The 144,179-nt window shown below is 39.7% G+C and overlaps 1 protein-coding gene across 5 annotated transcripts; it reads left to right on the top strand.

The window, feature by feature from the left end:
* Positions 1 to 87,822: 87,822 nt before the first annotated feature.
* Positions 87,823 to 143,540, top strand: LOC134854627 (transient receptor potential cation channel subfamily M member 2-like). Of its 5 annotated transcripts, XM_063870962.1 has the most exons (18): positions 87,823 to 87,902; positions 96,063 to 96,279; positions 97,347 to 97,887; positions 98,149 to 98,178; positions 104,802 to 105,051; positions 105,758 to 105,929; positions 109,019 to 109,190; positions 110,298 to 110,597; positions 110,864 to 111,662; positions 111,918 to 112,255; positions 113,091 to 113,105; positions 118,279 to 118,479; positions 120,588 to 120,822; positions 121,438 to 121,455; positions 130,628 to 130,794; positions 131,263 to 131,416; positions 133,529 to 133,652; positions 142,398 to 143,540. In XM_063870962.1, the coding sequence occupies exons 2-18, from the start codon at positions 96,107 to 96,109 to the stop codon at positions 142,633 to 142,635; spliced, it is 3,927 nt and encodes a 1,308-aa protein (XP_063727032.1). In that variant the 5' UTR covers positions 87,823 to 87,902; positions 96,063 to 96,106; the 3' UTR covers positions 142,636 to 143,540. The 5 variants fall into 5 exon arrangements, with proteins under 5 accessions (XP_063727032.1, XP_063727036.1, XP_063727034.1 ...); XM_063870966.1 differs by lacking the exon at positions 98,149 to 98,178; XM_063870964.1 differs by lacking the exon at positions 113,091 to 113,105.
* Positions 143,541 to 144,179: the final 639 nt, after the last annotated feature.

Genomic DNA, 144,179 nt, shown 5'->3' with positions numbered 1-144,179 from the left:
TGTGAAGGATGTAAATTTGTTTGAAAATTTACCGAATTAGTTTGTGTCATTGGGTTATCCCAGTTTCGAGATCTTGTATAATTATTAAAATTTTTTCGTGGGGAATAATTTGTTTTTGATGGATGTGTGTAATTATAATTAAGTTCTGCAAAATTGTTTCTAGTGAACGTTTTACGTGTTTTTGACGGTATTGTCATGGGTCTGTATGTTTGATAATCCATGTGTGAATATTTTGGGGCAACCGAAGGTTTAACGGTTGATTGTAAGGTTACTTGTGTTTGTGAAGGGTTTGTATTTCTTGGTGTTGTTAAATTTGGACGTATTGGTGAAATACTTTGTTGTGTAGTTGTTGTGTGTACGATTTCTTCATTTATGAAGTGTGATGGTGTCTGGATATCTTGTTGAGTGAGATTTCTAGTTCCATTGAGGTTTTCATTGTGTATGACTGTGGAGTTTAAACTATTATTTTGCATATCAGGTAAAAATGTATTATAGTTTAATGGTGTTGCATCAATGGTTAATGGTATTACTCTTACATAATCTCTTACATAAGATATCGTACTTATTGCTTGACTTGAGATTGATTGTGGGAAGTTTATGAATGCGGGATGAGACCATTCGGGGTCCCAAACATAGTCTGATTGTTCTGTGATGACAGTATCATCGTTTGAGTTTTGGGGTCTAAAATTTTTTCTTGCTTGTGAAATTAAATCAATATTATGTGTGAAATAATATATTATGAACCATGCCAAAATTTTTTGTAAGTCGTGTTTTGTATGTTGTGAAACTTCATCTTTCGTGAAATTTTCTTTAATTATATTTAGAAAACTAGAGAGTAGTGTGATTTCATGTCGTACTCTTATATGTTTAGATGTTTCTGTCGGTGAAACATTTGGGATTGGGATTTCGTTTTCTAATATCGAGATATAACTATATATTATTGCAAAAACTTCATTGGTGAATATGGAGTTTGCTCTTTGTGAGTTATGATATTGTATGCTTTTTATATATTCTGAGAATACTTTTGAGAATTCTAAATCAAGGTCGTCTGTTTGAATTACATATTTGCTGTGATTCTGGTTTGGTGAGCTGAATTCTATGGAGTAGATTCCGTATTGTTGTGTTAAGTTACATATATCTTTCAAATAGTGATGGATAATTTGTCTTTTGATTTTTACATCTGGGAACTCTGTTTTACATGGACTGATTCCGGGTTCAAACAATTTTAAGAGTAAATTTTTGCAAAATATATGCTGTCCTCTATCAGTGGTTGCATCTACGATAAAGGGGAAGATATCATCATCATCTGGACTTTCTTCACCTGGGGTGTGTGTTGAGCTCATTTTTTCGTTTGATGACTGTTAATATGTAATTATCAATGTGTCTAATTGGTTGATTCCAATTGTATAAATGTACTGGTTTGTGTTTATATTGCTTTTTTATTCTTCTTTTTCCTCTTTTTGATGAAATTGAAGTTGTTTCTGAGTCGGAAAAATATAATTGATCGTGAATGGGGCAATTTTTATCTATAGATTCTTTTAATTTATAAAGTTCGTCTAAACTTCTGGTTTCTGATTCTGAAAATGCGTTGCGGTTTTTGGAAAATCTTTTTCGTGTAATTTGTCTTTGTTTGGTTATTATTTTTCTTTTTAGTGTTTGTCATTTTGTTCTGATATATCCAACTGTTTGTGTGTGTGGTGTGATTACAAGATCGTATTTTTTGTTATCTATTTCACAATTGTTTAAAACGATTGTTTGTTTATTTCCTAGGTTTTTAAATGACATAAGGTTTAGGATGACGGATGCAAAAGGTGGTTAAATGATTTCTATTTTCTTAGACTGTTAGTCCTTACGATTTTTTGGTTAGCCTAACCTGGGTCTATTTGTTCAGGGTTGGGGAGAAAAGTATATCGATTCCGAAGAATGATTTTATACTTTCTCGTGGCTAGTATAAGCTAAGGTGTTAACTTACTTAATCTTACTTAAGGGTAGTGATTGTGTTCAGGGTTGGAGAATAGTAAATCGATCCACAAGGTTCAGGTATAATTAGAACGCGAGTAGTTCGTTAGATACTATTTTAAACTTACTAAGTCTAAGATTATCCTGGGTCTGGTAAGAGGGGGGATCAAGTGAAGGATGAATAACCGAAGTTCTTCACTGTTTATCCTAATTTGAATGATTAGTTTTGTTCAAAAATTTCTGTTAGTCCTGGGTTTTTAGAAAGGGTTGGATAGTGAATCGACGTTTGAGGTCGTTAGACACTAGCTAAGTGGGTGGGGGAGAACAAAATTGTTCTTTTTGATCCAAGGAGAGGCCTTGATGATCAAGTTTTAAATTTAATTAAATAGAAAATGATTTAAGATCCAAGGATGAGCCTTGATGATCTGATTTTAAATTTAAGTGAATTTAAGTTTAAAATGATTTAAATTTGTGTAGAGAAAAGATTTAGTGTTTTTATGATATTAGTGAGCTTATGAATGCTGTTATGTTTAGGTGATGAAGCTGGAACAACAGGATGATTTATAATTACTAACCATTTATTGTTATGCTACTAATTTTTATTTTGATTTTTCCATAAATATTTTTCAAACATGTTTTGTATATTACTGCAGAATTTAGGAAAACGATCTGAGATCTCTTTATCAATCGTTATTGTATATTAATAATTTGGTTTAGCGCCTGAAATGATTTTGAAGATTGACTTCAAGATTTTATGTTTGCAAATGAAAATCTAAATTCATTGCTAGTAGTATTCTAAATACAAAAGTTTGTGTTGGCTTTTGCCGAACTATCATATAACTATATGGTAAGTTTCTACTTTGTCGTATGTCGTCTCTGGTTCGAGGTCTTCTTGCAATTCCGGGTAGTTCTCTTATCGTTCGGAATATTGGGCTTTGATCTATTGAGTCGTAGAGACATTTCGATTAAATTATCGTCGTGTAACATTTTAAAAATGTTTTGTCTAAATTCTAATCTATTTTTGGTTAATTCTAAGCTATTAAGGTCTTGTTCGAGACTTATGGTCGCACCAGATGAGTTAGGACCGAAGTGTATAACTCATAGAGTAATTTCGGATAGGGTACACCGTCTGCTCGTCACGCTATCTTATTTTCGGCCGGATAGATTCGTGCAACTTCTTAGTCTAATACCAATCCTAATCTTACTCTTATACTATCTAGTCTCAGGTTGTTTAACTAGTCTCTGCTAGGCTCAATAGATCTAGGGTATACTGGTTTATTGCGGTTGCTGAAGTCTTCTTGGAGAGTCAACTAATTTCTATGTTAAATTCAAATCTCTCTGGTGCTGAAATTACAAGTAATTTCAGCACTTACAAATAAGTGGATTGTTAGTCAGATGGATCATGATTGGTTAATATTAAATACTTTACATTGGTAAAATATCTAATTTATCCAATCATAAAATGTAGTTTAGATCAGGTTCCACATTTGAATCGATGAAAAACTTCCGATAATCAAAAACCTTTTATTCTTACGGAACGTTATAGTCATTAGCCATTTGCACTACCCAGCAATACTCTTTAGAAAAACAAAGTTTTGACCAACCAGTCATACAGTTCTATACAGAATATTTTAAATAATAACTCATAATTTTGTTTTTAATTTGCCGCCTTTTTCAGTTTTGTCATTTTTTTTTGTTTTTTTTTTTCCAATAATTTTTTTCTGTGAACACCTTTTTTCTCAAATCTATGTCAACTAATTGACGTTTTAAGCCATGATTTTAAATTTATTTTAATTTTAAAGTTGGCTCCAGGCGTGTTGATTTGCGACCTCCCCTCCAATCATTCCAAGCCTCTGGTGTTGCCTGTTTGGTCTATAAACTCTGGCTTCAACGGAGAACTTTTATTAAACTCACAACCACATTTTTGCATATGCTGCCCACTGGGGACTCCTCAAGTTATCAGTTTTGAGAGACGGCAAGCATATTTTTAGATTTTTGGTGCTGAAACTTATTTGTGCATTTGCAATTTTGCACGTATCAGACAAATTTTCCGGGTGATGATTTTCAATCCAATGTTTACCATTTTTCATCAATGCTTCGTCATAATTTTGATCAAGTTGAGGTACTCTAGAAACCCGGTATGACCAAAAATACTAGTCATACAATTTCCATATATGGAAAAATGCTATTCATACACTTTCCATGCAATTCCATACGTACAGAAAATTGCATGAAGGGTCTATGATTAGTATTTTTTTCATATATGGAAATTGTATGACTAGCACTTTTCCATAAACCAAAAAATTTGATTTTTTAATTTTTAATTTCTCCAAATTTTTTGGTTGTGTTCGTAACTGAACACAAATGACATAAACCTTGATTACTCAAACGTAGTAACCAAAGGTTTGGCCGTCTCGCATTAAAAATGCATTGGAAACAGCCTGATATTTGCTACTTCTGTCTCACACAAATAATATAACGAAAGTAATGAACTTTTAAATTTTGGCAATAATTTTCAAAGATGATTATTTCTAAAATTTGTATTTTTAAATTACCAGACATTGATCAAGGCATACAAAAGAAAGAGGAGTTTTAAGCGTTTTTGAAAAAAGTTATGAAGAGAAAAGGAAAAAAAATCCAATATTAGTATATCCAGGACTACGTTATAAATGTTTGTTTGAATACGAAAATTAGTTTGCGATTGAAAAAAAACACAAAAAAATTTTTGGGGACAATTTCAAAAATACTTTGAAAAATTTTTGTCGTCGCCATCAAAAAATGCTAGTCATACAATTTCCATATAAGGAAATTATATGACTAGTGTTTTTTTTCAGAAAATAAAAATAAAAAACAGTCAAAGTTTTCAGTCGTAGCAGCCCAAAAAACGCTTAAATGTTTTGGCAGCAGTTGAATTGATTGTTCAAAGCTTTTTTTTTCACAAAAAAATTTTTTCAAAAAAATTCTAATCATACAATTTCCATATATGGAAACTGTATGGCTAGCATTTTTTTCATACCATTTTTTTTCCTTTTTTTTTGATGAAGAGATACCAATTTCGATACCAAAACAACTATAAAATACCTTGGATATTCGATTAAACTCATTTTGCAAAACGTATGAAATTTGTATGACTAGCTTTTTTTTTCCATAGACTAAGTGTATGAAAGTGTATGATTAGCATTTTTGGTCTATGGAGGTCAACCCGGGAACCCAATAGATCCTTTCATCAATGACACGTTTGTACTGCAAACGGGCAAAGCTTCTGAAATTAAGATTAGTGCGAGTATCTGTGGGTTTCTGCGTCACCTATTTTCATGAGACGACGTTTATATTTGAATCCAGGAAGCCAAAACGCTGTTCTCATATAATTTTTCCAAAACAATTTACAAATATGGATGCCACTTATTAGCAGCTCCGAGGAGGGTCCCAAAATTGCCCTTCACAGTTCTAAGTAAGTCATCTAATTACTTCAGTCATCTAATTTCAGTCATCTAATTACAGTTCTAAGTAAGTCAACACAATCGGAACAATAGCTTTGCTGTGGTCTCAAGCATGCCCAGCAAAATGATATTTTTTCAGCTATGTTCGCTTATTTGGATTCCGATACTTTACTAAAATATTAGTGGTAACGGTTCAAGCAGGTTTATCATTCTACCCCTTTAGGTTGATTGTTAACTTTTTCTGACAACCAGGGCAGACTCTGTTATGATCTTCTTTTGAAATCGTCAACTTCGGTTTTCGTTACAATAATGCATGTTTGTTTTGTCTGAGCCCCAGATTGACTAAAATTACTGCAAAGTAAGAAGCCATTGCGAGACAGTATTTTGTACATACCATAAACCGTTCCATTTAGAAAGTTCCTTAAATTTTTACCAAACTCAACACAATTTTCATAGTTTTTCGAGACAATTGAGGAATGGTTTGCTCGTACACTCTCCTCATGGCTATAACACTAGCTTCATGGAGTGGGACATGAATAGTGTACAGAATTTTTTTGAGGGAAATCATACTCTCGTCAGAGTCCACTTTTGTTTCCTGGAAGATCTCTCTAGCCATTTGATTATTCTTTTCTATGCCTGTCCCCCCTCCTTTTTTTAATCTCAAACTATTTCGCCAGTGTTTTCTTCATATGGTCATACGAGCTTCCAGCTAAAGAAAAAGCAGGACAAAAGCGTGGCTGATTTGTGCACTTTTGTTAATTCATAAAGCCTAGCCGGAAGCCCTCATCCCCCGTGGATCTGTCTAATTGAATGTCTTGTCGACAATTACCGATGTTCTCCGCAGATCTTAAAAACATCCGATCGGGATAGCCGTTCTTCTGCAGAAGACAATCGTCTTTTTTGTTGTCGCTTCGTCTGTAGATGGGGCACTTTTCATTCAATTCGGCAGGGCGTATAATTGTTGATGCCAGCTAAAACCTTCGCCATCTTTGCTCCTCAAACTCTAATGACATAAGTTACAAACAGCTATTAAAACCTGTTAAAACATAAAACATTTTTGACTAATTCAATTACTTCCTCTAGGCGAAAACACTTTAATTACAATTCATCGCCGAAAGGGTTAGAAATTCACAGCAAAACCTTTTGATGAGAATTTAACTAAAGTTAATTCGAACGTGTTTGCACATTTTGTGCATCATCAGCAGCGATGTCAAATCAAATCCAAGTAAGTTGGTTAACAACAAAAAATTATTTGTCAAATCGAACCAATTATCAAGCAAACAGTAAAGTCTGATTCAAAATTCAAATCAAATAACAGAAAAAAAACTTGGCTCGAATTCGAAACCAACATCCTTTTTTTCCTTATGTATCGAGTTAATTTGTAGTTGAATTTTTGTTTATATTTACCTGATTCTGTGAGACTATAGGCAACTTCCAGAAGAAATGATGGTCAACAAAATAAATTATTCCAGAGTTTTTATAGCAAGTTAGGATTTGCGAGGAGGTGAAAAACGCGATGATGAGTTGGAATAAGGCACGGAATATGACGAAAGCCGCTGACAAGTTTCACAAAATCTAGGTGACTCATTACATCAAAAAATGAAACAATTAAATATTTTTTAAGATTGAGAACAACCGGCGCACTGAGATGCGGAAGTGCATCAAATAAAAAACAGTTGTTTTGTCTGTGAAATCTGGAACCAGTTCACTGATTAATCAAGGCAAAAGAGGCCAGCAGAAAACAATATCATTGCAATAAATCCCAAATCTAGCTTCTGCTCTCCAATTAAGGGAAGCCTCTTCGCAAAAATTTGTAAGTTTCTTTAGCTTTTTATATCAGCTTCAAGTTTTCTGAGGTGCATGCTAATTGTCAGCGAAAATGGTTTTAAGTTTTTTGAGGTAATCCCTCAGCCTCAGAGAACTTTGATAATTTCAAGCTTTAATTCTGTGAAACTAGAACTCTCATGAAACTGCTATTAATTTCATTAAAATGTTTTACTTAATCCAACTCAAGTTTAGGCGTAGATGGCAGTTTTGTTTTCAGATTTAATCTAAGGAGTGATAATGGCCACGATAATGTAGTAATTTTTTTGCGGTAAGAGAGCACTTAATATATTTCGACACACAGCAAAAAAAAGCCACAACAGTGTGTTATCACGTTTCGTTCACTCTTCGTATCTCTCTGAGGTCCCACAGCCAACGCTTCCTTTTCTAGCTCCTATTTCAGTTCCAACTCGCTTAAATGATTTGTTTCCGAGATACTCTTTCAGAACCTCGGAAGAATATCTTATTTCTAAAGATGAGATAACTTGTTCTCCTGATGCTCAGATCTTCAAGTATATTGGGAGTGCCCGTTCTCCTGTAGTAGACATCGCGTATTTGTTGTCATTTCGAATGCAGATGCAGTTTGATTTCGTCAAGTTGTGAGGGTGGAGAGTTGCTTGAGCGATAAACTGATAAGCTGTTGTACCGCCGATTGTGCCAGATGATAATCTGCACACTGGCCAGAGTTTGCTGATCCAGCAAAACCAAAGATTTCGCCCTCTTCCTGTAATTGGATTCAAAGAGAGATCGGTCACAGCGTTTAACTTCTGTTCTGTTTCTCTTCAACCTTAATTTTTGAGTGCTTTCAGGCTGTGAGAAAAAGAATTGGCAGCTACAATTATTGCTTATTTTTCCCTCAAACATTTTAAAAAAATTAAAATTCAGAGAGCTGGTTAAGCCAGTTAAAACAGCAAAAACTTTGTTAAAGACTGAAACAAACTTTTAATTCATTAAATTCTGTCAAGTGAAACATTATTTAACCTATGATTTAAGGCTTAAAAAGTTTTAATTACACAAAAAAAATTTGATAAGAATGTTTAAATCCTTATTTGAAAAACGTCTTTGTCTAAGAAATTAAACAAAAATTAACTAAGTCAAACATCATATCAAATATCAAATCAAATTGCAAAAACTGGTCTCAAAAGGTCAAATATCATATGCAAATATCGAACAAAAAACATCAACTGAAAAGTCAAAAACTTAAAAAAATTTCAAGCAGTATAAAAAAACTGTCTCAAATTCGAGAATACAGTTTGGTTTTTTCTTCCAAATATACGAGTTGTCTTGTTGTTTGATTGTATTTGAAAGTTCTTTTGTGCTGTGAGACTATATGAAACTGCTAGATGAGTTGATTGTTAACAAAAGAAAATCAATCAGGTTTTTTATTGGCAAGTAAGGATTTGCCAGGAGGTGAAAACCGCAATGATGAGACGGAATCTGACATCACGGAAACAGCTGAAAAATTGAAAAAACTGAAGTAGGGATCCTGGTGACTCATAACAACAAAAAGTGAAAAAATTAAACAATTTTTAAGATTGGGAACAACCGGCGCACGGACAAGCGGAAGTGTTTTAAATAAAGAACGTTTGTTACGTCTGTGAAATCTGAAAGGAGATCATTGAATTTTCAAGGCAAAATATGCCAGCCGAATACAAGATTCTTGCAACAAATCCCAACTTTGGCTTCTAATTTTTAGCTTGGCTTCTGCTTCTCAAGTTTCGGCGAATTTCGTTGTTCTGTGGCATTTTTAGATCAGCTTTAAATTTTCTGAGGTGCTGCTATTTTTCAGCAAAAATGGCTTACTTTTGGTCTTTTTAGAGCTTTTTTAAGGTTTTTGAGGTAATCGCTGTCTGAAAGAATTTTCATTAATTCAAGCTTTATTTTTTTAAAACTTGAACTCCCAGGAAGTTGCTGTTAATTTTTTTAAAATTGATTTAGGTTATTCCACACAAATTTAGGAGTAGAAGATTTTTTTGAGTACTAATCTAAGGAATGGTAATGGCCAAGATATTGCATTTTTTTTTGGCTTTTTTTGCGTTAAAAGAGCACGTAGTTTCTTTCGGCACACAGCAAAAAAAAAACAGCAACAGTGTCTTATAATTTTTCGTTCGCTCTCCGTATCCTCCTGAGGTCCCAAAGCCGACGCTTACTTTTTCTAGCTCCTACTACAGTTCCAACTTGCTTAATTGATGTTTTTCCGACATACTCTTTTAGAACCGCGGAAGAGTATCTTATTTCTAAAGATGAGATAACTTGTTCTCTTGATGCTCAGACCTTCAAGTTTATTAGGAGTAACCGTTCTCCTTTAGTAGACAATCGCGTATTTGTTGTGAATGCGGATAGTTACTGGTGCGAAAAAGGGATAAGCTGCTGAACAGCCGATTGTGCCGGACATAAACTGCTGACTGGCCAGAGTTTACTGTTCCAGCAAAGTTCGAAGATTTCACCCTAATTTAACGCTAAAAGGGTTTTAATTGAACAAAAAAATTAAGAATGTTTTAATCTTCATTCGAAAAAAGTCTTTCAATATTTGTGCATCATCAGCTGGTATGTCGAATCAAACCCAAATAAACTGAACAAAAACCAACTACTTGTCAAGTCAAACATCAAATCAAACATCATAGCAAGTTGCAAAAACTAGTTTCAAAGTAGCCGGATATCATATGTAAATATCAAACAATAAAACTTGTAACTAAAAAGTCATAAACACAGAAAAAAATTCGAAGCATTATACAAAAACTGTCTCAAAATCGAAACTAACGTTTTGTTTATTCTTCCAAATATATCGATTTGTTTGATTTTGTTTGAAAAAAAATTTGTGCTGTGAGACTACTTGAAACTGCTAGATGAGTTGATTGTCAACAAACTAAAATCATTCAGATTTTTTGTTGGCAAGTAAGGATTTGCGAGGAGGTGAAAACCGCAATGATGAGACGGAGTCTGACACCACGGAAACAGCTGGAAAGTTTGAGAAAAACTGAAAGAGGAATCCTTGTGACTCATTACAACAAAAAATGGAAAAACCAATCAGTTTTTAAGATTGGGAACAACCAGCGCACCGACAAGCGAAAGTGCTTCAAATAAAAAACGGTTGTTACGTCTCAAAATCAAAATTTGTCTCAAACTTGAATTGTTTTTCTTCCAAATATTTTGAGTTGTTTTGTTGTTTGATTTTATTTGAAAAATGTTTTGTGCTTTGAGACTACAGGAAACTGCTAGATGAGTTGACAATCAACGAAAGAATATCAATCAGGTTTTTTTTTGTTGGCAATTGAGGACTTGCGAGGAGGTGAAAACCACGATGATGGGGCGGAATCTGACTCAGTCAGGCCACTCACAGGTTTGAAATTAATTGAGGTGGGGGACACTAGTGAATCATTATACCAACAAATAAAAATTTTAAACCTTTCTTTTGAGTTTGCGAACAAACGGCGCACAAAAAAGAAAAAAGCAAAATTTCATCAAATTTAAATCAGTTGTTAGGTGTGTGAATTCTGAAACCACTTCATCAATTAATCACCGCAAATATGCGAGCAGAAAACAAGATGTTTGTAAAAAAAAATCCACTTCTGAGTTCTGCTTTCCAATAAGGGCCGGCTTCTTCTCAAATGCCATTCAAAGAGCTTGACGACGTCGTGTTTTTTTGTTTTGGCCCTTTAGAGTATTTTAGTGCTTCTAAGTTTCTGGGGTACTTGCAGAGTTCAAATTTATCTTAAATATCAGATACTGTTTTTGTTGCCCCAACATTATTTTGCTAAGACAAACATCAGGTTAATTCACGATAGAGGTCACATCTAAAAACAGTTATCATATCCAGCAGTTGGTTCAAATCAAATGGTAATATAATGAAACTGTTGATTTTCAAACTAAGGTAATCAGAAAGAAAAAAAAATGACGTCTTTTCTCATCAGATTAAAGTTTTCTTATAATAGGTACAAATTAATCCCAGTAAAAAAAGAAAGAAAAATTTGCGAGGAGATTCCGACCAAGTAAAACATACAGCGAACTATAAAACTGTTTTAAGCTAGTAAATCATACAACTGTAATTACATATTAAATTACATAATAAAAAAGCTATGATACTTAAGTTTAAATAATTTTTTCAGTCTAATTTGATTCCTCGTTTTTGTCTAATTTTTCAGTCTAATTTGAAAAATAAAATTACCGAGATCAAAAGAAATAAAAACTTAAGATTCGATGACAGTTCGGCAGTCAATATAACGAAAAATGCTGCTTCAGAAAATCAGTTGAAACTCAACCAGAACCAAAACTAAAGCCTAAATGCAATCTATACCAACAGCAGCCTAACTTATAAAAATATGAAACTTGAACTTTTGTCTTGGTTTAACTTTTTTTCTATTTTATGTGAAACTCCCTCATTGGCAACCTGTGGAAAATTGAGGAAACAAATTATTTTTTAGTTCAGACAAAATTTTTATTGTTATCATAAAAATGGTAAATTTATAATTTACTGAACAAAAATAGCATTATGTAATTAGTCATCACTTTGAATTGATAGTGTACATTTTGTCCATTGTCACTGGTGTGTCGTACTAGATAAGCTGTTAGGCATGTAGTGGTATCACTTCTCTATGTATATGCTCAAACCGTAGCTCTTCTTTCTCAATTAGCCACTTTCTGAAATCAGTCAGGAAGGTAAGAGATCAAAAAACTGTTTCACTTTTTCAAAACCAAAACACCATAGTTTTTCGACTAACTTCTGGTTTCTCCACTCTTTTGTCATTCCACAATCTTGGCACATCTTTTCCAGCTGCTTCAAACTCGGTCAATTTTTTTCCAGGTATTCTAATTGATTTCCGTTCACACAATTATCTATTTTTATCCGCATTGAAATTAAATCTTTGAAATTGTCTCAAACCGCACATTTTCCATCCACAGCGCCAAACTAACTTGGCCCATGGTTAACAATGATCTACAGCTCAGTCTTATTAAGGTTTTTTTTGTCTTTCTAAAATTTTTCTTGTTCTTATTTGTGTCGGCTGATTAGACATTTGGTATTAGACATTGCTTGCTGATCGAGATCCATTTGTCTGGTTTAACTCAGATCTCAAGAGTTTTAATTAAAGCTTTGCCCGCGCGAAACGGCGAGCGAAAAATTACCATCTGCTTTTTTCTGGTTTAACTCAAATCTCACGAGTTTTAATTAAAGCTGTACCAGTGCGAAGCGGCTAAAAAAATCTGGTGTAGTGTCGCTATCGAGACATTTCTTGAAAACTTAATTCTCAGGAAACTGCTATTGATTTTATTGAGTTATTATAGATAATCCAAACACAAAATTCCCTGTCGTTTTTTTCTGCTAAGGACTAATTTAAAGAGTGTTGATGGCCTTACTAGTGTAGTCGTTTTTCTTCGCAGGCCACTAGCACCTAATTCCATTCGACACACAGCAAAAAACGCCAACAGTTTACTACCACTTATTGGTCGCTCTTCTTTTCATCCTAAATTCCCACAAGCATCGCCTCATTTCTTTGCAGTGACTTGCTTGAATCTTTTCCGCAATATTCTTTGCGAACCGCTGCTTTGTGTATTTTGCCATCAGCTATAATCTGTAAAAAGGCTAAAAGCACTTTCAATTATTTTAAGGGATGTCAAATCAGGGATGTCTAATTAAACCTAATAAATTTGGGCAAACAACCTTTACACAAACAAGTTGTGTAATTATATATGAAATCAAATAACAGTAAAACTGTAAAATGGGATTCAAAACTCATATCAATTATCAAATAGTAATTTCAAACATATCAAATATCAAATTAAATAAAAACAACTTCCTGTTTTCAAATCGAAAACCAAATAATTGAAAAATTTGAAGCACTAAAGCACTAAAACTATTTTAAAAAACCTGGCCCGAGTTTGCAATTATCATTCTGTAGTTTCCATATGGTCCACTTTTTTTAATAGTTCAGTTATTTTGTTTCTATGAGACTACAGGCAACTAGAAATCCATTGCTCACTGCGATTGCGATAGAAACGTAGCCAGGGGCGCTGCAAATGAACCAAAACATATCAAGGGATGGAAAGTTGGTTTAGACCCTGAATTGTCGTTCCCATTGAGTGATGCACACAGACAACCGACATACGAAATGCTTGGTGAGATCAGTCATGGCAAATTAATAAGAAAGCAATTAGTCCGTCTTGATGGTGGTTGTGAAAGAGTCAAGCCAGTGGATCCTGATCGACAAGGCGTTCTCCGTTCCGATGTTCGTGCGTTAGAAGCATATGTCTCGTCACAACCTATTTAAGCAACAGAAACTGTGGGGAGTGGTGCTTGGTACGAAAGTAGACTAGTGGAGTAAAATCTGGAAAAGGGAACTCTTTGTTATAAGAAATATGAAAAAGAAAATACAAGCGATTTCGAGAAGCAGAGCAGAAGCGGAAACCTCCCTTATAACGCTCCAGGGGTGGATGAAACGGATTTGATTCACACTTAAATGATAGAATTTGAACCGCTAATTGAGACATCTGACGACATGAACATAAGGAGCATCAATTTAATACACGGTGTCTATCCCTGTCATTTTAGAGCTCAGACTTTTCGGTAACCCGAGAAGAGCAACTTGTTCTTGACCTGGGACATAGAAGGAGTAGATCTTTTGAACAGCCAAATCATCAACAATTTACGGCATTCGCTTTAAGCTGTAAGCTTGCATAACGATGGATCGAGCAAAATGTAGAAAACGCCCACGAAGGAATCTATACAAGTAAGGATTTGCGAGGAGGTGAAAACCGCAATGATGAGACGGAGTCTGACACCACGGAAACAGCTGGAAAGTTTGAGAAAAACTGAAAGAGGAATCCTTGTGACTCATTACAACAAAAAATGGAAAAACCAATCAGTTTTTAAGATTGGGAACAACCAGCGCACCGACAAGCGAAAGTGCTTCAAATAAAAAACGGTTGTTACGTCTCAAAATCAAAATTTGTCTCAAACTTGAATTGTTTTTCTTCCAAATATTTTGAGTTGTTTTGTTGTTTGATTTTATTTGAAAAATGTTTTGTGCTTTGAGACTACAGGAAACTGCTAGATGAGTTGACAATCAACGAAAGAATATCAATCAGGTTTTTTTTTGTTGGCAATTGAGGACTTGCGAGGAGGTGAAAACCACGATGATGGGGCGGAATCTGACTCAGTCAGGCCACTCACAGGTTTGAAATTAATTGAGGTGGGGGACACTAGTGAATCATTATACCAACAAATAAAAATTTTAAACCTTTCTTTTGAGTTTGCGAACAAACGGCGCACAAAAAAGAAAAAAGCAAAATTTCATCAAATTTAAATCAGTTGTTAGGTGTGTGAATTCTGAAACCACTTCATCAATTAATCACCGCAAATATGCGAGCAGAAAACAAGATGTTTGTAAAAAAAAATCCACTTCTGAGTTCTGCTTTCCAATAAGGGCCGGCTTCTTCTCAAATGCCATTCAAAGAGCTTGACGACGTCGTGTTTTTTTGTTTTGGCCCTTTAGAGTATTTTAGTGCTTCTAAGTTTCTGGGGTACTTGCAGAGTTCAAATTTATCTTAAATATCAGATACTGTTTTTGTTGCCCCAACATTATTTTGCTAAGACAAACATCAGGTTAATTCACGATAGAGGTCACATCTAAAAACAGTTATCATATCCAGCAGTTGGTTCAAATCAAATGGTAATATAATGAAACTGTTGATTTTCAAACTAAGGTAATCAGAAAGAAAAAAAAATGACGTCTTTTCTCATCAGATTAAAGTTTTCTTATAATAGGTACAAATTAATCCCAGTAAAAAAAGAAACAACTGAAACAACGATAATACTCACTGATGACCTTGATCCTGAATCCGTGGAGTATGTGCCAGTCGGTCGAATAAAAAAACCTGGTTTGTTTTGAATCAACCTGAGTTTTTCAAAATTTCGAGATTGCCCTTTCATGCTCAAGTTTAACGCAGCAATTGAATTGCAAAAGTCAAGAATCAGAACATACGAATTAACAATTGCTGGAAAAACGATACAAAATTAGTCAAGAGTCATTTTGTTAATCGCGTTTTGTCCCTAAATACCGTAGTTGAGTAGAATTGTCTTATTGCTGACAGCGAGCATGAAAAGTTATACGAGATTGCAGACTTTGGAGCAAGAGCCAACTTGATTGGGAAGGTTTACCACTGAAGTGAACTAACGGTTCAAAGCTTCTTGAGAGTTAAATTACCCAAACTTACGAAGTTCTAATTAAATTACTTGATCGTGACTGGAGTTAGTTCCATAATTTTTCTGTAAACAGTGAGTACCTGAATTTAATTACTTGTCGGTATTTCATCGAGTTTTATTGAGTTAAGGCAAGTTTCATTTTTTTCAATCTGAAAAAGATCAATTGTCTACCACCAATAAAAACTAATGGTGATCGCTTGAGGCCCAGCCAGGTTTTTAATGGCGTTCGCGTGTTTAGGGTAATAAGATACCTAGCCATGTGGCATACTTTATTTTATCTAGAGTATAGAGTAGGGCTATTTTGGTAGTGGCCTTTAACCTGTAACGATCCTAATTTTCAATTTCATAAGCAAACTGCGATTTGGCTCCGACTGGTTGAGGTACAAAAACACAAGAAGGTCCTTGACTCTTGAGCTTATGTTTATGGGTTATTTTGATTGTAACCTATAAATTGTTAATTTTCTTAAACTCATTTGTAAATTGTATGAACAAATGTTACTTCAATTGAAGAACTATAGACATATTTTATTTTAAGACACATAGAACATTGAATCTTTTGTATCTAATGTGCTAAGAGTTTTTTGAACAACAATTAAATCTTATCCAATTCAAACATCCTGAAGGTTTCAAGAATTTTTTGCCCTCACACTCCTGGTTGTTTTTCCTCAGATTGTAAACGGGTATTAAGGTAAAAAAAAGAATTTGATCGGACACAAGGGCAATGGATTAATCCATAATAACAGTGTTGGAATTTTTTAGTTGAAGAAAACATTTTTCGAAAAAAATTCAAAGAATGATATGAAATCTATACAACTCGCAGATAAGAAACAATCTTACCAGAGCTCAGAAGGGTCAGCGGCCCTAGACTTGACTCCCCAGGCCATGAACTCCTTCTCTGAGGCCATAGACCTGTAAAATCAAGAACAACCGACAGAAAAACCTTGCCAAAACAATTAAAATTTGTCATGTTTTCATTGTTTTCTTACAATGACGTAAGAAATTATTATACTAAGCAAAAAAAGCTTGAGTTTTTCTAGCGTCTTACTATCGATTATGGTTTGGCCAATAAAAAATGCATTTAGATAGATTTCATGGCCGGTTGGCAGCTTGATAATTAAACCGCCCATTTTAAGGGGTAACGAAGATATCTCACGGAACTCAGATATCTCACCAATATTTTGTTCTCAGGAGTGACCTCATGATCTGGGGATACTGAGACCCAGCCAGGAGCTCACTATTTTGGCATGTAACTAAGTTAATTTGCGTGGTTTGGTCGATAGCCTTGAATAGTAATGACCCGATTGAATAGTAATGACCCGTGTTGTCGATCCGATGTTGATGGACCACACATAGAACTGGCTTTGATAGAGACGATTAAAAGCATGTAGAGCTGTGTTTAGACGCTAGCCAGTCGTTTCACAACCTAGCTTTATTTTCCGTCGGTATGTACTTTTGGGCGAATGTTACAACAATTGCTTCTGACGCTTGTGAAACCTGGTACGTACTCCAAGCCGGTATTCATAGAATCGACCTATTCTATATGAAATACCTTCGTATAGTCATTAAAACGAGGTGGTAACACCGGGTATCCAACACCGAGGTCCTGCGAAAAAGCGATCAAGTACAGACGCTCTCGCAGACCACCTTGGGTATGTTCTGCGCATAGATTCCTGTCATTGCCCCAAGATCCCTTTCAAGGCCAAACCAGATCCATCCTGGAAGAGACCGCCAGGTGGGATAAAACTTTCATTCGAGAGGATCACGAAGAAAAAGACAGAAAAACTACTGAAACCGCTCAACGTCTTCCGTCCTGTCTTTGACGCGATCTGGAAAGGTTACCTGGAAACCATTGCCAGCGATCGAAACCAGTGGCTGGCGGTTCTAAATAGGTGACACCAAAACCTCATAGGAGGTGGAAAAGGCGAGTGAAATGAACTGACCCTTTGTTTTGGACTGGGCTTTGACCATGGGCCTTGTTTTGTTACAATTTTTATAGTGGAGGGTTCTATTGTTATTGATTATCGTTTAATGATTATGTTATTGATTATCATTTTGCAATTTTAAAAAAATGTAAATTTTACATTCTAATCAAAAATTGCTCGACGTTAACTTACATGATTGTGACATTCGACCAGAATGCCGTCAAAATGCATAGCAACATCAATTTTTTTTGTAATATTCGAGTGTGAAGATTGGCAGTTTTGATAGATTAACTGTGCTAATCGTACAATTAGACGAATATGAGAGGTCAATTTGAAGTGACAAAATAAGTTTTAAAAATTTAAGTTTTAACTATACGTTTTAAAATTTCCTGAGAAAACGGAAGGGTATTGGGAAGATTTGATCATCCTTCCAGAAGGACATTGAACTGAAATGAACAAGTTGACAAATTAAGAGAGGTCAATTTGAAACGACGAAATAAATTTTAAAAATTCGTTTTGAAATAAAGACACTTCACGACCTCGAAGTTTCGCAGAAGGACAATGAACTGAAATGAACAATTTGACGAATCAGAAGAGATCAATTTGAAGTGACAAAATAAGTTTTATGATTCGTTCTGAAATAAAGACACGTCACGATCTTGAAGTTTCGCAGTAACTGAAAATGTGCGAAAATGAGAATGACGATTTTTGCTAATAGAGCAGAAGAAAGAGGCTTTCACGAAGACACAGTAAAAATAACGATTGAGATTAGGAAGCTATCCGTATACGAAGCTGTCCGTATTGTAACAATTTCAGCTGTACAATCGTTACCGAATAATTCCTTAGAAAACGGAAGGCTCTTGGGAAGATTTAACCACCCTTCCAGAAGAACAACGAACTAAGATAAACAACTTTACGAATCAGGAGAGGTCAATTTGAAATGGCCAAATAGGTTATAAAAATTCGTTTTGAAAAAAAGACACGTCACGACCTCGAAGTTTTGCAGAATGACAATGAACTCAAATGAACAATTTGATGAATCAGAAGAGATTAATTTGAAGTGACAAAATAAGTTTTAAGAATTCATACTGAAAAAAAGACACGTCACGACCTTGAAGTTTCGCAGTAACTGAAAATGTGCGAAAATCAGAACGGCGGTTTTCGCAAATAGAGCAGAAGAGAGAGATTTTCACGAAGACACAGCAATATTAACGATAGGAAGCTGTCCGTGTTAGAAGCTGTCCGTATTTTACATTTTCAGCTGTACAATCGTTATCAAGTAATTCCTGAGAATACGGAAGGGTATTGGGAAGGTTTGACCACCCTTCCAGAAGGACATTAAGACCGCGCTTCGTCCGGATTCCAGAATCCGCAAGGGTCTCGGGAGGAAAACTGAAACTCCATTTAAACAATTTTTAGCTTCCGGTTATGTCTTGAATTGAATTAAAAACATCTAAGTTCGTTTATAGATATGAGAAGCTAGGAGTTGAGGGAAAGGGTTGATCCATCTCTGATGGATATGATGATTTTTATCTACTGAACAAAAACAATAGTAATTTAATAAATAAGTTTTAGCGATGTTTTTAGGAGTGACCTCGTGGTCTGGGGATACTGAGACCCAGCCGTGAGCTCACTATTTTGCATGTAACTAAGGTATTCTGCGCGTTCTGGCCGATAGCCAAAAACAGTAATGACTTTGTCGACCCGATGGTAAAAGGACCACACAAAGAACTGGCTTTGTTAGAGACGCTAAATGGCATGTAGAGCTGTGTTTAGGCGCTAGCCAGTCGTTTCATAGCCTTGCTTTATTTTCCGTCGATAAGTACTTCCGGGCGAATGTTAAATTTATGTACTTTGGCGCTCCTGGGTGTTATTCTTTTTAACATCTTGACCGGCAGAACCTTTAACGAGCACTCCGCGCCGAGCTGATGCTCTAATTAAGGCCCTTAGCACAGGTTCGGTAGGGTATTTTGTAACGCGGAAGCCTTCCGGATTCCCGGGTTTAGTTTTTTTACCTAGTTAGGACCGAAAATTCTTGTATCAGGAAGGGAGGGGGGATTCGCGGTCCCGTCTTTCCCTGGGCGGTATATGACTAAAAACACTTAAAGATATACAAGAAACCAAACAAAAAATAGTATAGTACCCAAGAAAAAAACCAAAAACATAATTCAAAAAACGAAAAAACCAAAAACAGCAAAAAAAAATTTAAAAATAAAATCAGTAGAAATCATCCCCACAGACGAGATGTGATCCGACCCTCCCGTTTATTGTTGTTTGATATTTTGTTTTTGCAGGCATTTATATCAAACACCATCGTTACGGTCGAAAATGTGGCCCGTTTCTGGTGCCTGTACTGTAGGGTTATTTGAGTATTTAAGCACGTTAATGCTAATTTGCGCTGAATCCGAAAGGGTCTCGGGATCAGAGTGGAGGACTGATCAGGCAAGCAGTGCAAGGAGCAGCAGGAAGGGTCTCAAGGACAACAACAATCAACTCTTGGGTATCTTTAACAAGTTTTGTATCCAGTTTGGTACAATCAATCTGAGGGGGGCTCGACAGTGAATGCACTGAAGTGACCCTCCACCGAGTTGCGACTTTCCGAGTAAAGCACCTTAATTTCGATATTGAACAAATCCTGAGGGGTATAATATTACTAGTATTACTATTTATACAGCCTGTATTGATACTTCTTTATCAATTTTTGGTGAAAACAGTAAACAGACCGGTTTTTAGGGTCAAAACAGTGATATTTTGATTCCCCCACAAACCGCGATTTTTAAGACATCGATTTTTTTAAACGGAAAAAATCGCTAAATTAGTGAGTTACATCGTAACTGTACTAGTATAATTAGTAGAACTCGTTTAAACTAGTTCGGACGTGGTGGGAACTAATTGGGTGCTGAAATTCAATTTTTCGTAATTTTTGAAAAAACGAAACACTACAAAGTAAAACAAAGCGAATCGACAGGTTTTCAAACCCGTTTGCCAATAACCTTCCAGGCCCCATTGAAATCGAACTTAACGTGTTTGGTTTATCGGACTCATCAATCCGGAGGGTCCAAACAGCATTGTCTTTGACAAATTTTTCAACTGGGACGTTTTAGATTGGATTTTTTGCATTGAAAAAGAAAAGTTTAGGCCTTCTGAAAAAAGTTGGGTAGAGCCTATAAGACAGAAAAATTTTTGACTTGATAAAAACACGTTTTGGTTAATAACTTTGGAACTACTGGACAAATCCAGTTGACCTTAGTACCGTTAGAACAGAAATTAGGCGAGCTCACTTGTAAAGCTTTTGTTTATTGAAAATGTGAGCATAGAAAATTTTCAAGATTGTTTGTGCCAAGTTACCAATTTGTGAAAGTAGACACTTCACGTTTTGTTGAATTTTTTTTTCGGAAAGCCCTTATACCCTACCAAACGGTAGTAACGGTTAAATAAGGCAATTTTACGCTCTTCTCGACAAAAAGGAAGGGCTAAAGAACTCAGAAAAAGATGGTCGAGTTGAAAATGGGCTGTTCACAAGACCCTTCGCAGTTAAGCAAAATCGTCAAATAAATAGCTTAGCTTCAATCCGGAAGGGTCTAGCGCTGGAATATACCTTTCCTAGTTAGTTCATATAGCATAATAGGCTCGGAGACCGTATCAGGAAGAGTCTTGGGTGTGATTTTTAAACGCCCCGGAAAGGTTATTTTTACGAACCCGGAGAGGTCCCAATTCGGAAGAGTTCTAGTTTTGCCAATCCGGAAGGGTCCTAATTTTGCCAGTCCGGAAAGGTCCTATTTCTGCCAATCCGGAAGGGTCCTATTTTCGTCAATCCGTAAGGGTCCTATTTTGCCAATCCGGAAGGCTCCCAATTTTGCCAATCCGGAAGGGTCCTATTTTTCGTCAATCCGGAGAGGTCCCAGAAAAATTATTTTTTAATAAATATATATAACCAATATGACGGTAGGGATCCTAAAACGTAAGTAGACGAAAGTGAGGTACATAGTTTAAAAATTCGTTTTGAAATAAAGACACTTCACGACCTCGAAGTTTCGCAGAAGGACAATGAACTGAAATGAACAATTTGACGAATCAGAAGAGATCAATTTGAAGTGACAAAATAAGTTTTATGATTCGTTCTGAAATAAAGACACGTCACGACCTTGAAGTTTCGCAGTAACTGAAAATGTGCAAAAATGAGAATGACAATTTTTGCTAATAGAGCAGAAGAAAGAGGCTTTCACGAAGACACAGTAATAATAACGATTGAGATTAGGAAGCTATCCGTATACGAAGCTGTCCGTATTGTAACAATTTCAGCTCTACAATCGTTACCGAATAATTCCTGAGAATACGGAAGGGTATTGGGAAGGTTTGACCACCCTTCCAGAAAGACAATGAACTGAAATGAACAATTTGACGAATCAGGAGAGGTCAAATTGAAGTGACGAAATAGGTTATAAAAATTCGTTTTGAAATAAAGACACGTCACGACCTCAAAGTTTTGCAGAAGGACAATGTACTCAAATGAACAATTTGATGAATCAGAAGAGATTAATTTGAAGTGACAAAATAAGTTTTAAGAATTCATACTGAAAAAAAGACACGTCACGACCTTGAAGTTTCGCAGTAACTGAAAATGTGCGAAAATGAGAATGACAATTTTTGCTAATAGAGCAGAAGAAAGAGGCTTTCACGAAGACACAGTAATAATAACGATTGAGATTAGGAAGCTATCCGTATACGAAGCTGTCCGTATTGTAACAATTTCAGCTCTACAATCGTTACCGAATAATTCCTGAGAATACGGAAGGGTATTGGGAAGGTTTGACCACCCTTCCAGAAGGACATTAAGACCGCTCTTCGTCCGGATTCCAGAATCCGCAAGGGTCTTGGGAGGAAAACTGAAACTCCATTTAAACAATTTTTAGTTTCCGGTTATGTCTTAAATTGAATTTAAAAAATCTAAGTTCGTTTATAGATATGAGAAGCTAGGAGTTGAGGGAAAGGGTTGATCCATCTCTGATGGATATGATGATTTTTATCTACTGAACAAAAGCAATAGTAATTTAATAAATAAGTTTTAGCGATGTTTTTAGGAGTGACCTCGTTGTCTGGGGATACTGAGACCCAGCCGTGAGCTCACTATTTTGCATGTAACTAAGGTATTCTGCGCGTTCTGGCCGATAGCCAAAAACAGTAATGACTTTGTCGACCCGATGGTAAAGGACCACACAAAGAACTGGCTTTGTTAGAGACGCTAAATGGCATGTAGAGCTGTGTTTGGGCGCTAGCCAGTCGTTTCATAACCTAGCTTTATTTTCCGTCGATAGGTACTTCCGGGCGAATGTTAAATTTATGTACTTTGGCGCTCCTGGGTGTTATTCTTTTTAACATCTTGACCGGCAGAACCTTTAACGAGCACTCCGCGCCGAGCTGATGCTCTAATTAAGGCCCTTAGCACAGCTTCGGTAGGGTATTTTGTAACGCGGAAGCCTTCCGGATTCCCGGGTTTAGTTTTTTTACCTAGTTAGGACCGAAAATTCTTGTATCAGGAAGGGAGGGGGGATTTGCGGTCCCGTCTTTCCCTGGGCGGTATATGACCAAAAACACTTAAAGATATACAAGAAACCAAACAAAAAATAGTATAGTACCCAAGAAAAAAACCAAAAACATAATTCAAAAAACGAAAAAACCAAAAACTGCAAAAAAAATTTAAAAATAAAATCAGTAGAAATCATCCCCACAGACGAGATGTGATCCGACCCTTCCGTTTATTGTTGTTTGATATTTTGTTTTTGCAGGCATTAATATCAAACACCATCGTTACGATCGAAAATGTGGCCCGTTTCTGGTGCCTGTACTGTAGGGTTATTTGAGTATTTAAGCACGTTTATGCTAATTTGCGCTGAATCCGAAAGGGTCTCGGGATCAGAGCGGAGGACTGATCAGGCAAGCAGTGCAAGGAGCAGCAGGAAGGGTCTCAAGGACAACAACAATCAACTCTTGGGTATCTTTAACAAGTTTTGTATCCAGTTTGGTACAATCAATCTGAGGGGGGCTCGACAGTGAATGCACTGAAGTGACCCTCCACCGAGTTGCGACTTTCCGAGTAAAGCACCTTAATTTCGATATTGAACAAATCCTGAGGGGTATAATATTACTAGTATTACTATTTATACAGCCTGTATTGATACTCCTTTATCAATTTTTGGTGAAAACAGTAAACAGACCGGTTTTTAGGGTCAAAACAGTGATATTTTGATTCCCCCACAAACCGCGATTTTTGAGACATCGATTTTTTTAAACGGAAAAAATCGCTAAATTAGTGAGTTACATCGTAACTGTACTAGTATAATTAGTAGAACTCGTTTAAACTAGTTCGGACGTGGTGGGAACTAATTGGGTGCTGAAATTCAATTTTTCGTAATTTTTGAAAAAACGAAACACTACAAAGTAAAACAAAGCGAATCGACAGGTTTTCAAACCCGTTTGCCAATAACCTTCCAGGCCCCATTGAAATCGAACTTAACGTGTTTGGTTTATCGGACTCATCAATCCGGAGGGGTCCAAACAGCATTGTCTTTGACAAATTTTTCAACTGGGACGTTTTAGATTGGGTTTTTTGCATTGAAAAAGAAAAGTTTAGGCCTTCTGAAAAAAGTTGGGTAGAGCCTATAAGACAGAAAAATTTTTGACTTGATAAAAACACGTTTTGGTTAATAACTTTGGAACTACTGGACAAATTCAGTTGACCTTAGTACCGTTAGAACAGAAATTAGGCGAGCTCACTTGTAAAGCTTTTGTTTATTGAAAATGTGAGCATAGAAAATTTTCAAGATTGTTTGTGCCAAGTTACCAATTTGTGAAAGTAGACACTTCACGTTTTGTTGAATTTTTTTTTCGGAAAGCCCTTATACCCTACCAAACGGTAGTAACGGTTAAATAAGGCAATTTTACGCTCTTCTCGACAAAAAGGAAGGGCTAAAGAACTCAGAAAAAGATGGTCGAGTTGAAAATGGGCTGTTCACAAGACCCTTCGCAGTTAAGCAAAATCGTCAAATAAATAGCTTAGCTTCAATCCGGAAGGGTCTAGCGCTGGAATATACCTTTCCTAGTTAGTTCATATAGCATAATAGGCTCGGAGACCGTATCAGGAAGAGTCTTGGGTGTGATTTTTAAACGCCCCGGAAAGGTTATTTTTACGAACCCGGAGAGGTCCCAATTTGGAAGGGTTCTAGTTTTGTCAATCCGGAAGGGTCCTAATTTTGCCAGTCCGGAAAGGTCTTATTTCTGCCAATCCAGAAGGGTCCTATTTTCGTCAATCCGTAAGGGTCCTATTTTGCCAATCCGGAAGGCTCCCAATTTTGCCAATCCGGAAGGGTCCTATTTTTCGTCAATCCAGAGAGGTCCCAGAAAAATTATTTTTTAATAAATATATATAACCAATATGACGGTAGGGATCCTAAAACGTACGTAGACGAAAGTGAGGTACATAGTGAAGAGTATTAGGATATTAGGGATCAGGCTAGAAACCAATGACTGCCCTGGTAACTTGCCTTTAAGTAAAAACTTGAAAAGACCATAGTAAAACAAAACAGGTCTTAATGCGGAGATTCGCGACTCTAAGTTCGACACTAATTTGTGTGGATTAAAACCCGAAATACTTTTCGGAAAAGTGGTTGCCTTGAGTACTTTAGTAGGTCTAGCTCGGGCAATCCGAAGGCAGATAGGTAACACAGGATTCGGTGGGTGCAATAGTTGCCCACTTGAGAAAATTACTGCCTTCAAGTTTTGTCTGTTTAGTGCGGCACTGAACAGGGAAAGCTCTTTCATTAGAAACAAGTTTGACTATTGAATTGCGACAGACCAAGTGCAACACACATACAGTTTTTGCAAATATTTTTGTACCTTTCTTCCTTTCTGGTTTTAAATCCTCAATAATTGTTTCGAGAATGCGTTAAAATTGTAAACTCAAACAAAAGTTTTTGCACATTTTTGTGCATCTTCAGTTTTTAAAAAGTCTGAACTATCGGTACAAAATGATCAAATATCATAAAAAGTGCACATCATTATTTCAAAATTTCAAACAATTCAACCAATCAAAACTTTACAAATATTACTGAGTTTATGTAACAATTATTATCTAACAATTTTGAACATTTTGTCACAAATTTTTGAATAATTGTTCTTGAGTGGGTAGTGAGTACACTATCTTTTAGATATTATGATATCATCAGTCAATGCTAGCTTCATATCGAATAACCAATAATCAATTGTTATGAATAAATTGTATACACGCTGTACTATTTGAGAAGCTAGGAGTTGAGGGAACGGGTTGATCCATCTCTGAACAAAAACAATTGTAGTATAATAAACTATAGTCTAAACATGTGTAAAAAGGAGGTAGGCGGTACTGTTGAGCTGAATTCAGCGATTATAGACCAAACAGCTAACGCTCATTAGCTACTCACACTAGAGGGTTTGCATATTTGAGGGAGAGGCCGAGGATCAACGCACGCGATGAATTCAGGAGCCGGAAATTAAAACTAAAATTATAGTCTATATATAATATTGCTAAATTTAAAAAACTGACATGTCAGAACTAAAAATAATCCCAAATCGAAATTTTGGACCCGATGTTAAAAGGACCACACAAAGAACTGGCTTTGACAGAGACGGTTAAAAGCATGTAGAGCTGTGTTTAGACGCTAGCTAGTCGTTTCATAACCTAGCTTTATTTTCTGTCGATATGTACTTCCGGGCGAATGTTACAGATGATATTAATTATCATTTTGCTTGTATATGTGACATTCGATCAGAATGGCGCTTAAATGCATGGCAACATCGAAATTTTTTTGTAACCGTAGACTAGAAGATTTATTGTTTTGGAAAATTAACTGCACTAATTTAAAGAATTAGGAAAGATCAATTCAAAGTGACAAAATAAATTTTAAAAATTCGTTCTGAAATAAAGACACGTCACGACCTTGAGATTTGCGAAAACGTTTGAATTAACATTTTAAGTCCTTATAACCATTTTTGTTAAATTCTAACACTTTTTAGCGTTAAGCTATAAGCAAACTGTTATATTCCTTCAAGGAAAACAGTCATTAATTTGATTTTTTTCTCTAGTTGTACAGAATTTTACTACCACTTTTTGTAAAAATGTCAGTAGTGTTTGAGTTAAAATGGCGATGATTGTAGCTGCCAGCTCCCTTTATCACAGCCTGAAAGATCTTGAGCTAGAGGAACGGAGAGAGACGCAGCAGAAGGTCTATGCAATCCCCGGCCTTTCTTCAAACCCCAATGCCCTGAATAGGGGGAAGAATTCGCGAATTTTATTGGAACAGCAACCTCTGGCCAGTAAGCAGATTATCCTCTGGCACGATGTGCTGAACAACAGCATATCCTCCCATCGCACTAACAACTATGCGCCCTGCCCACTTGATGAACTACTGGCGTATCTACAATCGAAGCGAAAACAAATAAGTGCCATTGTCTACTGCAGGAGCAATATTTTTGAGGATCTGCGGAAGACAGAGATTATCGTCAAAAAGACAACCGGTAACCTTATCTCTAGAAGCAAGAGACAGAATCCTGCGGTCCTCAGAGAGTATCTCCAACTGCACCAGTCAAGTGAATTGGAACTGAGGTCACTACGGGTTGTGCTGTCCCATCGAGACCACCTACCAGGCATTGTCTCAAAGATACGGGCCCAGACCAAAAAACCATCGCAGCGAAGCCGCAAGGCAAAGGCGCGGAGAGCGGAGATGTTGGCTGAGGACCTTCAGCCGGAGCCGAACGACCAATAAGTGGATAGATATTGTTGAGGCTGTTTATTCTTTGCTGAGTGCCACATGAGTTTAAGTGCTCGTGGCCTGCAAAGAAGAGATGACCGCAATTTTGCTGCCACCACCACTCCCTAGTTTGGTCCTGAAAAAAACTCACTTGGAAACTTGTGTGAGAATAATTAAAACATTTTAATAAATTCAAAAGCAGTTTCCTGAGAATTAAATTTCTAAAAAAATGTCTCGATAACGACATTATACCAGATTTTTTACAGTTTCACGTGCCTGATAACAGTGTTTTTTTTTGGATCAAGCGGTACACAGCTTTTTATTGAGACTCTTGAGATCTGAGATAAGCCAGGCAAATGCAGATAGGACCAAGGCATCGGGAAACCTAGCAAAATCAAGGGAGGTAGTGAGAAGGGGTAAAGATGAGAAATGGTGGCCTTCGGTAATATTCTATTTGAACCTGCAAGCAAGGCGTAGTGTCAATTACCTGATAAGCCGACACAAGAAAAAGCTTGAAAAATTTTCGAAAAGGCAGGATAGACCATTAAAAAACTTGGATGAAAGGTCTGTTAGAATTTTAGATGAATGGGTTTTGCCGCTTTGGGTGCGGGAAGTCTTAAGTTTGGGACCAAAACATCCGGTACGAAACAAATTTAACGAAAATCACTTCCTTGCGGGCATTGACAATATTTTGTCTGAATTGAAGTTAAATAGAATACGCGGAGAAAAATTATGTGAGACTGAAGCAGCTGCAAAGGGATATGCTAAGAATGTGAAACAGATACCCTCTGACAAAGGTGTTGAAAAAGCCAGAAAGTATTTGAAGGACAACGGTCTTCTGGAAGTGCCGTTTGATAAGGGCGAGGGTTTTTGTGTAATGAAAAGGGAGACATATGAGAAGAAACTGAAGGATTTATTACAGGCAGAACACTTTAGTGAGAGGAAGAATGTGACAGACAGCGTGATCATAAAAATTGAAAAAAGACATAAACAAGGAATTACTTGCCATGAAAAAGAAGGACGAGACTAGCGAAGCACTGTATACTAGATTGAGATCAACGATTGCACAGCCGGCTAGGCTGTATGGATTAGCAAAAGTACATAAACAATTTACACCAGTTCGTCCCGTCATTTCTTTGCCTGGTAGCTCATATGACAACCTAAATAAAACATTGGCAAAATACTTTAATGAAATTGAGGTGGCAAACCTAGATACGAAAATTCAAATGGCCAGGGAGATCTTGGAGAAAACTGAACTGTTTTTTTGAAGAGAGTACAATCTCCCTTGATGTAAAGAGTTTGTACACTAATGTCACGCTCAAGGAAGCGGTTGAAATAGCCCTGAGGAGATTATACGAGCAAGTCAACCCTCCGAAAACATCTCGCAAGACTATGAAAAAACTACTGAATTTGGCAGTGAGTAAGTTAAACTTTAAATGCAATGGTTTGTGGTATGTACAAAAAGACGGTTTAGCAATGGGAGCCTCCCTTGCAGTAATACTGGCCAATTTGTGGCTCAGAGAGTACGAACCTGCATTAAAAAAAGAAGTACCAAAATTGACTGTGCTAAATGAGGATAACAAGGAGGTCTGCCCTGGATATCAGAAAAAGGTGACATATCGGACTAAAAGGGTAGAATGCGAAGCTTGTTTGAATTGGTACCACTTAGGGTGTGGTAACATAACGGAATCTGAATACGCAGACATCGCTGAAACAGTATGGTATTGCATTGCTTGCAAAAAACAACAGGAAGCAGATCGGGCTGAGAATGGTGTTAAAGTTTGTCTAAGATATGTGGACGACATAGTGAGAACTGTCAAGGGCGATCCTGGGTTAGTTCTCGAGGCTGCCAATAAGTTGCATCCAAACTTGAACTTCACCATAGAAGAACTTGATAGTAACGGTAATTTGGCCTTTTTGGATTTAAATGTCAACGTGGAAACAAGAAAAAAGGTCACATAAGGGTGGTACTAAAAACCCACTGATACCGGCACCATTCTAAACTTCAGAGGTTGCGCACCTTTGCAGTACAGAAGAAACGTTATCGAAGGGACGGCTCATAGGGTTTTCAGAAGTACCTCAACATAAGAAAATTTTGACCAGCCATTGTGAAAAAATCGGAAACAATGGATTGAAAATCAATATCCGAAAAATTGGTCGGACAGGTTAGTGTTTGAAACTCTTAACAAGATCATTGAGGGAAAGAAAAATTTAGAGGTGAAGGCATCAGAACAGAGAAATGTTAAATGGTTAAAAGACTCAAATCTCCTTTTACAATGCAATATCGAGGCAATCCATCTCAAATGTTGGCTGCAAAGGTTCGGCAAATATCTGGGGCACAAATAACTTTTACAACAAAAAAATTGAAAACATGCTTGCCATCTCTCAAAACTTCCTTTGCTCATGAACTGAGATCCAAAGTGGTGTGTAAGCTTATATGTAGTGGATGTAACTCCACCTATGTCGGCCAGACGGTCCGACTTTTAGCCACCAGCGTCGATGAACACCGCAAAGGAGGTAGGCGGTACTGCTGAGCTGAATTCAGAGATTATAGACCAAACAGCTAACGCTCATAAGCTAGCTAACGCTCATAAGGAGGTTGGCGGTACTGCTGAGCTGAATTCAGAGATTATAGACCAAACAGCTAACGCTCATAAGCTACTCACACTACAGGCTTTGCATATTTGAGGGAGAGGCCGAGGATCAACGCACGCGATGAATTCAGGAGCCGGAAATTAACACTAAAATTATTGTCTATATATTAAATGGCTAAAAGTTAAAAAAAAACCGACATGTCAGAATCAAAAATTTTCACAAATCGAAATTTTAAAAAACAAAAAGCTAAAAAAAAATATCACAAATTTACAAGAAAAGGTGATTATTGATTACCTAATTTATTATTTAATTACAGCTGTTTAAATTTGATTGGTCAAAAAGTTTTAACGCAGTTTTAGACATGTTTCTCGTTTTTCAGATCTGTGATTGTCTTGTAAATTTTGTTTAAAAAATTTTTTAATCCTGATGATGCACAAAATGTGTGAAAACGTTTGAATTTATATTTTAAATTTCTTATTATAAATAAGTAGTAGCCCTGTTTTTAGGAGTGACCTCGTGGTCTGTGGATACTGAGACCCAGCCATGAGCGCACTGTTTTGCATGTAACTAAGTTAATCTGCGCGTTCTGGTCGATAGACAAAAACAATCATGATTTTGTGGACCCGATGTTAAAAGGACCACACAAACAACTGGCTTTGGCAGAGACGGTTAAAAGCATGTAGAGCTGTGTTTAGACGCTAGCCAGTCGTTTCATAACCTTGCTTTATTTTCCGTCGATATGTACTTCCGGGCGAATGTTACAGATGAATGAATTAATTATCATTTTGCAATTATATGTGACATTCGATCAGAATGGCGCTAAAGTGCAAGGCAATATCGAAATTTTTTTGTAACCGTAGACTAGAAGATTGACTGTTTTGGAAAATTAACTGTACTAATTGTACGATTTAAAGAATTAGGAAAGACAATTCAAAGTGACAAAATAAATTTTAAAAATTCGTTCTGAAATAAAGACACGTCACGACCTTGAGATTTCGCTACAACTGAAATGTGAGAAAACAGAGGAATAATATTCGCTGACACACAGAAGACGTACGAGAAACAGGAAGGGTATTGGGACATTTTTACCAGCCTTCCGGAAGGGAGATAAGACCGCTCTTCGTCCGGATTCCAGAATCCGGAAGAAGAAGAAGAAGAAGAAAGAAAGAAAGAAAGAATTAATTCCCTTAAAAAATAAAATTAAGGCAGAAATAAAAACAAAATTATGAAGTCAAGATCGACAATTTGAGCAGGTGCACTTCAAGAACCATGAACACCATGCACCTTGAAAGACTCGAGGGCATCGAAGATGTCTACACCAAGACGGATCAACTCGTTGACCAACTTCTCAACGCGATGAAAGAAGAACTTCTCAGTCTGCCACTTCTTTGCTGTTTGAATTGTGCAGAGGTTGGTGGACTTCCGGCTGGTGGTCACTTTAATAAAGAAATACGCAGATAACGGCAATTCTGTAAGACCATGTTACATTTTGTAGAACAGTAACACATCGGTGAAAATAAGATTGTAACAGATAGGCACGAGAGTTTTCGTGAGAAATAAATGGTCTTTATAGGGTATTGAACCAATAACCCATTTCAGACACTTTCGACTGAAATTTTCAAGTTTTCGGATAAAACATAATGAAGGAAACCAAACAGGGGATGCATAAAAAAATACTCTTTATACGCATGTTAACAAACATGAGCTTGGTGGATTGAGAGACAGTGAAAGGAAAACTGCGCCTGATAAAATGAAGTGACTTGTTACATGATAACAGCTTATTATTGATATTTATCATCCAGTTCAAGTAATCAGAGACAAGTAAACCAAGGTCTTTTACTACATTTGAGGCAGTTATGTCCTGATTGTTGACCATCACGTGACGAAGAAAATTGCCTTTGAAAACAATGAGACTGCACTTATCGTGATTGACCGATAAATCATTTCAGACACACCAGTTTGTAAAAAAAATCAATATGAAGCTGTAGAGAAGTAATATCAGTAGAAAACAACTTTGTATCGTCAGCGAACAAAAAACATTTGAAAAATTCTACACACTCCGGCAGATCATTGATGAAAAGGTGAAAAAGAAGCGGCCCCAAGATGCTGCCTTGAGGATCGCCACTGGTAACAGGACGTGGATTGGAAATGTGCGCATTTATACGAACACACTGAGATCGGTTACAGAGATACGACGAAAAAAAGTAACAAGAAATCATGATCGAAACCATACATTGATGGCTTGTTTAGAATGATATCATGACGAACAGAGTCAAAGGCTTTACTAAAGTCAAAATAAACAGCAGCAGTAGGAACGTTGAAATCACTAGTCTGGTATACTTCGTCAAGAAACGATAACAACTGTGTTACTGTTGATCGCTGTTTTCTGAAACCATGCTGAGAGTTTGACAAATGTTTTCCAATCTTTGAATATACATGATTGAAGAAAACTTTCTCAGAACATAAACAGAGGGGTGTAAGATACTGATAGGTCTGTAGTTTGTAATATTATTAAGAGACCCAGACGTCAGAATTGGTGTAACAAAAGCACATTTCCAGGCAACAAGCCAGACGCAAATGTTGATAATAATGTAAAAAGAAAACTAACAAGAGGAGAAAGTAACGACGTACAACATTTATAAACAAAAGCAGGAAAACAGTCAACAGAGCAGGTGTTTTTAACGGATTGTAAACATGAACTGACAACCGACGTACACACATCGACTTCCGATAATTTGATATCAGAATCAGGAGAAACAGTCGGTACAGTTTAGTAAGACACAGGCTTCCGGAAAACAGAAGCAAAACATTCGTTGAAAAGTTCTCTGATAGACTCGTCACAAACAGCTTGTCACTTAATTGTGACTGATAGACTCGTCGCAAACAACGAATTAAGGTTGTTTGGAATGATTGGAGACTTCTTAAACTGTTTCAAGAACTTAAAAGCACAAGAAGGACAGGAAGGAGAAAAATTCTGAAAAAGCAATTTTTTAATCCATAACAACTGAGTTAGTGAAATCACTCTCTAACGGGGTCATATAAGACAGATTTGAAATTTTTTTCCGTCGCAGAGCTCTGATTTATAAGCTAAATGAATAGAATGAAAGGAGTACTAATAAGGAAAATCAAGTCTTCTTTTACTCTTTTTAGGACATGAATCATCAAGTGCGGCTTTAATAGAAACATCAAAAGTGGAGAGGAAATTACTTTGAGAATTTGAATACAACTTGTTGTAAAGAAGTTCTAACAAACAACTAAAACATTCCGTGTTGAAACTCTTTTTTGAATACGTTTGCTTTGAAACATCAGGTGTAAAACAATCGTCACTAGAGACATGCAAATGAGCAAAAATTGGATAATGGTCTGAGTAGGTTTTCTCTGAACGATAGACAACAAATCTTTGCGGGTCATTTGACCAGAAAAAATCTAGAGTATTACCAGACAAAATAGTCGGAAAAATTCACTAATTGAAACAGATTGAGATCATCAAACGCGCTCAAAATGTTCATCGAATATTCAGAGGATGCATAGTGTGAGCTCCAACAGACGTCAGCTAAATTGAAGTCTCCTAGAACAGCAAACACAGTTTGGTCAGACGGACCGATGTGAGAGCACCTCATCATGATGGTTTTGAACATCGTTTATAAGTGTAGATGACTCAACGCGATAGTCGGAACTGAGAGGGGGATTATAAACAACCATCAAACCAAAAAACGTCTGATTGACTTTGATGACAATTGAACAACTGAAGTCACAAAAACTGTAGGAGATTGAAAGAATAACTTTTACGGCATGCAATAAGAACACCACCGTGGACACCGTTCATTCTGCTACAGCGAGAAACTACAACGAAATCGTTAAAAGGGAAAAGTTCATGGCAAGTAATATCATTATAGAGCCATGTCTCAGTAATAAAGAGTACTTACGTATTTTCAGATTACGTATTTTCAGTTCTTTTTTCGGAATTTTGTTGATACATCAGATCTCAGTTTGAGGAGTTTACGAGAGTTTACGGGAGTTAAATATAAACAGGAGAACAATAAATTTTCAGCTTGTAAGACTTGGATAGAAGCTTCTTGCAATCAAACTGCGAGCAGAACAAGAACTCAACAAGAACTCAACAAAAAAAGTTCTGGGTCGGGACGCATCGGGGTTTTTCTTACCAAGACGTCTGAATGACTTCACACGTACGTGGTTTTCTTTCCCAAGATGTGACAAAATAGAATTCAAATTGAAAATATGAGACTCTGTTTGTGAGTTGAATTCGCCTTTGCTTCCAGAAATACCATCAACCATCAACTCATGAGTCCAATGATTATCAGCTTGAGCAGATACAGGTATAACAGGTACAACAGGCGTGGCAGTAGCAGCTGCATAACTCGGATCAGAAACAGGTACAGACTCGGCAATACTTTCTTTGACAACTCTACCAATAGTCGCAGGAAGCTCAGAGGGAGCATCCTTTATGACTTCTTGAATAGTAGAAGAAGAAAGAACAATAGACTTCTTTTGTAAAAAAGAATATTGCATTTGAACAGGAGCAACTTAACTTTTACTATTTGTGGTAGAAGGTCCACTGGGATTCCCGAGCAGTTTTAGTGATACCAGAGGATGCATAGGTCACACTGAATCCATTGGTTACCGCCACTTTGTGTTGCACTTCCCGCACAAGTCACCAGAAACATCGGACACAGAGTGAGCATCTCCTCGATTTCGTCTTTACATTGCAAGATATGAAACTATTTAATAACTTTATCACAACAATTAGGCTCTCGGGAGGAAAACCGAAACTCCATTCTAACAACTTTTAGCTTCAGGTTATGTCCTGAATTGAATTAATAACATCTCAATTCGGTTTCAGATAACGAGAAGCTAGGAGTTGAGGGAAAGGGTTGATCCATCTCCGCTGGATATGATGATTTTTATCTGCTGAACAAAAACAATAGTAACATAAGAAATAAGTAATAGCCCTGTTTTTAGGAGTACACTGTGGTCTAAGGATACTGAGACCCAGCCATGAGCTCACTAATTTGCATGTTATTAAGTTAATCTGAGCATTCAGGCCGATAGCCCGAACTAGTAACAATTGTGTCGACCGGATGTTAAAAGAACCACACAAAGAACTGGCTTTGGTAGAGACGGTGAAAAGCATGTAGAGCTGTATTAAGACGCTAGTCAGTCGTTTTAGAACCTAGCTTTTTTTCCATCGATATGTACTTCCGGGCGAATGTTATAATAGTGTTCGTTTTCTGTGTTTCGTACCAGATGAGCAACAAGCTATGTTTTCCTAAAATTTCTCGATTTAATCTTCTACATTAGCCTAATTGTTGTTATAAACTTATTGAATAGCCTAATTGTTGTAATAAATTTATTGAATAGTCTTTCTTTGTTCAATTTTTTCGCTTGTGTGTTTTCATACCATATGCGCGCTGGGCTTTCCTCTTCTGGTTAACTTACCAAATCTCGCCGTCCCAGCCGTAGGCAAGTGAAGTTTCCCTGGCGTAACTAGACGCAAGATGGAGTGAGCTGGTGAGTCGACCTCCAAATTGACGTCAGGTTGTACCACTCCTTTTTTTTCTCATCGCCTTTGCCTAAGAAATTTTAAACCCTAATTGATAGTGTTCATAAATCACCCCAAAGAGCTTCTTTTCTCGCCCCAGTTGTCTGTGTTTCAGGTAGATGCCGCAATTCCAGGCAAGACGCATCCCTGAATTCTCACAGAAACTAGTTATCGGGACCTCAAGGACCAAATATATCAAACCACCTCTAGTAAAATCATTAATTCACTCCTACCGCGGCGCAACGCTTCATGATCTGTATGAAACAGTTTTGCAATACAGACCAAAGCGCCTAAATACAGTAACAATAGTTGCTGGATACAATGACAACAGGCTGCATCCACAGGAATTAGAACAGCAGTGGAAAAACTTGATTAACCTCGTCACTAACAAGTTTCTGCCCAAGACACTGATCATCCCCAAAACAATTCAGGACTGTAATAATTCCGAAGTAAACTGCAAAACTTATAATCATAATCATGTGTTTTTTAATTTGATAAATAGATTTTTACACCGTCATACACTTATTGTTTCATCTAACCGCAACCTAAATCTAACCCCATCAAATTTTCTGCCGTGATGTATCCATTTCTCGTTCTACGGTAATGATTTCTTTACAAATTTTTTTGCAAATTTAATCTATAAATTCTCTCGTTAAATTGACACCACTGTCCCTCCTAGAATGGCTACTCAAACACACTGCCTTATTTCTAAAAACAGCTTGCGAGGCGGAGGTGTTTGGTGCTTCAAATTTCTAGGCTACAAGCATGTAAAATGCAGCGGCTTAGCCCGCAGCAGTGATCACTGTGACGATTTCAGTTGTCATCGCTGCACCTCCCAATTTCATTCAGCTAACGATAAACATGAATGCAATTCCCCAACCCTAGCTACAACCACGCTCCTCCAAATGCACCCACGACCTTCCACTGCCCCGCACTCACAAAATTCAGGAGAGTCCTCCACTATAGAACCTAGAACAATACAAGACCCATGGTCAAACCCCTGTCCAGAACTCATAGAAACCACCAGGAAAACATACACCAAAGTGGTCCACTGGAAACCGGTATTTATGATCTTGTCAAAAAAATAAATTGGTTATAACTTCATTGAAACCCTCAATAGAACTTTGAACAGCCTAATAGAAAACAACGAAAAATCCTTCGCAATACAGGCAGCAATGATTTTTCCACACTTACTACTGTGCAAAACAAAGTCCGAAAATGATGAATCTGTCTCCAAAGCAATAGCAAGGCGACTTAAGCAATGGCAAAACGGAGACCTGACGAAGGGGGGTCTATATAACGAAGGGAAGGCGCTGCTACAAATGCGCTTGTTGAAAGGAATTAGAAGAAAAACTGAAACTGAACCACAACAGTTCAACAAAATAATGAATACTGGAAAAAATATCAAGCGCAATTGCAAAACTAACAGAAACATCCAAAGGCGTTCTTTCGCTCGACGAGATCGTCAAAGGTAAGACAGTAGAACAAACTCCCATAGAGAAGCACCCACCATCTAAACCAATTGATGAGAACTATATTACACCAGTCTCAAACGAAACAATTCCTTTCCATCCATCGATAATTGATCAGATAAACGGTCAGCATATCAAGAAGGCAGCCATGAGAACGCACGGATTGCATGGACCATCTGGCCTCGATGAAAATGAATGGAGACATATTTTAACACACTTCGGGCAACAATCAGTTGAGATTTCAAAAACAATTGCTAAAATTGCCAAAAAATTGGCCACCGAAGAACTAATTACAGAATTAATGGAACCATATAACGCATGTAGATTATTACCCTTAGATTAGAATCCAGGAGTAGGACCCATAGGCATAGGAGAAGTTATGCGTAGGATAACAGGGCGAACAAAAACCAAATACCTAAAAAACGAACTCATGTCGCTCGGTTCGAAGTACCAACTCTGTCTAGGACAAAAATGTGGCATTGAATATATGATCGACACGCTAAGAGATCAATACAGCAAAACTTCCGCCGCTGCTGTTTAGCTGATAGATGCCGAAAACGCTTTCAACTCGCCCTTCTCTTTTAACAGCGATTAAGAACTCCTACTCTAATACATCTTACCCGTTCGTTAACAAAATAAAAACAATCTATTCTCAAGAAGGGACAACCCGGGGGATCAACTAGCAATGGACATGTACGGTCTAGCCATAATACCCCTCATAAAACCTTCATCAGTAGACGATGTAATCCAGAAATGGTACGCAGACGACGGAAACGCAGTCGGTAAATTAAACAATCTACAAACCGTCCTCGATAAAATTGTATCACTGGTTAAATTTTTCGGCTATCACGTGGAAGCATCCAAATGCCAACTCATTTCAAGGATGAAAAACTCGGTGAAGCTCAGAAAATCTTCGCAAAAACAGGAAACACGATGAAGGCAGGAGCCCGAGTGCTTGGTTCAGTTATAGGAACAGAATCTGAATGTAAAAAGTTCCTCGAGTTTTAACAAAATGAGCAAATCAAAATTTTGAACTAACGAAAATTGCTAAAACTGTGCCAGTCGGTCATATCTGGAAGTTTGACCTTGAGGGACACAAAAATACGTGATTTTGGAGTGAAGTTTTTATTTTCAAAAATTCGAATGTAGCCTGTCATGCTCAGTTTTCTCGCACCAACTGAAAACACAAAAGTGAAGAATCAGAACGACCGATTTACAATCGCGGGAAAGTACTTGAATAAAACAGCGGGAAATTGATATTCACAATTTCCCGATACAAAATAAGACACGAGTAGAGCTGTCCTATCCTGAAATAGGAGAAGAAATAATCAAAAGAAGAGAGAACAACTATTCGAAACGAACCAGAGTGAGCCTTCAATGGAAAGGTGGACAGCTTGAGTGTCCCAATGGTTCATGCAAAAATTCCAATTCTAGAGTCAGAACTTACTTCTGTTATCAAAACTGATCAGTATTAAACTTATCTAGTTATATTATCTAATTCTCGAGTTGCTTATCAATTCAATTACTCCCTGTGCTTGAGTGCATCAACATGTGAGTCCCTAATTTAATTTTCTCGAGTGTGTTTTATGATTGTTATGTTGAGATAAGGCGAGTTTTAGGTTGATCCATCTGAAATGGATCAAAGCTCCACTGTCCAATAAAAAGTAACTTAACGGATTGTTCCGACCCTGTTTTTAACGGCGTTCGTGTATTTTGGGTATTTTGAGACCTAAGTATGGGAACGTTCTTATTTTCTAGAGTGGGGGGATATTTTGGTAGTAGCGTTTAAGCTGTAATGGGTTCTAGTCTCATGTCGCAAGCGAACCGAATTGGCTCCGACCGTTCTTGAGGTAGAAAAACACAAGAGATAAGGTCCCTGACTCTTGAGCCAATGGTTATAGGGCCTATTTTTCTTAAGACTCATATGTGACCGAAGTAGGCGACTGTTACATAGTGTTTTTATGGCGCTCCTGGGTGTTTTTACGACATCATGACTACGGAGTCGAACCCACTTGACACAGCTCCGGGCTGCATGCCCATTCTAGAGTACCGGTGGTACGGTTCAGCGGGAACGTGTAAACCTTCCGGTTGTACCGTGATAGCTTTTTAAGAAAACTTGAGAAAACTTCCTGGTACGCTCTCCGAACGAGGCTTAGCTAACCGAGTAAGGGGGGGGGGGCAACTGGGGGGACAAAAACAAGAAAAAAGCATAGAAAAAGGAACAAAAACCATAAAACGAAAAGACAGTGACTTTGATTACGGATCATTTAGATCAAACCTTTATATTAATTAAACAGTATACCGATACTGTTTTATAAGACCGATCGTTTCGATCAATCTAGCAATTTAAACCAGTGACTTCATTAAGGTGCCCGAGTGGGGGGCGTTGTTAAGGGTTTTCAGATAGATTGCAACCTAGACGGACCACTAGGAGACTTGACTGGAAGAGGTGACCGATCGAGTGGGAAAGTGGTTCACAAGGACAGAGCCGGACCACTAGGAGACTTGACTGGAAGAGGTGACCAGCCGAGTGGGAAAGTGGTTCACAAGGACTGAGCTGAACCGCTAGGAGACTTGACTGGAAGAGGTGACCAGCCGAGTGGGAAAGTGGTTCACAAGGATCGAACCGGACCACTAGGAGACTTGACTGGAAGAGGTGACCAGCCAAGTGGGAAAGTGGTGCTGCTGTCAAGTGCAGAACAGATACAACCAGCACAGGATCACTACAAGAGGACGCACAGGGGTGTTCTCAAGTTGGGCAACGGGTATCGTTACAATCCACATTACATTATAGGAGATAAGTGTAAAGTTGGATAAGCGGAGCCTCATTGTTTTGAGGAAGTTTTTACACAAGCAGGCCTGGAAACAGGTCTACGGTTTTCTCTCGAGAGGTTTAGCACCCGGCGCTTAAGGGATTTTTCGGCTTAAGAGGGGGGCTAAAGAGGGGGGAGGTTAGCAGGGGGGCTGGTTAAGTTAGAGGTTAGCGGTTGTAAACTGTAAAAAGGGGGGACAAGTTAGGGTAACTAATTGTTCGACATCGTCGATTTAGTTACATTAGATACTTACACGCGTTGGTTATAAGAAGCGGATATCCAAATTTAAAATCAGGTTAAGATAGGTACCCTTGTCGGATCGGTAGGGGGGAACGGACATAGACCGTTTTTGTGATACCCTATAAGATCGCTAGCAGGGGGAGGAAAACGCGTGGCAATCGGGTACCAGACATTTTTTCGGCCAAAGATTGACATCGGTCAACCTTGAATTTCAGGAGAATTCATTCATCTGTTTTTGAAATTTTTTCCAGTCTAAATTTTTACGTTTTGGTGAAAATTTGTTGTTGGCATTTTAAAGAACAGGTGATCACAAGATACCTGCGGGGAATTTAGGGTTTCAAATAACCTGAAACATAGAAAGGGAGACAAATACAGGGGGATTAGTATTTGGGTTTTGACCATTAAGATAGGGATTTTGGGAAAATTTTTACTAGAGCTCAAGTGGTGGTAAAAAGTACAGTGGTTCAATAGTCCCTACAACGAAGAAGAAGAGACCCGACACTCAGTGACGAGTCTTGGGACAGTACCGAAGAAGTCTTGGGACATTGCAGTCTGGGGACAGTCTTGGAACAACACGGTCTTGGGACAGTCGCGGGACAGAGCAGTCTTGGGACAGTCTTGGGACACTGCAGCCTTGGGACAGTCTTGGACCAGAGCAGTCTTGGTACGAAACAGTCTTGGGACATTGGTCTTGGGACATTGTCCTTGGGACAGTGGTCTTGGGACATTGGTCTTGGGACATTGGTCTTGGGACAGTGGTCTTGGGACATTGGTCTTGGGCCAGTGGTCTTGGGACATTGGTCTTGGGACATCGGTCTTGGGACAGTGGTCTTGGGACAGTGGTCTTGGGACAGTGGTCTTGCGATATTGGTCTTGGGACAGTGGTCTTGGGACATTGGTCTTGGGACATTGGTCTTGGGACATTGGTCTTGGGACATTGATCTTGGGACATTGGTCTTGGGACATTGGTCTTGAGCCATTGGTCTTGGGACATTGGTCTTGGGACAGTGGTCTTGGGACATTGGTCTTGGGACATTGGTATTGGGCCATTGGTCTTGGGACATTGGTCTTGAGATAGTGGTCTTGGGATATTGGTCTTGGGACATTGGTCTTAGGACAGTGGTCTTGGGACATTAGTCTTGGGACGCTAGTCTTGGGACGTTGGTCTTGGGACAGTAGTCTTGGGACATTGGTCTTGGGACAGTGGTCTTGGGACATTGGTCTTGGGACATTGGTCTTGGGACATTGGTCTTGAGCCATTGGTCTTGGGACATTGGTCTTGGGACAGTGGTCTTGGGACATTGGTCTTGGGACATTGGTCTTGGGCCATTGGTCTTGGGACATTGGTCTTGAGACAGTGGTCTTGGGATATTGGTCTTGGGACATTGGTCTTAGGACAGTGGTCTTGGGACATTAGTCTTGGGACGCTAGTCTTGGGACGTTGGTCTTGGGACAGTAGTCTTGGGACTTTGGTCTTGGGACAGTGGTCTTGGGACATTGGTCTTGGGACATTGGTCTTGGGACAGTGGTCTTGGGACATTGGTCTTGGGACAGTGGTCTTGGGACATTGGTCTTGGGACATTGGTCTTGGGACATTGGTCTTGGGACATTGGTCTTGGGACATTGGTCTTGGGCCATTGGTCTTGGGACATTGGTCTTGGGCCATTGGTCTTGGGACAGTGGTCTTGGGACATTGGTCTTGGGACATTGGTCTTAGGACAGTGGTCTTGAGACATTAGTCTTGGGACGCTAGTCTTGGGACGTTGGTCTTGGGACAGTAGTCTTGGGACAGCAGACTGAGGGCAAGGGTCTTGGAACAGTGGTCTGGGGACACTAACAAGAAGTACTGGGACAACAATGAATAGTCTTGAGACGGTAGAGAGAAAGTCTTGGAACAGCATAAAAAAGGGGGGTACTAAAAGATTACTAATCAGGTAGAAGTAACCAATTGCAAAATCAAATTTTCTATTCAATCCTAGCACATAGAAATTTCATAAGTTCAAGGAAAGTTGTTTTTAGCAAATTGAATATATGTTCTTATAAAATTTTATCAAAAGAGGTTTTAATCTTAGAGTAGAATTTTGTAGATAGTAACACTGTACATAGTAACAATTGTAAATAATGAGGCGGAGCAGGGTACCGGTAGCTGAAAAAAGATCTACCGAGGCGAAGACAAAGTATAACTCGTCGCTACGTAAAACAACATCAATGGGTCCGAAGGTAACAAAGAAGAACTTTTCAGTTAGTATGGTCAGCACGAGGAGTACAAAGGAGAACAGAGCAAAAGAGGGCACGGAAGGGGAACGAGTAGAACCCACCATCGAGATTGATCTAGAGACACCGGATCAAAGTGTGGATGAAGTAGGAAAGAAAACGACAGAGTCAACTCCGATGCCCAATGCGGAAGAACCTAATCCGAAGCCCATGTAGTTCTCACCGATAGACAACGTGGAAGACACAACAGGCAACACGCCAGAAACGGTGAAGGATGAGTCTCAAAAGAGAACGTCGTTTACTGAAAGATTGGCGATGATGGTCGGAATGAAATCGAGAGACGAAAGTCGAGAAAAGCAAAACATTCGGAACAGTATCCACGAGAACGACAGAGACCGATCAGAACGAGGATCAGAAAAACCGGGACCAGTGACCGACTACAGGACAACAACGGACCATGGAACGACGACTCTTGAGCTAAGCGACTTGATGGCGAAGCTAGATCAGATAGATGAGAAACTGAAGCACAGCGAAGTCGATAGAAATTTGATAAGGAAGGAAATGAGAAACAACAAACATGAGTACCTGGACAACTATTTCCATCTAGCAAGAGCAACGGAGGAAAAGCTTCAGCAGATGTCTGACAAAGTAGAAACCACTGATGGAGAGCGAGACAAGAACATCAGAAAAGACATGCTAGAAATGAAGCAGCGATATGACGCAGTGAATAGCCAGTTGGGAAGTTTGGAAACGAGAATGGATACGATGATTAGGGACCAGGCTGAGAGCTCAAGTGTTATACAGATAAAGTTAGACACAATCTTGAGGAATTCAACACCACAAGACAGGCCAGCGGCAGAGCGGACACAAGGTAATAGAGTTGACTTCGTGGAACCACAAAGGAACAAGCGACAGTCAACACCGTTACCAGCAACCCGGGAGGCCGCAATTACGGCACGGGTGGGGGCCAGGGCTATTATAAAAAATGGAACAGCGAACACAACTAGTGGTCCAGGAGACTCCACGAGTCAGAACAACGTGGGACCTCAGACAACAGGAACACACAAGGGGGGAGTCAGCCACAAAGGTCGTCATGGTACAAGCCCAGAGATGACATGGACAAACGCAGATCATGCGCTAACTGCGAGTCAGCTGATCATCATGTGGCGGATTGCACGACATACAAACAGGGCATGAAGAGTTTGGGATATGCATCCGATGAGGAAGATATGAGCCAGATGGAAGAACACGAGTTCTATAGTGGCTTGATCATCAAAATAGGTGCAAGATGCTTCTTCTGCAACCAAGAGGGGCACTTCAGGATGGACTGTCCGTTGTTTTGGGAAGCGGTTAAGAATCAGAGTCATCCAAAACACAAGTTGGCGCTAGCAGCGGTACAGAACCAGAGAAACAGACAAGGTGAATTTGAGACGAAAAACCTAGAAAGGCCAAGTGCGGAGCTACCGACGAAAACAGTGAAAGCTGTGACACAATGTAATAGTGCAATAGAGGCCACGGCAAAGAACGCCCTAGAATTAAATTATGAGAAGGCGGCAGCGGAGGCTATCAACAAAGTGAAACAGGACCTGGCAGCGAAAGAAATAGAACAACGGCTGAAGCAAGAAATCGAAAGACAGAAAATGAACGAAGCATTAAGTTGCTCACAAACAATACCAGAAGCTGCTGAGGGGTCGACAAGAAATGGAAACTGTAACACTGTAAATATGGTTACAGGAAAGCCATTTGGCATAACAAAGATTGGGGCAAGAATAATGTCAATAATCACTGTGGGCGGCCATGAAGTAACGAGAAACTTGAGCGAACCTAGTGATCAGACAATAATGCACATTGATGTGTATGCAGATTACTTGAGTTGCATAAGCCCACAGACGACTTCTAGAGCATTGAGGGCACTACTCACGAGAGGGGGTAGCAAGTCGGTACGTGTTGATAACAGGTACACAGAAGCTTATGGTCCACATGAGGTGATGCTAAATATAGATGGAATCAACATCTATACGAAAACAATGATGACATGTGATGAAGACCTAATTGGGCAAATCTACGTGGGAAAAGAAGAGTTGAAAGTGAAATTGATTGGACACTGCGCCATGCTTGAAGAAGATGCAATGCACATCGGGACAGAGGCAGATGTGACAGCACATGTGCTAGACATAAGTGGTAAAAAGACTCCGTTACGTGGGTTACTTGATACGGGAGCAGTCTTGAGTGTCATACCAATCGAAACTTGGGAACGAATGGGCTTCAACAAAGATGATTTGATAGATTCGAGAATACTGTTATCAGCTGCAAATAAAGGGGCCCTGCGGGTGTTGGGCAGAACGCCGATAATAGCCCTCAACCTGGGGGAACGTAACCTATGGATGAGCTTTCTTGTGGTAGAAAACCTAGATGAGACTGACCAATTCATTTTAGGCTTCATCAGGAACTTTGATGTAGCGATTGATCTAAACAATGCAATGTTCAGGATACGGAACCCGGATAGGAGGTACGCAATCAAACCGGTAAATTTAATAATGGCAAATGAAACCAAAGCACCGGTATTCTTGAGTAGGAGGGTGAGGCTAAAGGCGAATGAGGCGGCGATTGTAAGCTTACGAATGAAAAATTACAATGAACTAAGTGACAACAAGCAGGTATGCATAGTCCCAAATCCAAATAGTCAAAAAGCTGCTGTTTTAGGAAGATCCTTCTCGATCACGAAGAGCGGCCTCTGCGTGAGTGTCTTGTTGAATACCCTTGACATGCCAATCACGATACAGAGGGATGGAAACTGGGATATGCTTTACCTGTAAAAACTCGATATGAAATGACTGAAAACCATAAACAAAATGAAGTTGTTGATTGTCCCAATCATAGGGACAAAATTTGTATCTTGAGACGATTGAATAAAATAAAAGATTCATCAGGTCTTATGAAGTCACTTAAGTCAGAGACAGACGATGGACTATCGAGCCGTTCGAATTTCCCGGAACGGCCCACATTAGACGAAATACAGGGTGATAAACCGATCCTACCGGAAATTGAACACTTAAGAGGCAAGTTAACGGACGAACAGCTCGAAGCCATCAAGGACGTACTTGAACGGAACGAAGAGGTTTTTTCAAGACATAAGGCAGACATCGGGTGTTGTAATTTTGTTGAGCATGAAATAGAACTTGAGGAAAACGCAATACCGCACAGGGAGGGGGCGAGGCGCATGACCCCACACAAATCGGATGCGTGTAGAAAGGAGATTGAGACGCTACTAGAGTATGATATGATAGAACCATCCAAATCACCGTGGGCGTGTGGAGTAGTGATGGCCAAAAAGAAAGGCGACCAGTTGAGGTTTTATTGTGACTTTCGATACCTGAACTCCGTCACGGTGAAGGATGCCTATCCCATACCTAGGATTGATGAGAGTCTCTCGAAGTTAGGTGATGCAAAATTTTTTACGACTCTTGATTTAGGCTCGGCCTTTTGGCAAGTACCACTAAGGAAACAGGACAGGGACAAGACAGGGTTTGCCTGCGAATTGGGTCTGTTTCAATGGAAACGGACGCCGTTTGGACAATGCAATGCCACTGCCACGTTTCAGCGGCTGATGGCACACGCGCTGATAGGCGTGACGAAAAAGTACGGCAATCTGGTAATGTGCTACGTGGATGACGTGGTAATAGCGACACCCACAGACGTGGTAATAGCGACAGCCTCTGCGTGAGTGTCTCATTATGTCCTCTCTTGAAAAACAGCTTGAGTGATTCCTCTCTTTGAACTCTGAAATAATTCAAAGAATTAGATCTCTTCTCATCTACAAATTTGGAGTCTTTTATCAAACAATGCTTCCATCACTCACGAGTCTGTATTAAGCCTAAAGCCACTTCGGCCTTTTTAAACTTCTTTCGAATTCAGTTCCGGCGGTTGTCTCATTACTTTGAAACCTGTATAAAATTTGGTTTGATATCTCAAACTGTACCTCTCGAAAAAAATTTTGAAAGCTCTTCTTTAAAAATCTTGATAAAAGTCAATGATTAAAACCTCCGGATTAGAACCCGGATAGGAGGTACGCAATCAAACCGGTAAATTTAATAATGGCAAATGAAACCAAAGCACCGGTATTCTTGAGTAGGAGGGTGAGGCTAAAGGCGAATGAGGCGGCGATCGTAAGCTTACGAATGAAAAATTACAATGAACTAAGTGACAACAAGCAGGTATGCATAGTCCCAAATCCAAATAGTCAAAGTGCTGCTGTTTTAGGAAGATCCTTCTCGATCACGAAGAGCGGCCTCTGCGTGAGTGTCTTGTTGAATACCCTTGACATGCCAATCACGATACAGAGGGGAGGAAACTGTGATATGCTTTACCTGTAAAAACTCGATATGAAATGACTGAAAACCATAAACAAAATGAAGTTGTTGATTGTCCCAATCATAGGGACAAAATTTGTATCTTGAGACGATTGAATAAAATAAAAGATTCATCAGGTCTTGTGAAGTCACTTAAGTCAGAGACAGACGATGGACTATCGAGCTGTTCGAATTTCCCGGAACGGCCCACATTAGACGAAATACAGAGTGATAAACCGGTCCTACCGGAAATTGAACACTTAAGAGGCAAGTTAACGGACGAACAGCTCGAAGCCATCAAGGACGTACTAGAACGGAACGAAGAGGTTTTTTCAAGACATAAGGCAGACATCGGGTGTTGTAATTTTGTTGAGCATGAAATAGAACTTGAGGAAAACGCAATACCGCACAGGGAGGGGGCGAGGCGCATGACCCCACACAAATAGGATGCGTGTAGAAAGGAGATTGAGACGCTACTAGAGTATGATATGATAGAACCATCCAAATCACCGTGGGCGTGTGAGTAGTGATGGCCAAAAAGAAAGGCGACCAGTTGAGGTTTTGTTGTGACTTTCGATACCTGAACTCCGTCACGGTGAAGGATGCCTATCCCATACCTAGGATTGATGAGAGTCTCTCGAAGTTAGGTGATGCAAAATTTTTTACGATTCTTGATTTAGGCTCGGCCTTTTGGCAAGTACCACTAAGGAAACAATACAGGGACAAGACAGGGTTTGCCTGCGAGTTGGGTCTGTTTCAATGGAAACGGATGCCGTTTGGACAATGCAATGCCACTGCCACGTTTCAGCGGCTGATGGCACACGCGCTGATAGGCGTGACGAAAAAGTACGGCAATCTGGTAATGTGCTACGTGGATGACGTGGTAATAGCGACACTCACACTGGAGGACCACATTGAGAGACTTGACGAAGTATTTGCGTGCATGAAGAGGTCGGGGCTGAAGTGCAAACGATCAAAGTGTGAGATACTCAAGGACTCGATAAAATACTTGGGCAGGATGGTGGACAAACACGGCATCAGACCAGATCCAGACGCAGTAGAAGCAGTTCTAACTTGGAAATCGCCGAAAACGGAACACCAATTGATGAGCTTCCTGGGTTTTGCAAATTACTACAGAGAATTCGTCAAAGGCTATGCAGACAAGGTTTATCCGATGCAACAGTTAATGAGGCACAAGGGCAAGAAGTTCACGTGGAACAACGCAGCGAAAGAGTCATTCCAGAGAATAAAGAAAGAGTCGTGCGAGGCACCAGTACTAGGGATGCCGACAGAGAAAGGGATGTACGTGCTGGATACGGACGCGTCGGTAGTAGCGATATCGGGAATACTCCACCAGGAACAAGAGTGGAACGGGAAGACAGTCTTGAGACCAATAGCGTACGGGAGCAAAGTCCTAAGTGACACGGAAATGAAGTACGGAGCACCGAAAGCAGAGATGTTCGCGGTGGTTACCATTGTCGAGAAATATAGGGCATACCTAGGCAGCGAGCCATTCAAGCTGCGAGTCGACAACACGGCACTAAGCTGGTTGAAGACGTACTCAATGGACCAAAGTTACATTGGGAGGTGGATAGTTCACCTGGACGGATACGATATGATAATTGAGCATAGAACACAAGACAAACATCAAAATGCTGACAGCTTGAGCAAGAAGACGTAGTTCTACGAGAAACAAGAACAGAGGGAGGCAGATAGACCTGAGATCAAGGATGGCTTCTCCTTCATGGACAAGGAAACGTATGACAGTCTTTCTCTCACGAGATGGTTGGACAAATCAGGCAAACCAATAGAGGATCACCCCGAATTACCAAAAGATACTACGAAAGAAACAATCTTGAAAAAGAACCGAGGGATGCCGATTGGAATAATGCTCAAGTCAAAGATCGTGAGGGAGACGCAGAAAGCAAAAGGCTACGATCTTAACCAGGTAGAGACGGGGGAAGCTCAAATAGACGATGACTTAAAGAGGTTACTCGAGAAACTAGCAGATGATAAGCCCGTGATTCAAGAAAACTGTAAGGAGGAACCTGAGATCACAATACTGCGAAAGAGCGGGACAGCTAGTGATAGAAATACTTCGAAGGTGACTCACCTTGATGGGAAGGAAGTGGTGCAGTCACTGGTTGAAAAGATCCCAGCCGAATTACTTGAACAGACTAGAGTTAGGAAAAAGAGAGTGGAGTTCAAGGAAGAAGCTGAATACCTGGGACTAGGTCAAGAGTCCGGGGAGCGGTCCACGTCCACGGAAGAAGAAAACACTGAAGGAGAGAAATTGTCCGGGGAGTGTGAAATGTGGGATGAGGACTCGGAAGCGAGCAGTGACAATCAAGATAGTCTCTGCATGATATTGGCAGAAGAAAAGATTAGACACCGCGACAAAGAATTACAAACAGATCTCTCCTCAGGAACTTTCAACTTGGACGTGCAGGAAGTACGAGGAGTTGAAGAACTTGAAAGGATTGCAGTTTCGAGGAAGCCATTCAGGGAACTATCATGCAACTCAAATGTGAGAACAAATCTGGTGCCAGAGGATGACACGAAGATAGTAAAGAGGATAGTATGCGTGAAGCTGAATGACGATGTCCACAACCCTGGGGAGATGAATGGGCAGATCATGGCGCTGAAGGAACATGTCAAGGCGAGATATAGGCTGTCGGACCTAATCAGAGCCCAGAAGAATGACAAGATGACAAGTAATCTCTCCAAATGAATCCGAATGGGGTCCAAGGAGAAAGGGAAACTTGAAGAAGACAGCTACAAGATCCTGAGCCAGTTCTACAAAGAGAGGAAAGAGTTACTCTATCACACGGCTGACGGGGTGGTAGCATGCAAGAGAAAAGACGAGGAGAAGATACTACACAAGCACAACCTCATCATATTACCACAATTGTATCAGACAGAGGTGCTGTTCAGATCACATGACCAAATGGGGCACCAGGGGATAGACAAGGTGCAACAAAGAATACTTCACAGGTTCGACTGGCCAGGATTGAGGAAAGCCTGTGAGAGGTGGGTGAATGCATGCCTGGCATGCTTGCAAGTGAAAGACCCAAGGATGATGAAATTCGCACTCAAGTCGGTGGAAAGCTCGGAATTTAATGAAGTGGTGCAAATAGACCATCAGAAGATCTGTATGACGGAGTCGGGGTATAACCAGATACTGGTTATAATTGATCACTTCACAAAGCTAGCAGAAGCGGTGCCGTGTCAAACAGCTTCGGCAGAGGAGACTTGTGACCACTTGATAACCCATTGGATATCAAGGTATGGTTGTCCAATGACTTTTCAGTCAGACAACGGCAAGGCCTTTGTGGGGGACTTGACTAGGGAATTAATGAAGAGGTCACACATTGCTCAAGCACACTCAACGACTTACCATCCTCAGACCAACGGGCTGGTAGAGAGACAGAATAGAACGTTGGTGAACATGCTGAGGGTATACTGCTCTAGATACATGACGGACTGGGATAAGTATCTGCCGCAAGTCGTAGGGGCATACAACAGTACTCAACACTCAACGACGGGAATCAGTCCATTCATGATGTTGACAGGCAAAGAGAGAGCGATGCCCCTGACGTTCTTTTACCCGGAGTATGAAGAGAAGAGGACGTCGCCTCAAGCTTACGTGAAAGAAGTGATCAGGAGACAGCAGGAAATAAACGAACAGGAGACAGCAGGAAATAAACGAACTATGCAGGAGGAACACTGCGCAGGCACAAATGAGACAGCGCAAGAAATATGATAAAAAGATATTACAGGCGAAGCCATATGAAGTGGGCCAGTATGTGTGGGTTTTCCAGAATGTGATACCGCCCAAAGGGACGAAGAAACTACCCAAGAAATGGAGAGGACCATTCATGATAACTGAAGTACGTCAACAAGGACGGTTCTACCGCTTGAGTACTGGGCGAGCAGCACATTATGAGAACCTGAAGCCTCATGTCCCATCCCCAAAGGACTGGTGTATACCAAAGGGACATGGAGGGAATAGAGTACCTACTGGTGGAACCAGCATGTGAAGTGAACGAAAAAGGCACCAGAGATAAGAATGATGGCAATGAGAACTTGAGTTTGGATGACAATGAAAAAATAGACGCGGACTCTGAAGCGGAATCTTTTGTGGAAGAAGATTGGAACGATCCGGAGCAAGGTGAGTTACCGAAGTGGACAGAACCAGACTTGTCAATACCAGCGGGGACAAGGAGTGGCAATCGCAAACGCACAGGCATGAGGTTCAACAGGTACGGGGACGTTTTCCTGGTCGACAAGATACAGCCCGATGACCTAAGCAAAGAACTAATAAGTGTGGGCGAGCTGGCGGCAGATGGTGAATGGCAGATCATCGATGATAATGAACGATACCCACAGGAAGACTACTCGACACCGGAACAGGAGACGGATTTAGAACAGAGCGAGATAGAGAAGAGGGAGAATACGAACCTGAGGATATTAGAATGGATGCGCGATGTCAAGAACGGAAGCGAGGAAGGACAGAGCATACAGCAAGTTGACATATCAGCGGGGAAGTACATGAAATCGGAGGATCCTCTTTTCGGCTGGACGGCAACAGACATCCCGCTCGACATTCCGCCAGATAATTCAGACCCAGCATCATCGACGGGGACGTCGATAAATATTTTTGTCCGGGGAGTGGAGGTAGGACTTACCCACACCGAAAATTTAATGATAAAGAAACTCAGAGAAGTGAGAGAAACGTGCGGACTGGAACTGGAAAGGGAGTAGACCGAGCCTACCATAGGACGGAATTTCAAAACGAAGTTTGAAATACCAAACGAATACTCAGAAAATATCCTGATAACGGATAGTGACTTCATTCTGTCAGACAGGACTAGCGCAATCTGTATCACGGCGGACATGAGTTTCAAATCAAGACTGGAGGCTGACTTCTAGAGAGAGTACCAGAACGTGGAGTTTCTGTTTAGAGCGAGACCGGGACTGGGAGGAATGGCCGCGCTTCCACCATCAGTAGCACAAGTCCCGGGCAAATACCTGTGCTTCCTAGTGACGAGGGGGTCTCGAGTTGGGCATGAGGGAAGAATCTCGAGTTAGGTGTGGGGGTACAAAACAGGTAAAGAATCTTAGAGGTGATTGGCATGACAATTAATATTTTGAATGATTCATGGTGCTAAAACATAAAATGAATCTGCATGTTTTTAGAAAATTTCCAATTGAACTATTTTAGTAGGACGGAAAGGAAAGGGTTTTAACTATAGTAGTGAAGGGGGGGTTTTAGGTTAGGAACACAGCCTGTTAGTCTAAAAATCGGGTGTTATTTTCAGATTGATTTGGTAAAGTCAAATTGACTACCCAACTGTATTCAATTGAAGAAAGAGAACGCAAACTGAACGACATCTCAAGAAGTAAGCTCAAGTTGCTAAGGTAAACTCAAGTTGCTCAGGTAAAACTCAAGTTGCTAATACTCAAGATCACTTGGAAATTACGGAAATGGCAGATCGATTCTGGAAGTCCGTGCCATCGGCTTTGAAAAAACCCACGCTTGACGAGTTGTACAGACGTCTGAGAGACCTGGATTATACTCAAGTGGATGAGAGAATGGCAGTGATGTTGAATGCCATCCTCCAGTTGGAGGAACAGGGCGAGTGCCGGGAGTCTGCGACAGAAGCGGTTTTGATGGTAGGCTACACCACCGATGGGATATCCAATCAAGAGTAAACCAGGTGGCTGTCCTGGAACGTGGATGAAGCAATAAGGGGGTTCGACTTGGCAAGGAACCCTGGCTTGAGTAACAATACTGAGTATGGTGCAGGGGAGTTCCCACTGCCGGTCAGACCATCAGTCAGATCCACGGGCCAGAGCACGAGCAAGACACCATTGATGTCACGTGCGCAGCAAACGGGGGAAGCGTATCCGGACGTCAGTATCATGAAGAGAGAGCTTGAGAGGACTCAGCGGGAGAGGAACAAGGCAAACCTCGACCGGGATCAAGCGAAGCTCGAGAGAGATCAGGCGAAACTTGAGAGGGATCAAGCGCGGAGGGAACTGGACATGTTGAGAGCTGAACAGCTACAGGCAGAAAGGGTACGAGAGAATTCCGCGAATTGCGAGCAGCTGAAGTCGGAGCTTGAAAGGATCCAGCAACGACAACGCGAGCTCGACATGCAGAAAGGGGCTAGGCCCGAAGAGCGGGTGGTGACCGGCTCAAGACCAGAGTCACGTATGGAGGTGGATGAAGCTCCTAGGTCGAAGAGACGATTTAACCTCGATCGCGCGGCTCAAGAACATATGAACGAAGGGTTAGAAGTGTGGATACCGACTGAAACAGCGTCCTCCCTGCGTGGTCTAGAGACACAAGTAATACGCCCGTTGATGGACGTCGCGCTGCCTGGATATACACCAAGTTCGACCCCGGGTAGTAGTCAGGTGAGTGGTAGCTCGTCACGACTGAAGGAGTTGCACGAGCGGCTACAGCTAAGGAGTCGCGAGAGTCCAGCAAGAGTGGAGCTACCCTCGACGTGGGGGGAGCAACCTGTCAGGAGTGTGGTGATCTCAAGTTACAAGAAGAATACGGAAGGTAGATACCACAGGCACAATCGGATGGATGGGAGCACGGCGCAGAGAGACAGAAGAGATTGCTTCCATGACGCGGCTTGGGTGGAGTACCTCACGCAGCCACGTGTGCCCGAGGGGGCGATCCACCTGATCATAGGGGACAGCTTGTTGCGGGTGCTGACCCGGATCCAGTCCCATTGGCAAACGGGGATCTTGAGCTTCGCTGGAGCTGCGACGCCGCAGATGTTAGCAACACTTGAGATGCTAGGGATGGCATGAGTATTCACGGTGACTCTGATGGTCGGGACGAATGACGTGTCCAGGGGGGAAGCAAGGAAGGTGACGAGGCTGCACGACAAGATGAGCTGCATTCTTGAGGAATTGCGGATTCAAATGGATCCGGCTATTCTTACGGTGTGCACCATCCCTTACAACATGAAAGCGGACCAACATGCAATGGAGATGAACACAAAAGTGCGAAACCTGAACGAAATAATCAGGCAGATACACCGAAGAAGTGTCCTCCCCGTTGGGTTGTTGGATGTGGCCGAGCAAATGGAGCTATCTGCTTTCCCTGACGATGCATCCTCGGATGGGATTCACTTTGACAGGCCCAGAGGGGTGGAGTGGTTAAATGACGTCTTCCAAAGGCACATAAGCGCATTGGAGGCAGAGTTGCTAGAGACGGCACAGGTCACATTCGGACCACCACCAAATCCACCCTTCTTCAACCCGAGGGCTTTGTCCAGTCGCTTGGGTGCGATGGCCGATTCTAGAGAGAGTTCGAGGAACAGCCGGACCAAGTTGCCGGGCACCGCGCCCATGGAGGCTGAGGAGGCAACGTCATCAACTCCTCAGGGATCAGTAATATCCTCGGTGGTGGTGGCGGAGAAGAAGAAACCGGAGAGGCCGGCGGAGACCAGCAGGTCGAGATATGTGGAGAAGGTGAAGGAGCTGGACTTGGAAGACCTGGAATGCAGGCTGGAGTTAGCGAAAGCTTTGGGTCTTGACCGGGTGTCGCACAAAGACTTGGGTAGACACCAGTGCGTGGACTGGCTGAAGGCTCACGAGACACATTTCTCGAGAGCGAAAATGATGGAGACGGCGGATCTGACTGGGATTCCCACAAAATCGGTGATGGGACCTATCAACTACTGACCTCTCAAGTCATTGGGGAGTCCGGGACTCGTGGTGGAGCCTCCCAAGCACCGAACCAGCATTGCCAGGATTAGGGTGGCCACTCCAGCACAGTTGAGGGTGGTGGACAAACTGATGGATCCGAGAGAAATGGAATTACCAGACGCCGCGTATGAAGGTGCAAGATTGGCCAACGACCCCAGATACGGGAAACCCTGCGGGAATACGCGGCTGGCCAAAACCTTGGCAGTTTATGACAGGGCAGACCCAGCCGCTGCGAGGGTGGTCATCGTGGCGGGATCGGACTTTGAGGGAACGTCTCCCAAGTTATTTTGGCCGGAAACTCTGATATATTCACTGCCGGGAGCCGAGCTAAACCAGATGTTAACCCTGGTGGTGGCAATAAAATCGGAGATGCATTGCGAGCCTGAGCTACTGCTGTTTGCAGGGATGAACGATCACTTGCATGCGACGGGGTTTCTTGAGCAGCTCAAGGGTGATGAACCGGCAACGAAGAAGATCTGGGAAGCCATCCAGACATTATTTGCAGCCATGAATGAAGTACAAGAGAACGTTGCCTCACGATTTGGCTCCAAGACAAAAGTAGCGTTCACGACGTCCGCCGGGTACGCGAGCATGCCCCCAGCTCTGCAATTTGTGTATGCGATCTTGATCTTGATAGCAGAGGGCAATGGGTGGCGTATTCTGATGGCAGCTCCCAATCGGGAGCTGGAACCTACAAACTTGAGACTTCGCAGATCAGAACTGGCGGCGGCGGGGCGGATGTGTCCCACGCGTTGAGGGGCTTCTACGAGTTGGCTGACATCCTCATCGTATTGGACGAGGTCCTCTTGCTAGAGATATCCAAATTCGCTAGGCAACTCAAGCTCAGTCCGATTATAGGGGATGATCATCCAGTGGTGACTCACCTGACGGCCAGTCTGTGGTTTCGAAGCATGAAGTTGACCATCACAAGCTCCACCAGTAAATCTAGAGGGCCGAGCAACGAGAGGAAGAACGTGGCCGCAGCGGAGAAGCAGCTGGAGTCGATGATGTATCGACTGACACAAGAGAGAGGCAGGTGGCCCTTCCTGACACCAAGGCTGGAGAACGCCACGGAGAAGACAAGAGTAGGTGCACCACTTCTGGTGAAGCAGATCTGGGATTTTCTTGAGGAGCAGCTGGAAGTGGCCGAGAAGAGGGAAATGACGGTTGGCAGGTTCGTCACAGCAGCCAACGAAGTCACGATTGGAGGATTCTGGAGGAAGCACGCAAGGGGTGAGCTGAGGACGAGGAGGGATCACGAGATTCTTGAGTTCTTGAGTCCTTGTTGGGGAAAAGAGTTCCTGGCTGGAGTGTACAGCGCGAAAGAAACCATCTTTGGAGCCTTCATACAGGAAATATTGAATATGCCCATCAGTCTGTTGCTGGCACTGTACCTGGTTTACCCAAGGTACCTGTTCAATATGGGCCCAGCATACATGTTCAGTCGGGGCGTGGACACATTCCGGATTGACGGGTACTTGGCATTGGTGCTTCTAACCCACGGGGAACTGGTGTCATTTCACCGACTGATGAAATACGGAGAGCCTCTGTCGATGGGAAGAACACACTCGAGTATTGACACCTATTCGTATAAGTGTGCTGCCGGACTAAAGACGCTGCTGGTGCAGTACCTGCTGATGCAAAACCGGCACCTGACTGGTGAAGAAAGGAGCCCGAAGACAAGAGATGAGTGGAGGAAACTGAATGGAGGCATGCCTCTGTTGACGGACCTATGCCTGGCCATGAGATCGGACCCCATGGGGATGATCCGGGGCTAGAGGAGGTCGTAACCTGTATCTATGGACCGGCCGTCACGTTCGCGTTTCCAGACCCTCTGGTGACAGCTTATCGATACTCAGTGACACATGTGAGCCTCATAAGCATATTAGATGGGACAACACTCAATTGGTGTCAGCAGGATGTGCTAAGGGCACAGATGAGCAACACGGTGCTCTTCGGAAAGGTGAAGGATCCGGAGTTGGTGATATACAGTTTCCGAGGACAACTGCAGTGCAGGATGGGAGGCAAGCGCGAAGGCCCCATCGAAACCTATCCCAAGTTCTGGAACCTAAATCCCCTGACAGCAAATGGACAAGAGATCTTGAGAATTCCCGCATGGAAAAAAAGCTTCGAGCTGGTGAAAAGGGAGCTAGAAGCGATATTGGAGAAGGAAGTCCTGTCAGCAAGCATTCCAGAATTTCCAACAGTGAGGAGAATGACCCTGGGGATGAACAGCTCCCTGGTGGTCCCGTCCCTTTTCGCGAGGGCAGCAACTGAAGAACAGCAGAAGGAGTTCATCGACGGCTGGGATCCTCTCTTCATCGGCTACTCTGCAGCGATTTATTTTCATACCAGCGATGCGAAAATAAATTCATGAACAACTCAAGCCAAGAAAATGAGAGGGTCGCTGCCTCCGAAATTCGAGGTACGAGATGCCTTGAGAACACTTGAGCGGGCAGGTCTAGAGAACAAGTTGCCGGTGTGGGACGATGGCAGGATGATAGTGAATGAAGGACATATCGCACTGAAGGGAGACGAGATGGTGTTTGCCACAAGGAGATACCGGACACCTTACGGACTAGAGCAGGTGGAAATGAGACAGGAGGGAAAGGAGCTGGATGCAGCAGGCCCATTGTATGTGGCTCTGACTGAGTATAAGAAAACGGGTCCAGCGACACCATCACCCCTATCAGTGGACACCCCTGGGGATAAAAGGAGTGGTCCCGTAGAAGATCGATTCAGGAGGATTCTTGAGAGAAGAGAAGCAGAATCGCAAGAGCAAAGCATGGATGAGACTCTCAGTGAGGCAGGAGAGGATATGGAGGTGGGAAACACACCGGAGCAGAAGCCATCGGAGGAAGAGTTCACCACGCAAGAACTGTTGAAAGATCTGAGTGGAGAAAATTGGGCAGACACCCCCACGCCACCTCTGACCTCATCTCCCCGCAAGAATCTAGAGTTGCCACTGACGAGCGAGAATCCCAACATGGGAATGATCTTCCTGAGTGCGGAGAGAAGGGAGAAGAACACCTTCGAGGGAAACAGGGATGTCTTCCTAGGCACTCTGGATGAGGATGCTTGGCGAAAATTCTTGAGCGATTTCAATCGAGAAGTGGACGACGACACCACATTGGACGATTTTAAGGAGGAGCTGTGGGACACAGTGGTGAAATTCGGAGAGCCTGTCCTGATGCGGATAGGCCTGGAGGAGAAAGCTAGAGGAGAGCTGCTGAGCAAGATGGTCGAGTTGAGGAAGGCATCACGAAAGACCAAGGAAGACAAATGTAAAGACAGCTCTACTCTGAAACAAAAAAATGACAATAAAATAATTGAACATGTAAGGGGGGATAAGGTCGGAACTAGTAATATAATTAAAAGTACTAATATCCTTAAGGCTCGAGCAGGGGGGGGGGGCAAGAGTTGGAAGGGTTGGATGGAGACAAGGAAGTCGAATCAGTGATGATAACGACAACGCCCCCGAGTAAAGACGTGAGGTCTCGCAAGAGGAAGAGAGACGTGGAGGGGTTGGGCAGTCCTTCAGCGGATGCGGTTTCGGAAAGGAACTTGAGAGAGACAGCCCCCATGGTTCTGGCACGATGGAAAACAGCAGCCTACAAGAGTAGCTACGAGCCGAGGAAACTGCTCGACGTAGAAAAAGAGATGGAGATCCCCACCAGCTCAACAACGGAAGAAGACTTCAAGCCTCAGAGGATAAAAATGAAGCGAGGTTCGACGAGCGGGCAGACCTGGGAAGTGGACGTCGGCAAAGAATGGGTCTCGAATGTAGACCAGGCTACTGGGAAGCAAGTGACTAGCAATCCTCTTGAGAAGAATAATACGAGGAACACCTCCCGACCGTGGTGAGTGGCCCTGGAAACGTTGCAGGAATTGGAAGACTGCCTGAAGAAGCTCGACAGTGGAGTGTCACGCAAACGACGCAACTGGGCTACCCAGCAGAAGGCTGGTATCAATAAATTGGAATTGGGGAGCCAACTGAAGAGAACTTGGCAGAACTTGTTAAAAGATCATTTTGAAGAAGCGATGAGAACATCCTCATCGGCATCGCCGTTGATGGCGAATCCCTTTATTAGGACCGCAGGACAACTGATGTTTGCGTGGAGCCTGTTGGGGATAGAGTTAGAGACACTGACTTCGTACGACAAGTTGAAGTTGGGAGGCAAGAATCTAGAGGTATATCGAATGCTGATGCAGCACGTTGCTAGGGACAACTCAGGCTTGAGTCTGTTAAGGAGGAAAGATGCTACCTGTTTCTTGAGATGGACAATGTCGATGATGACTGGCAGTACCATCCTAGCATGTCACCAAAGAGCAATTGAAAGCAAGACGCTGGAAAGGAGAGTCTCCACAGTCATCTTGAATGTGTACCAGAGTACTGGGATAGAAAAAGAGGATGGTTCTAGGCAATCTCTAGAGATCCACAGGAACTTAGATGAGATACGGAGATTCTACAACAAGAAGTTTGAGGAGAAACAAGACGTTCACCGTAACTTAGCTTCGTCAGGAGAGTACTTGAAACCCAACAAAAAGGGAGAGTACCAATATGTGTCTGGAGTGATGGGGATGGCATACAACCCTTTCTTGGACTTAGAAGCTGGAGGTGGCCCACAGAAACTATGAGGTGGCGGAGCTGCTGAAGTTCTGGACAGAGAAGATAATGGAGATAGACACTGTGGAGAGAGAGAGACCTAGCCTGGGTTTGATTCTCGAGAGAGCACCGGAAGTAATAAGTGTGCCACGCTCAAGTAAAAGGGTAGAACTAAAAATGGGTAACGGGAACGGCATGTTGACCACGAATCTGGGAGTGGTGTGGAAATTGCTCAGGCCCTCCTGGTGTCCACATCCCCATGCGAGCCTGATCGAGGAAGTCACCGAGCGAGTGAGATTAGCGCCGACAGAGGATGAAGATTTGGCGACCTTGAGTATAGTACATAGACTGATCCTGCCTCTAGTGAAGGAGTCAAGCGAGATGACGAGTGGAACAGGGTCGGTAAAGAAGATGGAGCCGGGCAGTTGTCTTGACTCGACGTGTGGGAATGGCGAGCACACCTGCGATGGACGATCATGCGTCAGGATACAGTCTTTCCAGAAAGAAGACTTAGTCACCTGGTTTGAAGACATCACCGAAAGGGAGAAAAGTGAGATACAGATAGTGGCTGAGTGTTACGCGAGTACCACGGTGAACCTAGCAATAGCTCTGGGGTTCTTCTCAAGAATGTGCAATCTCCAGTCACTAGAGAGGCTAGAGTCAGAACACCACTTGGTGACCGCGTTGAGCGTGGAGTCATGGCCCGGAGTGTTGCAAGTGACCCAAAAACACATCAAGAGTTAGAAGGTTGGACTCGAAGCGGAGATGGGATTTCCCATGAGCGAAGCCTATAGTCTGCCTCTAAATGCGAAGTCCCTGGTGGGGTCAGTGATGGCCAACCTATGTGGCAGCCACTACCCATTACACATGGCGATGGTAGAAGTGTCCAGCCAGAGGGTATTGATAGGCAAAGCCTTCTCAGTGCCCAAATGTGTAAGACTGGCTCGGATGTCACATCATTCACACAAGCTGTTGAGGAAGATCCGAGGAACAGTGCCGAAAGAGCAAAGGGACGACTTGAGTGAAATCTGGGGTGAAGAACTTCTAGGCTTGGAGAGCGAAAATACAAGTGACCACGAGAGACAAAACGTGATTGGGAAACCCATGGTAGGTGCTCCAAACTTGGAAGAAGCCGACGTGATACACGAGAAGATGATGGAACTTGAGCCTCTCCTAGAAGCCTCGGGAGAACGCAATCTTAGGAGCATCGACCTCACACACGGGGATTGTCCATGCCACTGTCTGGCGCCGACAGTGTGGTACCCAGACCACGCCAATCTCTGCCTGATCTGGGATGTGGAAGAAATCAGGTCGCTGGGACTACCCGAGCATCAACAAAAAGTGACCATCTTGGTGGTGAGCACAATGCTGGTTCTACGATGGATGGAAGAAAACATAGCAAAGTATCGGGAATAGAAGACGCCAACAGCAGAGTCGATTCACGCGATAGATTACAGCAGGAGACTTGAGTTGTTCGAGACCGCATGCAAGGTATTCGCCATACCAATGGAAGTCAGACACATGTGGAGCCGCTTGAGATTCTTTCCTTGGTTTCGCGCGACGTTAACATCCTGGTTATATGTGGTGACGAAGGATCACATGAGGAAATATCAAAAGGAATATCGACAGTTCCAGGCCGAGATAGGACCAGAGGCCTTCAAGAGACCTCTGCTGACCCATCGAAATGCGATCACGACGGGGTGGAAAAGAGTTGATAGAGTATCCAGAAACAACACCAGAGCGAGGGAGTCGATACTAGAAGGGGACCTGGCGAAAAATGTAAGCCTGAGTCTTCACAATTCCTTCTGTTTGAACCGGGAGTCGAAGGTGAAGAGCTTACCGAATCAAGCGAAGAGATTGCAAGAGCAAAGGGAGTGGATGCGATCCTATGAACAGCTGAAGGCTTGGGAGGATATTGTGATCAGCTCCGATGACGAAGAGGCACTATTGAAACAGATCACAGTGTCAAACATATCTGGATCGGGTACCTCGAGGGCGAAGAACACGAGGTGAGCCGGTGGCTCAAAAGGAAATTCTAGAGTCTTGAGTCTTGAGAGGGAGGGAGCTCGAGGGTGAACTCGGATGAAATTTGGAAGTTTGACCTTGAGGGACACGAAAACACGTGATTTTGGAGTGAAGTTTTTTTTTCAAAAATTCGAATGGAGCCTGTCATGCTCAGTTTTCTCGCACCAACTGAAAACACAAAAGTGAAGAATCAGAACGACCGATTTACAATCGCGGGAAAGTACTTGAATAAAACAGCGGGAAATTGATATTCGCAATTTCCCGATACAAAATAAGACACGAGTAGAGCTGTCCTATCCTGAAATAGGAGGAGAAATAATCAAAAGAAGAGAGAACAACTATTCGAAACGAACCAGAGTGAGCCTTCAATGGAAAGGTGGACAGCTTGAGTGTCCCAATGGTTCATGCAAAAACTCCAATTCTAGAGTCAGAACTTACTTCTGTTATCAAAACTGATCAGTATTAAACTTATCTAGTTATATTATCTAATTCTCGAGTTGCTTATCAATTCAATTACTCCCTGTGCTTGAGTGCATCAACATGTGAGTCCCTAATTTAATTTTCTCGAGTGTGTTTTATGATTGTTATGTTGAGATAAGGCGAGTTTTAAGTTGATCCATCTGAAATGGATCAAAGTTCTACTGTCCAATGAAAAGTAACTTAACGGATTGTTCCGACCCTGTTTTTAACGGCGTTCGTGTATTTTGGGTATTTTGAGACCTAAGTATGGGAACTTTCTTATTTTCTAGAGTGGGGGGATATGTTGGTAGTAGCCTTTAAGCTGTAACGGGTTCTAGTCTCATGTCGCAAGCGAACCGAAATGGCTCCGACCGTTCTTGAGTTAGAAAAACACAAGAGATAGTGTCCCTGACTCTTGAGCCAATGGTTATAGGGCCTATTTTTCTTAAGCCTCATATGTGACCGAAGTAGGCGACTGTTACAAACCTCCACCCAAAACATTTATGCCTGCTTTACTAAAGGAACTCAAGAAAAGCTGTCATTTCTTGTCAGGACAACGCTTAACAATATGAAAAACTTAGAAATATGTGAAAATATTATCAAAAAACAATTATTACTTAACCCAGTCGGAAAAGACACTTTAAACCACCAGTTCCGTGAGATATCTTCATTACCCCTTAAAATGGGCGGACTTAACATCAAGCTGCTATCCAATCATGAAAGCTATCTAGAATGGTCTAAGGAAACATCACTAGTACTGGAAACTCAAGATCCTATTACAGCAGCAACACAGCAAGAAAAAATCTGTACGAAAATCAAAAAATTGAAAACTGATGGAACAAATCGAAAAAAAAAACAGACCTCATTAATTCCTTAAACGAAACAGAAAAAAACGCAATCGACCTGGCCTCTGAAAAGGGAGCTTTTAACTGGCTCAATGCTTTACCACTGAGCAGATACAACTTCAACCTGAACAAATCAGAATTCAGAGATGGTATTTACTTAAGATCCTGATGGGAACCGACCAATTAGCATGTGGTGCTAATTTTAACTTGGCACATGCGCTTAAAAGTGCAAAGGATGGTTACACACATATGACAATGAAGTTAGTGACACATTCGCCAACGTGAACGAGCTGAAACTTCAGCCGTTGCAAGGCGAAAGCTTTGTCAACAATTCAACTACAACTGAAGCTGAGGCACGACTTGACATTAAGGCAAACGGACTCTAGGGTTCACGATTCAGCCGCGCTTTCTTTGATGTGAAATTTTTAACCCCCATGCCAAAACATCGCAAAAACTGCATGAAGACGCATACAAATACCACGAAACGCTGAAGAACTCCAAATATCAGCTAAGAATTTTAAACGTAGAGCAGAGTAGCTTCTGCCCGCTAATTTTCGGATGCATCGGTAGCGCTGCTCCAACAGCCACGCAAACGATGCAGCGATTAGCCGAAAAACTAAGTGAAAAAAGACAAGAAAGCTATCCAGTATCTATAAACTACATAAGAACTAAAATAAGCTTCGCGCTCCTGAGGAGCTCTATACTTTGTATTAGGGGGTGCAGATCGCTACGCAAAGTTCAATTGGTCGACAACTCCATAAGCGCTGTTGTAGAGGAAGGACGGCTAAGATAATTTAACATTACGACGATGCATTTACTGCTGATTTATGACTTCTGTTGCTGATACATATGCATTTTTAAAACGCTGGTATGTCCCTATCCAGCTTATGCACTTACCGTAACTAAACGGAAGGGCCCCTTTTGTAATTTAAATATATAAATTTTATCTTCTACAAAAGACATCTGTAACATTCGCCCAAATATCACACAGCGACGGAGCGTAGAAAAAGTACCTATCAACGACTGGCAGGCGTCAGTTACCTTAATTCCACTCGTTTTTCACCGTCTCGACCTTGCCAGTTGATTTTCTGGTCTGTTTAGGGCAAAGTAAAAAGTTACCATTTTTAGGCCATCATCCAAACGACTTTTGATCAGCTTTCGTTTGCATGCGAACACAACCACATAGCTGAGTCTCGGATCCTCAGACTACGTGATTGTCATTAAAAACACGGCTCGAACAACCTATTTTATTATGTTTTTGTGTGACAGTTTTATATTAAATCCATTGGAGATGGATTGACCCTTTCCCTTTTCTATCTACTCATGCTCTGAAATATTAAATAATAACGGTGTTAATTAAGATCTAGGACATTACAGCAGCTGTTATAGTCAGTTTTCACAGTCCCTTCACATATAACAGTCTCTGGGGGACCAAGCCTCCGCTCCCGTGATTTTCTTGAGATAACACTCTTATCTCCTATATTTCGTGTCCCGGGAGGGTTCCGTGGTATTTCTCTTCCCCCCACTGAAGCCTCCGTCTCCACAAATATCTGTCGCTAAGGTCCTTATCGTGTGTTCTTGCCACGATAAGAGGCTCCGTGTTTTTCTGTCTCTGATACAACTGTTCTTCACAATCTATATCGTGGTTCTGATTTTCGTCTTTTTTATTCAAAATGGCCGTCTTTTTTCTATTTCTCAGAAATGTTCTTCTTCCAATCAAAATTTTAAAAATAAAAATTCTAGAACATTCTGACCCTCCGTCGCAACACTTTTTTGTTCATATGGCCTTTAGTCACTTTTTTTTCTGTCGCGGGAAGGTTATGCTGTGTCATCTGGCAGAATGGCACATACTCCCCGGACAAGTCTCCATCAATGTCCCTATTGATCGCACAACACCGGGTTATCGTCAAGTAGGTATCCAGTTTTCTGTAACCAATCTTACAAATCGCATAAGAAAATGAAATTTATCTACTCCACTTCAACTCACTACGTGTTCACAAATGGCATCGTACTACATCTCACTGCCTTTCAACATTTTCACAAAATTTGCACCATGAGGAGTGTCCTAGATAAAATTTCTTTTCTGACTACTTACGTCGTCGTGTTATAAAACTTCTTTTCGCTCTTTGTGATTAAAAAGTGGGACGTGGCACGGCCACGCACCCGTTAAAATTAACTTAACTTCACTCACCAAGTATAATTAGTCATTTATGCGGTCCTTTCAATATTAAAACTAAGAAACTCTGTGGCTAGGAAAGTTATTGAGTTACCCACCCTTCTCGAGCGAATTTACTCAAACTTACCATGTCGCCACACAGTGAATTTGTGTCTTACACAGGTTAAAAACTTCAGTCGGGAATAAATAGGTAAATATACTCACCTATGCTCCTTATATACATACATAGATAGTGGTAACTAAAATCAACAATTTCAACAATTTTAACAATTGCAACATTTTCAAAGTTTGGTCTGACCAAACTAGATCAAAACAAAAAGTTTAACAAGTTCAATAATCAAAACTTGGTTGATTTGTTCAAGTTTTTACACACAAATACAATCAAGTTTTTCTCTCCTTCTCTTCCTTTCTTTGGTCATCTTCACTCCATCATTTCTCCATCCTGATGTTCAGCGTCACTGTCTTCCAGAACTTTCTCTAACATGTCCAGAGAGTTGCGGGCCGTGCCCCAACCCTCCTGTTCCAACAGCCTCGGTTTGCAACAAGGTAGCAAGTCCACATTCACCTTCTGCTCCCGGTTCCTGCAAAAGCTGTTGTGAAGACACAGGCTCACGTTTCGTTCTAGGTCAGCTCTTAAGACCTCTTTCTTCTCATCTTCAGTAACACAAGGCGTTCCAGCTACCCGCTTCACCGCCGTGGTGACCGCGTTTCTATGCGTCAGGAAAGCTCTCTTATAGGCTCCTGGTCCTATGTCTAGCTGGAAAGATTGATAGGCTTCCGTGTTCCTTGACATGTGACGCTTCGCACGTTCATACATCCAAGATGTCATCACTGCACGGAACCAAGGCATCAATCTTTGCCTTGACCATATTCTTTCGATGGCTTTAGGTATTCTCAGAACCTTGCAGATGGTTCTGAAAAGATCCAATTCACTACTCATTTTCACGTTGCTCAGCTGTTCAGGAGTCGGCACGGCCGTCTCCTGCTCACTTGTGTCTGCATTAGCCTCCAACCATCTCACTGCTAGCATGGCGCTAACCACCACGATTGACACTGGTTGATTCTGATCGGGCAACCCCGTGGAGTACAACTCCTCCACGTCCCATACTAGGATCAGATTCCCGCGTTTGGGATACCACAACGTCTGCGCTAAGCAGTGGCAAGGATACTTCCCATGGGTTCTCACTATGTTCCTTCGGGTCCGATACCCTGAGGCTCCCAGTAACGGTTCCACTTCCATCAGAATTCTATGTAGATCGTCTTTCTCTTCTATGGCGGGGAATTCAGTGGGTAACGCTCCACTCGCTTTCTGTTTCTGGAACTCACTCACGTTGCCTTCGTTCAGTCTCATGAACTCTTCACCCACAACGTCTTGCAACTCGCCTTCGGATCTCTTCGGGACTGCCCGAAAGATCTTTGCCAACAAGTCATATGACCTCTCTGACATTCTGGCCAACCTCACGCACTTTGGCACAGAGAAAAGTTGGTCAACCAACACTTGTTGCGTCCTCGCATCCATCACCACCATGTGAGTAGGATACTTGCTATTACAATACGGCGCTGAGCTTGAACCCACCATATATTTTGAACCAGTAGGTCTGTGATAGGCTTCACTATCCTTCAGATTCATTTCATTCTCTAAGGCTTCTCGCCAGCCTCCAATCTTTTGCTCTGTCTGTAATGCTCCAGGGAATATTTCCACGCTGAGGGACGTCACTAGCTCATGGGCACGCTCCAAGCGCTCGAGCGATTCTATCGAACTCGTCATGCTGCAAAATCCCAAGGCTGTGATCAGGCTTACGTCCGTCACCCCATGGCAGTCTGCGACCAACTCCATGGCACTCTTATCTGACATGCTCAATCTTCCGTACAATCGTGCCAGTTGTCGATGCTGCTCGCTTAGCGTAATCAGGCAGTGTCCCAGGTTACAAACATGTCCTTCCATCCCACTGTGTTGAGCCAAGCATGTGCCTTGCTTCAACCAATTACTCGATGTACCTTCCTCGGACAGCTCCGTGGACGGGTTGCTCTTCTTCTTCGTCAATCTCATGGCCAGCAGGTGATGTATCATGGCCAGATCATGTAAACTCGCATCATCATCCCGTTCTAACATGACATCCGCGGTCATGTCCCAGATTAAGCCTGCGTTAGGATGGGGACACCAGGAAGGTTTCATGAGTTCCCACATCACTACTAGACTGGTTTTCAAGGGACCGTCCCAAGAACCACAATCAAAACTCACTTGCCCTTTTAGCTCGGGAATCGAGGGCTCGACTACTCGTTCTTCCAAAATAATTCCAAGCTTGGGTTGTTCCACCATCAACATTCCAATTTCCTTAATCCTTTCAACCCAGAAGTTGAGCACTGTGACTTGCTCGTAGTCGAAGTATGCTTCCCTGGCTTCTTCGTTCACGAAGGGATTATACGCCATCCCCGGTATGCCAGACACGTATTGGAACGACTTCAGTTTCCCTAGTGTTGCAAACTCCTTTTGTCCTCTGGCCGCTTCAATCAAGTCTCTGCTCACTCTCAATTCTTTGTTGGAGTATCTTCTCACCTCTTCCAACTTGCGATAGCTTTCCATATCATTCGACTCCTTGCTTGGCACGGTCAATGGCATGTCCTGATATAGCTCTAGGAGTGCCCTAAGGAAGTTCCTTTCGCAATCAACTCCCTTTTGCCGAATGATCTTTATACATTCTCCCAACACAGGAGTGGGGATGCGATCCACCACGAACCTGACAAAGCAAAGGGCATCCTTACGCTTAGCCCATGCTATCGCTGAATCGTCTTTCGAAATCAATGCTCGTAGAGCTTCCATTAACTCTAGCTCCTGTTCTCGTGATTTCGAGTCATTACTGGCTTCATACTCCGCCTTTTTGATGCCCATCAAGCACCAAGCCAACCGTACTTGCAGATCAGTTCTCACGCAAGGATGAGCCAGGTATGCTGCCACAGTCGCAGGTGCATTCATCGTCTCATCGAAGTATTTCTGGAGGGCCGCCCTCCAAGAAATTTCTAGCAGTTTTTCCAATCCAATTTCGTTCGCTTCTGATGACATTACTGTGCCATACTCTCTTCGATTGAAGTTAGAGTTCTCCGTAAGCCCCTTCAAATATTCTTGCATGGCTCTCTTCTCGCTCCAAGCCATCAGGTGCCCTCTCGCGGAGTTCCTCGCCTTCAACATCTCCACATAACCCCCTGCCGGATCTCCCATGTGGACCGATTCCGGTACAGTTATTCGACTGTACTCGACCACGTCGAGTTGTCCTTCCAGTTTCAACTTGGCCATGTTGATTCGCGAGGGCCTATAATCTTCAAGTCCTCCAGATCCACATTGACTGATGACTTCCATTTCTAACTTAGTGTCTGCCAGGGTTCGCGCCGTCTTCTTCGATCTAGTGGCGGTTACGGTCAGACCTGCCAAGAGCATAGGGGGTATCAGATTCTCTTTTTCTCCCCCTGTCAGTGTTGTACTATCTCCTTGCCCGCTCTCGCCTGAACGACCTGCGATCGTTAAAGAGGTCACCACTGCGCTGGCTCTCGACTTCACCACTCTCGGGTTCATGGCTCGACTTCCTGTTTTCCCTTTTAGTCGCTTCAGCCCTTTCCTGGCTCGTCTGACAGGTAATTTCTTTGCAACATGCTGATCACCGGCACTGTCTTCTGTTACTGACTCGGTCAGAACATCCGACTCCATGGAGCTCACTATTTTTTCCAGGACCTCACGCATGATGGGTTGGTTCAATCCCACCTTCATTATGGACTGCGTCCCATATCGCCTTATCACGTCCCAAGATTTCTCCATGAAGTTTACTCGGCTCCAGATTGCTCCTGTCTTGCCTTCCAACTCCACTTGATATCTTTCCCATTCTTCTTCTGGTAATGTGCTGAGGAACGATATCTTCATTGACTCTTCGATTTTCCTCCTCCTTGGTGATTCATAAAGCAGTTTCTGCGGATCCCTGCTTCGGCACTCTCTAGCCTGGCTTATTGGGTCTATCGGAGATAGATCGGCCGACGCCTCTTTTGTAGGAGACATGAAGGACGATGGTGCCATCAACAATAAACTCCCATCGACTTCCCCATCGTCGTCTTCACTGAACCGGTATTCTAGCAAGTCCCTTTCCAACGCTCCTAGATCGGTCTCTCCCGGTTTCTCCGTCTTACTTCCGGTCCCGTCATCGTTATCGTCCTGATCCATCAATTCATCGTCGTCCGCATCAGGTTTCGGCCTAGGTCCCGAGGGTCCTTGTCGCGCGTCTGTGCCCGAATCCGGCCGAGCCGGTACGGCCATGTCTCCTGCATGATAAAACAATTCATCATCGACCAGGAACTCTACCAACTCCTCGCCATGTGGGGCCAGGTCCTCTATCGTTATATATGAGCCTCCTCTGCTCTCCCTTGCCACCTCCAGCATCACCACTTTCGCTTCTCCTGACCACTTCAGTCTCGATAAGTCATCCGCGGGAGAATATACTTCGTTCCACGTTTCAGCCGAGACTTCTGGTCTCCTGGAGGGTAGTGCTTTGATCTTTTTCCTGCTCCAGGCATCGGGGAATGAGAAGTCGAACGTATGCGCGGCAGCAACATTCCAGCTGATGAAGCGCGGCTCCATCCCTCCACTCCACTTCAGCATTCTCTTCTCTGCGTCACGAGCTGCTCCGATACGAGGGGCAGTGATGGGAGATGTGACTCCCAACAACATCCTCCTTATCGGTGGATATCGATGGCATTGGTCGGGCAGCGGCCTGGACCCAGGAAGCCATATTTGTTGATTCTCTTTCGCATGGGCATAGGCTCCCGGCAATTGAGGTACTCCCACAGCCTCTCCTGTGTCCTTCATCACTGGTCTCAAATTCCAGAGTTTTGGGTTAAACTGGATGTGGGACAGATCCTCACGGCCCATTCTGCATTTGAAGTGGTTGTTGAAGTCCATCAACACCCAGCCGGGCTCTGCTATTCTTCCGAACAGCCTATCGTCGCTAGCCAGCTTCCTCAGTTCACTCTGTTCTACCCAATTCAGCACGGAACAATCCACTACTGAGACCAGGTTGACGTACAACACTGAATTCCTGTACGCTTTAACTTGCACATCCGGGAACGCAAAAGACATCACCGGTCCATACACCACTGTGACGAATTCCCTCAGTCCGTGGACCAGAGCCAACGGATCAATCCGCATCATGACAGCTAAGTCTGTTAGTAAGGGCATGCCACAATACTGCTTACATTCGCCTGCGTTCGTCGCCACCTTGTCCTCTCCTGTGACGCTTCTGTTCTGTTGCAAGAGGTATTGAAGCAGGAGAGTCCTCCAGTCTTTCATCTTCTTGAGCGAGGCGGTTTCCAACTGTGCATTGAACTCACGACTGGGTCCTTGTAGTTGTTCAGGGTAACGTAATAGCACAAGCAAATCTCCCAGTCGACCATAGGTCATGGCAATCAGAGTCAGGAGTCCGTCCAATCTCAAATCTGACAACGCTTGGGTAAAGAGGTTTGCCGGTCCTTTCACAAAGTTTTCATGACCAAATGTCACGTATAAGGCTAGCACCAGGCCAATCGACAACTTCCTGATGTCTTTGACGAAGCTCGCGATCAGGTTCCTAGATGCCTTCGGATAGCACGTCGATAGGAAAGATGGCGTCCATCCCACTCCCATTCCACCCAAGATAGCATCTGATCGTTCATACTGTGCCTTCGTGGCCAGCACGTCAGCTTGGAACTTGTCCAACGACATCGTGTTTACGTCTTGCATCAGTTTCAACATCTTGCCTCCAGCCAACTCCCGGGCATTAAGTAGATTCTTCAGATACGCGTGTATCTCTTTAATTATTGCCGGCGCATGCTCAAACGCGTCCTCACCCAAGGTGCACAGCCTCGGTGACAGATACAACCATATGTTGTTGTGTGGCTTCGTACGCAAAGCTATTGCCATGAGGTCCTCCTCTGCTGACGTCATATTCTTTCTGACCATCCTTCCCTGCTCATTCTCTGCATGATCCATCTGTCTGAACCAGAGATCATCAGCCACCTGTTGTACTAACAGATGATCGTCACCTACCCCTGGTCTTAGCTTCAGTAATCTTGCGAAGTTGGACAGCTCCAACCCCAGAACTTCATCCAGCACCAACCGAGTTGTGCTACAATCTCTGAGCCCCTGTATGGCATTCGAGATGTCAGCCCAAACGGCGGGAAGCTAAGATCGGGACGGATAGTAATTGTCCGGGTCCACCACTCTGTTTGGGGCAGGAATTATCACGTTAAATATCCCCTCTGCTATCGTCGTGACCATTGTGTACACAAATTGAAGGGGTTCAGGCAACGCAGCGTAGCCTGGTGACAATACGAAGATCACCTTCACCACATTCATGGTGAAACGTTGTCTTGCTGCTGCCTCTACCTCGGCCATCGCCGAGAGCAGTGTCATTATCGCCTCCCCTATAACTTCGTTACTCGGGATCGATCCATCCGTCAGACGTGACAATAAGCCCCTGCTTTGTAGATGATCATTTGAGCCTGCAACCACTATTACCTGCGGCTCCATGCTGACCACTCTCCGTACACTTATCATCATGCCTATCGCCTGTCCCCAGTCCAGTTTAGGCGCCGTTAAGAAAATCACATCGGGCCAGAATAGAGAACGGGGCGTGTAGAGATAATCGGAGCCGGCCACAACCAGATATTTGGCAGCCTTCATGTCCAAGGGGTCATAAGCTGCAAAAAGGCCATCGCCTATTGGGGCCTTCAGGTTCCCGTATCTCTTATTGTCTCCAACCACTGTTGTAGTTCGGGGGTAATCCCTCGAATACTCGCCCGGCGTCTGACCGGGTGGTTTAGCGAATTGTCTGTACATCTTGTGATGTTTGTTATTGGGCTTGTTCTCCGTCTGGAACTTGCCCTTGCGCACAGGTGGTGTCCTTTCCCGGGTCCTATCTCGAACGTCGGTGAGCGACCGGGTGTTTAAAGGTCCAAAGGTATTGTCATGAGGTAATCCATCCAGGTCTACATGTCGGAGTGAGGTCGAGGAGCTGAATTTCTCCTGCTCTGCTAGCAGCCAATCCACACCCGGTATCCGATAAAGTCGCGACACTGTGGGACTTTCACCGCCAGTCATTCTCATCGCATCCTCCCGACACTTCAAGGTATTCATATTCAACTTCGCCGACATGTCCGTCTTATACTGACCCCAATGACTAGGATCTGATCTATTCCAAAGCAGCCTGCTGCCTGATTCGATCCCCTCCGCTGGCACGGTACTTGTAGACGGTCCTGCTGTCGAAGCAGGATTTGTCGTGGCAGGCGAATCGTTCCTCCTAGACGCGGTCTGGGAGTTATTCCTGTTGTTCTTTTCCACCGATCTGCCGAGTCGGCTTCCAATCGATTGCGGCCTGGGAGGAGGAGCAGTCCCCAGCCTGTCTCTCACGTTCGAGCTCGGAGCGACGGTTGCGGCTCCAACCGTCTCCGTTGCCAAGGGCCCTAGACGGTTGGCGAGGGATTCGGGCACAGTTGCCCTTATTCTACTCCCTCCGGTCGAATTGGTCCGAGCCAAAGAACCGGTCGCCCTCGACTCTTGCTCCGCATCCCTCAATTGCGTCTGAAACACATCATTAATCCAATGCCTCCCTCGTTGGGTATTGAAGTGCACTCCATCTTTAGTGAGCGCGATGTGGTCAGTCATGCGCAGCATATTTTCGAGATCCAGGAGTCGCAACTCGCCAGGGTTGTTTCTCACCAGACTGCGGGTCATTTCATTCCACCGCGTCACGTTGCCATTCATGAAATCTGCAGCTATGGTGCCCACCAAAAGATTTGGTGGTATCGTGCACAGGATCACGAGTTTGGGTCTGTACTTTTCTTTCAATTCGTTCAAGAGACACACCAATAGAGGTTCCCACTTGTTCTCCGGAGTCACGGGGGCTCTCGAGACGTCATTGGTCCCCAGCATTATTATTAATGTATCCAAATGATCCTCGCTCTGGAACTCCATCATTTTGATGACTTGAGCCACTGAGGCTCCTCCAAAGGACAGAATGGTAGTATGACCATAGACAAAGATCTCATTCAGATCTCTCACCAAACTGTCTCCAATGATCAAATGGCGACTCCCTGGGGGAATTACTTGGTCGTTCGTGGCGGGGTTCCAGCTCATGTCATTCAGGCAGGCTCGGGGATGCTCGGCTGGCACTTGCGTGAACTGATGACGTGCCATCAGATTCTTCCTGATGTCTACCACGCGAGACTTCTCAAAGACTCCACCAGGCGCAGAACACGCTATCGTGCGGGTTGCTCGCTCCGAGCTATTTGATGAACGATCACGACGCTGGGAAGGAACGATCCTAGCCAGTGTCCGCTCAGTGCCTCTGTTGATCTCATCCATCGCGGCTCTGGCCACTTGGTTAAATGATTCCTGAAATTGAGGAGCTAGATAGGTGTCAGAAGGGTCTGGTATCGTAAACCTCTGACTCGAAGCAGACGGTCGTGTCTGCTGAGGAGCCTTGGGCCCCCTTGATGCATGCAAATCCAGAACCTCAGGTCCTCTCGATGCGCACAGCTCCTGCGCTGTTGTCCTGGGGCGTGTGTCGTTAGATCCCTCCGTGGACCTCATGCTCGCCAGGATTTCCGGTGACACTTGGCTCACCTTCGCCATATACAGCTCCTTCAGGTGCTTTATCTCATCCTCCTTGTAGGCCACCTGCAGATCTTCAAATTTCTTTTTCCATTCGTCTCTCTCCCGAGCTATGGCCCTGTACTCCTGAAGTTTGGCACACAGCTCACTCTGATCTCTCTCCTTCTTCTCCAGTGTCTCAATCGTCTCCGACGTCTGGATCTCTATCTCGCTCACTCTCACTCTCTTTAGGGGAGGAGCAGCTGTTGGAGAGTCGACAGAGTGTGACGGGCCTGGCCCATCACGTTGTCTCTTCGCTCCAATGAGTGGCTGCGCAGGTTGGACGGGCAAGGGCATCTCACCTAGCCGGTGGTCCCTTTGCTCACCTAGTCCTGGCTCACGAGCCAGGTCGTGGCCAGACATCTCTCCGCGCCTCCATCTCATCAATCGGTTTCGGCCTCTCTCGGCGGTCCCGGACTCACCGAAGGCCAACATCAACACGACTTCTGTAGGGCGATTCCCTCGACCCTCTCTTCCCAGTGCATTGAGGAGTGCGACCACAAACATCGCCAACCCCGGGTCTTCTCGTGTAAAATCACAATCGATCAGCCGCTGATAGATCTCGTCTAGAGTCGCTCCTAGACTCGCTGAGAGGAATTCCATGAGTTCGTTCGTGTCACCCATTTCTTTTTGTGTTGATTCTTGTTGTCGTGTCGTGTAATTTCTTTCTGTCTCCTCTGATTCAGTGTTCAGTAAACAATTTTCGATCAATCAAGATCTAAAAAACAGGTCGCGACTTAGAACCATCATTTTTGGATGCAACATCAATCAATTCTTTAAAATTCTCCATTGAAATTCTCTTCACAATTCTGATTTGAAATTTAGCACCAAGGTGGATCGTCCACCTTTATCTTTGTCAGAGTAGCACGAATAAGCGCTGTCACCTTGATGACACAAACATAAAACATATCATAACAATAACATAACACATAAACATCACACACCTATACTATCATATAAAAACCTAATCCCTAATACTGTACCTAAAACCTAACCTAAAAATTGACTCTAATTCTTATCGAGCAACTTAATAAAAACCACTTATCGCCGAGCGCAATTCTTAGCATATGCTCAGATAGTATTTTTTATGTAAGTAAACCTCTATGTCAGTCTCTGAAAATATCACATGCACAAGAGCGTACAACTCTCTCGGGTGTAGCTTCCCTCTATTGGGATCATAAACTGGCAACGAGAGAGAGGTCACACCTCTCTCAACCAGGAAATCCCTAAGTCGAGCCAAGGCCAATACCAAGCTCTCCGGATTCACGTGTTGCCTATCAGTAGCTTTCGTAATCAAAAAACACAAATATTTCCCTGGTATCTGTGATGCAACAGGGGGCAACGCTATCATTCCTCCTACACCCGGCCTCTGTTTCCACAAAAACTCGATATTCTTGTACTCTCTTTTAAAGTCGGCCGCTAGTGCTGTTTTGAAGCTTACGTCCGCAGTTATCGCTATGGCGCACGTGCGTTCCGTGAGTATGAAATCGCTGTCCGTTATAACGATATTGTTCGAATAGTGGTTCGGGAGATCAAAATACGATTCAAAGATTCGTCCAAAAGGTGGTTTCTTAGCATTCTCGCCCTCTGTCTCTAGTTCTCCGGTTTCCCTTGCCGATTTCAATTTTTTTATTATGAGATTTTCGGTGTGGGTGAGTCCTACCCCCACTCCCCGGACAAAAATATCCATCGACGTCCCCGTCGATCGCCCAAAGTCTAGGAGACCGAGGTTGGATTGTGGAACACGTAGAGGACCATCTGGGGCGACCCAGTTGGACTCGGTATTGTCATGACTGATGTATTTGACGCCGTCTCTATCGACGTCCTGAATCGTCAGGATCGTCTCTTTTGGATCTGTCGGCAGATCGTGGAGCCATTCGAGCACGCGCAAGTTTGTTAGTTCTTGCTCATGAGTCTGTTCCGCTTCTGGTTCGAACTCCACTTCCGGTTCTGATCGATCGTCGATCCAATCTTGATCCATATCGTTCACAAGGTCGATTTCCCCTAGCATCGCCACTTCGTCCAGTCCCACCAGCGAGTCTATGACATTACTCACTACTATCCTGTCTACAACGAAGTCCTCGCCATACGGATTGTATTTCTTCTGGTTTTTTCCTTTCTTGCTTTGGCGTGTTTCCATGGTGAGAGGAAAGTCAGGCTGTATTCCTTTGTCAATTTCGGTTTGTTCCGGGCAATCCCAGTCTTCTTCGGCATAGGGTAGAGTTTCATCGTCCACCTCTACTCGCTCAGTCAACTCGAGATCCAGTGGTAGATCGCAATCGTCCACCACCTCGTTCCCGTCGTTCTTGTCTCGAGTACCCCTCTCATTCACTTCACAAGCAGGATCCACAATTAAATAGTCTCCCTCTTGCATGTCCGCTGGGATGCACCAATCCTCTGACGAGGCATTGTGCGGTTTGATATTCTCGTAATGAGCCGCTCTTCCAGTGCTCAGCCGATAAAAACGACCTCCTTGATGCACCTCTGTTATCTGAAATGGACCACGCCATTTCTTTAATAGTTTCTTGGTTCCTTTTGGTGGAACCACTTCCTGGAACACCCAGACGTAATCGCCAACTGAGTAGGCTTTTGCATCGGCTGTTCTTTTATCAAACCTCCTTTTTTGTCTAATTTGCGCCTGTTGCGTATTCCTCCTGCATAAGTCATTAAGGTCCTGCTGTCTTCTAATAACGTCCCGCACGTACGTTTGCGGTGCTGTCCTCTTCCCTTCATATTCAGGGTAGAAGAACGTTAATGGGAGTGCTTTTTCGTGACCCGTCAGCATCATATGTGGACTTATTCCCGTGATGGAATGCTCCGTGCTGTTGTAAGCACCCATCACTTGCGGCAAGTGCTTGTCCCAGTCATCCATGTAGCGTGAGCAGTAGACTCTCAACATGGATACCAGTGTGCGATTCTGCCTCTCGACTAGGCCATTCGTTTGCGGGTGATAAGTGGTCGAGTGGGCCTGAGCTACCTGCGACCTTTTCATTAACTCTTTTGTGAGATCACCTACGAATGCTTTGCCATTGTCCGATTGGAACGTGATGGGGCAGCCATGCCTTGCTATCCACACGTTTATCAAATGATCGCATGTTTCTTCTGCCGATGCTGTCATGCAGGGTGCTGCCTCCGCATACTTCGTAAAATGGTCGATCATTACCAGCACCTGATTATAGCCCGTTGCTGTCATGCAGATTTTCTGATGATCAATTTGCACCACTTCGTTGAAACCTGACGATTCTATTGACTGTAGGGGGAACCTTAGTTTCCTGGGATCCTTTGCCTGTTGACAAGACAGGCATGCGGCTATCCATTTCTCACAAGCCTTCTTCAATCCCGGCCATTCGAATCGTTTTTGTATCCTGTTATACACTTTGTCCACGCCTTGATGTCCCATCTGATCATGTGAGCGAAAGAGCAATTCGGTCTGGTACAACTGTGGTAACACTATTGAATTGTATTTATAAAGGACCTTGTCCTCCTCCTTGCGCTTACAGGCTACGATTCCGTCCTTATTCAGGTACAACAAGTCTTTCCTCTTCAGGTAAAATTGCTTCAGGATTTTGTAGCTGTCTTCTTCCAAGTCTCCCTTGTCAGGTGCTCCATTCTCGATCCATCTTTTCAGACTGCTCGTCATTCTATCATTTCGTTGAGCCCTCAGGAGATCCGACAGCCTGTACCTGGCTTTCAAATACGTCTTCACCACGTTCATTTGCCCACTCATAATCTCCGGAGCATGAGCATCGTCCATCAACTTGACACACCATATCTTTTTCAAAGGCGTCGCTTCTTGCACAGACGGTTCCAGATTGGTACGGACGACCGTACCATGTGGCAGCAATCTGGTTGGGCGTTTTGAAACTGCTATCAGCTCGAGCTCGTCTGCGGCATTATCTACCACAGTGCCCTCTTCATCTGAGGTGTATTTATCCCTGTCTGGATCCTGATGTGTTTCTCGGTCCAGCCCACGCTGCTTCCAGTCTACCAATAAGGAGTGGATTGCGATCTCTGACACATCCGAATTGGAAGTTGTTTCAGACGTGTTGTCCCAGGACTGGGGTCTCGAGTCACCACTTGAGTCGACTGATTCCTCAACATCATATTCCAAGTTGTCTGAGATGTTTCTTGACTCCCCGGACAAAACTCTGTCCATCGGTCGCTTTGAACCCGACTCCCCGGACAAAATTCTGCCCCTAGGTGGTCTAGTCAACCTCTCCCCGGACAAGTCGTCCTGCACGGGCTCAAAGGTGTCTGACTCATCAGAGGAGACGTCCTTGACTGGCTCGAAGGTGTCAGACTCCCCGGACATTGTCTCGTCCATGGACGAACAATCTGGGCTTGGCTCGTATTCCTCTTTTGCATCCGTGAAGTGCACTCTCCTCGTGAAGCTAGATTTCGACCTGATCCTGACTTCCTCAGTAGCTTGGTTTTGATTCGATGTTCCATATTCAGTGAACGAAGTTCTCAACAATACTTCTTTCGGCATCGAGGTCACCAGCTGGTTGACGATCGACCTGCAATCCCGTTCAACGCCTCGGCTGCGAATGGACACTGGCCTCTTCTCTGTTCTCTCGGTGACAGTCAACCTCTGCATGGTCTCCATCCATTCACGATCATGCCTATTCACTTCCCTATCCAACAAGTCACGGAGTCTTCCCATGACGTCCGGCGCCACGTTCACCGTCTTATTCAATAAAGCGATGCTGTTTATACCCAGCCTGGTCAGTTCCTGCTGTACCAAGTTGGATCGGACTAGCAGGTCCAACGGAACGGGTTCGCCTCTGGCTAAAAGCTTTATCTCCGCGGCCGTCTCCACTGGAAGGTCAGGGTGTCCAGGTATAGGATGTCCTGATTTGTCTAACCACCTAGTAAGTGGCAGCTTATCGTAGGTTTCTTTGTCCAGAAAGGAAAACCCGTCTTTGATCTCTGATTGGTTAGCCTGCTTCTCCTCGAGGCGCTCATAAAATTCTGTCTTTTTACTGAGGCTATCTGCGTTCTGGTGCTTGTCACGGGTACGGTGCTCTATGATCATGTGGTATCCATCCAGGCGCACAATCCAACGACCAATATAGCTTTGGTCCATCGAATAGGTTTTCAGCCAGGCAAGGGCACGATTATCCACACGTAACTTGAAGGGAGCACTCCCCAAGTAGGCCCTGTATTTTTCCACGAAAGTGATCACCGCAAACATCTCCGCTTTTGGTGCGCCGTACTTCATTTCAGTATCACTCAGGACTTTACTCCCGTAGGCTATCGGACGAAGAACCGTTCTCCCGTTCCACTCCTGCTCCTGGTGAAGTATGCCCGATATCGCAACCACTGATGCATCCGTGTCCAGCACGAACATTCCCTTCTCTGTTGGCATGCCGAGGACCGGTGCCTCGCAAAGTTCACGCTTGATGTTTTCAAATGAAACTTGTGCCTCATCAGTCCAGGTGAACTTTTTGCCCTTATTTCTCATCAGCCTCTGCATGGGGTATATCTTGTCAGCATACCCCTTGATGAACTCTCGATAATAATTTGCGAATCCCAGAAAACTCATCAGCTGTGTATCTGTTTTAGGTGCCTTCCAGGTCAGCACCGCTTCAACCGCTTCGGGATCTGGTCTCACTCCATGTTTGTCAACCAGGCGGCCCAGATACTTTATGGAATCCCTGAGGATTTCACACTTAGAGGGTTTGCATTTCAGACCCGCCTGCTTCATGCAAGAAAACACCTCCTCCAACCTCTCTATGTGGTCTTCTAAGGTTGGTGTTGCAATCACGACATCATCGACATAACACATAATGAGATTCTCGTATTTCTTAGTGACGCTCGTGAGTGCCTGGGCCATCAGTCGCTGGAATGTGGCCGTCGCGTTGCACAATCCGAATGGCATCCTCTTCCACTGGAACAGTCCCAGCTCACACGCGAAACCTGTTTTCTCTCGATCTTGCTTTCTGAGTGGCACTTGCCAGAATGCGGAGCCCAAATCCAACGTCGTGAAGAACTTAGCGTCTCCCAGCTTGGATAGGCTCTCATCGATGCGGGGAATCGGGTATGCGTCCTTTACAGTCACTGCGTTCAGATAACGGAAATCACAACAAAATCTGAGTTGTCCCCCTTTCTTTTTCGCCATGACCACGCCACAAGCCCATGGGGACTTCGACGGCTCAATCATGTCGTACTCCATTAACATTTCAATTTCCTTCCTGCACGCTTCTGACTTATTTGGGGTCATTCTTCTCGCCCCTTCCCTATGAGGTACCGAGCCCTCTTCTATCTCAATCTCGTGCTCTACAAAATTGCAACAACCTATATCGGCCTTATGCTTTGAAAAAACGTCTGCGTTCCGATCTAGCACCGCCCTGAGCGAATCTAGTTCCTTGTCAGATATTTTACCCTTCAGATGTTCTATCTCAGGTAGGACAGGCCTATTCGCTGCTAACTCTGCTTCCGTCGGCCTCTCAGGAAAGTTGGAACAACTAGACAGCCCATCATCTGTTTCCGACTTCATTGAAAACAATTTCCTAGAAGATTTCAATTCAATTACTCTTTTCATTATACATTCTTGGTTCGCATGTAATGGACATTTAGTTACGTCAAACTTTTTCAAGTTCTCCACACTCAGAAAGTCTGTGTTCAGAGGCAAAGCGTAGCCAAGTTTCTTTCCCCTCTGTATTGTCACTGTTGTTGCTTCTGTGTTCAATAACACACTCACACACAGTCCGCTCTGAGTGAGTGAGAAGCTTCTTCCTAAAATAGCCGAGCTTTTACTGTTTGGATTTGGTACCAGACACACCTGTCTGTCATTGCTGAGTTCATTCAAGTTCCTCATCCTAAACGTCGCTACTACGGCTTGGTTCGGTTTTAATCTAACTTTTCGATCCAGAAAAATCGGCACCTTGGCCTGATTAATTAAGATCTTATTAAAGGGTCTTTTCTCATACTTTCTTTCAGGATCCTTGATCCTAATCAATCCGTCATTGAGATCAATCGTGACGTCAAAGTTGCGAACGAAATCCCTTCCTAGGATGAACTGGTCGGATTCATCCAAATTCTCTACTACTAGGAAGCTCATCCAAAGATGTCTTCCTCCAAGCTGCAGTGAGATGATCGGGGTTCGTCCGGCGACATAGATCGCTCCCTGATTGGCAGCTGCCAACCTGATGTTTGTCGGTATGAGATCCGATCTTTCGAAACCCATGTCGGTCCAAGTTTTGACTGGCATGACACTAACCACTGCTCCCGTGTCTAGCAGCCCCTTTACTGAAAGTTGTCTGCCTTGCACGTCCAGAACGTGTGCGGCCAGATCGGCCTCGCAACCAATATGCACCGCATCTTGTTCGAGCATCGCGTTGTGTCCGATTCGTCTGACCTTCAGCTCCTCTTGACCAATGTATATCCGGCCAACCTGATCGTTCGCATCAGTTATGTGAGCTTTCGTGTAGATATTGATGCCATCCACATTCATCAGAATCGGGTAAGGGCCATAGACATCGATATAATGTCCGTCCACTTTCATCAGCCTTGGACCTCCCGTTGTGAGCAGCGCTCGCACTGCCCTGGAGTCTAGTTTGGGATCCTTCTCCTTCAGGTAGTCGGCATAGATGTCCAGGTGGATTAGTGTAATCTCGGATGGTTCACTCAAGTTCTTGACCACCTGGTGCCCTGCGACTGAGATGATGGACATTATTTTGGTCCCCGCCTTCGTCATGCCGAAAGTCTTGCCAGATATAACGTTCAGTTTTAGTCCCTGTTTCTTGGGCTCCTCTTTGTCTTCTACTTTTGTCGCTTTACCGAGGACATTAAGACTCTCCCGAAGATCTGTGCTTTCCAGCTCCGACCTTACCCATTGCTCCACTTCTTTCGTGGCTAGGTCTTGTTTGACATTCTGCAGAGCTGTCCTTGCCGCCAGGCCGTAATCCACCTTGAGTGGGCTAGACGACTCTGTTTCGAGGTTCGAGGCTACCCCCTCGTCAGGCCATGTCTTAACCTTTTTAGTCGTGAAAGTGCTCGGTGTCGTCTCCTTTCTCCGAGATTCAGCCTCGTTCATCAGACGTGCTCGACTGGCCTTGACACCCGAAAGCGCCTCATCGTGGCGGGGATGTTTCGCGTCCGCTACTGCGTCCCAAAATTGAGTACAATCCGACTTGAAGTGTCCCTCCAAATTACAGAAGAAACACCTCGGACCATATTTCATGATGAGCCCTCTCACGTACTCTTCATGATCCTCGTCGGTCGCGTCAGCGTCCTCGAGAAAGTAGCCTATGGCCTTCATGTTCTGTTTGTATGCAGAACACGCAGAAACGTGATGGTCCATCGAACCACAATTCGCACACGACCTCCTCTTGTCCATGTCATCGCGAGGTTTGTACCAACTGGAATTCGCACCAGTGTTTGTCCCGCTATAGTTGCCATAATTGCTGTAACGGTTTTGCGCCCTCGGTTTTATCAGTAAATACTCGCGTGACTTCATACGCAAGTCGTCGGGCGTGGGTACCTGGTCAAGCGACAGGGTGAAGTGAGTGGCCAACATCGTCTTCAACTCCTCACTCCTTACACCATCCATGAACTTCGAAGCGATCGCCAAGTTTCGTTCGGATATTCTCTCATCCGGGTTGCTCCTCCTCCTGAGCAGTTCAAGGTCATCCAAGAATTTATCTATTGATTCTTCATCTCTCTGTCGCCTCTTCTCGAACTTCACCATGGCCTGGTGCCCTTGTACTCCAGAGCCGAAACGATTCAGCAGGATGTCGAATATCTTGCGAGCGCTGTCTCTCTCATTGGCTCTTTTCGCCATTACACAGTTTAATGCAGTACCCTCCAGGTTGCTCGTCAGCGCGCTGCACTCTTGTTTCTTGGAGAGATTCTCTTCCTCAAAGTGTAACTTCATCACCTCTATCCAAGTATCAATGCAGCCGTCTGACTCGTCTTTATATGACTTCGGCTTTTTCAGTGTTCTTCTTGACCTCTCCCCTCTCTCGGTTGACTTCGAGAGCTTGGTGATGAATGTTTCAAGAGATCTGTTCAGAGGCTCAAACATCGAGGCATACATCGTTGTGTCTTGTGAGACTGTGGTCAGGTCTGGTACTGAACTGACTTGTGGCACGGTTGGCAATCTTGTCTCCGGGGTGGCATCTGCCTCCGGCGGGACTGGATTCGTCCAGCCAGGCCTCTGCGGGGCTGCCCTTGGCCACTCCTTGTTTCTAGGTTCGTAGTTCGTTCTCGAGCCTTGCAGGGCTCTGGCACTGTTGCCCGTACCATCTCCAGCATTCGCATGGCGTGAGCGCTCCCTTGAGTTGGAATGCTCCTGCCAACTACTCCCATTCAGGATCGCGTCAAGCTTCCGCATCATCAAGTCAGATTTGGCGTCCAACCTCTTTTCCAGGCTAGTCATCGTTTGGGCGTAGGTGTTATCATGATCATTCAGTAATCGCTCGATCTCTCTTGACATCCTTGCCTCTCTTTCCTCTGACTCTTTATTTGCCTGTGCCAGGCTCTCAGCCAGGCATTGATCGGTGTTACGAATCAATTGAGCCTGATCAAACCTCGCCTGCGACTTCACGTGCGTTAGCTCATCTTTCAAACTCTCTCGACCATGGTGAGCTCTCTCGTCAACTTGATCTATCTTCTTAGTCATGTCCCGCCTCAATTCATCCAGGCCATTCATTACGCCAGCGAACATGTCATTTATGTCGCCAGTGGCCCCAAATGACGGGGTTAGTCCCAGCGAAGATGAGGTCAACGGCGGCTGCAGCCTGGTGCTTGATGACGCACCGCCTCTTAGCTTGCACATCGACGTCATTAATCTGTTGAAGGTTGACGACGCTCCCATCGTTATCCCATCTGACATGGGCCTGGTCGGCGAGGTTGATGACGCCTTCCTGCTCATATCATTCCTTGGGCACGGTGTGAAGTTCACATCCGGATGGGTTATCTCCGGGTAGTCATCACTGGAAGTCAAACCTACAGTTGGTAGTGACGCCATGCGTTCGTCGTACAAGGACTTCCAACTCTTCTTGGCCTTCGAGAACGTCTGCTCTTCACCCGGACTCATACTCGACATCATCGCGTTGTTACTCTGTTTGGCCAAGGATGAGTGTCCACTTGTCAGATGTGAAGGTTCCTTTCTCCATTTATAGCTCTTAGTCTCTGATTTGGACATTCCCCTGTACAACACTTCCTCCCGAGGTTCGACCTCGGGACGCTCCGAGGTCTCCTCTGTCCTCTCGGCTTCCTCCCGTTCGAGGACCTCGTCTGGCTCAAAGTCGGGTCGAATGAGCGTTCGCTCCCCTTCGTCAAAGGGATCCACCAGCGTTTCGCTCGCAGGCTCGGCCTCGGCGCTCCGCCTTTGATTGCCATCGAGGTTTTTCTCGCTCCTTAGTTTCATTTCGCTCACTGAAAGATCAGGTTGACCTTTAGTCGATTCGTCTTCAGCAAACGCGTCGGAAGCGCTGCTAAACGAGGTTTGGCTACGCCTAGTTCTAAACTTCCGCGTGCTTCCCTTGCTTAGCCTGGGAATTTTAGTAGTCGATCCTAGCGAGTCCCTGCGCTGCATAGTTTTTTATCAAAATGAAAGTATTTGTAATTTGATGGCAATGCAAACGTACCACAAACAAGATTTAGTTAAATCACTTAACGCTGCCTACTCGATTCCGTCAGTATCAAAATGTCTCTTAGATCTCTCACGACTAAATTAGTGACTCAGCTAAAGTTACACACAGGGTCTACCCAGTATTGATATAATGCTAACTCAACCCGGTTGTATAGTATAACAGTATCACTAAGTTTCCACAAGATATAATCGACACACAAAACACAATCGATAATCAGATAAGAATATCCTACAGGTGACAGCGACCTTTTGTCAGTATCAATTTATCGCCACACAATTTATTAAGTCACTGCTTTGTTAAAATTAAACAATCTTTGATAAAAAGCAGTGATGATTCAGAAATAGACAAATAAAACTTAGTCTTAAAGAAAAAGACTTCCCCCAATCGGAACGATCCGAAAGAACGAAGCCCAGGACACAGTCTTCTCAAGTGGGTGTGTGTCTGCCTAATACACCCACCGAGGTCTTCTTTTAGGTGTCCTGCGATTGCCCGAGCTGTCCTACTAAGTAGCTCAAGGCAACCTCTGATCGAAAATTTCTAAAGTCTATGAAAAAGCTCTCCCACACTCGGACTGCTCCAAGTGCACGAGAGTAGGGAATAATTTTTCTTCTCAAGTGGGTCTGTATTTGCCTAATACACCCACCGAGGTCTTCCTTTATTTGTTCCCGGATTGCCCGAACTTTCCTATTAAGTAGCTCAAGGCAACCACACAACCAAAATCACAATCAAAAAAAATTTTGTTCGGTTACTTCTAATACACCCAATGTAGAATCCAAAGTTGATCACGAATTTCCGGGTCAAAATGGGTTCTTATGATCCTGATAAGCACGCCTAATATCCTAATATGATCCTAATTCAATGGATATTTTCCGTTGCCCAAATAGCCACAGAAAGTTTACTCTAATCTCTAACAAGGAAGATCGTTGGAAGATTTAAGACGCTCCGGAGGGTTACCTCGGAGGGTACCTTGATCACCCAAGTTACTTCGGAGGGTACCCTAATCACCCAAGTTACCTCGGAGGGTCCCCCCAAATTTACTAAGGAGGGTCAATAAGATGCTTAATATGCTCCGGAGGGTTACTTCGGAGGGTACCTCCAAAATTTTCAAATTTTTCGATCTCGCTTAGAAGGTTCTCCCCCTCGCTTCAAAAAGCGTCAAAACAAGCTAGGAGCTCTAAGGGGAGCTGTTTTAACTTCTTAGGGTGATCTCGTGGAAATTTTCCACTAAGGAGGGTTGCTAAAGGGTTTAGCTGACTCCGGAGGGTCACCTCGGAGGGTTCCCCCAAAATCAAGAAAAAGGGTTATATCACCGCAGTAAAGCCTCTGAAAGCGGTCTACCTGACTTAAAACTAGGTTGGCTGACACGGTCAACCTTCCCAGTTGAATAAAAAGATGTTTTGATAAAATTTTCTGCCGCTCGGAGGGTTGCCCGTTACTTGGACCCTCCGAACCAACAAATTCTAAAAAATTTTTCTTTTCCGAAATAATCAACCCAAAAAGTGGTCAAAAAGTGAAAAGTGGTCAAAAACGTCGACTTATGGTACCAAAATTATCCCGATCGGATAACTAGTCTTTGAGAAATCGCCAAAAACGCGTTCGTCAAAATGGCCTTTTTCACCACCTGTATAGGATCTGAAAGACTTTTTTCGCAATTCCGGTCGAAAGTGCCTAAAAATACTTGAAATGAGCGTAGTAGCCCTGTACGGCACTGGAATAATGCAAAAAACCGGACCAAAATTGGTTTAGAAACAAAAATTTGGCCAAAAACTATCAAATTTGGACCCTCCGATTCCTTCCTTTTCCAAACCTTAAGTCGTTAGCTCTATCCACGGAGCTACTCGGAGGGTTACCCAAAAATTTCTCTAGTAACCGAGCACGTTATGCTAGCACGCTCCTAACGCAAAAAATTTTATTGCTCTAACTCTAAAAACTCAAAAACTCGATCCCCAAAACAGATTGACAAAATACAGAAAATTATCAAAATTTTGATCGAAAAATTTTCGTTTTCCTAACTTCTACTGAGTCTTTGCTCACGCCGTTTCCTTAGTGAAGGGGATCGAACTACGTAGCTACTCTCTATATAAAAGCTTTTTGCCTATCGGAAAAGCTCGGATATCCGAAAATTTGGGGGTCTACGGTTTGGTCGAAAATTGGTAATTTTCGACAAAAAATGGGTGTTCCTTGGGTCTAAATAGGAGATAAGTAATATATAATAAGGATAATAATCTATTAATGGTCGTTAATGAATAATACTATACCCTCCTTTGCACCAAAATATCCGAATTAAGACCCTTAACTCGGAAATTTGTAATCGATGGAGGGTACAATCGGACCGCGCCAATCGTGCCCCCCACCACTTAAGTTTTAAGGAAATAGTACCCGAACGATACTAAAATTGCTTCAACGATACCCAACAGTCGTTGCGGATGTTGTCCTTGATGTCCCTGTTGAGTGTGGAACACGTTGATCAGCCTGCCACTCTACCCTCCGGTCACCGGCAAAATCACCATTAACGTGCTTAAACACTCAAATTACACTCGAGGGAGGGTACCCAACCCTTCACCAAAACACACAATCTCTCTATCAGAAACGATATAAATCAATCTGAAACAACAACAAATAGGAAGGTCAGATCACATCTCGTCCGGAAATAACATATAAACTGTCACTTTATGTTTTTTACTGTTTTTGGTCTTTTTTGGATTTTTTTACTGTTTTTTGTACTTTTTTGTTTTTAAATAAATTTATTTTTGGCTTTTTCTTGGTTATACACTATTTTTGTTTGGTTTTACGCTTTCTCTTTAATTGTTTTTGGTCCTGGGACCTCAGGACAAGCGGGCTCTAGATTTCCCACCTAACCCTCCGGCCCCCGGAATTTTCGGTGTCAACTAAGTTAAAAAGCTAAATTGCACTAGACGGAGGGTACGCACCTTCCCCCTAGTACAACAACGGTCATTAAGGCCTCTAACTCGGGCTTACGCCCGGAGCGGAGGGTACGTCGCTGAAACGCTTGCTGATCATGATGGTTTCATGCCTTTAACAGGCCCACCCAGGAGCGCCATAAAAACGTCTATGTAACATTCGCCCAAATATCACACAGCGACGGAGCGTAGAAAAAGTACCTATCAACGACTGGCAGGCGTCAGTTACCTTAATTCCACTCGTTTTTCACCGTCTCGACCTTGCCAGTTGATTTTCTGGTCTGTTTAGGGCAAAGTAAAAAGTTACCATTTTTAGGCCATCAGTCAAACGACTTTTGATCAGCTTTCGTTTGCATGCGAACACAACCACATAGCTGAGTCTCGGATCCTCAGACTACGTGATTGTCATTAAAAACACGGCTCGAACAACCTATTTTATTATGTTTTTGTGTGACAGTTTTATATTAAATCCATTGGAGATGGATTGACCCTTTCCCTTTTCTATCTACTCATGCTCTGAAATATTAAATAATAACGGTGTTAATTAAGATCTAGGACATTACAGCAGCTGTTATAGTCAGTTTTCACAGTCCCTTCACATATAACAGTCTCTGGGGGACCAAGCCTCCGCTCCCGTGATTTTCTTGAGATAACACTCTTATCTCCTATATTTCGTGTCCCGGGAGGGTTCCGTGGTATTTCTCTTCCCCCCACTGAAGCCTCCGTCTCCACAAATATCTGTCGCTAAGGTCCTTATCGTGTGTTCTTGCCACGATAAGAGGCTCCGTGTTTTTCTGTCTCTGATACAACTGTTCTTCACAATCTATATCGTGGTTCTGATTTTCGTCTTTTTTTATTCAAAATGGCCGTCTTTTTTCTATTTCTCAGAAATGTTCTTCTTCCAATCGAAATTTTAAAAATAAAAATTCTAGAACATTCTGACCCTCCGTCGCAACACTTTTTTGTTCATATGGCCTTTAGTCACTTTTTTTTCTGTCGCGGGAAGGTTATGCTGTGTCATCTGGCAGAATGGCACAATCAATCGTGGCAAAATGATCTGCTTGGTAGAATGTGGTAACACTTCTGGTTGTAGGCTCAAGCCACAGCTCTTATCCGTCAGTTAGCCGCATTATGATAATACTGAGAAATGTAAGAGCCCAAAAAATTGTTTTACTTATTTAAGAACACATTTAAGCGTTTCAAGTTACGATTAACTAAAGCAGCCCGCCTAAAATGAAAACAGTGTTTAAAAAAATTTTTCGTCTTTTTGTTTTGGTCGGAAGCTACTACCACTTGCAAAACAGCCAGATTTTCTGTTTCTATTTTTTCTGTAGAAGAAATGTTATGAAGCTGTTTTCCGCTTTTACTAAAAAAAGATATTCAATATCAAGTTAATATCAAGTTGATGAATATTCTTTTTTTCAGAATTAATGTTTCATAAAGTGTTGAATTAAATACTGATCAGCAAACAGATTTAGTGTGCCCTACTGCCCTTCAATCTTGGTGAGTCATTTTAGTGTGAAATAGTTGACCTGAGGAAAATAGTTGCATAAGTTACCTTTCAAGCTTGGCCTGTATGAGCATTGGTTGTCAAATTTTTGAGCAATTTTTAGCAGTTGTCCGTGATTTTCAAGAGAATGAAAATGTTGGACACACGGTCTCATTCGTGTTTCAAATTTTCGGAATCATCTAACTTCCTTCTTTATTCATTAAGATCGATCGAATTTTTACTCATTTCTAAAGAATTAGTTTAGATAAATAAACGGATCATATCTTGCCTTTGTTTGATACCCGATATAGTTTTGCTAAGTATTAATCAACGTAGTGAAGAGACTTGTTTTGATCGAGTGGCTTTCAGTTTTTTTTTCGTTATTCACCTTCAAGTTTAATTTTTCGTGGTGTGACTTTGATTGCTTTTCAAGTTACATTCGAATTCATTCGCTAAAAGTAAAGCTTATTCCGCATGTATTGTTCTGATCACGCAAAATCAGGTTTAACAAATAATCACCAAAATGTGTTGAGTTATGTATCATTTTAAAGCAATTTCAGTCGTGATTCGAACAAAGTTTTAAATTTTCAGTCATTTTTCGATAAGATCAGTTGCTAAAAATAATAATCATAATGGATTGAATGATATATTACCCTTGCGATAAGCAAGGGTATTGCAACCCGTGTACTAGACTTTTTCCCGTAAAAACTTTGTCCACAGGACTCGTCTGGACTCATCTCTACTTTGTTTCATAATGTATTTAATTTTCTTAGCGTTCTCGACTTAGCCTGAAGGTAACGAATATGCCTGGCATGGCAAAGGTCCTGGGTTTGAATTTGACCAGGACCTGTATTTTTTCAAACGGGAAATTTTCTGTTTCAAATAAAATTATGTGCCAGTCGGTCATATTTGGAAGTTTGACCTTGAGAAATACGAAAAACGTAATTTTGGGGTGAAATGTAATTTTTCAAAAATTCGAATTGAGCCTGTCATGCTCAACTTTCTCGCGACAACTGAAAATCTCAGAAATGAAAAATCAGAACCACCGAGTTACAATCGCGGGAAAGTAGTTAAAAAGCAGCGGGAAATTGCTATTCGCAATTTCCAGATATAAATCACACGAGAGTAGAGCTGTCCTATCCTGAAATAGGAAACAGAACGATTGCGAAAGAAGAATACATTTATTCGAAGTGGACCAGAGTGAACCTTCGGTGGAAAGGTGGACAACCGAAGTCTCCCAATGGTCCAACCAAAAACTTTAGTTCTCAAGTGAAAACTCATTTCCCTTATTGGAATTTAATAATAGCAAACTTCTCAAGTTATTACATTTATGCTAGTCGCTAGTTAATTTAGTTACTCCAATTCTCGAGTGTGCTGGTATGTGAGTACCCAATTTAGTTTTCTTGAGTGTGTTTTATAATTGTTATGTTGAGGTACGGAGAGTTTTAGGTTGATCCATCTGAAATGGATCAAAGTTCCACTGTCTAATAAAAAGTAACTGTACGGATGTTGCGACCCTGTTTTTAACGGCGTTCGCGTATTTTGGGTATTTTGAGACCTAAGTATGGGGACGTTCTTATTTTCTAGAGTGGGGGGGTATTTTGGTAGTGGCCTTTAAGCTGTAACGAGGGTTTTAGTCTCATGTCGTAAGTGAACCGAATTGGCTCCGACCGTTCGAGGTAGAAAAACACAAGAGATAGTGTCCCTGACTCTTGAGCCAATGGTTATAGGGCCTATTTTTCTTTAACCTCATATGTGACTTAAGTAGGCGACTTGGAATTTTTTTGCCCGCATTTTTCTTTAATAATGTTTTTAGTGTTTGATTTACGCCTTCATTTTGCAATTTTATTTATCTTGACTTCGTATTTCCTAAACAAATTCGCCAAAAAAACTTTCTCGGCAAATTTATTTAAGCCTATTTTTCATCTGCTTAACGACCTAATTTTGGGCTAATCCAAGATGAACACAATTATAAGACTCCCATCCACACTTCTCAATTCAATTGTATGTTTACCAATCGGTTTGTTGAAATTTCATTTTTTTTCGTTATGGAAAATATCATTTTTTGCAAAAATTTCACTTTTTCTCAGAAACTTATTCTGGTTTTCAAAAAAAGGGTTATCAATTGAAAGACCGCTTACTCCTCTGCGTGCCTGCATACTCTCCTGTAGTTTTTTTACTTGAACCCTCGAAAAAGGGTTGGGGAATATTTGACACATTTTTTAAATTTTTTTTCGTTTTCTCAAAAAGTACCCTCAAATATAAGTTTCTGGTTTCAATGAATAGAACTGTTTTGAAAACCTCCCTCGCATTAGTGGCTACAATCAATTTTTTTGTCACATAAATTTATGGCCCTCGGATTAGTCAAATTTTTGATCTTTTTGGACTTTTCTCGGAAATTAACCTCTCAAATCGGATATTGTGGGTTCAATGAGGTTATGGGTAGTTGGAAGCTCCTCTACATTAGCAGACATCAACAAAAAGTTTTGCGCAAGAAGTTATCGCCCTCTGAAAAATCAAATTTTCGATCTTTTCGCCATCTTATTAATATTCTCGAAAACTATCTTGGCATACCTGAGATTTTGGTGGAAATTTTTGTGATACCAAAAGTTACGGTCCTCGGAGAAGTAATTTTTTTTCAATTTTTAAAAAGTTTTTGACTTTTTTCGAGAACTACCATCACAAATCATAGAACTGGTTTGAAAAGCTTCTCTGCATACGTGGCTACAACTTTTTTTGTCACATAAATTTATGGTCCTCGGAAATTGTCAAGTTTTTGATTTTTGACCGTTTTATGTATGTTTTTGATTTTTTCTCGGAAACTAACCTCCCAAATCTGATATTCTGGGTTCAATGACATTATAGGTAATTGGAAGCTCCTCTGAATTAGCGGACAAATCACAAAAATTTTTACGCAAGAAGTTTTCGACCTCTTAAAATTCAAATTTCAAGTTGTTTTAAAGTTTTTAGCTTTTCTATGCGGGGTTAAGAAAAAAGTTATGGCCGTCGAACAAGTCAAAATTTTGAAATTTTGACAGTTTTTTGGAAACTTATTGAATATACGCGAAAACTACCCTACCGATTCTCAGATTGGAAGTCTTCTCGGCTTAAGTGGTGATAACCTTCTTTTTTGCAGAAAAACATGTGTTTTGGACAGTCTTTTGAACGTTTTTTTTAGAGCTTTCGACTTATTCTTCAATTTTTAATTATCAAATCTGTTCTACAATTTTACACTATCAATTCTGAGATAGACAGTGTCATTGAAAGAACGGGTTTTCTTCAATTTTACACCCTCAAATCTGAGATAAAAAGTTACATTGAAAGAACGGGTTGCAAGAATTGTTCCTGCAGAAGCGGCGACTCCTTAATTTTTTGTAAGAGATTTGTTATCACCTTGGGAAAGTTGATTATCTCAAAATTTCTGACTCTTTTCACTTATTTTAGAGAAACAACTAAGGTTATAGGCAAAATCCAATTTTTGAAATAACAATTTTCGTGCCGCATCAGTATAGCAAATTCATTCAGTATCAAACACGTACCTCCAGCTTTAGCTGGGTCCATACTTGTCTTTTATCGAGACCTACAAAAATTTTGAATCACTTCACCTATTACAATCGGATACCAGATTTTTTCCCGTAAATAACTTTGTGCTCAGGATCTCCGACTTCAAGCGCTCTATTTCCGGCACTTGGCAAATTTAACATTTCTTGTCACTGTATCTAGAGTCAATGCGTTACTGTATCTACTGATTAAAAAATGATGAGATTTATTTTGTAGGCCTGCCTAATTGATTTCGGCCCAATTTTGTCGGCTAATTTTTTTTCTTTCAGAAACTGCTATTCGATTAATTGGTAAAATCATTTCTAAGAACGTAACACGCCCAAACGCTTTTGTCCACTCTTTTTGTAATGCGTTTTTTCTAATACACGCAGAAACTTTCAGTTTGAACAGAAAAACCTTTGAAGCGATTTTTGAAGCTTTGAAGTAATTTTGAAAGTGTTCCTTTTGATCTATAACCAGCTATTAAGTGCAGCCAATGCTAAGGAGTTTCACACAGACTATTATTGTTTCGACATTCTAACGAAAGTAATGGAAGATTTGTGATCGGGGTGCTTTTTTTTCAGACAAATTTCGACTTAACTGGCCATTTTCGACGGGATTTTTGTTTATATCATTCAAGAAGTGTTGTTGTCCTGAGCTTAAATTTGGAAAGATGTTTCACCTGTGATTATTTTTTGTGAAGTTTTTGGGGCCAATTTGGGACAATTAACGCGCGATATATTTCGCGCTATTAATGCGTATGCGGAGATTTAATCCGTCATAGAACTCGTACCAAATTGGTTGAAGAAAGCTTATTTGCCATGATTGATTTGTTACTAAGAGCGAAATTTATCTCTTTTTACTTGGTATGGCGTGCGAGGAATTGATTTTCACAAAATATCTCAAATGAAAAAAAAAACCAATTTTTTTTTGTTACATTTAATTTTTTGTTATTACTGCTCCATAGACTAGAAAAAACACTAATATGAAAGAAAAACATGAAAAAAAACTGTTTTTTTTAAGGATATGGTCGGAACATTCTGTGCTACTTGCACAGTAACCGGCTATCCTTGTTAAGTCTGCAGTTTTTGAGTCGTGTTTTAATCCAGATTAATTTTACTTTTTAAAAGTTGTTGCCCTTTTTAATAAGATTTGCTTTCTTCATAGACAAAAAACCTAAAATTTTTTAGCTTCTTAAAAGTTATCAAAGTGTACAAATTTTCTCGAAACTTGGAAATTTCTCATTTTTTGAGATATTAATGCAGTATCTGGTAGCACAATTACAGCTTCATTTAAAAATTGATGAATTTTGAAAGGTTGATAAGTCCGTAGTGCTGAATTATGAAATGTTCTGAGATTGATTATTTCATAGAAAAAATTCTGTGACAATGCAATGTTTCTTCACCATGCAATGTTTTGATGGATCTCTCGTGCAGGAGATAAAATCAAATCCATTTCCTTTTATTTGTCTCGTAGCAGCATAATAGCATTAGTAATGCGCATTCGGTGCATCTCCGGCGCAAGCAGATTTTCTTTTTTCTCTGTTTGCATATATAGTTTCCTGATTACAAGGGCTGCTGATTTAGATAGTTTAAGTTGGTCTTGAAATAGACTGAGTAGGGTAGCAGGCTTTCTCAGTGGAATTTTTTTAAACAATTCCGGTTTTGGTGGTAGTTTTGAAAATTGACTTCTAGTTTTTTTACCGCAAGTAATACGGAGCTCTGCATATCATCATTGTGTCAAAATAAGTTGAATTATCACAATACTTTTATCTTAATTTCAAAATCAAAAAGATTGAATGTGATGAATTTTGTTCTAATAACTTCGAAATTTGATCTGGATTTTGTCGGCTAATTTTTTTTTCAGAAACTGCTATTCGATTAATTGGTAAAATCATTTCTTAGAACTTAACACGCGCAAACCTTTTTGTCCATCTTTTTGTAATGCGTTTTTTCTAATACACGCAGAAACTTTCAATTTGAACAGAAAAATCTTTGAAGCGATTTTTCGTGTGATTTTTTAAATTTATTTCAGTTTTTTTCTTTCGAAGGCATGGTTTCTGATTTTTTTCTGACAGTGTGCGCTGTTAGCTGAACACAACTTAGTATCCAAGTTTCATTTTCAGCTTTTTCGCTTCATTCATATCCATTAATGTGATGGCACATCGTATTGTCCAATTATTAATTTTTTTTCTAAATTAGTCTAAAATGTATTTCCGGAAAACCTTGTTTTCAAATTTTGACCTGATTATTTCGTCAACGATAGTTTTTTTGCGGTTTTTTTTACAAAAGCGATTCTTGTGTTAGGCTGGAAAAAAAGATAGTTCATGCTATAAGTCACAAATATTGTTGCGATAAATTGTGTTCATTTTGAAAGTGTTCCTTTTGATCTATAACCAGCTATTAAGTGCAGCCAATGCTAAGGATTTTCACACAGACTATTATTGTTCCGACATTCTAACGAAAGTAATGGAAGATTTGTGATCGGGGTGCTTTTTTTCAGACAAATTTCGACTCAACTGGCCATTTTCGACGGGATTTTTTTTTATATCATTCAAGAAGTGTTGTTGTCCTGAGCTTAAATTTGAAAAGATGTTTCACCTGTGATTATTTTTTGTGACGTTTTTGGGGCCAATTTGGGACAATTAACGCGCGATATATTTCGCGCTAATAATGCGCAAGCGGAGATTTAATCCGTCATAGAACTCGTACCAAATTGGTTGAAGGAAGCTTATTTGCCATAATTGATTTGTTGCTAAGAGCGAAATTTATCTCTTTTTACTTGGTATGGCGTGCGAGGAATTGATTTTCACAAAATATCTCAAATGAAAAAAAAAATCAATTTTTTTGTTTTATTTAATTTTTTGTTATTACTGCTCCATAGACTAGAAAAAAAACACTCATATAAAAGAAAAACATGAAAAAAAACTGTTTGTATTTTTTAAGGATATGTTCGGAACATTCTGTGCTACTTACACAGTAACCGGCTATCCTTGTTAAGTCTGCAGTTTGTGAGTCGTGTTTTAATCCAGATTAATTTTACTTTTTAAAAGTTGTTGCCCTTTTTAATAAGATTTGCTTTCTTCATAGACAAAAAACCTAAAATTTTTTAGCTTCTTAAAAGTTATCAAAGTGTACAAATTTTCTCGAAACTTGGAAATTTCTCATTTTTTGAGATATTAATGCAGTATCTGGTAGCACAATTACAGCTTCATTTAAAAATTGATGAATTTTGAAAGGTTGATAAGTCCGTAGTGCTGAATTATGAAATGTTCTGAGATTGATTATTTCATAGAAAAAATTCTGCGACAATGCAATGTTTATTCACCATGCAATGTTTTGATGGATCTCTCGTGTAGGAGATAAAATCAAATCCATTTCCTTTAAGTTGTCTCGTAGCAGCATAATAGCATTAGTAATGCGCATTCGGTGCATCTCCGGCGCAAGCAGATTTTCTTTTTTCTCTGTTTGCATTGTTTCCAGATTACAAGAGCTGCTGATTTAGATAGTTTAAGTTGGTCTTGAAATCGACTGAGTAGGGTAGCAGGCTTTTTTAGTGGAATTTTTTTTGAACAATTCCGGTTTTGCTGATAGTTTTTGTTTGAAAGTTGACTTCTAGTTTTTTTTACCGCAAGTAATACGGAGCTCTGCATATCATCATTGTGTCAAAACAAGTTGAATTATTAAAATACTTTTATCTTAATTTGTAAATTCAAAAAGATTGAATGTGATGAAATTTGTTCTGATAACTTCGAAATTTGATCTGGAAGCAATTTTCCTTGTCAGTTGCTCAATAAATCCACTCGATCTTTTTGGATTACCTTGAAACCGCATTTCCAGGTCAACCAATGCTATCTAAGAAGATCAAGCGGCAATCTTTTTCTTTATTCAGTCACGTATTCAAATTTAAACTGTTTTGGAGAATTGAAAATTGTTGAAATCCACCGTCTTTTTGCATCTGTCGATTTTTTCCGAGGAATTGTTCAAAGAAACTTTGTACTAGTTTTATTGTGTGGTAGAAGTTGAATTGTTAGCGATAAAATTTGAAATTCAATATGTAAATTTTAGTCTTGCCACCTGAAGCGGATTTGAAATAGTGCTTATCTTTTGTCATATCTTTTTTAAATTCTGGGTGTTAGCTTTTAAAGTCAGCATAAACAACTATCTAACAGTTGGTATGATAGAAGCGGATATCAAAGTTCTTTTCCTCCGGTTCGTTATTATGGGAACGCATTAAAGCGGAGCCACAAATATTAAAATTGAGATAGATTTGCAATTACTGTTCATATAGGCAAGATGTTTTTCAGGGAACTCTAGTTCCGTTTTTGAGGCTACTGCATTATTCTTACCTTACACTTATTGTCCTTTTTACGCCATATGGGGTGACAATTGTAGCTTTAAATCACTTAAAAAGCAGCAATTTCAAAGCGATCAACTTTGAAGATCTTCCCCAGAAAAGTTTTTTTTTAGTATTGTGTTTGCAGTTTTTCAAATGAATTTGGATTTGAATTCTCAATTTTGTTCGATTTATTGAAATTATTGCAATTGAGTTGTTGCTTCAAATTTAACGGAAAGTTATGGCTTCTTGGAACGTTAAAGCCGCTACAGCAGTCCGTAAATTCAAAGGACGTTTAGATCGAAGGAAGAGCCATCATAGTATTTCCGAAGTGGCTTCTGCAATGAGGGGTCATTCGAGATTTGATCACGACCAGATTTTCCTTAAGGACAGATGCGCAAATTTCAAGGCCAAAGAGGATGACGCGGGTGGAGCCGGAGACGCAAGCGGTGGTTCCGGATCCGCCGCTGTGACATCGCCGACAACACAGAGAACGCCTGTTGACGAAGATTCAATGTAAGTCGCACTTGAGTGACGTTACTTTTAACGCTCATTGATTGTAAAAATTTTTTCATCAGTTGACGCTGTTTTAGAATAATGAAAATAGTGAAGATTATTATATAGGTCTTGCTGATTTTTTTTCACGAACATTGTTTTTCATACATATCGATGCGTTTATGAATGCCTTTAGGTATATATGCCCTTTTTGAGTTCAATTGAAATTCATCTGCTGAAAGTGACGTAAATAGCACTCTCCAAATACGAACGTGGAAATGGCGCGAAAAAAAAACGTGAATGATTTCTAGTTTCGAAAATGGAATTTAATTTTTAGATTTCAGCGGAATAAAAACTTAACGTATTGATCCAGTTTTCTCTAGTTGGGTTTAGGTTATTAAAAAAGCGCCAATCATGAATTGTTCTAGGAATTGAAAGAGCTCAAATGGCATCTATTTTTTTCTTTGAAGTTCGAAAGTAGAGTGTTTTTTCTATGTTTACTTGCGTTCATAACTGTTTTCCAATCTTCGATTGGCTAGGTTTGATCATTTTTCAATATGAGACTTTCTCGCGATGAATCTGTGATGTTTGGTACGAATCTATGAGACAACTGCGAGAAATTTATGATTTTTCTAATTTTCTGTTTTTTGTAATCTTTTGCTGATTCTTTAATTGAGAAAGCTATGCAGCGTTTTATCGTGAGGTAAATTATTTTCCCCGGAATTCGATGTTGATTTTGTATTATTATTTTTTTCAATTATTATTAGCTGTCAAAGATAATAACGGACTGTCGGTGACAGTGTGCTGAAATTGAACACCTGGGATGCTAATTTTTTAAACAAAGTTGATGGGCATTTCACTTATAATGTATTGACAGATTGATATTTGAACTTGGTCAAATTTAAAGCTACTCTGGACTTCCAGACTTTCCAGACGAAAGGTATGAGAAATAAATGTTTCGACTTGAATATTTGTTTGCTTTGCGATGAAAACCAAGCTTGTCATGAAAATTGAAAAAATATTTAGATATTTGAAATGACGAATTTAAATTTTGATTCTGCCATCAATAAATAGTTTCGTGTTTTTAGCTGTTGTGTCGGATGCGGTTATAAGTTCTCGGAGCATTTTAAAGAAGGTCTTCAAAAACTGCCTCCTGGGTCTCTGTGGAACCGAGACATCCACATGAAGAAGCATCAGTTGGTGACTCACGGAAAACTGCGGTTCGTCAACGAACTCGAAGGCGATTCGAAAGAATGCGAGTTTGTGACTGTAGCTCACGACGCTGCGCCGAATGGCGTGTTGTCATTCATGGCCAATCAGTGGTCGCTCGAAGAAGCGGGGCGCCCGAACCTCATCGTCTCCGTGTTGGCCGGACACGAGGCGTCCCGACTGACTCCGTTCCAGCGTGAACGTATCCGAGAGGGCCTTGTGAAAGCGGTGTCCACTACGGACTCCTGGATCATAACTGGCGGAACTCACGTGGGGTTGACCAAAGTGGTAGGGGAGGCGGTCAGGCAGGCTGAGTACAGGGAGTGGGTGGGGGAACAGCATTCAAGTGTGAAGTGTATCGGAATTAACACCTGGGGAACTATTGATAATCATCAGGCTATGGCTAATTGGCTCAAATCGGTAAGCTTTTTATTAAGTTGCTAAAAGTTTTAAAAACGGCTATAACTTCGTTTTTTTTTGGTTTAACTAAAACTAATTTTTTTATTTTGATAAAATTGTTTGACATCTACTGTTTACAAGTTTGAAAATTTGCTTTAGAAAATGGAAAAAAGTGACAATAATTACCATTGATTTCCGCTTTAGTTTAGTTTGAGCTGAAGTTTACCTTTTTGAATTAGTTTGGCGAATGTTTCATGGAGTGTGTTGTGTTATTTTGAACAGGATCACCATAAAGGTCCTCGCTACGAGGAAGTAAGTTGAATCAATCTATCTTATCTTTAGTTGTCGCGTAGCATTTTAATCTGGTCTCATCAGTGGGCTTGTGCACAATCATTTACTTTAAAGTCAACCACGAACTGTTGCTCTTTTTTCTATGATGGTCTCAATTTATTTAAAGAAAATTGAAAATTGAATGAAGATGGTCTGAATTAATTTAAGAAATACTGAAAAACATATAGAACATTGAAAAACCAAAAATCGTTATTAAAAATTTCTTTTCATCCAAAAAATTTCCAATGTTGGCAACAGTTCAAAATGAAGTTCTGAGCGTAGTGGCGTCTTTTCTTAATCTAAATCTAATCTAGTCTTTTCTTAATCTAGATTAACGGGAATATATTTGAAGTTCATAATCAAATACGCTGTGGAAGACTTGTCAAAAGTTGATTGATTGATCGTGTTATAACAATACCAGAAGATTAGCTTTGCCGTTATTACTTCCTGTAGCTGTTTTAAATAACTTCGCATACAAAGAACTACCAGCATTAAAGAATACAATGCATAATGCACTCTGACGTTTTAACTTATTCATGAACTTTTTTCATTTATGGCAACAATATTACTCAGAAGCTCGTTTTTAACCCAAAATTCATCGTAGGTACTAATTAAAGGTCCTAATTTCGAGGGTGGCATGACCAATTGTCGAAGTGTCAGATATCCAAAAATTAAATCATTTTGACTTGAATGATTGTGTCAGATCACACTATAGCATGTGCTGCAAAATTTTTGATTTTGTTTATTTTTGACAGCAATTTTGTCAAATGAAGTTGAAAAGTATCCAAATTGCTCCCAAAAAAAGAAGCTTTGTATTGAGTGTCAATGGACTTAGTGAATATACTTCGGATCAATTGACCAAATGTCCCCCCTCCCCCTTTATTTCGGCCTGGGGAGGGGGGGGGGGGGGAGTTAGCTCCATAGGTACTTGAGACAGCTCTTTTCCAGTTCCCCCCTTTCAAAATACCGAGTTTTATGTCTGTTTTATGTGTTATTACGGCTAAATGCGTGATGTTACGCTTTAAAGTATGAAGAACAAATCTGTTCAGAGTTGTCGATTTGTTCACCACGCCAAATTTCATTGCATTATGACAACGTTAAATAAGCTTTCAAAATTTGTATTTGAAGGGGGGAACTGGAAAAGAGCCCTTGAGACATGTTTATAACCAGTTGAACTACCTTTAATTGTAAAAAACTAAACGCCATATTCTTCAGCAAATGCGGAGCGCTAAAAATTACGTTATGAAAACTAATAACTAGATTCAGAGTGAAAAAATGGTCAAATTAGTCGCATATTAAACCCGCATTTTCCTGTTTAGTTTGAAGAAAAGTGCAAATGTATACTTTAGGATGCTGTAGGTTTTCTTTGGCATAAATTGAGGTCTGTAAACTTGTTCAACTCGAAGCAATGATTGCCCAAAAACGTCTTTTATAATGTGTTCCCATTTTTTTCTTGGGGAGGGGGGTGATAGCTCAATTGGTCTGAACAGGGGGAGGGGGGGGGGGGGGGGGGGGACTCAGGAAAAAGTTGTTCACACTCAAAATTGTGATTTTTGATTATATTTAAGCTCAGCACCTTTGTTTACAGGAAGGCCAACTCCACTATCGAAGAGCAAAAGTGTATAGGTCACAACAAAAACATGATCGACATGTAGTTTCGAAATTGGCTTTCAATTTTCAGATTTCGTTGCGGAATAAAAACTACCCATTGATCCATTTTCCTCAAACTGAATTAGCTGTAGCAGAAAAGTGTCAATTATAACCTTTTTCTGGAATTTCAAAGAGCCTAGAGGCCATATACTTGTTAGTTGAAATTTGAAGTTTTTTAAAAAAACTTCCGTTTTTTGTTCCTTGCATTCATTTACTACTCTCCAACCAACAAATGTCATTTACTAATTAGAAGAAAAACTGCGCTCTTTGGAAAGAAAGTTCAAATAGCGCGAACAACGTGAATAAATTACTTTCTAAATTGGTTTTTAATTCTACCGACTGATCCAAAAAGAGCGGATTATACCGACTTATCCATGTTTCTCATTTTGGATGATTTTCAATACACCATCGAGCTAGTCTATTAGCGTAGTGTATAAGCTAGTATGAGCGTAGTGTATTAGTGAGAAACTACTTTTTCAATCGAAGTCGCAAGTAAAATACTTTTTCTGTGGCACTTTCGATATAATCGCGATCCATAGCATTAGAAATTTGGTAGCATGTATTCTCTGCGTTATTGGTGGCTAGTGTTTAACGATAGTCAAACGACAGTGTTATAGGTAGAAGGGCTTGAAGTTTCTATTTTACTGGTCAGAGGTTCAATGGCGCACTCAGCGCCACAAGAGCCCGTGGCACGTTCGACAAAAAGCAAGTTTACATATCAAAACTTCGCTTCTGTGCCAAAAAAGTTACATATTGAAGATTTGCTGGATTTTTTTTGACATTTGTATTTCTTTTTTTTTGTTTTGGGATCATTGTTTTCGGATATTTTTCAAAACTCGAAATTTGATTTAAAAAATCTGAGTTTTTTTTGGATTTCTTGCTCATCGGCTCTTTTACAGCTGTCTGTTGGCCATGTTTTGAGTTCTGCTAGAAAATCTTGAATCTTCAAAGCTTACAAAGGTTGTGGATATATATGCTGTGAAAGCCAATAGCAAATAAAAATAAGGAATATTTGACACTGAGGATGTCAATTCTCAAAACTGAAGAGGCTCTTTCGTATCCCCAAGCATGAGCATCAAGCACGAGTGGTTACACAAGATTAAATATGAAGACCATATATGTGTATCATAGCCTAATTAGTCCGCATGCCAATCTCTAAGAGCAGAAGCAAAAAGCGATTGTCGTTATGATTTTCTCTTTCGTTTCAAAAACAATTTGTTCACGCTCAAAGTTGATTTCTTGTGTCTTGACATTTGATTTACTTTTACGTTCAGTTCATTTCCTTTGTTGAAAAAATACCTATTGATCCAGTTTTCTCTAATTGGGATATCTTGAAGAAAAAATGCCAATCAAAGACAATTCTTGAATTTCCAAGAGCTTAAATGTAATATTTATTATCAAAATTCGAAAGGTGAAAATTGTTTTATCATGTTTTTTTTTTACTTCTAAGTTTTTTCATATTCTTCCGACCATCTGTTGGTTGTATCTTAGAAGAACTGGACGATTTGAACACGCATTTAACGTGTAAAAATTGCAGGTGGGAGCGGGCACCATTAAATAAAATTTAAAATGGCTTTTGTGATAAAAACAATTTTTTTTTGAATACCCAGACCATGTCGAAAAAAAAAACAGGAACGAGCACTTAAGTGCTTTATGTCGAAGTGAAGCCCTTGAAAGAACCTATTCGAGAGAACCTGTGTTGTCTCTTATCGTAAAGTTAATGGGAAATACTTGCTAATTTATTCAGCATTGCCGTTTGAATTTTAACGACTTTTTATGTAAATGAGCCAATTTATACACCCCTTAGTTTTTGTCCTCTTTATGATCATCAGGTGTCGTCAAAGGCGGATCTAGATTTTCTCGAGGTTTGGGGGAGTTGGATTTTTAAAAGTTAACCATTTTTTTTTAGATCGACAAAGCTGATTTTTCGAGCTTTTTTGAAACACAATTACGACCATATTTAGTCAAAATTTTCTGCGCAGCAAGCGATGTTTTTTAAATGTCCCCATTTGGAACTTTTCGTCCAAAATATCACGTTTTTTTTCGGCGTGTACTCCCGGTCAAATTTAATAAATATTGATACCAAAGGCGCCTTAAAGGAAATTTTACGGTTGGTTGCCCAAAAATGGATGTCGTAAAATAGCGTTTCCCTTAAAACCGCTCTTGGATGTGATGAAAAATTTCAGGAGATTTTTCATGTGCAGGATGTTGGCTTATGGCGTTTCGTTGATACGGCATTAACAATAAACGGCTGTGTAAAGTTGGGGTGGTATCTGTTGAATCAATTTACGAGTTTAATGGGATAATGTGCATTAAAAGTAAAAATAGCTAGTGCAAAAGTGTTTACTACGCTTTTTCTTGAATTATAAAAAACATTTTATTGAAGAAAAATCTTAGGTAACTTTCATTTAACTTGTTTATCTTTGCCTTGCGATTATACAGGGTGTTCTTGTTGCAATCTGGTACTAGACTTTTTCTCAATTTTTGTCTGGGTATCTTTTGGTTTTCAGTTTAAGACTGGTCCAGACTCCATCTATCACTCAGTTCCCCGAAGCGAACAAAGTATAATCGATTGAGTGAAAAGGAGTAGAAAAACACGAGAAAAAATGATTAGAAGTGGATCTCTAGCGCCAATTTTTCAAGCGTGCCTGAAGCGTGAAACTGTTTTGGTTTTTGAATGCATTCAGAATTCAGTGGATATTGTTGAATAACTTCAACTACCATGGTACATTTGAATGTTTTTCAAATTTTAGTTTTCCTGAATCTGAATGCAATGTTGGCTTTAGTTGCAGACAAAAGGAGGATTTGCAAAATTGGAAAACCGAATTGTTCAAAATAGCTGAGCCATTTATAAGTCAGGCTTAGCAGTTTCATATTATTTCTACTTCGTAGCGATTGTTTGAGCTACTTTCACCAGGCCAGAATATCAAAAGAATGTCTCAAAAAGCTCTTGCTCTCGTCCCAAAAGTTGAAGGCAACAAACAAGGTTTCCAATATAGAAGTTAGTACATGAATCAATGGTAGGGGAGAGCAAACTTCGAGGGGCTAGGGAGCAGACTCAGAACAAAAAGTACTCTGCACAAAAATTTCAAAAGACGTCTGAAACATACGTTTACATTACTTAGCATAAAATTGCAGCATCCTGACAATTTTAACAAAATTAGACTTTGTTCATGGACCTGACTAAGCTCAAAAATGTAAAGTTGCAGTCTTAAATCTTCAAGATATTTTAAAATGCGCCCCATGTTCACAGTGAAAAAATTCAGCTTGTGTACCGGTTGTCTGAATATAAGTAGTATGTTAACTTGAAGATTCTCTATTTCATGCTGAAATGACTTGGAATCTTTTTTCTGCTCATAAGCCTGTCGGTCTATGGGCTAAGTTGAATCTAGGAGTGTTCAAAGGGTTGATTTGTTTCTATTTTCTTGCCAAAATTAGCGATCGGACGGCTCAAATAAGAGTTGTTCCATTTTGATAGAATCTATCTACCTAACATAAATGGTACTCTTCACTTTTCATATGCAGTGTTAAACGGATTTGCTCGTAAATCTACCTTCACCTGGTAAAATCACTGTTGTAATTGAGTTCTATTGGTTATCTATTTCTAAATACATGTTCTCAGTCCAAAAAGTATTGGCTCCTAACTGATAACAATTAAGGTTGTCCAGTTATTTAGATTAATGACCGATTAAAAAATGACCGATTTCAGAGTACGGATCCATGATTTTCTCGAGTTTAGATGAGAAGTTTATTCAAAACATTTCTGAAAACTTTGCAAATAGACTTAAAAATTGTTGAGTTTTCCTGAAAGAACTGCCGTACAGCAAAATTTTTGAAAAAAAAATTTGTACAAAATCAAAGAGTTTGAACATAAAAATCGTGTTTTTGTCTGGGCGAGCTCCCCCTTGAAAACATGCAAATATTGACACCAAAAGCATCCCGAAAAAATGCATTTAAGTTGTGCTAAAGGTCGAGGGATCTTTTTGGCGGGGACAGGGCTGGTCAATAAAAAACAGGGGTTGTTTTAAACAGTGTTTAAAACTGTTTTAAACACTGTTTAAAACATGACTCAATTTTAGTGTTTTAAACAGTGTTTCATGTTTCGACTGCGAGGGCGCAATTATTACGCAATTTAACTGGCAGCTGTTACTTGATTCATCCAAATTAACACGTACAGTGCAGTTCTTTCAACAAGCTATCAAGGGGTATGTGGAAGGGGACCTCAGGAACAGCCTTTCCTCAGAGAAAACTGAGAAACTAGCATTTTGTATGCGTTGCTTGAAAAAATAAATTCTTGCAAAAAAAACATGTTTTAAACTGTTTAAAACGTTTAAAACAGTTTTAAACGTTTTTTTTAAAAAAAAACATATTTTGACCAGCCCTGGGCGGGGAGGGTGTCAAACTCCTACCAGGAGGGGGTGCCCTCTCCCTAAATGAACATATATTTTTCTCTGAACATATATATGTTCTCTACCTTAAATTTATTTTTATCTTCAATAAGGCTAAATCTTCTTGCTTTGTCTTTCTTGATGTTGTTTAGGAAAGGGAAAGCGCTGCTCGTAAAATAATTTGCTATTTGCACGAGGATCTTCATCGTTCAATGTTTGTCCGCTAATTTCAGTGGAAAAAGTGCAAAAATATAAATTTATGTGTTTCACTATTTTTAAACGTTGAGCTAAACTTAATAGCTGAAAACTAAAAGGAATGAAACGCTGATTTTTCTCCAATGCAAATTTAAGCTATGTTATATAAACCCTTTTTTAGAGGCGCAAATTTTAAAATAGAGATGAGGGTAAGAACTCTGTATTTACGGTGCTAGCTTAGAGCTTTATCTATTCTCTTCTATTCATTCATGCTCGCAAGTTGATATGTCATTATGTAAAGCTATTGTGAAGCGTTGCGTCATCGTAGTAGCTTTTTCCCTAGCCTTTAACCTTTTCGAGCGACTGTTTTAGAGAGACAAGGAGCCTTACAGGTACAAAGTGAGGCAAAAAACGGAAGTGGGTCAAACTCCCTTGAACCCAAATCACTCGTTTTTCGTCCTGGTCGACAATGGCATGAGAAATGAGCCCAATTCTGAAGTGGACGTGAGGTGTGGAATCGAAGAGATTTTGAGCAAACAGGGTCTCCCCTCGAAAAGTGATTATAGAGGTCATGTCGCTATGGGGGGCAATGCAGGATCCAGGGGAGCCCAAAGACACAGAGGTTAGAGGCTGCATGCATTATGCTGAAGTTGAATACCTTCTGGGATTATCTAATGAATTGAATGACGGAAAAAAAGAGGGCAAAAAGCCTTGCTGAAAAGTTAAAGCCAAGCTTTGTCCGAAAAAGATTTGTATTATTAAATATTGCAAGTTTTTTTATTGATTTTATCAGTGTCCAAGACAGTGCATTTAAAATATTGATTTTTTTGAAGCTTACGGTATGGAAATGGGATCCAATAGGCCACTATGCATAGGTAAGTGTTAACGTATGAACTCCGTTCTTGTTTATTAAGATTTTTTTTTGTCGTCAAATGTGGGTTGGAAAAACGATAATTCCCTCAATCTTGAAAGTTGACTTCAACAGAATTTTTACAACCTTTTCTTTGCCTAATTTTGTTCGTTGTGATATTTGTACAACCGTGATAGAAGGGTCCTAAGAGATTTTAAAAGTCCCTGATGTAGAAAAATTGCCTCAAATTTTTTAAAAAATTTACTGAGAAATAAAGTATCGATTACACTAGTGCGAGAATATTAGTTAATTAAGTCTGAGAAAAAAATTTGAAACGATCGAGCGGCCTCTACTGATTGGCTTAATAACTGAATTTGTTCAGGTTTGGTCCCCTCCCTCACAAGTTGGTCACACGCTGGTTTTTACAGGGGCACTTATTTAAGAATTGCTTCCTGATTGTAATTATTGTGCTGTGTAGAAAAGAAGCAGATCCCGTTGGTAGTGGTTGTGGTGGGTGGCAACATCACCTCTTTCCGTGCCATCGCCAGGTCCCTCGAGAACGGCATCCCAGTGGTTCTCTGTGAGATGGGCATCACAACTTCCGCCTCGGATATAATCACACAGTCGCTCAAAGTGGCTGTGGAGAAATCGTGAGTACTTTTCTCTTGTGGTTTTTGGCGTTCATAATCATTTCAGAAGCATTTCACTTAAAGTGTGATTGAACGTAGATATTGTTGATTTTTACACTAACCAGCTTTAGCAAACGTAGTGTAATAGTACGACTTTTTCGTTTTTTTCCAGTCTAAGTCGCAAATATTGGTGCCCCTGGGGGCACCATTACGGATTTTTGATAGCATGTGCTTTGACATTGGATGGCTCTTTTTCCTTTTCCCCCCACCTGCAAATTTTTATCTTTTAAATTACTGTTCACCTTGTCCAATTGTCATGAAAATTGACATGCAGACTAATTAGTCCATTACAAACATATTTGGTCTTCATAATTAACCTTGTAAAACCACTCGTTAGACCATAAAACTCATGTTGGTCTGAGGTGGGGGGGGGGGGGGGGGGGAGGAAAAAGAGCCCATTGGATTATTATTAAGTTAACAACAGTTGATGCATTTTAATTTTATTAAATTAACCGAAAAAATCTATTTGTTTTTTTACTTAATTTGGCTTTATTCTTTCCCCTTTTTACAAGCAAAATTGGGTCTATTTACACCAGCAAAGCTTGTGTGATATTACGAACTCACTTTTTTCAACCTAAGTCGCAAATATTAGTGATCTTTTTGAAAGTGCTCTTTTATTGCAGTATATGCATAAGATCCTTAACCAGCGATTAAGTACAGCAAATGCTAAGGATATTAACACACACTATTGTAATACAAATAGCACTTAAGCTTCAAGGTGTTATGATTCTGTAACGTAGAGGTAGAGAAGGAGACCAGTAGCAAAATAAGAGGGTTCGAACCTCAGCAGAGTCGCATGTTTTTAATGAACTTTTTCGTATAGTAGTTAAAATGCATCCGCTCTATAAATTGAGGCATGTTAGTTGGTAAATTTCTTTTCAAATTGACTGGTACTGCTAATGCGTCATAATTGGCTTGCGTCACTTAGCAATTATGTAGACTCATAATTGGCGTGCGTCTATTAAGAAAATTTGTAGACTCAAAGTTTTACTCATTCAGTTTTTCCCAGTAGCGTTGTCGGTCATATTTTTGCTCGTGCATGCGAAGTGCAACTTCGCCTCTGTGTTGTATTTGGCGCCACTTTTGCTGCATCGCAGCGGCAATTTATAAGTATATGTAGTGCATCGCAGCGGCAATTTATTAGTATATGTAGCTGCTTTATTGTTAGCTAGTATTAGTAAAATGTCAAGGGACCGTATTGCAGTTGCGAGGACAGAGGACTCTAAATCTCCTGGTCGTTATATTGAATCTGCTGTAGTAAATGTTTTAATTTCCAAGGCTTATTCTTTTTCGTTTCCTTTCTGATTGCACTTTATAGGGCTGCTTTCTTAGAGTTTTCTCGCTCGTGTTTGCGGAGCGCAGCTTCGCCTCTGTGTTTAGGAAAAGTTTAGGAATTGTTAAATTGAATTCGAATAAATTCGACAAAAAGAACGGAAAGTAATCTCTTCAATTACGATGGTGACCATGGCGTGAAAAAAACGTGACTGACTTTTGTTTTTAAAATCAAATTTCAGTTTTTTGTGGAGCTCACTGTGGAATAAAAAAACTGTCCATTGATCCGATTATCTCAGTTTGGGTCGATATTTTATCACAAAAAGGCAATCATTTTTTGGTCTCCTTGAGTTCATTGACTTATTTTTCAACTTTCTATTGGTTATGTTTTCTATCAATTTACGCCAACCGCTCATGAAACACTGAAATTTTTATATTTTTTTAATAGAATAATTGTGTAAATAGGGCGACAAGTTATCGTTTTTGCGAACTTTTCTAAGTTATTAAACTTGCGATGGCAAGTTTATTAAACCGGGTAGTAGACTTTTTCTTTTGAATAACTTTGATCACAGGATGCATCTCCTGGCCTGAACAGAGCTCTGCGCCAGCAGAACAACTTAGAACATGTTTACATTTCAAATGCACACCACACCCTCTGTTCGAAATTTACTTTTAATGTTGGTTTTAGAATTACCAACTCTTTTCTCTACAATTTTTTTCACCGTTTTTTTTTATTTAGCAGGTATTGTCGGCTAAATAGATTTCGAGTTATGCTATGTCGGCTTAGTGGCTTCATTTTATGGTGATTGAAGGGCAAAAATAGATCAGCAAAACTGTAAAGGTCACAGAAAACGTGATCGACTTCTACGTAAGACAGTATTTTGTTTTTCGGATATTCCTGCGGAATAAAACTTTTAACTATTGATCCAGTTTTCTCAACTAGAATTAATTTGAATAACAGTCGATGAGCCTAGTGAATATTACAATATAAGTCGTGATGATTCTTTTGTTAGTTTTTTTCCAGAAATGTAATATTATCTGTCATTGATCGAAATTGAAAACTGTTCGACAGTTTTAATGAACAACTGGTCTGGAAAGATTGGTCGGTCAATTCGTTTATTAAACTTTGTGTGGTAAAGCTGATTTTACCTCGACTAAAAAATCTTTTAAGTAGCTCAGCATTAAAGTGAGCAGTGTCTAAAAAGATGTGTCATGGTTAATATGAGAAATTTTGTTGTCTGATTAGCTGATGGAGTTGTAATTTGAAACAAAACTTTAAGCAAAGGTTTTTGCCTCATTAATTAAGTAAATGAAGTTAGAAATGTAAGCTTATATTTTGTAGAATTTTCTGGACAAAATGTGTGAACTGTTTTTTGTTTTTGTTAAAGAATATGTTCCGGGTAAAAATTCCAAAACGAAAGTGCAGTAGACCTCAGTAATAATGGTATTGCTGATGTTGATCTTTTTGGTTAATTTTTTGAGTTGAGTGATATCATCATGGATAAATTCCGAAGATGAGATTTAATTTGAAAGATTGAATTAAAAGCAAGCAAATTATTTGTAGTGATGCTACTGTTAACTTCGATGCTCAAATAATGGAGTAAAAATTAATCTGCAGCGCATTTAAAAGCGGGGAAAACTGCAAGTTCTACGAACTAAGTAGTGGTTTTATCACTATTTGAACTGTAAAGCACCTTAGAATACAAGAGATGGATGTTGATTTAAAATTGAATTGACTTTGTTGGGGATGATGATGAGTGATGTATTGTATTGTGTAGGGACAACGAGAAGTGGCTGACGCCTGAGAAGGAGTCGAGTATTAAGAAGATGGTGGCCGACGCCTTCTTCCCCGGCCAGCCGCAGGAGGGCGACGTGGAGGCGGAGTTGAAACACGTCATCATGAACATCAACACCTGCATCAAGAAGGAGAACCTTCTCACAGTCTACAAGGTAACTAACACACTTCTTCAAATGGTGGAAGGCCAACAAGCCGAAGGGCCAACAAAACGAAAATACGATTACTAGACCGACAAGCCGAAAATTAATATTGTTGACAGGGTTGCATGATTAAAATCAACTTGATTTAATTCAATGATTTAAATCGGATTTTAATCGTAGAATCAAAATCAAAAAAATCAACCCTTGTGTTATCCTGACGAGTGCCGCGGTAAACATACAACCCAGCTAGCAGTATTTACATTGGTTACGTACTTAGCTCTTCATAGCATACTTTTAACTAGAAAAATTTTACATCACTTTCGGATTTATCCATTCCAGTCTCAGAAATTGTCTGGGAATAGAAAAATATGGTTAACTTGTGTTCTTCTTTCGGATGCTGAATCAGTAATTTTGCGTAAATTAATTGATTCTTGAAACAAAAACGTTTCCAATAAAAATCGAAAAAATCAAGGTAAAATAATAAAAATCGGATTTAAATCAATCGAGAATATACATCAGATTTTTATGCAACCTTGATTGTTGAGCAACATAATAACATTGTCATTATTGTTATGCAATTGTTACGTAATTCTGATCCTATTTCGGCTTCAATATATGGTGGTTAAATAAATAAAACATGCGTAGACATGCTGTTGAATCAAATCAATAGTTATCAGGGCTGAAAAAATATATTTAAATGTAATTTTTTCATTTAAAAAAAAATAATTATATTTTTGTTTCATCGATAAAAAAAACGAATATTTTTACGCTTGCGACCAAAAAATGTAGTTGGAGAATTTATTTCACGTTCGTTGCAGCGACATTTATTTACTTACTACATTGTCATTGAAAAACATTGTCATTGAAGTTAATGGGAAGAACACTTTTCCGACAATCGCTAAGAACTTTGTCCAGAAAAAGTTGTTACATCAAGAATTGTTCTGATGAAATAAATATGTTTTACTTTTCTCTGTAAAAAATATATAATTGTATTGTATTTATTGCCAATATATTTAAATGCAATATATTTTTTACAGCCTTGATAGTTATAGTGTTCGAGAAACTATGTATTAAAAGTTAACAGCAATGTTGCAGGAAACGGAAAGAAAGTTTTTTTAGGTCGGCAAAAGTGGTACGCAAGAATTGGATGCCGCGATCCTCCATTCACTGTTGCAAGGGGATGTGGCCAAAAACGAAGACCCCCTTGAATTGGCAGTCACCTGGAACCGAGACGATGTCGCAGCCTCGGACATCCTCTCGAACGAAATGGACATTTCCCAGCGGGAGAACATGGATAAGTTGATGCTGAGGTCAATTATGGAGTGTAAGACTAACTTTGTGAAGTTGTTCATGGAATGTGGGTTTGTGATGAAGGATTTCTTGACTGCGAAACGACTGGAGTTGCTGTACAATTACGCGGTAAGAGACAATTAGTAGAAAACACATACCTAGAACCCGCAGACAACCGTTTCCTTAAATATTTATTGGTCTTAATTGATCCATGAGTGAAAAATCCAAAGTTGTTAACTTTCCACGTAATATAGTCCTCGATTATGTATGCACTTGCTCTGAAATATTGCTGAAGCAAAGTATTGTCACTGAATCGAAGATGAATCGTCACTGGATTTCTAAAATCATTTCATTTGCAATCGGTCTTTCAACTTAATTTGTACGTTGGTTTTTAGGCCCAGTCAAATGAAGTGTTGGCCTGGCTACTGAAGAAAACCGTGAGGACTAAGAACAAGTCCCGACGGTACACTCTAAAAGATGTGTCACGTTTGCTCCGGTCACTCACTGGAACAGACACCGGGTCTCGTGACAATGCAGAGGGAACGCAAGTGGACACTATAACCTCAGAGGAAAACGGATATACAAAGACGTTCGACTACCCATTCGTGGAATTATGTCTGTGGGCTATTCTGGCGAACCGCAAACAAATGGCTCTGTTCTTTTGGGCACACGCTAAGGAGCCAATAATGTTGGCTTTGATAGGGTCCAAACTATGGTCATCCTTGGCCCATAGACTATGGCCTGGTGAAGACGTCTTCGAGCCGGAGTTTGAAGCAAACTCACAAGAGTTCCAAGAACTCGCAGTTGGAGTGATTGACGTTTGCTACAAAACAGACCACGAGTTGGCTAAGCGTCTGGTGGAGCAGAAAAGTCTAATTTGGCGCGGGAAGACGAGAATGGACGTTGCAGTATTGGCTAATTGCAAATTCTTCCTGGCGACCGCTTGTGTGCAAGCGTGCGTGGAAGGATACTGGAAGGGAAACCTTCGTTGCAAGGTTCTCAACATCGTGTGGTGTTTGGTGAATCCAGTGGCGATCAGTGGCCTGGATGTGGTGACGGCGCCAGATGGCGAGGACGAGGATAATTACACGAATAATGAACATGAGTTGGACGTGATGGGAACTGGAGTTGTGGCCAATAGTCAGATCCCAGCCACTGAACACGAAACTCTTCTGTGCAATAAAGATAACTTTGGTCAGACAAAATTTCATGAGTTCATTTGTGAATTTGACGTGAATTTGACGTGAATTTTTTGAGCGTGAACACTTTTAGGAATATACCAATTCAAAAAGGTTTTTGTAGTGATTTTGAGTGCATTGAGTGCATGGTATAACTTTGTTTGTTGTTTTGGTTTTTGAAAGGTTTTTAAAATCGACCAAAATTAGACAAAACGATATTATATTCAACAATTTTTCTAATTGTGGATCATAATGTGCAAAATGTGTTCAGACAATGACCGCCTGGAGCACGTTGGAGACGGGATGAAACTGAATAACTGCGGAGCCGAAAACGAGAATCTCGAGGTCGTTTTTCGAGTGCCGCAGAAGCATGGGGTAGACGCCAACGGTCGCCTCAACGGTGGGCCTCGCATCTCGTTCTTGCAGAAGGCCAAGATATTCTACACGGCGCCAGTGACAAAATTCATAACCCATTCTACTGCTTATATAGTGTTTCTTCTCATGTACTCATGGATGGTATTGAATATAACGAGTGAGAATAAAATACACTGGATGGAGATTCTAGTTGTAGTTTTGGCTACATCTTATGCGGTTGAAGAAATACGACAGGTGTGTTAATACGAATGAAACTTCAACCTAAAAATTTCGCATACTTGATGGGCTTTTTTGTATATAGTTCTTTTGTTTTTTCTCAGTTCAAATTATTGATTTTGTTGCGCAGTTGACTTTCAGAACGATATTTGCTGTATATTTAGTGACTGCTGCTCGAGTAATTAATTAGCCATGGATGGCAGATGAGCTTTTATGGGTGAAAAGTTGCCTGGTTGTTTTTTATCTAGAAAGTCAAAAAAGAGCAACCATCATGTTTAAAGTTTTGAAAAATTTATTATTAAACGCATAGCTTTTCAATTTTTTGGAAAAACATTGCCAATAACATTTTTCTAGGTGGCGGAATCTATTAACACTTCTGTGAGCCTTAAACAAACTTATCATATATTTGAAGACATAACAACGAAGGAAATTTTTAATCATTCTGCGCTTTGCAACATTACCCCAGCGCGATTTTCCTTGCTGCCTCTCATTTTTTTTCAAAATTATTTTTATTCATATGTGCCAGATCCTGCGATTATTTACTTCAAATTAGTTTCAGTTTTTTGTACGTAAAACCTGGCCTGTGAAGTAATTTATGTCGTTAGATTTGAACTGAACTTGTATTGGCTTAAACAGAAAGTAAGGAAAGTTAACAATTACTGTCTTTCACGGGAATTAGGTACAAAAATTAGCTTCTAAGTTGTAGCAAGTAAACTACTAATATTTATTTCATGTTTTGATGTTCTTTTAGTTTGAAGCTGCAGTTGTTTCAGGCTATCGCATCACTACTTTTCAGTTAGATATCGCATCATTACTTTTCAGTTAGATATCGCAGTAATTTTGACTGTTTCAGCTTTCTCAACCGGAGGTGCTTATTTGCTACTTTTCTTTCTACGCTTTCTTCCTGCGACTCATTTTCATTTAACCTGAAATTTGGGATCATTTCCGAATTACCCTTAGTTGGTCTGCAGAATGATCCAGAAGCATAAAAAGAAGTACCCTTAGTTGGTCTGCAGAATGATCCAGAAGCATAAAAAGTGTTACAACTTTTTTAGAATCTCAAGCGCGCTGTCGGCTTGTTTGTTCAAGATGAATTTTTCAATCCTTTTTGCATGCGCGAAGCGCATTTAACACGATTTTTACACTCTGCTCTAAAATATAGAGCTAGTCGAATTTTTGGTAGCAAAATTGTCGCAATTTTTTTAATCAATCATTTGTTTTGTTTTTACTAGAGTTTGAGATGAGAGTTGGCATCTGTGATTCAAACTCGTTTTTTAAGCATTTGAGTGCATTTTGTTCCTTTCGATGAGCAAGGATATTGCAACTGGGGTACTGGACGTTTATCTTGTTTACACAAGCAATGCTTGCGTTATAGTATCAACTATCTTTTTTTCCAACCTAAGTCGCAAATATTGGTGCGACGCAAATATTGTTGCGGTAAAATGTGTCCACTTTGAAAGTGTTCATTTTGATCAATAACCGACTATTTAGTACAGTCAATGCTAAGGATTTTAATACAGACTATTTTTGTTCCGACTTTCGTAACGAAAGTAACGGAATATTTGTCCTCCGGGTGGTTTTTTTTCAGACAAATTTTGACTTTTTAACTAGCCATTTTTGACGGGATTGTTTTTATATCATTCAAAAAGTATTGTTGTTCTGAGCTTAAATTTGGAAAGATATTTCCCCTGTGATCATTTTTTGTAAAGTTATGGGGGTATAAAAATTGCCATTTTGGCCAATTTGGGACCATTCAGCGCGATATATTTTGCGCTATAAACGCGTAAGCAGAGATTAATCAGTCAAAAAACAAAGTTCCAAATTGGTTGAAGGAAGATTATTTACCATAGTTGATTTGTTACTAGGAGCTAAATTTATCACTTTGTACTTAATATGGCGTGTGGGGGATGATTTTTACAAAAAAATCTCAAATTAAAAAAAATCAACTCATTTTTATTACATTTGATTTTTTCATGTGATTACTGCTCCATAGACTGCTCTATAAATTGAGGCATGTTAGTTGGTCATTTTTTTTCAAATTGACTGGTACTGCTAATGTGGCGGAATTGGCGTGCGTCACTTAAGAAATTTTGTAGACTCAAAGTTTTACTCATTCAGTTTTTCTCAGTAGCGTTATCGGTCATATTTTTTCTGTGTATGCGAAGTGCGACTTCGCCTCTGTGATTCAAACTCGTTTTTTTAAGCATTTGAGTGCATTTTGTTCCTTTCGATGAGCAAGGATATTGCAACTGGGGTACTGGACGTTTATCTTGTTTACACAAGCAATGCTTGTGTTATAGTATGAACTATCTTTTTTTCCAACCTAAGTCGCAAATATTGTTGCGACGCAAATATTGTTGCGAGAAAATGTGTCCACTTTGAAAGTGTTCATTTTGATCAATAACCGACTATTTAGTACAGTCAATGCTAAGGATTTTAATACAGACTATTATTGTTCCGACTTTCGTAACGAACGAAAATAACGGAATATTTGTCCTCCGGGTGGTTTTTTTTTTCAGACAAATTTTGACTTTTTAACTAGCCATTTTTGACGGGATTGTTTTTATATCATTCAAAAAGTATTGTTGTTCTGAGCTTAAATTTGGAAAGAGATTTCCCCTGTGATCTTTTTTTGTAAAGTTATGGGGGTATAAAAATTGCCATTTTGGCCAATTTGGGACCATTCAGCGCGATATATTTTGCGCTATGAACGCGTAAGCAGAGATTAATCAGTCAAAAAAAAAGTTCCAAATTGGTTGAAGGAAGATTATTTACCATAGTTGATTTGTTACTAGGAGCTAAATTTATCTTTTTGTACTTTAAATTGCGTGTGGGGGGATGATTTTCATAAAAAAATTTCAAATTAAAAAAAAAAAATTATTTTTATTTTATTACATTTAATTGGTTAAACGAAGCTTATTTGCCATAATTGATTTCTTACAATTAGCGAAATCTATCCTTTTGTACTTAATATGGCGTGTGGGGGATGATTTTTACAAAAAAAATCTCAAATTAAAAAAAATCAACTCATTTTTATTACATTTGATTTTTTCATGTGATTACTGCTCCATAGACTGCTCTATAAATTGAGGCATGTTAGTTGGTCACTTTTTTTTCAAATTGACTGGTACTGCTAATGCGGCAGAATTGGCGTGCGTCACTTAAGAAATTTTGTAGACTCAAAGTTTTACTCATTCAGTTTTTCCCAGTAGCGTAATCGGTCATATTTTTTCTGTGTATGCGAAGTGCGACTTCGCCTCTGTGTGAAAACTTTGTTCAGAATTAATCAGTATGATTAATTAGCATAGCAAGTTTCAGCTTCTAATTTTGCTCATTTGGCGCAGAGGTAATGCGCATGCACGTGTCTGGGACTTCACATTTCTAGGGATTGACGCAGGCCATGAGTTGTACTTTTTGCAAGCTGTATGTGTTGAAAAGTTCAATTGCTGCAATGTCAATTACTCGGCTTAAATGGTGTCATTTTTTGGCTCTTGTTTATAAGTCTTGTTTATTTTTTTGTGAAAAATTCTTGTTCACGCTCAAGTTTGATCTATTACGGCTTGGCTTCTGATTTTTTATTACGTTCAATTAAAATTCATTTGCTAGAAGGAAGCCAAATTACGCTCTTCTATTACAAATGTGCAAATAGCGTTAGAAACTTGAGTGACTGTTAGTTTCGAATGAGGATTAAGAGTCGATAAACCTAGATCAAACTCTTATAAAAGTCACGATGATTTTTTTTTCGTTTTAAGGAAAAATCATGACAGTTGTTCAGGCTAATTTTTTTTTTGTGGTTTGGCTTTTGATTTCTTCTACAGTTCTTTTCAATTTCTTTTACAGTTCAAAGAAGACAAACTCCACTATCAAACAGCGCAAAGGGTTTCTGAAGTGAATTTTTTTTAACGGCCTCGTGTTTATTTGTTTGTTTTTTTTCTGAAAAAACCTTATTCAAGCTCTTTTTACACTTTTGCGATGTGATGTTTGATTTCTTCTTAAAATCACTTTGATTTCGTGTGCTAAATGAGAGGTTATCATGTTGATCTATTTTTCTCTCTTTTTGTTATTTTACTAAGAAAAAGGTCCAAATTATATACGATTTTTGAAATTCTAAAGTCACACATGGATGCAGTCTTTTCACATTTTTTTCATCCGTTGTTTTTTTTGGTTTCATTGCTTGCTAATTTTTTTCCGACACTTTTTTCTCTCGGCTGATTTTTTAGTTGTTTTGTGTTCGGCCGTTCTGCATGCTGGTTAGTTATCCCCTTAATTTGAGATGGTTTCTGTAGGTGAACTGCGGCTTCTATCCAATGTATTCCCTTTATGTTGAAAACAGTTGTGGATAAATGAATTCAAATTCAAAACTGTTGACGTAGTTTATAGACGGATATGATCCGAATTTTTAGCCTTATGAAATCTCGTTCAGTTTATATTTTCCAGACAATTTGGATTAAGTGTTCAATTCAATTGTGGCAGACTACTTAGCTGAAAAACCACTGATAGATTAGATCCAGTACTTAAGCTCTAGCTAGGGGAAGTTTGCCATCTTAATTGTGTGCTGTCCCAAAGACAAATGCATTGCTTTGAAATAAACCACCGAATTTTTACTATTATTTTTTCATGCGTGGCATTGAGCTGCTTCCATGCGCATGAAATTGAATTTGCGATTAGGGGTTATCTACGAATAAAAATGTGTTGAAAAATTCTGATAAATAGGTGAGCTAAAGTGAATTTGAAATCAAGTTCTGTTAACAGACTTAAAATTAGAAAAAAATATATATTTTTTCTTGGGGAAAGCTTAGCTAAATTCAGCTTTGAAGCCATTAAACATACATCATAGATATGATTGGCTTCATCGGGAATATTTGAAATTAAAATTTTTGACGTGTTTTGGTCTTCGCAAATCTTTTTATGTAAAGATTGTTTTCAGCAGCATTTTGCGTGTTAAAATTAAGTGCTATCTTCACTAATTATTAATTGTCATCATGGTGTAATAAATTAAATATAAATTGAAGAAGTATTCTCGAAATTATGCAGAGTTGCAGCTTTAGCTCATTTAGAAGCAATGAAAAAGCATTGTGAGGCAATAATTCGTCGAAAGTGATAGTTCGTAGAGTCTCGAAGTTCTTGGCAAAAAATAACCTAAATGATTTTAAAGCATATACGAAATTAATATATTCAGCAAATTACAGCAATCAAACAGCCATGTCTTAACCGGCCGAAAATCTGATGTAGAATAGCTCACGAAACTAATTTGTGCTATTACTTTTTAATTTTCTCTCTTCTAAATTCTGCGATTTGTTGCTTTCGAGGAAACGTGGCCTTGCCAAATGAGCTATCAATCCTTCATCAATTGACTTCTGCGTTCATTCACCCAATTGAGTCACAAGTAACACACGGGATTTTATTGCCTATCTCCTTTCGCACCATGTTTTGAGAAGGAAGTTACCGCTTTATAAAGGTTGTTTGGTTTGAGAAATGAGAAAGCAGCTTAAGATGATTACGATAATAAAGATAAAGTAATTGGGTCTCTCAATTTCAAGCATTTTCATCAGTTATCAAATACTTGAGATCTTCAGTTTATCTCGCTCAATCGGTAGTATGTAATTTGATGTCAAATATTTTCTAAATATTATCGAATTTTTCCCAAGATTTCCTAAATATTAACGAATTTTTCCCGAATTATTCTCAGGCAAATCTTTGTGACATTGTAGAACGTAAACTATCATAATTGCACTGATATGTGAAATCAAGTTCAATGCCACAACTTATGGTAGCTTACGTTCTAAAACGTCTGGCAGATGTGTCTAAGATTCTTAGTAAAAGTTCTTATAAAAAGTTGGGCAAATAAGTTTGGGTGTGCAGACAATTTTGATGTTTGTGGCTTTTTAACCAAATATCATGCGTATGCCGGTGTCCCTTTTCGACCGAAATTGATTAGAAGGACGTTTTTTTCGTAGTTTGACCTTTAGCTGCTTTCTAGTTTGAAAGGGAATATAATTTTTGTATTGATTGTTTTTGTTTGTTTGTTTGTTTGTTTGTAGTTGGTGACTGAAGATGCGACTTGGAGTAAGAAGCTGAAGGGGTACTTGGCGTCCGAGTGGAACATCATAGACGTCATCTACCTGTCCATGATCTTCACTGCATTTGGACTGAGTGCCATAGGCAGTATGAGGGAGGTGTCCCGTATTCTCTATGGCATGGTCACTCTCCTCTTGTGGCTCAGAGTGATCAGACTCTACCAGGTGAGAGACGAGTATCAGGAAGCTAGGGCTCGTTTTTACGCTTGCGATCAGATGAGCAAGCGTTATCAAACTGGAATATGGACTTTTTTCGGGTTATCAACTAGTTTAGCAGAATCATTTGGTGTCTTGGTTCATAATGAATTCAAATTTCTGAGCATCTCCGGCACACTTAGTCTGGAGTTAACGAATACGTCTGAGACGCCAAGGGTCCCGGGTTCTAAACTGACCGGACCTGTTTTTTGTTCAAACTGGAAATAGTCCGTTTGAAAAAAAAAAATGTCGGCTGAGGATTGTCTGCCGATGTTTTGTCGGCTTATTTGACATATTGTATAGTGTTTTTTAAATTTTTTTCACATTATGGTTGCTTTTATGTTCTTATATCAATCTGTGCTGTTAGTATTTTAACTAAACTTGACCTCGTTTATATAAATATCTTTTCGTTTATAAACTTTATTCTGCCGATATGATTTCGTCCTATTCTATTTTTTATCGGCTCAGTGGCCTAGTTTTGAGTCGTTTCAACGGAAACATATATTTACTGCTCATCTCCGGGTTGCACAAAATGCTAAAATTCCTATAGAATTATAGTTCAAGTTTTTCATGCTAACAATTTTTTTTCGACTTTTTTTCTCCTTTGTTCGGCTTGATAGGTTTTGGCCTACATTATATCGGCTTATTGGCCTCATATTGCATCTTTCGACGAGCTAAAAAAAATGTTTTCTGTGTGCGTGTCTGGTTTGCGGCTCAGGGGGACTTTATAACTTTTTATTTGTCTTAAATTTTTACAAAAAATTTTTTTCGGTTGTTTTTATTTTCATTTTGTTTGGTTTAATAGGTTTTGGCCTATAATATATCGGCTTAGTGAGCTCATAATGTATTGAGGGTGAGGTGGACTTATTAACCATTCAGTAGTTTGTTGATTTTTTTTCGACTTCTGACAAGGTTTCTGACGGTATTTTCGGCTTTGTTACAGCTGGGTACATTATCTTCCGATGCTTATTACAGATTCTATTGTCTTGGCATGTTTTTGTTTCAAAACTAGTTTTATTCATTTAATAGATCTAGTTTTTTTCGATCTTTGGTTCTTTTGATCGCAAGTGGTGCGGAGCTCAGTTTCGCCTCTGTGTTAAAAATCCTTTTTAAAGTCTTTCATAAAAGCCCCTGAAAAAGCCCTGATTGGTTGAAAACATCGCCACCATATTACGGAGCTAACAAATATATTCCCTTTAGCTGTAGAAAAGAATTTTAATTCAGATTGCAGGAAACAACGTTTTGGACGAACCGAGAAAAGACTGGAATAAATTAGAAGTTATTCCGAACAACAAGATACAATATTAGCTACAACGCCAAGATATAGTAACATTGTTCTAATTAAGAAAAAGTTGACCACATTTTTTGATAAAGATAGTGAAGATTGACTGATCCTTTTTCTACATGAAAACACATCAGAACAAAAGAATCATATGACATCATGGTTTTAGGCGCCAATTATAATGAGAGTAGAAAATAAAATATTATTAGATAAATAATCTCGTTTCAAACCCTACTAAGCCTTATTTTTCATGCTATAATGCTGGGACGAAGCCAGGATTTTCTCGAAGGTGTTTCCAAAAAATGTTCAAAAATTACCAACCTTTTTTTGCGTCGACCAAGCTGATTTTCCGAGCTATTTCAAAATACTATACCCAACTTTGCCAAAAAAAAGTCAGCGCTGCAGGTAATATTTGAATAAAAAACAACAAATTGCCGTTTTAGGAATTTTTTTGGTGGGTTTTGAACAAAAATCTGCATTTTTTTGGCGCGCGCTTTTCTGTAAATTACTCTATGTTGGTGTCAAGTTGGAAAAGTTCTAGGTTGACGACTAAACAAGGATCTCTATAAATGGTCCTTTTTCACTCCGCCTCTGCAGTTATGACTAAAAGGATGGTGTTACGAGGCCAAACTGTGCATTTTGTGAATTGTAAGCGGATTCCGCAACAAGGACGCTCCTTTTGTTCTTTTCATTCTCTTAGATCGTTCCGACAAAATGTTAACATGTTTAAAGACATTTTGGTGATGAGCTGTTTGAGGAGAATTGTGATTTAAATGAGGGTTGTGTGAATCTGTAGGCCATCGGTCGTCTGGGACCTCTGTGGATCATGATGCGGAAGATGTTCAAAGAGATGCTCATCTTCATCACAGTGTTGCTGGTGTTCCTCCTTGGCTATGGCATCTGCACCATCGCTCTCATCTTCACCCAGGAGCAGCTGAAGGAGAAGCCTCTCACGGACACGTTGGAGTTCGTAGTGTTGATTCCTTCTCTGCAGATGTTCGGAGAACTGTTCTTGGAGACACTGGTTGAAAGTGAGTAGCTATTATAGATACCAAGTGAACTATCTCGCGCTCCTTTATCAAAGTAGGGAGGAGATAGTTATCTAATATTTTTCAGCTAATCAGATTTGAGCATACTACATTGAGGCACCACTGCTTTGAAATTGTCATTTAATTTTAGGGGGAGATTGTTCACTTAAGTCTATTAAGGGGGAGATTGTTCAGGTGTGCCAGCCATAGCAGCATATAAATTGAATTTTTTTTGATCTATCGAGAACGATTTAGTAAGGTTAATCGCGTATCTAGGACGTTTTGCGTATCTAGGACATTTTGCGTATCTAGGCATTTAATGAAGTTATTAGCTGACATATTTACAACGTTCTTTTTACACAAATACCTTGACATTACTCCTCATTCTCCTAGATCAACACCGAGCTAATTAGAAGAGCAGTCTTTTGTCTAAATGACGATTCGACGAAGGATATCAAAATTTAGTTAATCAGTAACTCCGTTAATTACATCTGTTTTGTTAAAATCATCAGCTCATGAAATGAAGACAGTCGTAACTTCATAGAATTTTTCAAAACACTAGAAATAAGAATACAGTATCTGCTTCATTTGAGTGAATCCTTGTTTATTTTTCGCCAGAACGGCTAGAAGATCCAGGTAAGGTTGGCTAACCCGCGAAACAATAGTGTGCAGAAATAACTAAATGCTTTGTTTTCTGAAATGATCCTTTCACTGAAAAAGAATGGTAAAGATTTGAAAGCAGTTTCCTGTGAAAGTGTCCCTATTTGTTAATCATGACCAGTAACTGGAGAATTTCGACCTAATCCAACTAAATCGATCTTTCAGAAGACTTCTGAATTAGACTAGCTATTACTGTTTTCTATTGAATACTGTTAGTGTATTAGTCACTGTATTCTCCTGTGTATAATTTTTGCGAACCTTTCAAACATGCATTCAAGACTTCGTGTATTTGGACTTCGTAAAAGTATCATATGTATCTAGTACAAAACTATATAGTCCGAATATCGGAAATTTTTATTTTTAACCCAGTACTTTTTATTTCATTCAGACGTTTCCAGCGATTTTCGCTCGGGTGTCTCAAAACAAGTTCGTAGCTGACCGCGTATGGCTAGCATATTTGAAGTCTGCCCATTGATTCGGTTTCTCAAAGTGCGTTAATTTGTCTCCAAACGAAAAATAATTATGACTTAATTTTCAACGGTGGATTCAACTGTATTTCTAGAAAACTAACAAAATTGACTTTTGGTCCTGTTATATTTATAGTTCCGACCATTTGAAAATGGGGAGGAACTCTGTTTTGTTTTTCAAGGGTGATCTATTTGATTCTTTGAATCCAAAAATTTGAACTAAAAATTGGTCGTTTTGATTTTTATTGAGTTAATAAACACTTTTCATTCGCTGATCAAGTGTCAATAAAATAAGGGAATGGTCGTGTGAGTTCACTTTTAATTCAATTGAACTGTAGTTATCCAGTAAAAATATCTACAGCGCGCAAAAACGGGAATGATTCAAAAGTGGGCTTGATTTTGAGGTTACCCTGCGGAATTTCATTTTAAAATAGTTTTTTATCGAAAAAATGTGCGTAGAAGATTCATAAATATCGTAGCTTCAAAGAAGAAAATCGGAAATAATTTTTAAGGTGATTTTTTTGTGATTTCAACGAAAAATACATTATTTTTTAAAGAGTACTGAACGTAGGGAAGACTCTTATATAGGTCTTGCTGATTTTTTTTTGTTTTTTTTCAGGAAAAGTCTTAAAAGTCTCTAATAACTACAGATGTGCATTCATACATATTGATGCATTTATGAATCCACTTAGGTATATATGCACTTTTGAGTTCAATTGAAATTCATCTGCTGAAAGTGAAGTAAATAGCACTCTCCAAATACAAACGTGGAAATGGCGCAAAAATTCGTAAACGATTTCTAGTTTCAAAAATAGAATTTAATTTTTAGATTTCCGAGCGGAATAAGAAACTTAACCTATTGATCCAGTTTTCTCAATTTGAGTTCATGTTATCAAAAAAGCGCCAATCATAAATTGTTTTAGAAATTCAAAGAGTTTAAAGGGCATCTATTTTTTTCTTTGAAATTCGAAAGTTGAGATTTTTTCAAGAAAGTAAGTGTTTTTTTATCTTTACTTGCGTTCATTACTCTTTTCAAATATTCGATTGGCTATGTTTTTCGGTTTTTTATCTCATTTATGCAACTGCATATCCTAAGTCTGCAAAAATTAAATGTAAACTGGCTTAAAGAATATGTTGGAGAAAAACCGAAGTATTTAACTTGACTTTGCATAATTAGTTTCTTCTTTTTTAAATATGTTTTTGCCGTGTATGGAAAGTGCAGTTTCTTATTTGTAAACATTAAGCTGTCATTTTGCTGTTTTTACGCTTTGATCTATGATACCCAACGTTTAAGCGCGACCTTTTTGAGCGAGTCGAATTCTTCCTGGTTGCGACCTGTTCAATTAATTATTCCGAACTGAATTGAAGCCAGCTAATGAATTCTATAGTTCTACTTTTTTCTTGATGCAAGATAAATTTTTCACTAATTGCTAATTTTGAAAGTTGAGAATCCTTCACAGCTTGTTTCTGTTTTTTTTTCAGCTTTTTCTTCAAAGCTATTTCAGCATTTTGTTGCCGTTCTGTAGTGCTGTTTTTTGCTGCTCATGTGCTTGTATTTGCGAAGTGCAGCTTCGTCTCTGCGTCATAAGAAGGGAAAGTTACTGAATCTATCCACATTTTCGCCCTCTCTGTCTCATTTTCAACAGCGGAGGAAACATTGCGTAGGTAGTTTACTGACTGGAAATGGCATCCGGTTTAGCCACCTGATTTGTTAGCTTTTTTGGTAAATTTTATCTTGCTAAAATCTGCGATATTAAGTGAAATCAATAGTAATTTGATGTGGACCGTAAGTACCATTGGTATGTTGTTAATCCGAAGCCATAAAAACCGAATCCTCTTCAGGCAGAAAAGCGTTATCGAAAAAGTAAAAACATGTCAACCGAGAATTTCATTTTTTTTTTTCGATTAATAAAAATTGTCTTGGCTAATTTTTTTCTATTATTCATTTTACTCCATCTAATGATATCTTAGTTCTTAACTAGAAACAAATGTGTTAAAATAGTGATCAAAAAGACTGTTACTTTTGACTGACTGGCGCGAAATGTGGCTTGAAGCGCGGTCTGTTAATTGACCCAAATTGACCGGATGAAAAATTGAATCTGAACTGAACATAACTAGTGAATAATTTAGCAGTTAGTGAGTAGAACGTGCGGTAGTGAATTGATATCTACGATTATGCTATCCCACTGGTAATAAAGTTTTCGCCTGGGAGTAAATAATAACCATAGCTAACCAACAGTTTTGCAACGATACTTACTGAATGAATGCATCTTTCCAATGGTTTAAAAATAGTAATTGAAAAGCAAATAACATGCTGATAATTTCAATTCTAATTTTGCTAACTCATTTTCGAAAAATCGAATTTAATTAGATAACATGCTGATATTTTTTATTATAATTTTGTTAACTCATTTGCGAAAAATCAAATTTAATTAACATAGCTTGCAGACTATAGTTCTTGGGGCGGGTAGGGGAGACGGCCGCTTCTCTCCTCCTTGCCCCAGACTTAAGGGGTTCGAGCCAAACAAAGAATACCCATATCACAACATACGGACCAGTCAAAGTATTTTTCTCAAGGGGTCAGCCTTGAGCGCCTTTCTATACGAACCTTGAGCGTGAAGTAAGAGCAGAAGAACAAAAAAACTCGGGCTTAAAGACGTTATTTGTTCAATTTTTTCGCCATTGTTTTTAATTTTCCTAGCTATCTTCTAATGTTTTGAGAGAACTCGATAGCCACCTCTGAGAAAATGGAGGATCGTCATCTATTTATATGGCAAGTAAAATTGTAGAAATAAATTATGAAGTACTAGTTTTTCAGCTTTTTGTCTGTTTACACTAGCGTCCCCTTAGTGTATTATTAAGAATCTTCTTTTTTCCAACCTAAGTCGCAAATATTGGTGCAACTTTTGGGACACCTTTACAGCTTTTTGATAGCATGTGCTTTGACATTCGATTAGTAATAAAGTGACACAGTTGATGTATTTTAATTTCATCAAATGAACCGACAAAAGCTATTTGTTCCAAACAATATAACAATAAAAAACTCGATTTCAGAAGCTATTTGTTCCAAACAATATAACAATAAAAAACTCGATTTCAAAAGTGACTTTATGCTTGGCGATGTTTTACATGTAAAGTTAATGTGGATGCCTTAAGTTTGTTAAATTATTACTTGCAAAATTGTGTCCATTTGTATTTGGTGCCTCTTTTGCTGAATCGTATTGGCATTTTATTGTTCCGACTTTCGAAACGAAAGTAACGGAATAATTGTGCTCGGGGTGGTTTTTTTTTCAGAAAAATGTCGGTTTTAAACTGGCAATTTTTGACAGAATTTTTTTATATCATTCAAAAAGTATTGTTGTTTTGAGCTTAAAATTGAAAAGATTTTTCATCTGTGATTATTTTATATTATGAGAGTTTAAAGATTGCCATTTTGGTCAATTTGGGACAATTAACGCGCGATTAATTTAGAGCTTTGAACGCGTAAGCGGAGATTTACGTCCTCGAAATCGTTCAAAATTGGTTGAAGGAAGCTTATTTGTCATAATTGAATTGTTACTAGGAGCGAAATATATCACTTTGTTCTTAATGTGGCGTGAGGGAGGATGATTTTCACAAAAATCTCAAATTTAAAAAAAATCAATATTATTTTTCATTTAATTTTTTCTTGTTATTACTGCTCCATGGACCTTAAAATTTGTTTCCTCTCTGAATGTTTTTCCAATTTCCTTGAAAAAACAAGGTCTGGCCACAACTCGAACCTTAGACTTAGTTTACAAAGGCAACTGATTTTCGAGGAAGCAACCTGGAAGATATTGAGAGAAGTGAAAAGAAGTCAGCTGCATAAAAGGCAGCGGCAGTCTTGATAGCATATGTAGCTGCTTTATTCGTGACTAGTGTTTGAAGACTAGTATTTCGTGACTAGTATTTCGTGACTAGTGTTTCGTGATGGTGGTTAAGCGTACGTGGCTGGGTGGTTTGTGCGTGAAACTGAAAATCGCCTGATTGCGGTAGGTCGCAGATCGAATCCTAGACCTAGTCGAGTTTTTGCTAATTCGAGGCTTATTTCTAATTTTTCTTTTGCTTTTTCCAGCGCTGATTTTTGTCGTGTTCTCGCTATTGTTCGCGCTTCGCATCTTGGTTAATGTTGAATGACTTTTAGGTTTTGGTCTCATTTGTACGCTAAGTGTTCTTTTGAATGTGCTAAAGATGAATAACAAACTTATTGGTTTGTAAAATTAAACATATTCTATAGGCCATTCCTCACAACTGGCTTGAAAGTTTAATTTTCTTACTTTAATAGACTTTCAAAAGAAGAAAATAATTGAATGCATTATATATTTACTGATGAGGTATTTCTTGTTGATATTTTTAACGCAAATTTTTATTCAAACGTGCTCAGTACAATGGGAAAGCTGACAAGATTCACTCTTGGAATTGTGTTATTATCTTTCTTATTTTTTGCCTATCAATTCTTTTCTGTTCGGAAGATCGATTCCTCCGTTGGAAATTTCAACCATGAGCATGACACAATTTGAAATAAAAAATTTGAAAATATTCAACAAATTATGCAAAGACAAATTATGTTTTTGAGAAATTTTTTCGTGAAATTCAAATCGTTTTAACGCTATCATTTTGCTTTAAAGTTAGAGAGTTGAAGTTTAAAAAAAAACAAGTCAGTTTTTTTTCTGTTTCCTTGTGTTCTTTTTTCTTTTCAGCTGTCTGTTGGCTGTTTTTTTTTAATCATTACGCACTAATTAAAAGAATTTGTGAACAAATTATGTCGAAGTGAGCATTCTACTTAGTCAAACAAAGTTGAAGAGAGTTGATTAACTAAACTGCTGGAAAAAGTTTTGAGTACTTGTATAAGAATACACAAGTGGAGCTCAGTGTCATATTACGTTATCATTTTTTGTCCAACTCAAGACGCAAATAAAAGTGCAAATTTATTTGGTGATTTTTTTTAATCAACAGTATCTATTTTTTTGCTGCATAGCATTATTGCAAGATTTTTGAGAGCCTATGATGCCGATGCTAAGTCGAGTGACTCTTCATCTCCAGATTGGGTTTTGATTCCAGTACATGGCAGATGTTTTTATTAGTTTTATCTTATTTAAAAAAAAAATTGTTGACACTATTAGAGCGTTTTTCACTGCTGTTTCGCTTGCAGAGCATTGCTCTAAAATATTTTTTTTTGTTAAGTGTTAATGAACGAGTTGATATATCACTTATTTAGGTCTGCAGTTTTTTTTTCAAGATAACTTCTTAAAAAGTGTTCACGCTCAAATAGGATTTTTCGCCGTTTTAATTTTGAATTTTTTTCGAAGTTTTGATTAGTGAAGTTCAATTCAAAATTGTTTGCTAAAAATAGTCAAACAACGCTCTCCAATTGAAAAATTTAGAAATAATCAGTGCGAATAGAAACGATGAAAGAAGGGATGGGTTACTTCTGATTTACAACACAAAGTATCAAGTAAACAAGCTCGAGAGGTGGAAAATTCACAGTATATAGTTTTTTGGACGGGAATTAACAGCAAGCAGAGATCCGATTTTTATTTGCCTCCTTAATTGACCCCCCCCCCCTCCTCGGCGTCTTTGGTTGCTTTCTTGTCAGAATTTTTAAATCCAGTAACACATTGCGCTTGCTTTGAACGATTTCAACCTTCATTTTAATAATCTTTGTGACTGTATTTAATGCTCGAGACAGGAATTGAACAGATAGTGTTTTTTCCCACTTATCGACGTGGACATAAAATTGATCAAATTTTGTGTTCATCAGTTGTGAGTATTACCGGTATATTTGCTGATCTGTGTTCTTTTCCACGAATATCGAGAAGGCATTGATGCCAATCAGTTATTTCTGGGGAAAAAACGTGCTTGTAGTGCGAGTGCATTTGAAAAGGAATTGAAGACATGTTTTAGTTCTGGGACTCGCCTTGAGAAGCATATACAAGACAATCTCTATCCACTTTTGTGGAAACGGTTCGCAGAGAATGACGATAAAGGATTTGGTTGATGATAAAGGAGTGGCTCAGAGATGTTTAGCAAGAAAATAGGCAGCGATTGAAAACCGCTTGTGTTCTTTTAGAATTGCTCGTAAAAAACGCTCCTCTTTTTTGCAAAATATATGTGCCGTTAGTGACTCGACAACGGCAGATGTTTATTTTGATTGAAAATGATCAAAGCGGTCTATCGTTCTTTTGCATATGATTTGTTGGAATGCTCGAATATTTCACTCAAAACCGGCGAAGTTCCAGACTTGCTGAAGATTGGCCAGTCATCCCCATTGTTGAAGAAAGCTTCACCGAAGGGCGATAAATTAGGTAATTTTCGAAAAATCACGAATGTTTCAATACTGAGCAAGATTGTAGAGAAACATGTAGCTGCCTGGTAGTTGTCTGTTGGACTCAAACCAGTCTGCTCATTTATCTAAAAAATCATCTGAATGAGCTCTGCTGAAATTCACATGTGATATAGCTGCTATGGTTGAAAAAGGAGAAATCTCTATTAGTCTAATGACCTCAGCAGTGTCTTGATACTCTTTGCCGCAGACGATCTCTGTTTTCAATTTAGCAGAACAGGTTGGGAAGAAGGGGCAAAGTACCATCCGAGTTCCACAACTTTTTGACTGACAAATCTGACAGAGTGATATGTGAGGGCAATAAACATTCCATGCAAGAAGTCAATTTCATTTTTTGTTTTTCTCCTTGTTGAGGATGTATTTAGAGAAATAGCTGTGCCATACCGCAAATATGCTGACGACAGCCAATTAAACATAGCCTTCTATCGATCTTTGAGGCTCTCTGTGATGGTGATAGAAAAGTTTTGGGGTATACGTAAATATGTATCATCTGCAAACGCTGCTAATTTAGTTCGCTCCTTTGTTATTTCAAAGCTGGATGACTAACAGCCTCTTTTTTGGTTTGTCGACTGATCAGAATTACAAACTTCTGCTCGCACAGAATGCAGCTACTCGTTTCGCTTTCTGCTTAAACGTTGAGATCATATATCTTCGTCGCTAACCGAGCTTTATTGGCTGCCGACTAAGTATCGAATTAGATTTTTTTTAAATTGCAAAGCTTGTTTTTCAAATTTTGAGATTGCTTGATGCAAAGTTATCTCTACGTCATGCTGTTGCCCCTGTTGAGTTATGAAAGAACTGATGAATCGCTTCTCCAAGTTAGAGGAAAAACAAAGTATATCCGGCCAACTTTTTGGAGTGCCAATACAGATGTTCGATGCGTGCAGTATTTAAAACTCTGAGTAAATTTTATAGCGCTTTTTATATAAATGTAATTTATACTTAGTCGCAAAACCTGGAACGGGATGTGACACCAACAGTTGCAGTATACAAAACGTAAAACAAAACTTGCGTTCTATGCCCAGAAAGGAAGCTACAAATATAGGGAGCCAAAAAAATTAAAGGCTCAGAGATAAGGCGTTCTCCTACAGGGGCGATTGGCGGAAGAAAAAGAAGCTGATTCAATCATTAAAATTGCTTTTAAAAAATTGTTTCATGACCACTATAGCATGGAAATAACGATTATATACATAACCAGAATAGACAGAAAAGAAAACAGAGGCGCATCTTTTTCACAGCATTTGCTATCAAAAATATGAATTTTGTTTCAACCTTTTTCAAGAGCAGATTAAGACTCTTAGGCAGGTCATGATTATTTTTTCGTTTTTTTTTTCAGGATAAGTTCGAAAAAGTTTTACTTTTTGCGGTTTGATTTCGATTTCTTTTCAAGTTAGTTTTCCTTTGTTAAAAGGAAGGCAAACTCCAATATCGAACTGCAAAACCTGTTCCACTTCTAATTTTGAAAACGGTATTTAACTTTGAGATTTCCCAATGAAATAAAATTTTTATCTATTGATCCAGTTTTCTCAAATTGGGTTAGTTTCGTCAAAAAATGTCAATCGCAAATTGATTCAACTTTTCAAAGAGTTTAAAGGCCACCTTTTTTTGAAAATTGGAAAGTTCAGAAAAGATTTCGGAGTTTTTATTCTGCTTGCGTTCATTGACTCTTTTCCAACTGTCTGTTGGCTTTGTTTTTGTACTAATCAATTAGGAGACGGTGAGCGAATTTTACTAAATCAATTTGTTTTTGATCATCTCAAGTAGTATGAACTCTAATGCGGGGGCGTTAGGCATTGTGCTGCTGGAGCGGGTTAGAAACGTTCAGAAATAACATATATGACCTCACTTAGGCGACGATCACATGAATTTTTTTCGATTTCTGCACGCACGAAAAACCGCCGAAGTGGCAAAAAATCCATAAAACAGTTCATTAAACTTAGAAAAAACCTGAGTACTTTCTCCAATAGCACGGTTGATAACCCACGCGCCCTGCACGCCATAGATACAAAATTTGACTCTCGATCTTTTCGGCTTTGAAACCTTACACCCATAGATTTTATTCGCACCAAAAGATCCTCTTGGTTGAAAAATACCAGAATCGATTTGTGGAGCTTTTAACTATATTCTAGCTAGTAGATGAAGATCAGGGTTATAATGTACTCTAGCCGAAAACAGAACATTTTGAATTGACCAACAAGAAGGATAAATAGTAATTAATTCCCAATAGCATATAAAATTTGCAATAACACTAGGATAACCTGAGCTTTATCATACCTAGTAATGTTGATCCCACATTTGAGTAACATTTTATGTTGAATAGATCGCCAGGCGAATGGATCCGATCCGGATTCGAATGGAACTTCGTCTGTATTTGAGCAGAATGAGTTCCAGGCTAGTTTGACTGTGTGGCTGTTGGCTGCCTACCTGCTTATTGGCAATGTCCTCATCCTCAACCTCCTCATCGCCATCTTCGGACACATCTACGAGGTACATATTCTGGCTGGATCTCTTTACTACCCCCCCCCCCACCATTTTGCAAAGGGGGGATTCGTTACTAAGTACAAAAATCACATATACTTAACCGTTGCGTTAGTTCTATATAGGGTTGGAATTCCTTAAATGATATCATAGTGAGGGAACTAGTTGAAGAGATTCACTTGTCTATACAATCAGACACAATGTTGTTATCTCTGTTCGGCTTATATCATATACCTAGTGCGGCTTACGTTTTTTTACTCGTTTCTGTGATATCCGGTTCAGTAGTGTTTGGCTTTGTCTTTCGGCGTTGTATTTAATTTCCGCCACTGTTGAAAAATATCTTTTTTTTTCGGTGCGGTTGAACATCATTTAATTTCCGCCACTATTGAACAATTTTTTGTTCTCGGCACTGTTGAACAATATCTTTTTTCGGAACTGTTGTGCTACCTATGAATAGCCATTTCTCTTTGTGTGTAGGTGGTGGCTGAGAACTCGACGATAGAGTGGAAGAATGAGATGTTTCTGCTGTGTCAGGAGTACAGTGACAAGCCAGTCCTCCCCCCTCCACTCTCCATCTTCGAGACATTCTACCTCTTCTTCACCGAACTCTGCTGCAAGAAGGACGACGAAAGTGAGAAGACTCACAGAATTTAATCGTTTTAATGACGCCACTTTGGGGGCACCGTTACAGTTTTTGATAGCATGTGCTTTGACATTTGAATAGCAGTAATTCAAACTAGTTGATGGTTTTTCAACTCATCAAAGGAACCGAAAAAAGGGTTTTCGGGTTAGTAACTAGTTAAACACAATAAGTTGCATCACTATGCAGGTGGCATGCTGAATTTCATGAAAATGTACATATAGCTATTGGGTGGGTACTAGTAACTACAGGGTAGTTCGGGAAAACTTGAATTTTTGTACAAAATCAGATTTTTTCGGCCTAACTGGGTTCTTCTCAAAGATGGTCGGCCTTGTTTCCGCTTCATGAGTTTTGTTCAGTTGCCAATATGATTTTCAAATGTCTGGCTTGGCATGTTTGCCTAGAATTCCTGTTTGATAAAAATGGTGTTTTGAAAGTGTATGGGATTGGGTTTTGTTTTGAGACGCTTAGGAAATTTTTTATCACTTGCATATTTTTTTTCGCATAAACCCTTCTACCGATTTTCAAGAAAGATTTTACTAAAAAGGTATCCATCGAAAACTGCCTACAACCTTTTGTGCTTGAAAACTACCCTGTTCTTTTTGCGTTTTACCTTTGTCCACAGCCTGTGGGGGGGAATGTTTGACCGATATTTGAGATTTTGTTCATTTTCTCTAAAATTAATCTATCAAATCTGAGATCTTGTTTTCAATGAGTAGAACGGACCTAAAAAGCCCCCTTTTATATTCGGATACGCCCAAATTTTTTACACATCAAAATACGGCTCTCTGAATAGTCAAATTTTTTGACCGTTTTATGAATATTTTTCATATTTCTCGAAAACTAGCCTCCCAAAACAGATTGTTGTTTCAATGGAGATACGGGTGGTAAAAGGCTCCTTTGCATTAGGGGCCACTCACTCTTTTTCTACACGATTTTCTGAGCGTTTTTCTAATTTTTATGAATTTTACTGAAAATTAACCCTCTTTTATCTGCGGTTTTGGGTAAATCCAAAGAACGGGTGTTGAGAGGCTCCTTTCCGTACGCTTTAACGTCCAATTTTTTTTTGTAAATTTTATGGCTCTCAAAAAAGTAATAATAATGGCTCTCAGAAAAGTCATAAATTCATAGTTCAAAAATCACAGGTTGGGTTAAATCTCTTCTCCATAAGCGGCTACGCCCAGTTTTTTTTTAAACAAAAAGCTATGATTTTTGGAAATGTCAACTTTCTGATGTGTTGGCCGTTTTTAACTATTCTCAATTATTAAACTGAAATTCTGATATCTTAGGTTTAATTGGCACAACAAGGATGTTGGAAGCTTAACATTATAATTTGCTACGCCTAGTTTTTTTGGAAAAAAGTTATGGCCTTCAAACAAGTGAAAGTTTTGAAACTTTGACCGTTTTTTGAAGTTTTTTCACTCTCTTCGAAAATTACCGTGCCAATTCTCAGGTTAAGTTTTTAATCAAGAAACCCGATTTTGTGAATGATCTCTAATTTGTCTGCCATGACCTTTTTTAGCAGAAAAAAGTTACGGTTTTCGGAAAGTCAAGTTTTTGAACTTGGACCGTTTTTTAAAAACTTTCATTTTTTCTAAAAACTACCCTATCAAATCTGAGATGAAAATTTCAATCGAATGAAGTGGTAGCGCAAATTTTTCCTACAGAAGCGGCATTTCCTTAATATTTTGTTCGAGAAAGGTTATGTATTTTGGAGCATTGCAAAATCTTAATAATTTTCACTTCTCACTTATTTTATTAGAGAAACTAAGGTTTCAGGCGAAGTCCAATTTTTGAAGTTGCGCAGTTTGGCACGCATCAGTATAAGACATTTTAATATATGAAACGAAATTTTTTTGACTTAGAATTTGCACGAATCTATCCGGCCGAAAATAAGATAGCGTGACGAACAGACGGTGTACCCTATCCGAAGTTACCTTATGAGAAAGTCACTCCGGTCTGAAACTGAAATTGTAACAATTTTAAAATCATCGATTGTTCTTTGTACCAACAACAAAGAGCTCGATTGATATTCTTTACCTCTGAGGGGACTTGAGATGCGATTTGAAACGAGGCTATATGTCAGTTCTGTTGCTTGTTTAGATGAGCTGTCCAGTACGATGTTGGAGCGCCTGCGTATCTTCGAGAGCTATTGTGCTTCCAGTTATCGACAGGAGAAAGAGGCGCACAAGACTCTTGAAGAGAACATCAAGATACTCGCAGAGCAGTAAGTATACTGTTGTGTCGCATCTTGTTGTTGTTGTAGCAACAAAAAATGGCTCTCGACTTGAGGCCGGTGTAGGGCGAATCGAATTTGGGCAGCTCAATGCGTACATGGGGGGCTTAATATGGCAGAGTAATGAACGTAGTGAGTACTCTTTTATAGGTCTTGCTGATTTTTTTTTTGGTTTTTTTAAAAAAGTTAAAATTTATTCAAGCTCAATTTTGATTTTTTGCGGTTTGACTTCTGATTTTTTTTTTAATTTCAGTTCATTTCCTTTGTTGAAAGGAAAGCAAACTCCACTATCGAACAGCAAAAGTGTAAGGTAACGAAAAACGTGATCGACTTCTAATTTCGAAGTGTTATATATTGAATGAAAGTCGGAATGCGCTAGGGAACCAATGTTTACCTGCACGCAATGTTTTTTTGCTTTGTCGAATGCGACGTTTTAAAAAATCGCTTAGGCTTAACATTAAAGAGAAGGCCAAGAATGTTCTAGAACTTTCAAGTTTTCTTAAGTCTGGAATATTCTAGAACTATTTTGTCAAAAATTCAATTATGTAGACAAGATGAACTCAATAATTTTTCAGGCTACACTGCCTGTCCATTTTTTTTCCTTTTCAGAGTGATTTCATTCTGAAACGAACCAACTTAAAACACCAACCTCCTTGCTAGAGAAACTAGCTGTTAGCAAATCGATTTGCGCCATGAAATGTTTTGAAATTATTCAAAGTTTTATCGCTTGCATAGCTTGCCTAGAAAAACTGAAACTTCTCGCCAGTTTCTATATGAAACAACTTGGCATTTTTCAAAGTTTCATCTCATGAATAGCGTGCTCAGAAAAACTTCGAATTATTTCAAGCTATCTCATAGACTGAATCGTTTTGCGAAAAGCTTGAAGTTATTACGCAAAACTTTAGAAAACTTTTGTCAGCAAGCTTCTCGCAAACCGGTTTGACCTTTCAAATAACTTTGAAATGTTTCATAGCGTAAATAGCTTGCTTAGAAAAATTAAAAGCTTTTTGCTACCTGATTCGGTTTTTGAAATAACTGGAAAAAACTCGGAATTTCGTAGCTTTAAAAGCTTGCTTAGAAAAACTTCAAATTTTCGCGAACCGATACTGTCTATGAATTATCTTGAAATAATTCTAAGTTTAATAGCTTTAAAAGCTTGCTTAAAAAACAAAAGTTTTCGTGAACCGATTTGGTCCACAAAATAACTTGAAATCTTTCAAAGTTTCATAGCTTCAATAGCTTGCTCCGAAAAACGTAATGCCTTTCGCGAACTGATTCGGTTTATGAATTAACTGGAATTATTTCGAAGTTCCATAGCTCTAATAGCTTCCTTAGATAAACTAAAATGTTCGCGATCCGATTTGGTCTACGAAAAATATTCAAAGTTTCGTAGCTTTAATAGCTTGCTTAGAAAACTTTAAGCTTTTCGCAAACTGGTTTTGTTTATATGAATTCACTTGAGTTAACTTATAATTTCCAGCTGAAAAAGCTCGCTTAGAAATTTTTTTTCGCGAACTCATTCAGTCTATTTGGTTTATGAAATAACTTGAATTTTGATTCATTCCGTAGCTGGAATCGATTTATAGTATTCGCTAAGACATAAAAATTTGACAGACACATGTCCAACTATTTGATAGAGCTTTTTTCGAATCATTTTTTCTAATAAATTTTAAAAAAAACAAAGCCTGAAAATCATCAGAAGAGGTCATCCTATGTTATCTAAAGTTTCATAGCTTGAATATCTTGCTCCGGAAAACGTAATGCTTTTCGCGAACTGATTCGGTTTATGAATTAACAGGAATTATTTCAAAGCTGCATAGCTCTAATAGCTTCCTTAGATTAACTTAAAATGTTCGCGAACCGATTTGGTCTACGAAAAATCTTCGAAGTTTCGTAGCTTGAATAGCTTGCTTAGAAAACTTTAAGTTTTTCGCAAACTGATTTTGTTTATATAAATTCACTTGAGTTATTTTATAAATTCCAGCTGAAAAAGCTCGCTTAGAAATTTTTTTTTCGCGAACTCATTCAGTCTATTTGGTTTATGAAATAACTTGAAATTTGATTCATTCCGTAGCTGGAATCGATTTATAGTATTCCCTAAGACATAAAAATTTGACAGACACATGTCCAACTATTTGATAGAGCTTTTTTTCGAATCAGTTTTTCTAATAAATTTAAAAAAAAACAAAGCCTGAAAATCATCATACGCGGTCATCCTATGTCATCTAAACTTTCATAGCTTGAATATCTTGCTCCGGAAAATGTAATGCTTTTCGCGAACTGATTCGGTTTATGAATTAATCGGAATTATTTCGAAGTTGCATAGCTCTAATAGCTTCCTTAGATAAACTTAAAATGTTCGCGAACCGATTTGGTCTACGAAAAATCTTCAAAGTTTCGTAGCTTGAATAGTTTGCTTAAAAAACTTTAAGCTTTTCGCAAACTGATTTTGTTTATATAAGTTCACTTGAGTTATTTTATAAATTCCAGCTGAAAAAGCTTGCTTAGAATTTTTTTTTTCGCGAACTCATTCAGTCTATTTGGTTTATGAAATAACTTGAAATTTGATTCATTCCGTAGCTGGAATCGATTTATAGTATTCCCTAAGACATAAAAATTTGACAGACACATGTCCAACTATTTGATAGAGCTTTTTTCGAATCATTTTTTCTAATAAATTTAAAAAAACAAAGCCTGAAAATCATCATACGTGGTCATCCTATGTCATCTAAAGTTTCATAGCTTGAATATCTTGCTCCGGAAAACGTAATGCTTTTCGCGAACTGATTCGGTTTATGAATTAATCGGAATTGTTTTGAAGTTGCATAGCTCTAATAGCTTCCTTAGATAAACTTAAAATGTTCGCGAACCGATTTGGTCTACGAAAAATCTTCAAAGTTTCGTAGCTTGAATAGCTTGCTTAGAAAACTTTAAGCTTTTCGCAAACTGATTTTGTTTATATAAGTTCACTTGAGTTATTTTAGAAATTCCAGCTGAAAAAGCTTGCTTAGAATTTTTTTTCGCGAACTCATTCAGTCTATTTGGTTTATGAAATAACTTGAAATTTGATTCATTCCGTAGCTGGAATCGATTTATAGTATTCCCTAAGACATAAAAATTTGACAGACACATGTCCATTTATTTGATAGAGCTTTTTTCGAATCATTTTTTCTAATAAATTTTAAAAAACAAAGCCTGAAAATCATCATACGCGGTCATCCTATGTCATCTAAAGTTTCATAGCTTGAATATCTTGCTCCGGAAAACGTAATGCTTTTCGCGAACTGATTCGGTTTATGAATTAACCGGAATTATTTCGAAGTTGCATAGCTCTAATAGCTTCCTTAGATAAACTTAAAATGTTCGCGAACCGATTTGGTCTACGAAAAATCTTCAAAGTTTCGTAGCTTGAGTAGCTTGCTTAGAAAACTTAAAGCTTTTCGCAAACTGATTTTGTTTATATAAATTCACTTGAGTTATTTTATAAATTCCAGCTGAAAAAGCTTGCTTAGAATTTTTTTTCGCGAACTCATTCAGTCTATTTGGTTTATGAAATAACTTGAAATTTGATTCATTCCGTAGCTGGAATCGATTTATAGTGTTCCCTAAGACATAAAAATTTGACAGAGACATGTCCAACTATTTGATAGAGCTTTTTTCGAATCATTTTTTCTAATAAATAATAAAAAAAAAGCCTGAAAATCATCATACGCGGTCATCCTATGTCATCTAAAGTTTCATAGCTTGAATATCTTGCTCCGGAAAACGTAATGGTATTCGCGAACTGATTCGGTTTATGAATTAACAGGAATTATTTCAAAGCTGCATAGCTCTAATAGCTTCCTTAGATAAACTTGAAATGTTCGCTAATCGATTTGGTCGACGAGAAAACTTCAAAAATTCATAGCTTGAATAGCTTGCTTAGAAAACTTTAAGCTTTTCGCAAACTGATTTTGTTTATATAAATTCACTTGAGTTATTTTATAAATTCAAGCTGAAAAAGCTTGCTTAGAATTTTTTTTCGCGAACTCATTCAGTCTATTTGGTTTATGAAATAACTTGAAATTTGATTCATTCCGTAGCTGGAATCGATTTATAGCATTCCCTAAGACATAAAAATTTGACAGACACATGTCCAATTATTTGATAGAGCTTTTTTCGAATCATTTTTTCTAATAAATTATAAAAAACAAAGCCTGAAAATCATCATACGCGGTCATCCTATGTCATCTAAAGTTTCATAGCTTGAATATCTTGCTCCGGAAAACGTAATGGTATTCGCGAACTGATTCGGTTTATGAATTAACAGGAATTATTTCAAAGCTGCATAGCTCTAATAGCTTCCTTAGATAAACATGAAATGTTCGCGAATCGATTTGGTCGACGAGAAAACTTCAAAAATTCATAGCTTGAATAGCTTGCTTAGAAAACTTTAAGCTTTTCGCAAACTGATTTTGTTTATATAAATTCACTTGAGTTATTTTATAAATTCCAGCTGAAAAAGCTTGCTTAGAATTTTTTTTCGCGAACTCATTCAGTCTATTTGGTTTATGAAATAACTTGAAATTTGATTCATTCCGTAGCTGGAATCGATTTATAGTATTCCCTAAGACATAAAAATTTGACAGACACATGTCCATTTATTTGATAGAGCTTTTTTCGAATCATTTTTCTAATAAATTTTAAAAAAAAACAAAGCCTGAAAATCATCATACGCGGTCATCCTTTGTCATCTAAAGTTTCATAGCTTGAATATCTTGCTCCGGAAAACGTAATGCTTTTCGCGAACTGATTCGGTTTATGAATTAACCGGAATTGTTTTGAAGTTGCATAGCTCTAATAGCTTCCTTAGATAAACTTAAAATGTTCGCGAACCGATTTGGTCTACGGAAAATCTTCAAAGTTTCGTAGCTTGAATAGCTTGCTTAGAAAACTTTAAGCTTTTCGCAAACTGATTTTGTTTATATAAATTCACTTGAGTTATTTTATAAATTCCAGCTGAAAAAGCTTGCTTAGAATTTTTTTTTCGCGAACTCATTCAGTCTATTTGGTTTATGAAATAACTTGAAATTTGATTCATTCCGTAGCTGGAATCGATTTATAGTATTCCCTAAGACATAAAAATTTGACAGACACATGTCAAACTATTTGATAGAGCTTTTTTCGAATCATTTTTTCTAATAAATTTAAAAAAACAAAGCCTGAAAATCATCATACGCGGTCATCCTATGTCATCTAAAGTTTCATAGCTTGAATATATTGCTCCGGAAAACGTAATGTTTTTCGCGAACTGATTCGGTTTATGAATTAATCGGAATTATTTCGAAGTTGCATAGCTCTAATAGCTTCCTTAGATAAACTTAAAATGTTCGCAAACCGATTTGGTCTACGAAAAATCTTCAAAGTTTCGTAGCTTGAATAGCTTGCTTAGAAAACTTAAAGCTTTCCGCAAACTGATTTTGTTTATAAAAATTCACTTGAGTTATTTTATACCTTCCAGCTGAAAAAGCTTGCTTAGAATTTTTTTTCGCGAACTCATTCAGTCTATTTAGTTTATGAAATAACTTGAAATTTGATTCATTCCGTAGCTGGAATCGATTTATAGTATTCCCTAAGACATAAAAATTTGACAGACACATGTCCATTTATTTGATAGAGCTTTTTTCGAATCTTTTTTTCTAATAAATTTTAAAAAACAAAGCCTGAAAATCATCATACGCGGTCATCCTATGTCATCTAAAGTTTCATAGCTTGATTATCTTGCTCCGGAAAACGTAATGCTTTTCGCGAACTGATTCGGTTTATGAATTAACCGGAATTATTTCGAAGTTGCATAGCTCTAATAGCTTCCTTAGATAAACTTAAATTGTTCGCGTTCCGATTTGGTCTACGAAAAATCTTCAAAGTTTCGTAGCTTGAATAGCTTGCTTAGAAAACTTTAAGCTTTTCGCAAACTGATTTTGTTTATATAAGTTCACTTGAGTTATTTTATAAATTCCAGCTGAAAAAGCTTCCTTGGAATTTTTTTTCGCGAACTCATTCAGTCTATTTAGTTTATGAAATAACTTGAAATTTGATTCATTCCGTAGCTGGAATCGATTTATAGTATTCCCTAAGACATAAAAATTTGACAGAGACATGTCCAACTATTTGATAGAGCTTTTTTCGAATCTTTTTTTCTAATAAATTTTAAAAAACAAAGCCTGAAAATCATCATACGCGGTCATCCTATGTCATCTAAAGTTTCATAGCTTGATTATCTTGCTCCGGAAAACGTAATGCTTTTCGCGAACTGATTCGGTTTATGAATTAACCGGAATTATTTCGAAGTTGCATAGCTCTAATAGCTTCCTTAGATAAACTTAAATTGTTCGCGAACCGATTTGGTCTACGAAAAATCTTCAAAGTTTCGTAGCTTGAATAGCTTGCTTAGAAAACTTAAAGCTTTTCGCAAACTGATTTTGTTTATATAAGTTCACTTGAGTTATTTTATAAATTCCAGCTGAAAAAGCTTCCTTAGAATTTTTTTTCGCGAACTCATTCAGTCTATTTAGTTTATGAAATAACTTGAAATTTGATTCATTCCGTAGCTGGAATCGATTTATAGTATTCCCTAAGACATAAAAATTTGACAGAGACATGTCCAACTATTTGATAGAGCTTTTTTCGAATCATTTTTTCTAATAAATTATAAAAAACAAAGCCTGAAAATCATCATACGCGGTCATCCTATGTCATCTAAAGTTTCATAGCTTGAATATCTTGCTCCGGAAAACGTAATGGTATTCGCGAACTGATTCGGTTTATGAATTATTAGGAATTATTTCAAAGCTGCATAGCTCTAATAGCTTCCTTAGATAAACTTGAAATGTTCGCGAATCGATTTGGTCTACGAGATAACTTTAAAAGTTCATAGCTTGAATAGCTTGCTTAGAAAAATTAAATTTTGGCCAAACGATTCGGTCTAAGAAACAGCTTGGATTTTTTAAATTTTTTTGCTCGATTAGTTTGCGCAGAAAAACGAACTTTTCGCAAAACTTTTTCTTCTAAGAAATAACTTGGAAATTTGAAACCTTTTGTTTAATTGCTCGACTAGCTCGCTTGAAAAAATAATTTTTCGCAAAAAGTTTCGGTCTTAATTATTTGAAATTTTTTAATTGTTTAAAGCTTCGAAAACTTTTGCTATCTAATTAACTTTATTAAATAACTTGAAATACTTTGAAGTTTCATAACTCAACTACCCTACTTAAAAAAATTCAAATTTGTTGCCAACTAATTAGCTTTATGCAACGATCTGATATTTTAAAAAAAGTTTCTTTGCTTGAATAACATAGAACGAACTTTTCGCAGAACGTTTCGGTCCAATAAACAATTGACCAAATGCTTGCATAGAAAAACTTAAACATTTCAAAGCTTGAATAGCTTGTTAAAAAATATATTAGCTTTTCGAAAACCGATTCGTTCTATGAAATAATTTGAAGTGTTTCAAAGCATAATTTTAATAGCTAGCATTCAGTCTATGAAATACATTGAATTAATTAAAAATTTCATAGCCCTAATTGTTTGCTTAGAGAAACTTAAACTTTTTGCGAACCAAATCAGTCTATGCAATAACTTGGAAAGGTTTCATGGCTAAAATAGCTTGCAAGAAAAATTCGAATCTTTTGCGGACCAGTTCGCTGTGTGAAATAACCTGAAATATTTCAAAGTTTCATCGCTTGAATAGCTTACTACGAAAAATCTAAAACTTCGACGTCCGATTTGCTTTATGAAACATTTTGATATGTTTCATAGCTTGAATAGAAAAGCTTCAATTTTTCGGGAACCTTAAGTGTTTCTACACCGATTTAATAAATAGCTCAACTTGAAATTGTTCAAAGTTTCATTGCTTGGTTAGCTTAATAAGAACAAGAATTATTGTTTGCCAGCCAATTGATTATTGGAGGCGGGCTTGCTAGTTGGAAATTAATTATCAGATTTCCCAGCGAAAAAAAAAGTTTTGCCTTTTGATCCAGTTTTCTCAAATTGGAATAATTTTAGCAAAAAAAGTGTCCATCATAATTTGTTCTACAAATTGAAAGAGCTCTAAGGCCATCTATTGTTTTCTTCGAAATTCAAAGTTGAAGGTTTTTGAAAAAACAAGTCTTCTTCTGGTTCCTTGCGTTCATTATTCTTTTCCAACTGTCAGTTGACTATGTTTTGTTTCTCAGTTAGATGGGGGAGGGGGAACTATTCGGTTTTAAAAATCTAATTTTTTTTGTTGTTCACGGTCGACCCAATATGAGCTATACCCAAACACCATTTAGACCTATCTTGACAAAATTTTGTGCGACAGAGACAAAATTTGAATCTAATTTGACAATAAATTGATTAAATTTTTAAGATATTCAAATTTCAAGGTCTGTAACTTCAAGTGCCATTATTTGGGTTTTATTGATCTGTGGATATGCACCGTTAATTGACTGAAAGTTGTAGCGTATTCGGTCATTCCGCCTTGAGAAGATGTAAATTAAAGGACTAAATAAGTAAGTGTGAATGAAGCAAGTTAGTTATGTTGGAGAAAATGTCTTGAGAACGATCGATAGGCGTCGTCCATTGATTCACTTAATTGCTACATTTTGAACTTTTCATTTGTGAATTCCGATAGACTGCTATAATTTTTTGGCAATCGCTTCTTCTGGCATAAAAGATCCCCCCCCCCCCTTAGTTAATTATGATATGAGGATTGTGTTTTAGTGCTGACGAGGAGATGGAGAAGATCAACGACATGATAAATGTGGTGGACTACTTGAGACAAGATTTGGAGCCGCAGGATAAGAAGAAGGGAAACAAGAAGAAGCGAGGAGAGAGGGAGAGAGCGGCTGCGGCGGCCCCCTCAGCTACTCAGACCCTCAGCCAGAGCTCCGTCCAGGACAAGAGCGGCGCAGGAGGCCAGAACCAAGGCTCCTCCAAGACGCTCCAGGCAAAAAACTAACGAAAACTACAGATAATTAAACTACTTTTTACAATGATTCAATTTATAATTAAGGGCAGGGAAAATTGCTACAGATATTAGAAGAGGCGCTGGAGTGTTTTGTAATTTGAAAATTTAGTTGAAAAACAATAATCATTCATTAATATATAAGCCTATTTTGTCAGTTCTGAATAAGAGTTTTCTCGCACTGTTTGGTACAACTGGGCTCGAATGAATAAATCAACAAATTTTATCTGAGACAGCGCTTCATAAATATCTTCCAAATTTAACAGTAATGTTTCCGGCTTTGATTATTATCGAGATATTTTCATAACTGAAACCTAAACCTGGATTTTATACGAAGCTTTTAAATTGTCACATCGTGTCTTTAATATTAGTGAAATCAGTGCATTATGAGTGTAAAATAAAATTGTTCTTTTTTAGCTGAAAACTAGTAGGAAGATATAGACTTGGAAACATCCGATTGTTGCTTTGCGAACTTTGAGAATTTTGTAGTTAAATTTCCAGTGAAATTCTTAGTGAATGATTAAGTTATTCTATAATTTTCAGGAAGGTTTACATTCTTACTAACAAAACCACGCTAAGTAATTTGAGGTTGAGGGTGGTCGCTTTTATTGTGCGGTAACTCAGTAAATGGATGCAGTTTTCTATCAGTTTAGTTTAATTCTCATGCTTAAATCGCTTGAAAATTGGCAATTTATATGATTTTTCAATCTGATAAATTATAAATTTAATGCTAAGTTTTGCCTGCCATTTGAATTCGAGTGGTGGTTTCATAGCTTTTGTAATTCTATGAGGATGTTGTTCAAATTATAATTTTACTAATTCATTAATTCAGAGAATGCAGGTAATTTGGCATGTTTTATGAAATATTTTGACCAAGTCATTATTATTATTTATTTATTTATTTATTTCGCGTTTTCGTTTGATTTTTAAGATCGAAATTTGTGTAAATCAATGCAGTTGTAATGACTCGGTCAAGTTTCGAATATGACGAAACTCAATTACAAGTTTTAGAACATATAAAGAATAAAAAATCTATCTTCTCTAAAAAGTTTTAGATGCAGATTAGGACTCAAACCATAAAATCTCCGGCTCGGATTTGGGTTAGCGAGGGAATTCTCCTCTATCGATTTCAGCCCAGAATAATTGAAAAAAACTGACTAGCTATGCAAAGGAACAACAGCTGAAAACAAACTTACGAAATAACCGTAGCTGAATGCGAACTTAAATCAGGTCAAAACGAGCACCGGTTCCCTTTGACCTGAACAAATCACGGACAGTCATTTTTTAGCTTGATGTTCCAAAATTTGACCAATTCACAACCAAAAAAAGTGCATGGGAAAATCACTTAGCTCCCGAAAATCATACACAACTCTGCAAACTTTTGTCAGATAAAGAATGACTCTGAGATTTTCAATTTTAAAAAAATATTTTTCGGAGAATTGACTTCTTACTTGAGTGAAGTGATGTCCAGTTTTTGTAGGTCATATTAAAAACTTGACGCAGATATTACGAAATCAGACCCCTATAAGTCGTTTAAT

This window comes from Symsagittifera roscoffensis, chromosome 9 (genome assembly GCF_963678635.1).
Source record: "Symsagittifera roscoffensis chromosome 9, txSymRosc1.1, whole genome shotgun sequence".
Lineage (NCBI taxonomy): Eukaryota > Metazoa > Xenacoelomorpha > Acoela > Convolutidae > Symsagittifera > Symsagittifera roscoffensis.
This window is presented reverse-complemented; position numbering and strand designations above follow the sequence as displayed.

Coding starts and splice junctions, on each gene's coding strand:
- LOC134854627 (XM_063870962.1), top strand. CDS start 96,107: ATGAGGGGTCATTCGAGATTTGATCACGACCAGATTTTCCTTAAGGAC. Junction 131,417..133,528: donor CTGCAAGAAGGACGACGAAA/GTGAGAAGACTC, acceptor TTGCTTGTTTAG/ATGAGCTGTCCAGTACGATG. Junction 133,653..142,397: donor ATCAAGATACTCGCAGAGCA/GTAAGTATACTG, acceptor ATTGTGTTTTAG/TGCTGACGAGGAGATGGAGA.